The sequence below is a fragment of the Cervus elaphus genome, chromosome 5 (genome assembly GCF_910594005.1).
Source record: "Cervus elaphus chromosome 5, mCerEla1.1, whole genome shotgun sequence".
NCBI classification, from domain to species: Eukaryota; Metazoa; Chordata; class Mammalia; order Artiodactyla; family Cervidae; genus Cervus; species Cervus elaphus.
In genome coordinates this window covers 95,532,496-95,667,139 of record NC_057819.1, presented here as the reverse complement: position 1 = coordinate 95,667,139, position 134,644 = coordinate 95,532,496, and the positions used below count along the sequence as shown (strand labels likewise).

The 134,644-nt window shown below is 43.7% G+C and overlaps 3 protein-coding genes across 6 annotated transcripts; 1 reads left to right on the top strand and 2 right to left on the bottom strand.

Moving 5' to 3' along the window:
- Positions 1-29,155: 29,155 nt before the first annotated feature.
- RPA1 (replication protein A1) lies at positions 29,156-73,485 on the bottom strand. The gene is made up of 17 exons (XM_043903360.1): positions 73,331-73,485; positions 69,006-69,056; positions 67,204-67,282; positions 66,433-66,541; positions 54,731-54,819; positions 47,019-47,111; positions 44,631-44,763; positions 43,101-43,203; positions 41,803-41,871; positions 41,458-41,650; positions 40,826-40,965; positions 40,269-40,417; positions 37,687-37,819; positions 35,243-35,419; positions 34,587-34,694; positions 31,601-31,687; positions 29,156-30,158 (listed from the first exon to the last, which is right to left on the bottom strand). The coding sequence occupies exons 1-17, from the start codon at positions 73,361-73,363 to the stop codon at positions 30,054-30,056; spliced, it is 1,851 nt and encodes a 616-aa protein (XP_043759295.1). The 5' UTR covers positions 73,364-73,485; the 3' UTR covers positions 29,156-30,053.
- A 143-nt stretch (positions 73,486-73,628) lies between these two features.
- On the top strand, positions 73,629-114,890 carry SMYD4 (SET and MYND domain containing 4). 3 transcript variants are annotated; one of them, XM_043903358.1, is made up of 11 exons: positions 73,629-73,802; positions 74,669-74,814; positions 91,416-91,560; positions 96,344-96,433; positions 97,794-98,958; positions 108,249-108,431; positions 108,965-109,128; positions 110,364-110,496; positions 111,334-111,450; positions 111,654-111,777; positions 113,057-114,890. In XM_043903358.1, the coding sequence occupies exons 2-11, from the start codon at positions 74,681-74,683 to the stop codon at positions 113,208-113,210; spliced, it is 2,409 nt and encodes an 802-aa protein (XP_043759293.1). In that variant the 5' UTR covers positions 73,629-73,802; positions 74,669-74,680; the 3' UTR covers positions 113,211-114,890. The 3 variants fall into 3 exon arrangements, with proteins under 3 accessions (XP_043759293.1, XP_043759292.1, XP_043759294.1); XM_043903357.1 differs by having other exon boundaries at positions 73,629-73,897; XM_043903359.1 differs by lacking the exons at positions 110,364-110,496; positions 113,057-114,890 and having other exon boundaries at positions 73,629-73,897; positions 111,654-111,672.
- Positions 114,891-115,609: 719 nt separating this feature from the next.
- SERPINF1 (serpin family F member 1) lies at positions 115,610-127,584 on the bottom strand. Of its 2 annotated transcripts, none has more exons than XM_043903356.1 (8): positions 127,465-127,584; positions 122,909-122,994; positions 121,304-121,502; positions 120,609-120,764; positions 120,066-120,269; positions 118,409-118,551; positions 116,690-116,900; positions 115,610-115,994 (listed from the first exon to the last, which is right to left on the bottom strand). In XM_043903356.1, exons 2-8 carry the CDS (start codon positions 122,984-122,986, stop codon positions 115,735-115,737), a joined length of 1,251 nt encoding a protein of 416 aa, XP_043759291.1. In that variant the 5' UTR covers positions 122,987-122,994; positions 127,465-127,584; the 3' UTR covers positions 115,610-115,734. The 2 variants fall into 2 exon arrangements, with proteins under 2 accessions (XP_043759291.1, XP_043759290.1); XM_043903355.1 differs by lacking the exon at positions 127,465-127,584 and adding an exon at positions 123,880-123,898.
- Positions 127,585-134,644: the final 7,060 nt, after the last annotated feature.

The window sequence follows — 134,644 nt, the reverse complement described above, 5'->3', positions numbered from 1 at the left end:
GTGGCCCTCACCCGTGGCACGCTTGCCAATGTTCCTCAACAGTGGATTTCATCATCGAAACCTTGCCTCTTCTGCTCAGCCAGATCCTCCCCTCATGCCAGCAGGCTGGAGCGCTCCCTGGAAGTGTGCCTGGGCCAGAGTCCCATTCCCAGACACCTGCTGCTTCCAAGCTCGGAAATATCCCAGAGCTGTTTTATCTCCCAGACTCTCTCCTTCCCCATCCACGAAGGGCTCAGCCCTCAGCTCCTCTCCTCGCTTCCACAGGGCTACCCAGACACCCCCGCATGTGCTGGCTCCAGCAGACCATCAGTGATCCCCAGAACTCTCCCCAGACTACACCTCCCTTTTTTCCTCTCCTGCTGGGGCTGTTCATTACCAGGAAGCCAAGAATCCCATTTAGCAAATGTTTACTTGTCACCTAACTAATCACTCAGCACTCTGCCACTATGGCAAATGGGGGGTTCCAGAAGGCCTGTTGACAGGTTTGAGGGGTCTGGGAGGAACCAGCAAGGCTTCTTGGAGGACAAGCTGCAGCGTCCGGGGTCAGAGAGAACAGGTTTGCTCTGGGAGTGGGGCTCCCTGGAGTCAGCTGGGAGCCTCAGGGATTTGGTGGCTCCCAGCAAATCTGCCCTTGAGTATCCACCACTCAGACTGTCCCCACCAGCCCCTGGGTGGACCCAATTCTGGGACCCAGCTCCTCAAGGGCCTTTTCCACCCTGACCTGGAAGAAGTCAGCCTTGCTTTGTGTATCTTCTTTGCTGGATCAGCAGCGAGTGTACCTTTTGATGGGGTTCCTCTCAATATCTAATGTTCAGCCTCTTGACAGCAACCTTGGTCGCATTACAGCTCACCTCCTCCCAGCCTGGCTCTCTGGTCTAAGTAGGAGTTTAGCCCATCAGCTATTACTCCCATCCCATGTTACCAATTCCCCACCATCAGCTTGTAATGGGCCAATTTTCCTTTACCTTCTGTCTACTTGGGAAATATCTCAAGAACCTTTGTGCATTAAAATATCCTTTTCACTCTCTACTTGATATCTCTTTCTGCTCCTCTAATTGTCCCTTTTAACTCACTGTGCTTTCAGTGTAAATCTCCCCGTCTCCCCTCTTTGCAGGCTGTTAATAAATACAAGCTCTAAAGAAGTATACATAAATATCTATTGTTGGCTAAATAACTCACAGTACAACCAAAAAGCCAGGAAGAAAGGGAGGCTCAGCGTGAGACATGCCTACCTGTGCTATCTCTCTCAGTCTGTCTCTTTTAAGAGGGCCCCTAGAATCAGGGTGGGTTATGGTCTTAAAATGTCCACTGGGCGAGGCAGCAGAGGATGCCCCAAGGGAGAGTGAGCCCAGGATAGCTGTGAGTCTGTGTTAGCATGCTCCAAAAGCAATACAGGAGGGGTGAGGACAAAGGGGGACCCTTGTGTGGGTAGCAGTGGCTAATTTAAGTGGTATTTCAGTGAGTTGGCTCACAAGGCCCCTTACCTCCAAAAGAAGTGGGTCAGCCTCCTCCAAGGTACGCCACCCGCCTGCACGGATGTGGCCTGCCCTGCATCTCTCTGCTTTCAGCGCTTATTTCTCATTACAGCTCTTGGTTTCTAAGCACCAGGAGGGTGGGGAAGGCTGTGCCTTTTGTGTCTCGGATTCCTGTGTGGCAGCGTGCACATTAATGGCATGTCTGAAATGCAGAATTTGACACTGCTGCTGCAGAGTGGGCTTGGGTCACAATGCTGTCCAAACTGGTTGAGGCTCCACCCCACCCCACCTCCTCCTTCAGCCAGGCATCTTGGGGAGCCCCTGCCAACCACAGTTTCTGCAGCTCCCTCTCAGAAAATAGAGGAAGCAAGAGATGTATTAAACTCTTCAATCTCTGTAAGTACCATTTCCCAGGAGACAGACTCTAAGGAAGAAGGAAACACAAATGCTCAGGACCTAGACAGGTGGGAGGCCTCCGAGGCAAGAGGCTCTGGATCACTCAACCCCCCAGCTTCAGGGACGGTCATGGGCAAGACAAGGATGCCTTCCGAGTGGCAGCTGACCAGAGATGGAGACATGGCAGCATCCAGGTGTCTGCTCACTGTTCCAGCCAGAGAGAGATGCAAGGGACAGCCACCAAATAAGATGTTCTCAGGGACCAGGGCCGGCAGGACAAACCCACCAAGGGAACTGTGGTGAGGGGATGGGGTCCCAGAGTGGACTGGTGGAGTCCAGGCAAGACCCCAAAAGACTCACACATAGTGTCACTTGAAGAGAGAACAAACAACCCTCTGAGGCATCATGAAGCCAGAGTCAGAGGCAGGAAAGATGCAGACAGACAGACAGGAGGGTGCAGTAGGGAGAAAACTGCATCTCTCAGGCACCGTGTCCCGTCACTGTCCTTGTGCATCCGAGCATGGGACATTCACATGGTCCCCAGATTTGATGCCCACCACATGCATTGATAAGGAACTTACCTTCCAGCCACCAACATCCCCCTTTGTTTGACTGAAAAAAAAAAAAAAAGTGAAAATGTTATTCACTCAGTCATGTCTAACTCTGTGCAATCCCAAGGACTGCAGCCCACCAGGTTCCTCTGTCCATGGGGATTCTCCAGGCAAGAATTCTGGAGTGGGTAGCCATCCTCCCTCCAGGGGATCTTCCCGACCCAGGGATTGAACTGGGTCTCTCCCACTGCGGTCAGATTCTTTGCTGTCTGAGGTGCCAGGGAAGATTACAAGGAGCATAGTCAGGAGCAGGGTGGGGGGGGTTGTCATGTAGACACCACTCCCCGCTGCCCAGGGAGGGTGGAAGGTGGGGCGAGTCCTGCCCCACCCACACACTGGTGACCACTCTTCAGGGACTGGTAGGCATGTGACCAGAGACAGAATCTGGTCTGAGCCCTGGGGGGCAGCATTTCCCACTGAACCTTGACCCTGAAAGGGCTTGTGTGCCTCCCAGCCCCACAGAGGCTGCAGGGGACTGAGTCCCGAATCTCCTGGAGGCCATGCCCATGGGCATATGGCGGGTGCCTCTCCACATTGGCATTCCGCCCCCATGCTCGAGGTCACTGAGGTCTCCAAGGTGTTTTTATTCTTTATGCCGGCGTCTGAGCCTCAGAGGCCCCGAGGTCCCTGACCCCTCATCGTGCCTGCCGCCCAGCGAGTCTCTCACTGTTTTATCTGTAGCATTCAAAGTGCCACCGAGTGTCTGGCACTTTGCAAGTCTAAGGCACAGGCTCTTCTGAATTTCCACACCATCCTCCTTTCCCGATGCCACTCCAGACTCACCTCCTTGTCTGTGTCTCTGCCGGCTGTGAACCGAGTTCATCGGGAAGGCGACTCAGACCACCCTGGGGGCCTTACGTGCACTCAGTTCTGTGCCCACAGAGGCAGGCAGGGTGGAGACTGGATATCTTGGGTGGAAGGTGCTGTAGGAGAGGCTGCTGTGGACTCCACACCCCCAAGCTGTCCCCGATCGCCTGGACCTGTCCTGCGGTGGCCCTTCCCCACTCCCTAGACCAGACGAACGTCCCTCCTGGCCTCACAGGTGATGCTCCCGGGGTGGGAGGGGTTCTCCCTGCAACCATTCTGCTGTCTTTGGAGCTCCTTTCTCCTTCCCTACCAACCCCACACTGGGCCCAGCCTGGCCTTGGTCTCCCAGAGGCCAGTGGACACCCGCCATCATCAGAAGTGGCCTCCTCAGGCCCACTCCCCTCAGCCTCCTCACTCAGGGACAGCTTCTTCTCTCAGAGTCGCTGACCCACTTCAGCCCATGAGACCCAGCAAGGCCATGGCCCTGTTTCCTTGGGAATCTTTCCTCCTCATCTCTTTTTCTCTCCTAAGACCAGTGACGAATGACAATGAAAAAGCAACTTAGAACTGGATGGAATTGCAGAGTTTTTTTTAAGTCCCCTTGTAGACACAGCCTCAGAGTTAGTTGGGAATTGTCACCTCTGAGGGGACTGGATCACAATCCCCATTTTGCAGATGGAGAAAATAAGTCTCCTGATAATAAAAATCCATGCCTTTGAGCCCAAGACTGGGGTCTTCCTCAACACAGCTCTGGGTTTCCTTCCCTGAGTGGAAGATCCCCTCCCACATGACCCAATGCTAAGAGTGGGACCACCCTGGGTGGGGTGGGACTCAACTCTTTCTTCCCACCCTCAGGAATTTTACCCTCAGAAGAACTGATTTTCAGAATCAATCAAAAGGCAGAATCTTTTCCTACAGGTTCTCTCTGCATTCCTGACCCCCTAAACTTTCCCAAACTGGGTCACTGGGATTGCCAGTGACTGGAGGAGCTGGCAGACACCCCCACAAGTACCGGGGTACAGTAACAAAGATCTCCCACGCTGGCAGGGTTATTTCTCCAGTTTCTTTCTTTTTTTATCTTTTTAATAATTTTATTTATTTATTTTTGGCTGTGCTGGGTCTTTGCTGCTGTGCGGGTTTTTTTCTCTAATTGCAGAGAGTGGGAGCTACTCACTAGTTGCGGTGAGCAGGCTTCTCGTTGGGGTGGCTTCTCTTGTTTCGGAGCATGGGCACACGGGATTCAGTAGTCGCAACATATGGGCTCAGTAGTTTTGGATCCCGGCCTCTAGAGCACAGACTCAGTAGTTGTGGCACATGAGCTTAGTTGCTCCACAGCATGTGGGACCTTCCCAGACCAGGGATCAAACTCGTGTCTTTTGCATTGACAGATGGATTCTTCACCATAGAGCCACCAGGAAAGCCCCTCTCCAGTTTCTTGACAGTGGTATCTGGGTCCCCATTTCTGAAAGGACCCCACATATTGACAGTAGAGTAAATCCAATAGTAAAGACAGAGAAAGAACACCCAGCCCCATGTTCCTTTCCCCTGCAGCACACCTCCCGCCTTGCGACAGGAAGACAGTGGGTAAGAGCCACTCAAAGTCGACAATTAGACCTGCGACAACAACGTGGAGGCCCCTGTGTACAAACAGGAAACAGGTGCCCTCCTAGCTGCTCCTCTCAAGTGCCTGCGTTTTTACAATTTTTTGTGCTTTCAGCATTTTTAAATTTTTTGGCCACCCAGCACAGCATGTGGGATCCTAGTTCCCCAATCAAGGATCAAACCTGCACCTCCTACGGTGGGAGCAGAGAGTCTTAACTACTGGACCACCAGGGAAGTCTCTTCAGTATTCATTTTTTAAAATTCATTTACTTATTTGGCCGCACCGGGTCTCAGCTGCGGCATGTGGGAACCAGTTCCCTGACCAGGGATCAAACCTGGGCTCCCTGCACTGGGGGCATGGAGTCAGCCATTGGACCGCCAGGGAAACCCCCCTTCAGCAATTTTGATCATTTATTTTTGGCCTCTCCTCAGAGCTTTGTTGAGACTGTTTTGAACATTTAGATTTTCTTTTCGTTGTTTTTGTTCATTTGGAAAATTAACTTACCATCACAATATTTTCAGTCAAATATAGCTGCTTTTTGCTTGTTTGGAGTATTTTCATGAATTTTGAAAGTTTGGTTCCAATATTAAATCATCTAATAGCAAATTGGCTAAAACATGAACAGGCAATCACTAACTCAAGTAATAATTTATCGTAGATGATAGTATAGTTTTTATAATTTATCTTGGTGAAAATTTTTTCCATCTTTAAAAAACTTTTTTTTTTTTTAGATAATATAGGTTCACAGGAAGTTTCCCATCCCCTATCCCACCACAAAAGGGTACAAGGAGGTCCTGTATAGACTTCATCCAGTTTTCCCCAATGGTAACATCTTGTATAACTTCAGGTTATTTTGCTTTTTCAATTCTAAATTTATTTTCAATTCATGCTATTTACATATTTAGGTAGAGTTTTCTATTTAAACAACTTTGACTAGGAAAAATAAAGTTTTCAACTTTATTGAAACTTTATTCAACTTTAGAGACAATGATATAAATGGTTACACTTTTGCTTGGATGTTTCTGAATGAAACATTGGGATTTTAAGTGTAAATATGTCATTGAAATGAGAAAGATGAGAGAGCTTTGTCAAGATTCAGGATTCTGAAACAGAGTTGGGGAATGAGGGAGTGTGTCCATAAACTGTGTGGCACTGATGCAAGGCCCTCTGGGGATGCGCAAGTTTCTACACAGAGCCTTTCATCAGATCCTCAAAAAAGTTAAAAACTGGGAGTCTAATTAAAGCGTCAAGTAATCCTTGTTGCACTCTCCACCCTGGCCCACAGGTGGCGCTCTGCCTTCCAGATGACACCCCTGGCTCTCAGCAGCAGTGGACAGACCAGGCTAAGGCGGTAGTGGAAATAGTCCTCCTTGACCTGCTTGGCTTTGACCAAATCGTCGTCACACAAAGGAAATGAGGGGAGTGGGCAAGGAAGATTGAGAGACTATCAGAATAAAATGGCAACAGCCTTTCAAACCCAGGTTCTTGGACTTCCCTGTTGGTCCAGTGGTTAAGACTCCATGCTCCCATTGCAGAGGGCACAAGTTCAATCCCTCCCTGGTCAGGGAACTAAGATCTCACATGCCAAACCCAAGTTCTCTGCTTCCTCTTCATTCCAAAAGATGTGGCAATTGCTTCTGGGAAACAGCGGCCTGAAGACAAGGGGAGCCTGTGATTGCGATATTAGTGATTTGCGATGACACATTAATGTAGAGAACTTTTCATTAAACCAAAGTTATTCAGTATAAAGATAATCCTTTCTTCTGAAATTGAGTCCTGGTGTTGGCTGGGAGATGGAGAGGGGTGTCCTGAAAGGACCCCTCCTTTTGTGAACTGATAGAATTAGTGCCGAGGGGCTCTTGTTTCTCCACGTCTCTCCTTGGCCATCCCAGGGAGGCCCTCCAAATTCTTTCTGGAATTTTCCTGCTCTGGGGAATCGCAAGACCCTGAGAATGGTGGTTTTGGAGGAGTCAGACAGTGCAGTCCTTGCCTTATACCCTCCTAGCCTCAGCCTCATCCCACTGAAGCAGTGAGGTCTCCTTACCTGCCCCAGCCCCTCCATGCAGCCTCCTCTCTATTACCTGCCTCTCCATTATTTGCAGACAATTATCTGCAATAATTAGCCAATTACCCTTAAACACAATTATACTCTTCTATCAGCAAACATTGATGTTCTTTTCTTGGGCCTTTTAATGAAACTGATATAAAGGAGACACTTCATCTACATAGAGTCAGATGGTCCCCTTTGAGGAGGGTTTGAGTTCAACATTAAAATTTAAACATCGTACCTGGGGGCTGGAGGCTGGGGGCTGGGGGTAGAAAGGGGTGGGGCAAACTTGATCCCACTTGAAACAAGAGAAGCTGCTTGAAAAGGTAAGGAGCCCGGGGGACCCGGTACAGTGTGCTCTTGCTCTCCCCAAGCTAATGAGATCTAAAAGTACCCATGCGATGAGCTCAGCTCTGCAAGTGAAATCATTCAGGAGCGCTGCCCTCATTGCCTCATTGCTGTGCCTCCTGCTGGTGACTGACCACAGCTTAAATCGCCCCCCGGCCAGCCCTGGGGACCTCCAGAGCTAATCGCTTCAGGAAGCTTGATTGAAATGTGCGCCTCACCCTCGGCTGCTCATAAAAGCTTTATCCTGGGCAAAGGCTGCCCTGGAATGGATGCTGGCATCTCCCAAGTCAGGAGGCCAGAGATGGCGAGGCAGGATCCAGGCTCACAAAAAGAACTCCATTGCGGCTGTTGTATTAGAAAGGGTGGGGGGAGGCTGCAACTTCATCTCCTTGTAAGCGCCCCTCTCTTTATGGGTTGGGCCCTACCCACTGGCTATTTGTACATAAGCCGTCATGGGCAAAACACCAGCAAGATGCGATTTTTTTCAAAGTTAGAAGAAAAAAAACAAAGCCTAAAGTCTGTTCCTGCTGCGTTTCTAAAGAGCTGTTTTCTTCCCCGGCTCTATAGCATGGTGGCTCTAATCTGAAATTTCTTTTTAATCATAGCAGGAGTCCCAATTAGCGTGTTGGGTATCTTTCAAGTAGAACTGGGAGTTCCATGACCACAGAGAGCAGGGGAAATATTACGTGTGACGCCTCTGAGGAACAGGGCAGAAGAGGCCGAGGCGACGGGCCTATGTACACATGTGTGAATAAATATGTGGATTTTCAGGCTGCCTTCCCACTCACAAGACTGGCTGCGCACACCCTGGGGTCCCTGAACCCCAACACTATACCAGGATCAGAGAGTGGCTCTCAGTGCCAGAGACCCAACTTTGCCTTGTCGGTGAGCCAGCGTGCAAACACACGGTATATGTGCCTGGACTTACCCTTCCCAGAGAATACGGGGCAGGGGTGGAAACCCAGCCCCACTTACAAAGCAGCCGGCACAGAGTTTGGGGTGTCTCCCTGCTCTCCATGGGAGGAGTCGTACCCCCTGACTCAGCTGGCACCAGGGCCCAGCTCCGACCTGAAACCGCCAGTGACCTACTTTCCTTTGTTGTTGTTTTTGGAAGTGCTGATGTCAATGCAGAATTCAGCAGAGGCTGAGTGAGAGAAAAAAAGAGATGGAGAAGCAAGGTAGGGAGGGGAATAAGGGAATGAAGGGAAACGATGGAAGAGGGGGAGGGGCGCCAGACTGCGTCAGACGGCTCTAATGGTGGCAGGTCCCTGCAATGGTGCTAAACACAGACTATTGCGTCCCCGCAAGGCCTGCCCAATATAGCACGGATCGGTGTGGGCCCTGACGCTTCAGGATAAGGGAACAGGGCCCAAGCTGCCTAGAGCTTCCTCTCCCCATCGTGGACATGCAAGGGGCGGAGGAGATGCCGGGGCAGGCATACCCAGGTGTGCCTTTCCTTATAGAAGGAGCCATGTGTCTCCCCGGGTGGGGGCCTGAAGATGCGGAGTTTACATCCATCTGCTGAGCCATTCGTGAGGCTCCAGCCGGGGCCACCCTGACGTGTGGGACCCGGCAGAGGCTCTGCACACTTGCTGGTGCTGGAAGAAATTGGTCTTTGGGGACAGAAGGCAGTTTCCTCTGCTCACCTGCTCCTTGGTAACACACAAGACAGAACTCCACCGGCAGCTCGCCTGCTCCCCCCACCCCAGCCCGTTCTCAGGAACCTGGGGAGAGCTGCAGGGTTTGGGGTGAGAAGAGCTCCGGATGGTCTAGTGCATAGCAATAGCACTGCGGAGAACTATTCCAAAGAACTTTCCCTTCTGGCATCTGAGATCTGAATCTCATCCCTTCCTCACTGCCTGGCTTTTCCATCCTCCAGCCAGGGTTGAAATCCAGGCCTGGGAAGACAGAGGCTTATGCACTTTCCACCCATTTGCAAACCCCAGCAGCCAGCTCCACTACGTCAGCACCACTGCTGAGCAAAAACCCACAGCCAAAGCATCTCACTTCTTCTCCTGCACTGAGCCTCCCCCAGGACACTTGGTCAACAGATTCTTAATGAGAAAATCATTTCAGATCCACATTTTCATGAAACCCAAGGCCAGAAGCCCGGTGATTCCACCGATACAGGCGTTTCCCCTTCCACGTTTCACCTGGGTGCCAAAGGTACTCCATTCCGGTGGGGCTGGGGGCTGCAGGGGGTGGGGGTGGGGTGGGGCGGGAAATCCCATCCTCTGCTCTCTCTCACTTGGACCTTTGGTCCCCAGATGAGCTCGGGCACATGATTAAAATTTTTCTTTCCTGCTCCATAAGCTCATACATTTTTCAGGCAAGGAAATATACAGGGGAGACAAAACCCTCATACGCTGAAATTAGCCCCCGAAAAATAGGTTACCTGACAATTACTTGCTTCTAAGTGGAGCATGATCTAGTGGAGGAAGTGCTGGAAGGGCTGCTGGGACCCCGCCTTCGACTCCCAACTTACTGCCTCTTAACCTCGCTCAGTCTCTGTATTTAGAGGAAGGATAATAACTCTCTCCACCTCCCGCCCTCGGTGGGCTGGTGAAGGCGTCATGAATCAACGTCAGGAGGCCAGGTCCAGGACGCCGTGTAAATACACAGCATCGCCAGCCACCTCTCGAATCTACAAGGAGCTGATTTATTTACTTCCCAAGAAAGAGACAACAATCATCCTATTTACACTTTGCGCTGCAGTTTCCGAGTCTCCCTCTAGCCCCCCTCCCTCTGCTCCCGCGAAGGACTCCATTAAAGACAAGTTGCCTTTCCACCCAGGACAGCTCCCCCCTCCCAGCCTCTCTCTCTCTCTCTGGCCTCACGGATCACAACCTTCTCTCCCAAATCACAACCTCTGGCCACCAAACACGCTGCCCCGCTGTGCACGTGAGGCCACCGCATGTCCACGGGAAGATGGGAAATGGATTCCATGGGCATGAGAGGCTTCCTCGGAAGTCAAGTGAGGCTGATAAGCAGAGGGGCCTCCTTAATGGTCCAGTGGTTTAAACTCTGTGCTTCCAATGTGGATTTGATCCCTGCTTGGGGAACAGGGATCCCACATGCTGCATGGCACAGTCAAAAAAAGAAAAGCCAAGCAGAGGTTAGTGGGCGGTAGCTGGACGTGGTTTAACTGTTCCGTCATTTCAAGCGTACCTGGTACTTGAGTTCCTCATGACCACCCAGGGCTGCAGACAGGGGGCAATGTGCCTGGCATGGGCCCTCGGTGGGAGACAGTCATCATACACCTTCAGCTGCAGCTGATGAGAATAACATTTGATTTTCCCTTGCCTTTTTCACTTTTGACAACTCCATTCTCAGCAGCACTCAGAACTTAGTACTTTCACACAGACAGAAAAGAATATTGAAAGGAAAAAATAGGAAGAAGAAAGAGAAAAAGACGGTTTGAAAGGTTCTCATTAGTCCCAGGAAGGAGAAAGGCCGCCTCCGGAGACATCCAAGCCAGGCGTGGAGAATCCAAGTCGGCGTGTTGTTTGACGTTCTGTGGCGACAGGGTCCAATGCAAGGGCTCCTTGGGTACCACCTGCCAGGAGACAGGATAAATGTATCCTCTCTGCTCAGAGCACAGCCGGGGGACTGGTTCCCTAGCACTGATGTGTGAGGAACATGTCAACAGAGGTCCCCTCAAGAATGATGTCTCTATTTCCATGCTAATGCTGGGCTGCCCTGGAAGAAAGGCATCTTTCTGAAAAGCAAGATGGGCCACCACAGCTCAAGGAAGCAGACCCAGGGGTTCCGGTGTTCTCTCCCAGGAGAAAGCAGGAGCTCAGGTGGGTGCTGTGATGAGTGGGATGGAATAGCCCAGCATCCTCACCCCTCTTGTGTGGTCTGCCTGCAGACCCCTCCCAGACTGATCAGCCACTCCTGGAAAACAGTGCTGGCTCCTGCCTGTCTCCAAAGGAATGTCACTGCCAGGCCTCCTAGCTTATCTCCCTAGTGCTTTTGAGATCAAAACCCCAAACTCGTTAACTGCAAACTTTGCTGAGGGAACAATACCCACCGAGGTGAGGAATGTGGTGCCAACTCTCTCATTAAAGTATCTTTCAACATGAAAACTCACTGCCAATGACAATGGGCATTTGGCCGCTGCCAGCTCAGAATAAGATGCTGAAGAAAGGAGAGGGAAACAGCTGTGTCCAGGTCAAAACAGATTAAATTTATGGCTGGCAGACTGTGGCTGAAAGCTGTTTATTACATGCTTGGTGCTACATTTTTTTTTTTTTTAGGTGATTTTCAAAAATGTTATTTCTGCTGGTGGTGTGCCTTTTTTTGCAAGGGGCTTATGCCTTGTGGCGATGGCCCTGTGTTTCTTCATGCCATGGCTCAGAATTCAATAAGTAATAAAACCCCAGCCACTAAGAATACAACACAATTGTACCCGGTGCAGAAGGAATCAGATCCCAGGGAGCATTTGGAGATAGAGAAGAGACAGTTTGAGCTGAGGAGCCTCACAGAACAGCCCCAGGAGCAAGGGAGACAATTGTTAATGAGATATGATGGACTCCTGGGTGGTTGGGTCCAGGGTTCCCCTCACTGCCCCACTGCAGAGAGCATGAGAGAATTCAAGATGGCAGAACAGCAGCTGCATAGGGTTGTAGAGCTGCCGAAACAAAGAACCACAAGCTGGGTGGCTCAAAACCACAGAAATTTATTCTCCCCAGTTCTGGAGGCCAGATGTTTGAAATCTGGGGGTCAGTAGGCTTCTTTCCTCCTGAACACTCTGAGGGACAAGCTGCCGCACACCTCTCTCTAGGTTTCTCATAGCTGCCAGCAATCCTTGACATCATTGACTTGAGGCAGCATTACTCCAATCTCTGCTTCCATCTTCACATTACCTCTTCTGTGTGTCCTCAATCCTTCTCTTCTAAGGACACTGGTCATTGACTTTAGGGTCCACTCTAGTTTAGGATGGTAATGCCCCTGGTGGCTCAGATGGTAAAGAATCTGCCTGCAGTGCAGGGGGCTGGGTTCGATCCCTGGGTGGGGAAGATGCTCTGAAGAAGGGAATGCCCACCCACTCCTGTATTCTTGCCTGGAGAATCCCATGGATATTCCTGGCAGGCTATAGTCCATGGGGTCTCAAAGAGTTGGACACGACTGAGTGACTAACACTTTCACCTTCTAGTTTAGAATGATCTCATCTCAAGAGCCTTCACATAATTTCATCTGCAAAGACCTTCTTTCCAAGTGAGGTCACACTCACAGATTCAGTTGGATATATCTGTTGGGGAAACACCATTCAACTCACAGTGACAGTGGAAGTCATCTGAGGAACTGCTTCCGGGGCAAAACTTTCTCTCTAGTCCACCTCCCACTGTACCCTCTGCCTACCCTTGAGGTGCCTGGGACTTTGGCTCTGTAACAAAGCCACCATGACACCAAGCCTTTCCTCAGAGCCAGGCCACACCTTTCAAAACCATGTCCCTGGACTGTTACTTAGCCATGAGAACTTTAGAAACCTTAGAGGCAGTTTCTAAGACGGCAACCACCACAGAGCATCTCCCCACAGGAATCCCCAGGGAGGAAGAGAATAAAAGGCAAGGGTTAGCTGAACCCTGCAGCCAAAATGTGCCTCCTCACCGTCTGTCCTCTCCCAAGCTCTGAGCCGCAAGGGTCAAGCACAGGGCTTCTCTCCTTCAGGGGTTTTGCAAATGTTTACCAGCCTTTTCTTAATGGAAAATGGATGGAAGCTCATTATATTCTCAAGTGACCTCTTATGTCATTCGTTAGTTCTGATCATTATAAAATGCTTTCTATGGCTGAGTTCAAAGTGACCTCCTTGGAGGACTTCCCTGGTAGCCTAGTGGCTAAGACTCCGTGATCCCAAAGCAGGGCGCCAAGGTTCAATCCCTGGTGAGGGAACGAGATTTCACATGGTACAACAAAGAGTTCATATGCCAAAACTAAGACCCAGCAAAGCCAAATAAATGACTTTTTTTTTAAGTGACCTACCTGGAATGCTGTCCCCCTTCTGTCCCAGATTTACCTTCAAGAACTCTGCAAATGAAGGTCACTCTTGGGCTCAGGAGTTCAGGTTTCATTCTAATCAGTTGAGGGGGTGAAAAATATACCCTCCCTCCAGAGGTCACAGGGCGCTGGCAGCTGGGGCAGACTGACCAAAGGAATTTTGACCCTTCCACAGCGATGGACAGCAATCATTACTGCAGTTTTTTTATTTAGCCCATTATATGCCAGGTAAATAGCAGAGAGGGACCACAGCTCCCCTCCCCCCATCAACAGAAAATTGGATTAAAGATTTACTGAGCATGGCCCTGCCTATCAGAACAAGACCCAGTTTTCCGCTCAGTCAGTCTCTCCCATCAGGAAGCTTCCATAAGGTTCTTATCCTTCTCCATCAGAAGGCAGACAGACTGAAAACCACAATCACAGTAAACTAACCACACTGATCACATGGACCACAGCCTTGTCTAACTCAATGAAACTATGAGCCATGCCATGTAGGGCCACCCAAGACAGACAGGTCATGGTGGAGAGTTCTGATAGAATGTGGTCCACTGGAGAAGGGAATGGCAAACCATTTCAGTATTCTTGCCTTGAGAACCCCATGAACAGTATGAAAAGGCAAAAAGATTGGACACTGAAAGAAGAACTCCCCAGGTCGGTAGGTGCCCAAAATGCTACTGGAGATCAGTGGAGAAATAACTCCAGAAAGAATGAAGAGATAGAGCCAAAGCAAAAACAACACCCGGTTGTAGATGTGATTGGTGATAGAAGCAAAGTCTGATTCTGTAAAGAGCAAAATTGAATAGGAACCTGGAATGTTAGGTCCATGAATCAAGGTAAACTGGAAGTGGTCAAACAGGAGACGGCAAGAGTGAACAGCGACATTTTAGGAATCAGAGAACTAAAATGGACTGGAATGGGTGAATTTAACTCAGATGACCATTATATCTACTACTGTGGGCAAGAATCCCTTAGAAGAAATGGAGTAGCCATCATAGTCAGCAGAAGAGTCTGAAATGCAGTACTTGAATGCAGTCTCAAAAATGACAGGATGATCTCTATTCATTTCCAAGGCAAACCATTCAATATCATGGTAATCCAAGTCTATGCCCTGACCAGTAATGCTGAAGAAGCTGAAGTTGAATGGTTCTATGAAGACCTACAAGACCTTCTAGAGCTAACACCCCCAAAAAGATGTCCTTTTCATTATAGGGGACTGGAATGCAAAAGTAGGAAGTCAAGAAATAACCTGGAGTAACACGCAAATTTGTCTCTGGAGTACAGAATGAAGCAGGGCAAAGGCTAATAGAGTTTTGCCAAGAGAATGCACTAGTCATAGCAAACACCCTCTTCCAAAAACACAAGACCAGACTCTACACATGGACATCACTAGATGGTAAATACCGAAATCAGATTGATTATATTCTTTGCAGCCGAAGATGGAGAAGCTCTATACAGTCAGTAAAAACAAGACTGGGAGCTGACTGTGGCTCAGATCATGAGCTCCTTATTACCAAATTCAGACTTAAATTGAACAAAGTAGGGAAAACCACTAGACCATTCAGGTATGACCTAAATCAAACCCCTTACGATTATACAGTGAAGTAAGAAATAGATTCAAGAGATTAGATCTGATAGAGTGCCTGATGAACTATGGACAGAGATTCATGACATTGTACAGGAGACAGGTATCAAGACCATCTCCAGGAAAAAGAAATGCAAAAAAGCAAAATGGCTATCTGAGGAGGGCTTACAAGTATCTGTGAAAAGAAGAGAAGTGAAAGGCAAAGGAGAAAACTCTGCATTTGAATGCAGAGTTCCAAAGAATAGCAAGGAGAGATAAGAAAGCTTTCCTCCGATCAGCGCAAAAAAATAGAGGAAAACAATAGAATGGGAAAGACTAGAGATCTCTTCAAGAAAATTAGAGATACCAAGGGAACATTTCAGGCAAAGATGGGCACAATAAAGGACAGAAATGGTATGGACCTAACAGAAGCAGAAGATATTAAGAAGAGGTGGCAAGAATACACAGAAGAATTATACAAAAAAGATTGTCATGACCCAGATAACCACAATGGTATGATCACTCACCTAGAGCCAGACATCCTGGAATGTGAAGTCAAGTGGGCCTTAGGAAGCATCACTACAAACAAAGCTAGTGGAGGTGATGGAATTCCAGTTGAGCTCTTTCAAATCCTAAAAGATGATGCTGTGAAAGTGCTGCACTCAAAATGCCAGCAAATTTGGAAAACTCAGCAGTGGCCACAAGACTGGAAAATGTCAGTTTTCATTCCAATCCCTAAGAAAGGCAATGCCAAAGAATGCTCAAACTACCGCACAATTGCACCCATCTCACACTCTAGTAAAGTAATGCTCAAAATTCTCCAAGCCAGGCTTCAGCAATACATGAACCATGAACTTCCAGATGTTCAAGCTGGTTTTAGAAAAGGCAGAGGAACCAGAGATCAAATTGCCAACATCCGCTGGATCGTCAAAAAAGCAAGAGAGTTCCAGAAAAACATCTATTTCTGCTTTATTGACTAGGCCAAAGCCTTTGACTGTGTGGATCACCACAAACTGTGGAAAATTCTGAACAAGATGGGAGTACCAGACCACCTGACCTGCCTCTTGAGAAATCTTTATGCAGGTCAAGAAACAACAGTTAGAACTGGACATGGAACAACAGACTGGTTCCAAATAGGGAAAGGAGTACATCAAGGCTGTATATTGTCACCCTGCTTATTTAATTTATGTGCAGAGTACATCCTGAGAAATGCTGGGCTGGAGGAAGCACAAGCTGGAGTCAAGATTGCCAGGAGAAATACCAATAACCTCAGATATGCAGATGACACCACCCTTATGGCAGAAAGTGAAGAAGAATTAAACAGCCTCTTGATGAAAGTGAAAAAGGAGAGTGAAAAAGTTGGCTTAAAGCTCAACATTCAGAAAATCAAGATCGTGGCATCTGGTCCCATCACTTCATAGCAAATAGATGGGGAAACAGTGGAAATAGTGACAGACTTTATGTTTTTGGGCTCCAAAACCACTGCAGATGGTGACTGCAGCCATGAAATTAAAAGATGCTTGCTCCTTGGAAGAAAAGTTATGACCAACCTAGACAGCGTATTAAAAAGCAGAGACATTACTTTGCCAACAAAGGTGCATCTAGTCAAGGCTATGGTTTTTTCCAGTAGTCATGTGTGGATGTGAGAGTTGGACTATAAAGAAAGCTGAGGGCGGAAGAACTGGTGCTTTTGAACTGTGGTGTTGGAGAAGACTCTTGAGAGTCCCTTGGACTGCAAGGAGATCCAACCAGTCCATCCTAAAGGAAGGATCCAACCAGTCCTGAATATTCATTGGAAGGACTGATGTGGAAGCTGAAACTCCAGTACTTTGGCCACCTGATGGTAAGCGCTGACTCGTTTGAAAAGACCCTGATGCTGGGAAAGATTGAAGGTGGGAGGTGAGGGGGATGACAGAGGATGAGATGGTTGGATGGCATCACCGACTCAATGGACATGAGTTTGGGTAAACTCTGGGAGTTGGTGATGGACATGGAGGCCTGGCGTGCTGCAGTCCATGGGATCGCAAAGACTCGGACAGGACTGAGCGACTGAACTGAAGTGATGCTGCTGCTGCTGCTGCTGCTGCTAAGTCTCTTCAGTCGTGTCCAACTCTGTGCGACCCCATAGACGACAGCCCACCAGGCTTCCCCGTTCCTGGAATTCTCCAAGCAAGAACATTGGAGTGGGTTGCCATTTCCTTCTCCGATGCATGAAATGAAAAGTGAAAGTGAAGTCGCTCAGTCATGTCCGACTTTTAGCGACCCCATGGACTGCAGCCTGCCAGGCTCCTCCGTCCATGGGATTTTCCAGGCGAGAGTACTGGAGTGGGGTACCATTGCCTTCTCCAGAACTGATGCTAGATACTTACAAATATTATTTATAATCTACACAACAGCCTGAAAGGTGTGGGTCATTATCATCCATGCTTTTCACATGAGGGAATGAATTGTGACATCAGATAAGTGGAGGCTATGGGATTTGAATCCATATCTATCTAACCACACAGTCCTCAGATTGTGCCCCACCTGCACACCTCTGTCTTCTTCCTGTGTGAAGTAACAGTCTGCTTTTAGTGCCTGGGGACTGAAACTTGAGGAAAGGATGAAAATCCTTAAAGGAGGATGAGAATGAAGCAGAAACTCCAGCTTCACATTGAAACCAAGCAATCATGTTTTATTTCCACTTCCCTGAACGTATAGTTCAGTTACATTCGGATTGAAAAACAAAAAAAAGCACAACTGGTGCTAGAGAAATGTCAAGTATTACATTTCAGCGAACGTGTACAGAACAATCAAAAGGTTGAACATCCCCAAACAGATGCAGACCTTCACCAAAGTCTCCTTTGGAGACGCACTGCCAAGGTCTGGAAAGAGCCCAAGGTCTCCAGCCCAGCTGATTTTTCTAGAGTATAAGTTCCATACTTCCAAAGTCTGCTTCACTCAGAGGAGAAAATATAATACTTATTATCCCTGGCACATTTATAGAGGGTTTTATGCTTCTCTTTGTCACAAATCATTGCTTTTGATCCTCACTTCTACCCTAAGAGGTGGGGGTGGTGGCAGGGGTTACCCTCGCCGCACAGGTATGGACAGCAGAAAGTCAAACGGGCTGCCCACTGCGGAGTCCCCGGGGACCACAGGGGAGCCATCAAGACCTCTCTTTTCTTTATTCTCCTAGCAGGAGTCCCACTGTTCCTTTGCAAGCCTCCAAGTCACAGGAAAGATGTGACAATTCAAGATCCCGCCAAAGAGCTGGGGTGAGAACAGGAAAAATGTCAAGGGGGAAGAAGGACCATGATGAGAACCCAGAAGAGAACCTGGGGTCACTAAAGTCATTGTGGGGTCAATTCAGAGACTCGATTGCAACTTCTGCCCCAGGGAAGGGATACCGGAAGTGAGCAAGAACAGCAGAGCTCCTCCAAGGAGACAGGACCACGAGCCTTTTGAAATTAAATATTCTTTGCACTTACACCACCTTTTCCCTGGGACCCCAAGCTTGCCCTCAGCAAAGACAGTGTCAGCCCAGGAGAGAGCTGGAAGGCTGGCAGCAACTGGTCCCCTCTGGTGTGCCTGTGGCCAGAAGATCTCAGATGCAAGCGCTTCTCTGAGGTCACATCGTCTAATGAATTAAGGTTAACAGCTAAACAGCTAAAGAAAGGCCACTGAACTCGACTCCGCTACCACTCTGCTTCTAAGTAAATACTTTGGGGACTGCCTCACTCAGTCATCAAATGCCAGTATTTCCTCTGAACAACAAATTGATGGCAGGCGACAGGCCTCCAGAATACATGAGAGGACCTAGACTTCCTTCAGAGGGTCAGAACTGCTTTTGCCTTATGCAAAACCCCCAGGACACAGAAAAGCTGAAGAGTGACACTTCAGAAAATTCTGTGGGCTTAATGATTCCCAACCACAAGGACACAGGCTCCTGCAGCAACAGAGCCCTAGAACTCTGCCCTCTTCCCTGTGGTCTGGGAGACCCCTCCCTGTAAAAGAATCCCCCGTAGCCTACACTTCTATTTGGGTGGGGGGGTTTACTCTGCTCCTGTAGAAGGAAAGAAGAGTGGAGCTATTTACATGGTCATTTTTGTTACAGTATTGAAAGCCTTGAAATGATCACAAAAGGAAAACAGGAAAATATGCCTCCTAAAAAGAGCTGAGGCAAATTATTATAGCAACCGAATCCTAAAAGGAATTTTCAAGCAAAAATATGGCTCATGTGAAGTTGTTATGGCAACTGACATTTAAAAGTAACTGGATTTGGGCAAGTTTCTTCCTCCACCCTCTCTGCAAAGTCTTGCAGGAACTTCATGCTAAAATTATGCTTTAATTTTAATTAGCCAAATAGGTCGTAAATATAGCTTATTCCCAAATCTTTACAATGTCTACCCTGCAAGCAGCTGATCTACTAATGAGGAAATATTTCTACAAAGCCCACTTACCATTAAAAAAGCCGATCCAATATTTTTCTAATATAATTTATCAATTTAAACACATTGCATAATGTGATATTCTGTAGCATTCCATTAAGATGATAAATAGCGGGGGGTGGGGGGCAGGAAAAACCAAGAGATTAAACATATCGCAAGCAGTGTACGTGTATTTAAATAACCCCGGCCGTTGCCAAGGAAAGAACACTGTTCCCATCCTCGGATACAGTCTAAACTCAGCCGCTATCACTGACTGTAAGGGTATTAATAGGACAGACGAAGGGGGGCAATAAGAAATGACAGGCAACTTCAGAAGAAATAAAATTTCTATTAGGCTTTGTTATAAGATTACATCAAAGCAATTCATATGTTTTAATCTGCAGAGAGAAAAAGCAACTACTTGGGGTTTGTGCCTGGGGGCCGCCTCTGTGTATCACCACACAGTTTGCATAATGAACAATTTTCATTCAATCAGGATCTCAGCAAAGATAGCTCCCACTCCAAAGGTCCTCGACAAGGGCTCCTAGTTTTTATTCTCCCAGCTCCCCCTGCTGGAGGAACAGCATCTAACAGGGAGAAAAGGATGCCGGGGCTGCTTTCTAAGCCTCTGCTCTAAATTCAGGTCCTTTATTAGAGACCTGACTTTATAAGTATCCGCTTCTCCGAACAGGAAGGACCTAGGAAGGTCCTGTGAAAGATACCAGCCTGCACCTCCTTTAGCAATGCCTGTAAGGGGAGAGAGACTGCAGGTTTGTGGCATGAAAAACCCTTGCCCTTTCCACTTCGACCGAGTTAGGGATTTCAGAAACTGCTGTTGGCATTCTGGCCCAAACACAGGGGTCGACTGAAGTTGCTGGAAGTTGAATGGTGGACATGGACGAGGGTGTACAACCCCTCATGTTATTCCTACCTGGCTAACCATCTTTCAAGTTTCCCAGCTGTCCACGTCTTCATAAAATAAAATGGGGAGAGAAAAAAAAAAAGCTACCCAAATGGAAATGCATTTTCACGCACAATGGAAAACGTGAAAGCGGAACAAATCGTTTTGGGGAAAAAAAAAAAAAAACTGGCACAGACGACGTGGCTTGGAGGAAGGAGAGTCCTGGGCGAGCTGTCTGCGCCAGGACCCGGGCTGCGGCCTAATCCCCGTTGATCCGCGGGGTTAGCGCGGCTCCCGCTCTGCTCTCTCCACCGAGGCCGCCGCAGAACCGCTCCGCTCCATCCACCTGGCTCCATCTCCAGCCCCGCGCCGGCTGCCTTCCCGCGGGGAGGCCGCGCCGGGAGGGGGAGCGACGTGAAGCCGTGTGAAACTGTTTTTCGAAAACCTGGGATGATCATTTAAATGTTTAAAATATGCACATGGTAATTCAAAACTAATTACCCTGAGCACATTTGAAACGTTTATGCCATCATCTCTGGATCCTGCCTACTGATTGTGCGGTACAGCTCACTCCTCTGTTTCTATAAACTGCTCCAGCGATTTTAACTTCCAGGCTAAATCAGGCAGCGCCCGCCCAGCCTCTCGCCCCGGCGGGTGGAGGGACCCCTTTGCGGCTCCACCAGGAGAGGAGGCTGCGCCCTGCACCCCCCACCCCTACCCCGGAGAGCCATTTGTCATGGTCAGGTAGCCCTGGCTGCCTAGTCATTGCTCGCAGTGCTGTTCATAATTGTCATTTCCATTATTTAATTTAGGTTAAAATGACCTCTCTTTGCACCTATACCTTTTCTCCTGCCCCATCGCGGTCCTCTGCCTGGGAGATGGAATGTGTGGGGGTGCATTTCCTAGTTCACTCAGGCGCAGCAGAAAGTTGCCTTGACATTCATATCCACTTGGCTGCTTTTCCATTTTTTTATTTATATTAAAAAATTTTTTTTACCATGTAGTGTTGGTTTCTGAAATACAACACAAATCAGCCATAATTATACATACAGCCCCTCCCTCCCCTCCTCCCATCCCATCCCTCCAGGTCCCGGCAGAGCACCCAGCTGGGCCCCCTGTGCTGCACAGAACCGGCTCACCAGCTGTCCCTCTGACACCTGAGAGTGTCTATATGTCCGTTGATGCCACCTTCTCCATTCGTCCACTCTTCCTCTCCCCCACCGTGTCCACAAGTCCGTTCTCTACGTTCACGTCTCCATTCCTTTCCCTACAAATAGGTTCACCAATGCTTTTCCATTTGGGGGTGAACCTGGGAAATTCAGGAAGACCAGGGTAAGGCGGGCTTGTGCACCAGCTCTCTTGAGAACAAGAGGACTGAAGTGGGCCCCCCAGAGGGAGCAGCAGCCATTGCTGAGCCCAGGCTCCTGGAGCCAAGGGCACACGTGTGCGCACACACCACCTCACACACGGGGCACTTACAGACCGCGCTTACACACCTGCTTACAGACTGGGCTAATTAGAAGACCTAGGCAGGTCCGGAAGCAAATTCGGTTCCCCATTTTCCAGGATAAAATGAGTTCTCTCGCCTTGGGGACACTAAACCAGCAGGCCAATAGCTGAGAGACTGAGAAGGGTGATGCTGAGGCCAAAATCACTTCAACTTCCCCCGTTTATTCAGAGAGATTGACCTCAGCCAAGAAGTGGGGTTGAAGGAGGCATGATCCTAGAGTCAAGGAATGAGCACCCATTTATAAATGTGCTCTGGATGCCAGTGGTGGGTGTTAGGCGTTAAGGAATACAAAACTGGGTTAGAGTCCCACAGCCGGCTGCAGGTTCATAGAGTGAGATTACTGGGTTTAACTAGAGCCATTAAGAAGCTCTTCATTACCCCCACGGCACCGCCACCAAAGCTGAGCCATAATGCAAGGGAGAATTTTCATTCCATCAACAAGAGAGGGAGCCAGTCTATCTCTGTCCAAAGAAAATGAGCCGCCCAGCATGAAGCTGGTGAGGAATGGAGTGTACAACATTCCAATAACATCCCCTGCAGGATTTCCTTGGCGGTTTAGTTGGCTAAGCAGAGAGGCTGCGCTGGAGCAATCTGCCAGGGTTTCTGGCTGGCCTGAACGCCGGCTCAGGAAGCAGCCGACAATCGGTCAATTAAAGACAAAGGATGCTAGCTGGGACCCACATTCCAAAGGGCTTAATGTTAAGCTCCCTGTAAATCAAGGTCCAGGCCGCTCTCCTGATACTCAGCAATCTCACTTCCTATTTCTCTACAAAGATCAAGCCCTTGAACCGAGTTGATTTCCTTGGTAACATCTGCACCCACTTTCCTTGCTCCTGCTCCTGCACCTACCCTGTGTGCCCTTCCTTCAGCTGGAGATGGATCTCTTTTCTCCCTGCCAATTCATTTTTCCTGCCCTTGCGATGACAACTCACATGTATTGGGACTGTCTCCGCCAGAGTCTGTTCCCACCTCTCCACCGGCTCCTCTCCCACAGCTATTATTTTGCTTTTTTTTTTTTTTTTGCTGCGGGATCCTTGTTCCCTAACCAGGGATCGTACCGGCGACCTATGCAGTGTAAGCTAGGAGTCTTAACCACTCACTGGACCTGCAGAGAAGTCTCCTACTTTGCTTCTTTATAAGAAGTAGTCTACCATGTTGTGGGCCTTCCCCCTCACAGATGAAAATTTAGAGAGAACGGACTGAGTCTTATATTTCCTTTGCATTTCTTGTGGCATCTCAAATAGGGTTTTCACATTAGGAGACAGCCTTGCTAGATATACTGACTGACCTAGCGGTTTTATAGCTGGAGTGAGAAGTCAGGAAAGACGACTCGGCTTATCCCCCGCTTTCGCACCGAGCAAAAATTGCACCCCTCATTCAGATGTTCCTGGCGTCCTATAACTTGCCCAAAGCCAGATTTATTGCTCCTGCTGTAGAGTGTATCTTCTCTAAGCCTCACTTAAAAGCTACCACTTGGCAGAAGATCAAGTCAGAAGTGCAGGATAGCAGGTGATGGTGAGGGTAGGGGCGGGTGGGGAGGGCGGGGTGGAGCAAATAATTGAAGCTCCGAGAACTACCAGCTCAATATTTAACCTAACTGGTAATTTGCTGTGACAATTATGCCACGAACGGAACACCACTACTATGCAAGAATGTTGCTTTCTAATTAAGAAAGCCCTGCTTTTCCTAGCCTCCCCGTACTTGAATAACACACACAAAAGGAGACTCGGCTCCAGGAGCTAAAGGTTCGAATAGGAGGCATGTGCAGCTTGGCCGGGGTGTGCACATCCGCCAACGGGAAAGCCTGCTAACACCTTCAGATGGAGAAGGCCAGAGAGCCTTGGGGGCCTCTCACAACACGAGAGCCGTTTGACTGACAGGCATCTTCCCTGGGAGCCTGTGTGCGTGCTTTCACTGCAAATGGATGAGCTTTCCCACCGCCCGGCTCTCCAACCAGGAAGGCTCGGCAAGGGTTTGATCCATCAAGAGTAACTTTAATAAGGATATTCATAAAAAGTCTACGGCAACGAGTCTTCAAGATGGAGAGGAAGACGTGCATAAACACCCTAACCGCTGGCAGAAAGACAAAAGAATATTATTAAAATCATAGCCATAAAGAAGGATGTTGCCATCTTCTAAATTGACTGCTAGATTCATGGAACATGGCTAAGCAAGACAAACCGTTTTCTGCTTAATTAGTGGCTCCTTTATGGAAGGTTTGCTGCCTGGAGAGAGCCCATTAGAGGTGGGGAGCTCGTTTACAGGAATGCACCTTCGAAAGCTATTCAAATTTTAAATAAATGATGGAGAGAGAAATTGGTGGTGGTGGTGGTGGAGTGGGAGGGTAGAGATTTGCTGTGGAGACAGAAAACTTCCCCAAAAGACCAGCTTTGCATTCCAAGCCTAAGTGCTTTGGAGATCAGCTTTCCGAGGCAAACATAAGCCTCTAAAATTTTAGGCCAATAGAAATGACCTCTGTACCATGGCTGACTGAAGATATAAATAAACTTCAACATGAACAGCAGTGTCAACTGTGAGAGGGGAGATGAGAGCCCAATCCGAGCTTATTTTTAAAAAGTCCTGGTTGTTCTGACTGCGTTTCGGGGGGAGGGCATTCATGGACACAAAGCTGCCGCTCCCTGCAGTGAGCTCCACTGCTTTCCCAGCACCAGCCCCTGGTTACCTAACCAAGGAATGGAAGCTGCCCCACACAAGTTAAATATAGGCCGAGTTATCTGCATTTTACAAGCACCAAGAATGTTAACTGAGGAAGCTGTCGTTTCTAATGACAGCACAAACTTCCAATTACCAACCAGGTAATACCCCAGGGAGCAGGTATGATTTCATAAGAATGGCTCAAAATTATTAAAAGTTTACACGATTACTTTTGAATTGGATATAAATATATCTCACGAGGCAGGTGGGATTGTTTTTCACGTGGCCTGTATTCAAGGATGAAAAAGAAATACGGAAAAGTCTACTTTTTCTGAGATTTATCAAGAGCTACCTGGGGGCGGTCCAAGGAGACAGCTATCAAGAGCCTGGCAAAGCTGGAGGGCTGCAAAAATGGCCAGGTGGTGGGCTGGGTCTCAGCCACAAGTTCACGGGCAAGTCACAAACTCATGTGACTTGCAAGCCCAATGCAAGAAAATATATGCGTGCTCAGTCGCTCAGTAATGTCCAATTCTTTGCAGCACCATGGACTGTAGCCCTCCAGGCTCCTCTGGCAATGGGATTCTCCAGGCAAGAACACTAGAATGGGTTGCTATTTCCTTTTCCAGGGGATCTTCTTGACCCAGGGATCGAACCCACGTTTACCTGTGTCTCCTGCATTGGTAGGTGGATTCTTTTCCACTGCACCACCTGGGAAGAGTTACGGGCCTGGCCAATAGTACAAGCAAGTCCTTCTATACCAGCCATGGTCAAACATTACTTCCACAGGAACCCTGTTTCCTTTGATGCTGCTACTGCTGCTACTGCTAAGTCACTTCAGTCGTGTCCGACTCTGTGCGACCCCATCCCTGGGATTCTCCAGGCAAGAACACTGGAGTGGGTTGCCATTTCCTTCTCCAATGCATAAAAGTGAAAAGTGATCGTGAAGTCGCTCAGCCATGTCCGACTCCTCGAGACCCCATGGACTGCAGCCTGCCAGGCTCCTCCGTCCATGGGATTTCCCAGGCTAGAGAACTGGAGTGGGGTGCTATTGCCTTCTTTTGCCTTCCGTCCTTTGATGCTACTTAACTCTAATGGCATCTACGTAGCTTCATCTGCCAGTGGTGACTATAGAATGAATAGCTGTTAGCAAGGGTTGTACGCATTTTCCATATAGATCAGACAGCCCCTGATCTAAATGAAGGCTACAATTTGTGAGTCTCAAATCACCTAATTCTTTGTGGAATTTTTTCTGATGACTTGAGTCTCCAGTGATCTCGCCATCTACTGAATTTTAATTTGAGTTTTGATACTACTACTTAGCCCCAAGCCTTGCTCCAAATAGACTGCAGTTCTTGGGGACAAGGTATTTTGATGTAAAGTCACCTAGGGGAATTCCCTGGCAGTCCAGTGGTTAGGACTCCATGATTTCACTGCTGAGGGCATGGGTTCAGTCCCAGGTCAGGGAAGTAGGATGCCACAGGCCATGCGGTGTGGCCAAAAAAAAAGTCACCTTGAGGGAGAAAATGGCACAGGTGGTCAATGAAGACAGGTGCTATGTACTTTTCTCAATGACTTGAAACTGCCATCCCAAATATAATGAAAAGATTTTAATAATCATTCCTTATTAGCTTTAGATAAGAAGCGGGTTAATATGGGACTTCTCCGGTGGGCCAGTGGTTGAGTCTGAGCTTTCAAGGCAAAGGGTGCAGGCTCAATCCCTGGCTGGGGAACTAGGATCCCACATGTCGTACAGTGTGGCCAAAAAAATTTTTTTTTTAAATCAGGTTGATTTATAAAGCAAGTCAGATGTGTTTCAAAAGGCCATTTCTAACAGAAAACAAGAGGATTCAGGCCTCTTCTTGGCCACAACCATGTCCATGTGGCAGGGAGGAGGAAGCCACCATGGCTCCAGCCCTCTTCTCCCAAGTCAACACCTGCTTTTGCTCCAGAGGATTCTAGTGCCTGCTCGAACCACCTGCCAGCTCTTGATGGTATACAAGAGGAGTCCAGAGGAGCTCTTACTGAACTAAGGCAAAGAAAGCACAATCAGATAAATGCACAGAAGAGAGGCACACAGTCTCACCGTCGAGCAAAGGAGAATATTCTTGCCCATCAAAAGCTCAAAAGCTGAGTTTTTAAAATACAATGAGAAAGTATATGTATACCTAAAATTAATGGACTTCTCTGGTGGTCTAGTGGTTGACAGTTTGCCTTTCAGTGCAGGAGATGCAGGTTCAACCCCAGGCTGGTGAACTAAGATCCTACATGCCCCAACGCAAGTAGAAAAAGCCGGTGCACTGCCACGAGGACCCAATGCAGTCAAAAAAAGAAAACTAATGCAATGTTATATGCCAATTAGGTCTAAATAAAAATAAAACTTTAAAAGTTAGAAAATATGCACATCCAGTAGGAGAATTGGCTCAATAAACCTAGCCATGCACACACATAGCCAAATGCCAATTAAAATTACACAGATTTACAAAAAAATAATGTAGATCTATTTTTATTGAAACAGGAAAGAGGTCCATTCTTTAGTGCTAGGAGCAAAGTATTACAGAATAATATGCATAATATAATCCCATTTTTAAGCTAAAACTATAATTACACACATACATGCAGGGAGAAAAGTAGTCAGCTATACAAGCAATTATTGCTGACAGGCAGGATTAAGGACAATTTTGTTTTTTCTTGTCTGCAGGTTATTTTTTCTACAATGAACATGGATTACTTGAGTTAAGAAATAATCAATGGTCCAAATGGTACCCATTCTTTTTTTTATTGACATTAACAATACTTATCAGCTTAATAATAAAACATACTCAGTTGGCTTCTTTTTCAAAACAATGAAAATTAAACATCTAAAGTCTTTTTTGAGAGGGGAAAAAAAAAAGATTATTCTCAAAAGTGTTTCTGAAAGCCATAGCTCTACCAGCAGAGTGGATTATAAAACTAAGAGCTAACAAACCACATAAAAGGGGGGTTGGGGGGGCGGATATCCTCTCTGAGATAAGGAAATAATCAATTTACTAGGGAGGAGTAGTGGGTTTCTAACAAGTGACAACAAGAAGAGACTGAACAACCAGTTTCATTTTCTATAAATAAAATCTGAGAAGGCATATTGCTAAAGAAACACAAGTCAATATCTAAACCTTTATATACTGGGCTACCAAACTTCACTTTTAGACAGTATATTAATTATGTAGTCAATAACTATGGGTTTCATTAGGGTATTAAACACCATAATCGATATTATTTATACTTTTCGAAGATGGGCCACTCAGGAAAAAACGTGGGGGAGGGGAAGTTTTTGATCCTGAAGTTCAGAAAGTCAGAATGAGCACACCAGAGATTAGCAAGGCCTTAATGGAAAGCATAAAACACAGAAAATATGGACAGAAATCAGATTATTACCCTTTTTCCCCCCCTGCCTCCATCACAATGAGACTGGAAGGGATCCAAGAGCCATTTAAAATAAAGACGAAATGATTAGATTTTTCCCTAATTGTCTAATGCTGATGTCATGGTGTACGCAAAATAAACATTGATCTCTAAGTGAAAGATGAGAAATAGAATATGAACAGCCTTTCGAGGTTAAACTATCTCCAAGAGAATTCTAAGAACTGTGGGCCAGAATCTATTTAGGCGACCCTCAGGGACCTGAGGCTCTTAAAAGCCTAACAGTGGAGCCAATTTCTGATGCTCCTCTGCCGGGGATCTGCCTTTTAGTGGGGAATCTGCTCGACATGCCCCCTCGAGGGAGCCGCCCCATCTCAGAGCATCCCCCTGTGGGCGCCTAATCACATCCGCGGAGACGTGCTGGTGTCACCGCGTGGCCGTGGAGAACGCGCGGCGGCTGGTCCCGTGTTCCGGGAGGCGCGTCGGGGTCACGCTGCCCGTCGGTGCTGTTCGTGGGGTGGGAGCCGTGATGGGGAGAGGAGGGGATGCTGGGAGCGGTAGATATAAAAGACTGGTTACCAGGCTGAAAGCTAGATTGCCACTTCCAACCCACAATTTGTCAATCCACCATAGTACTGAAGACTGTAATTTTCCAGTCAGCGCTTTACGAGCAAGGTCAGACAAAAAGGAGCTTCCGTAAAAAATCGCTGAGGCCTTGGCCGGAGAGTCAAGTGTGGCCCAGTGGCCATCTTCTGAGACTAGACCATGTCCAGACAATTAAGAGGGCCTGGGAGAAGGCCATCCTAGGTTCTGAGCCGTGGAAGTCATCCTGCCTGACGCCAGCTGGTTCCTCCCGGAAGAGGAAGGCTAAGGATGACAGGTAGGACGGGCTCACTCCCCAGGTCTAGCAAGGGCCTCCATGAGCCGCGCTCGCCAGATTAAAAACCAGAGCCCAGCACGACAGGAAGACTGCAATGCTGCCTGGATGCTTGGAGTGAGGTGTGCTGCAAACGCCAAACGAGGGGCTGCAGCGACCGGATAGATAATTAATATGATTAGGAACACACAGAGCAAGCATGTTCTTGCCGACTGAAAAGCCCAGTAGCATAATTACTGTTTTCTTACCAGCTCACTGTCTGTTCACATTTCAAAGCCTAGTTGGTGTTAAGACCGCTGTGTAAACATCAATAAAATCCCAAAGTGCCGGATCATCAGCATTCCGGGGCACAATGGCTTTTTGTTTTTGGTGTTTTCATTCTTTTAAAGATGTATTTCAAGGTTGCAGACATTACGAAGAATGATCTCTATGCTTTGGATTAATCTTCGAGTTTGTAATGAATTAACATCTCCCCCAAGTGAACATTTATTATGAAGGCTAATTAATTGCTTTCCAGTTACAAGAACCCTTTGCATTCAAAGAAAGTGGGATACATAAGCAGAGAATAAACTGTTTATTAAACAAGGCAATGGCAACAAAGGGCTTCTCCCTTCAGAATCCCTTCTATTTAATACAGCTTTAATCAAGAAAAGAAAACATACCAATGCAAGAAATATGTACAGGTAGAAAAGGCGTACCAACAGAAATGCAACATTAATTGAAGGGGAGACGAAAGCAATGCTTTGTAGTTGCTGGGATGTCTCTAGGGGACAGCAAGTCAATGCTTATCAGCCTTCCTCAGAAGAGACCATTTTGATTAATATCAGACCCATCTGACTCAGTCTATTAAACCCTGAAGGAAGGATATTCTTCAGATATAAAAGATATGACTTTGATTAATAATTCTACCCTATTGCCATTCCAGGCATTAACAACTGTGTGGCCCCTCTAGAAAAGGAGCCTTTGAAATTGAGGAAGACAGGCTTCCTAAAACACTCAAGTTCCTCCACAAAACCACTTCTTGGCGCTCCCCCTTGGGAAGGGATCCAAGCTGAGAAGGTGTCACCACTGGAGAAGCGGGAACCCAACTTACATAATTTATTTCACTGTCTACAGATTGAGGGTCAATTACTCGTGACATAATTCCTGGTTGAAGATAATGAGATCTTAGTAAAACTGACAAAAGCCTAGACAGGGAGTGAATGGTACTACGGTCCGCGCCGCTGACCCCGAGGTCTGACACAGTTTACACCACAGCCCCGTGAGCGTGTTTCCCTTTGCTGCCAGTGGATTCCCAGGTGTGACGAGAGGCAATGGCTTGGTTCGTGGCAGAGGGGCGCTCTGCACTGCTGTGGGTCAGGGCGGGGATGGGGGTGCAGGTGGAGGTCGGGGGTGGTGGGTGGGGGATTCGCTTTAGCCCTCTATCCACAAGCTCCTGCCCCATCGGCAGGCTCCTCTCACATCGCCGCGTTCCTCCTGATGTTCATGACCAGCCTTCTGCCGTATTCTCTGTAGTCCACAGGCTTCACGTCCACCACCGTGGCCTTAATTCGAGACTCATCCTTTGAAAAGAGAAGCACTATTTGTGAACGAAGAAACGCCTGTGGCCATGTTCCTGGTTTCAATGATCCCAACAGGAGAAAGCACAAAGACATGCTGGGTTCAGAGTCCCGTCAAGCCAGTAAAGAAGCTGTGATGACGAGCGCTCAGGGCAGGGCTTCTGGTGGAACAAAGGCCTCCCTTCCACGCAGGCCCTTGTACCCGTTCCTCATGGTTCCAAACACTCAGAAACCTAGACTCCAAGTGTGATGGACCGTAGAGGGCTCTTCAAGTTCAATCTGTTCTCTTTACAGAGAGAGAAACGGGAGCCCAGAGGAGACAGTGACTTGCTGAAGACACACCGCGGGCTCCATGAGCAGGCCAGGGAAGAGGAGATGTGCTCGCGGCAGAGGCTGAAGCCTGCCTTGGCCTGTCTCAGCCCCGCGAGAGGCGACCTCACTGCCCTTCACCTCCCCTGTCCATGTCACACGGGGACCGAGCCACCCTTCCATCCCTCCCTCTCGACCACCCCCCACCCCACCCTGATACCGTACTGCTGACTTTGAGAGGCACATTTAATGCTCATAAAACCAAAACACAGCTGTTAGCAGGCATTAGGGTTAAGGCCTGACAAGAAAACAGAATGAGTAAACCCTGAAACAGCAAAGTTTTCTGAATTCTCCCGTCGCCCGTTCACTAGGTTGGACAGTGCCTTCAGAGGCAGGCTGGGGTGAGGCCAGCTCAGGGCCTGCACAATCCAGCTCTGTACCTACAGAACCCAGTCAGATTTCTAAGCCTGGCTGAGCGCAGAGCTCTGAGGCTGAACTGCCTGTGTGCAATTATCAGCTCTGATACTTGCTAGCATATGAATTTAGGCAAGTTACTCAATTCTCCATATGCCTACAGCTTTTCACTGGCAAAACGGGGGGTAACAATACCTCCTCCACACAAGGTTACTGCCAGCATGAATGGAGACAAGGTATGCATGCAAAGGGTGTGGAACAGTATCTGGCAGATAGTAAGTACTCAATAAAGGCTGTTTTTTCATGATTTTACAATTGTATGATGTTATGAGCAATTAAAGGAATTTTCAAGGTAATTTTAACCACATGTGGTCTTTCTCTCATATACTGATTTTAGAACCCGAACCATGTGGAAGATGTGGGTCCATTTTGTCAGGACACAAACCAAAATCCCCCAGGTTTAACTGAAAAGGCCACACAGCATGTTTTCCTTGGATGTTAATACTGGACAAGAGCCTTGGTCTGTTTGCTCATTAGAAAACAGAGCTGATAACAGTACCCCAATGTTGTTGTGACTCAGTGAGTAGTAAACGCAGGGTGTTAAGTGTTGGGTCTGGAACACAGTAACCAAGGAACTGACAGCTAACGCTGTAATGGGGTTGTGGGTGACCAACAGCTGTTCTATGCTGCTACCCTCACGCACCACAGGTGACGTTACTTACATTGTAGGTCTCCAGTTTGACCCTGATCCTGAACGTAAAAGATCGAAAGTTGGCATTCTGGAAAACTTCCTCAAATGCTTGCTCGTTCTGCAGAAACAAAATGTAAAACTGTAGGAATGGAAACTACCAGATCACCTGAAAATATCTGTATGGTTTCTGAAAAGACTTGGAGGAAAATCTCTGAGAAAATGATCACCTCCCAGTGGCTTGAAATTTCTTAGGAATGACTAATATATAGGTGACATATCATCGCATAAAACTCTTTAGATAGAATTTTATTAAAAATTAAAATATTCTACCTAGAGTACTCAATTTCATACAGACAGAAAATGGAATGATGGCTGCCAGGGGCAACAGAGAGTTAGTGCTTGATGGGTACAGAGTTTCAGCCGAGGAGGATGAAGAAGTCCTACAGCTGGATGGCGGTGGCAGCTGCACAACGTGAAGGTATTTTAATGCCGCTGAACCTGCATACTTGGGCTTCCCTGGTGGCTCAGCTGGTAAAGAAGCCGCCTGCAATGCAGGAGACCTGGGTTCGATCCCCAGGTTGGGAACATTCCCTGGACAAAGGAAAGGCTACCCAGTCCATATTCTGGCCTGGAGAATTCCATGGACTGTACAGGCCACGCGGCTTCCCTGGTGGCTCAGACAGTAAAGTGTCTGCCTGTAATGCGGGAGACCTGGGTTCAATCCCTGGGTCAGGAAGATCCCCTGGAGAAGGAAATGGCAATCCACCCCAGTACTCTTGCCTAGAAAATCCCATGAACGAAGAAGACTGTAGGCTATAGTCCATGGGGTTGCACAGAGTCAGACCTGACTGAGCAACTTCACTGGTTCACTGGTACAGTCCATGGGGTCGCAAAAGAGTTGGACATGACTGAGCGACTTTCACTCACTCACAATGATAAATTTTATGTATATTTTATCACAATAGAAAAAAACTGAAACACTCTTAGGAAACACATTTCTAAACTTTCAAAATCTGTGATGGAATAGAGCTGAGGCTCAGAATCTTCAGAACAAATTAAGAATGGGTGAGGACTCAGGAAAAAAGTTCAAGTTGTCATATATATATTATTTCAGCCTCTGGATTTACAGATGTGGTAAAGTGAAGAAGGCAGGAGAAGCAGGCAAAGGTTAGGGAAGAAGTTTAAAACCCACAGTTCTCTCTCTCTTTTTTACTGGCCTCTCAGATACTATTTGATTAAGCTTCTGAATTAAGAAAATAAAAAAGTCTGGTAAACAGAGGGATTAGAGAAAGCATTTTACACAAATATGCATAAAATAAATGTACAAGAACTTTTAATAAAATTAATAGTTCATATCAGTCAAGTATTATTTGCAAGCCACTTAGAACATGAAAATAGCTTTGCTATATATAGAATTCTTTGTATAAAGGTTACTATACACACACAGTCCTCAGGCTTTTGGGTATGTAAATAAAACAATGTGTTAAACCTTCAGAAAATTGTACCAGCTGCCATCATTCTTTCAAGATTAGTGAAAGCATGGAGCGCATACTCCAAGAATATTATGATTCCTGAGGGGAGAGTTTCTATATGTCCTCATTCACTGGCAGTAAAACCAGTCAAATGTAATAAGCCCATAAAAAATCCTGAAAGGCTGCCTCAAGCCTTAAAAGCTGATATGAAAATAGAGGACCAGGCAAAACAGATAAAAGATACCATCATACTTTAAAGTCAATTCCAGTTATTTCTGTAAAAGGGCTTGTTGGGATTATTTTCAGAGAGCTCATGGACAATTTCAAAGAGACAAAAGGGCAGAGCTAAATGAACAGAATAGAAGACAGGAAAGAAAAAAAAAAACACACACCAAAACAAATGACAAATCCTTTTTTGCTACTGGCTTTTACAAGTATCCTAACTGATTTGAAGGACAATAGGGGAGAAAAATCTATAGACAGATACTAATTTGTGTGGCCCAGAAACTATAGCTTTTATTGGTCTTTATATGTTTTATCTGAGCAAACATCTTTCTTAACTTTAGGATAATTAGTATCTAGTCCTTGAATTAAACAAAACTACTATGTGAACATACTCTTTTAAAGAAATGAAATGGAGCAAGTGACCTTAGAAAGAAAGTTACTTTGTAAGAACGCATCTGACAACATAAAATAAGCCCATACCTTATACGTGAATTTAAACCAGGATTTGACTCAACTTTTCAGAAAAGTGTTTATCACTTTAAAAAGGCACATCGAATAAAGAGGTGGTACGGATACACAATGGAACGCTACACAGCCATAAAAAAGAATGAAGTAATACCATTTGCAGCAACACAGACACAACTAGAGATTATCATACTAAGCAAAGTCAGAAAAAGACAAACACCACAGAACATTACTTACATGTGGAATCTATTACATGTGGAAAATATGGCACAAATGAACCTATCTAGGAAGCAGAAACAGACTCAAGACACAGAGAACAAACTTATGGTTATCAAGGCGGGGTGGGGGAGTGAGTGGAGAGGAATGGACTGGGAACTTGGGGTTGGTAGATATAAACCATCACATACACAATGGGTGGGTAACAGGGTCCTACTGTGAAGCACAGGGAACTATTCACCATCCCATTATGGCGATGGGGAAATAATGGGGAAACCGTAATGGACTTAAAGTTTATTATTACAGACTCAAAAAAAAGAAGTATCTGGACTTCAGCTTACTTCAGAAGATACTTCCAGATCTCAAGTGACTGCAGGCACACCAACTCTTAGAAACAGGAGGAGAAAGTGCTTTCTACTTAGAAAGTGCTGTTTTTAAAGAATTTTATACACATTACTTCATCACCTCATTGTAAACACATCCAAGGTGGACACAATTAGAATCAGATGAGCTCTCACAGTCAGCAGTGAGAGACGCTATACAACACCCACCAGCAATAGACCAAAAATCATCAGAGCAAAAAGAGTTAAGTGTTACAGCATGGGAACTACTACAGTAATAACAGAGGACATGGCCGACCTTCTCCTTTAACTCCCCGAGATAAGCAGTGCTTTGTCCAAGGATGGCCTCTGCAGACTCCTGGAAACACGTGACCCACTGATTCTCTTGAAAATCTGCAATATTGACCTAAAAAACACAACTTCACATCATTACACCAAAGAAATAACAAAAGGAAGACACACTAAGGAGACTGAGAGATTGACTTTTTCCACTCGTTAAAAGAGTTTCTAGGGAAAAAAGCCGATTCCACTAAATAGCTATGTTCTTTCCAAAGAATGTAAAAAGTTATCCAAGAGAGAAGTTCAAAATGTTAAGTGTGGATCACAGCAGGAACGTGATGTGGTGTGGACGTGTGATTTCAGTTCTCAGGGGAGATACAGCCCAACAAAAATCGCCTTCAGATGCAGGATCCGGGCACACTGGACTCAGTGGCCCTCCAGCTGCAATGGCCTTTGGACTAAAGGTTTTGAATGAGCCTCCAATGTGTTCTGCATTTTAAATCGTACACCCTTCAGTCACCAGGAGGCACTCCATACGACGGCTCTTAGTCACTGCTGAGCACCCCAGGCAATCTGAAAGCCTGAATTAAGAGACAAGCTAGTCTCCACAGTGCCGGGAGCTTCGCAGGAACTCAAGAAACACCAGAGCGGTCCTTGTTCACCCATTCTACTCACTGCCAGAATCATGCGGTACTTGAAATTGGGGAATTCACTGTCACACTTCTCGCAGCGGTACAATCCGTTCTGCTGGTCAATCACTTTCTTGTTGCAATCCTGAGTTGGGCAGGCCTGGTACATACAGTTTTCTTTGCGAAGATACACCACGGTTGCCACAGAGCTAAAATAGTCAGGCTTCAGGAGAAAAGAGTGATGTGAGGCAAAGAGCACAGACCAAAGTTCAGGACTGGACTTGCCCTGACATATGAGGGCTAAGTATTTGCGTATTCTCACAATGTGATTACAAGGGATAATTCATTCTATAGTTTCAGAAGTTACTTGTGCTGACTACAAAATCTAGAAGTTCTAAAGCATATTACTCCTTAATAATAAAGAAGTTAATTTTAAACTGTGCTGTGCTTAGTCGCTCAGTCGTGTCTGACTCTGTGACCCCATGGACTAGCCCACCAGGCTCCTTTGTCCATGGGGATTCTCCAGGCAAGAATACTGGAGTGGGTTGTCATGCTCTCTTCCAGATCTTCCCAACTCAGGGATCAAACCCAGGCCTCTTGCATTGCAGGTGGATTCTTTACTGTCTGAGCCACCAGGCAAGTCCTTAATTCTAAATTAGACTAAACTAATTAATTAAAACTGAAACAGACTATATGAAAGGAAAAGACTTCAAGAGATCTTGATCTCGTTGCTCCTGTTCCTCTGCCCCTCTGAAGGTCACAGAACCAGGAAATACAGAGCAACACAGTGAGCTCAGACATAGTTATCTTCAACCGCTCCTCCCGTGTTAAAAACAATACCAGTGATTTCAAGCATCTAGATTCAACTTTGTCTTTGGTCAACAGCATTTTCTGTAAAAAGCCAGACAGTATCTATCTCAGGCTTTACAAGCCATTGGGTCACACTCGCCCTGCTGCTGGGGTGCAAGACCATCCACAGACAGTCTAGAGGTGAGAGCGGGTGGCTGGTTTCAATGCATTTGTATTTACAATAGGCGGCAGGCTAGATACGGCCCGTGGGACCCCTGGTCTAAGTCATCAAGTTCAGTAGAATGCAAAAAGACTGAACAAGCGCCTTCCAAGTGGACGCGTCACTGCTAAGTAAATGTGGCAAGGACTAAGTCACAAGCGCAGGCTTTCTGTTGCTGCTATTTGCTTTGCCTTTTAACTGTCATGGAAAGGATACAGGATGAATAATTTGGGGGGGGGGGGGGCAGTTCCCTCTGGGTGTACTCTGAACTCAGGGCCAGATGAATTCTCACTCTAAAAGGCTCTTAGAGCAGCGGTCCCCAACCTTTTCGGCACCAGGGACCATTTTGGTGGAAGACTATTTTTTCCACAGACAGGATGATTCAGGCAGCAATGTGAGCAACAGGAAGCAACCCATTTCCGGCTGTGTGGTCCGGTTCCTAACAAGCTGTGGATCAGTACTGGTCTGTAGCCCAGGAGCTGGGGACTCCTGTTCTACTGAAGGGGAGTCTTCCAGGAGAATGCCTGAAGGGTTTTTCTGTATTTCCCGGTAAAGGCCCAATTCAAAGTGGGACTTGAAAGTTTGGGTGTGAATAGGTACTCTCTAGGCCTGATTCCTTGTTACCTACTGTCTACCCTTATGTCTAAGAAAGAAACTGGTTGACAAGAAAACCCAGGATGACAGAGATCTGTCCAATGTTTAAGTCTCAGGACATTGTGTAACAGCATTATGAGTTGCAGTCATTGACAATGATGGATAAGAAAGTATTGTGGAATGAGACAGTAAGGAATAAAAACCATATTGTACAATATGAAAATAATAAAGCAGGAATTACTGGTTGTGGGAGCATAAAGGAGAAATAAATGATTTAAATCTTGAACTGCTGACAGAATACAGATGCAGAGCAAAATGGGGGGGAGGGGGTCATTAAACACAAACATTGAAAGGGAAGTTGCAACTCCAGTCAAATACCAGTCAATTCTTGTCAGAGAATTCCAGGGGTGCTCAGCCCCCAAGAGGTTAGTCCTCTATAGCCAGTGAGGGTACACGTGAATCACTCCATGTCTGACACTGTAACTCACTAATGCTCAGTGTGAGCTGTAATCTCAAAAGCTGCCTTTCTGGTCTGCAGGCATTTCAGTTTGCAGGAATAATCACAGAAAAGGAATATGGACCTGAACGCGGTTCATGTTAATACACAACTTGATTACTACTACTTCGTTAAGATCCCTCTAAGAACTATACAACTCTCTAAGTCAGAGCTCTGAGCATCTTTTTGCCTCAACTGACCTGAGGGATATAACATACTCCTATTAGAAAGCATGGCTCCCTCACTCTGGCTGGCATCCTCAACCATCACCCAGGTAAGAATCATAGCTCTGGATTAAGGTCTAACAGCTGGTTATCAGAAACGGGATCTGAAAACTCATCCTCTTGCACATTCTACATGCTTTTGTGGAGAAAGTTAGGAATGCAAATACCTTGTCGCCTTGGCCCAGGTTCTCCGACTTGACCTCATATAAAGTTTTCCAGTTGGTGTTGCTCCCACCTGCTCCTCCACTCTTTAGATCAGAGATGGAAATGCCATCTAAGGCTTGTCCTTCTGAGTCAAACCTGAAAAACAAAGAATAACAGGCACTTTATATGTATATTGAATGTGATACTTGTTTCTATATGTCAGGTACAGACTACTTGCTCCCCACCCAACTTTTCACAGGTCATGGCCAAGTGGGGCTGAGGGTAGCATCTTCCTCATTATATCTCAAGTCTACTGAAGAAATGGAGTGACCTCTTTTAAATCTCAATTGCTCTGACGCCTCCCAGTGGTCATGAAAGACAGTGCCAAACTACCACAGAACCTTTTCTTAAATTAGCCTTGCTATCAACACAGGCCAGATGGCCCAAGTGCCTAAAAAAACAGTAACCTGGAAAGTCAACAACAAAACAAGCAACAATGGAGAGCCCTGGTGTAGTTCTTTGGGCTACTGATGCTCATTCTTGCTCAGCAGCTGCATTTTTCTCATCGTTGAAAAGTACCAGGCTAGAAACGGACAGTTGACATATTTTAATGGGGTAGCAAAAAATGTTCCCAGATCTTTTAAGACTGGTATAATTTCAAAAGATTATATAATTCAAAGTAATTTATTAGAAGGTATTTACCTGTTTCCTTGTAGACTGACCTTCTTAGTGAGATTTTACTTATGCCAAAATGGAAGTTGAAATTAAATTATGTTGAATTATTATAAGGTTGATCACATTATCAGCTAATATGAAGGAAAGGACACGCAAGAGGAGTGTCAGAAACACACTTGTGTCAGGAAAGAGGCAATCTGAGATTAAAAACACACCAATGTCACCCAAAAGGAGGATAACTAAAAGTAACCACATACAGAAAATGCTCCATAAAATGAGAGCATGGGACAGAATGGATGCTGCCCTAAGCTGCAGACAATTGCCTTTTTGTTCAGTCAGGTAAGCGGCTAAATTCGTCACAGAGGCACAGCAAGGTCCGTAAATCTGTTTCACCTCGACTAGCAACACAAGTTTACAGTTTCAAAAACTCCGAAGAGATATTTGCCAACAAAGACAGCTCATCAGGAGTCAACAGAGCAGGGACAGAGGCAGCCCTTCTTAGAGCAGAAACTCCACACTGCTGCAGCCGAGATCCAGACACCTCCAGACCTTGCCGGCGGGGGCGGGCGGACACACCGGGCTTCTTTCTGACCGACGCCAAGCTGCCTTATTCAAGGGACAGACATGTTTTTTCATGTTGACTGGGATCACAGTGATCGACAAGTAAACTATGAAGACCTTAATGTGGGCAATTAACCTGCAGTCGTTCGCCAGAGCCTGATGGGAAATCAAGCAGTAAGGACAAACCAAAGCCGTGGTTCCTTCCGGTCAGCTTGTTAATGAATGGACCCTGCGCTATGCAAAGCCAGCTAGCAGAAAAGCTAAACATGGATCCACATAGATCACATGCACAAGGCTGGCTTAAGCGACATGGTCATGCCAGTAGATGTGACACATGTGTCAGTCACTCAGTCATGTCCACCTCTTTGCGACCCCATGGACTGTAGCCCACCAGGCTCCTCCTCTGCCCATGGGATTCTCCAGGCAAGAATACTGGAGTGGGTAGCCATTTCTTTCTCCAGGGGATCTTCCCGACCCAGGGATCAAACCCAGGTCTCCTGCATTGCAGGCAGATTCTTTACCGACTAAGCCACCAGGGAAGCCTTAGATGTGTCATGAAGCTATTCAAATAGTAGTGCTACTGGTTCACATTAAGCTCAAACAAAAGTGGGGAATATGTAATACGAGCCAATTCTCTAGTCACTCAAACCCTAAGACATGGTTGGAAATCAACACCCACCTACCCCCACCCTGTGACCTGCAGCTACACAAATTATAAGCTTAAGCAAGTTCCAGAGCTTTTTTTTCCCTGACCACATCAATGCTTGCATACCAGGTTTCAGTTTGAAGTGCTCTATTGAGGCAGAGTTTTAACACCCTAAATAGCTAGACACAGTGAGGAGATTTTAGTAGGTTCTCCTCATTCCCTGAGTGCTTTGTGAATAGCAACATACTGCCCACAAAAGCCCATTGTGCCCACCGCACTCGATCAGAGTGTGAATACACACTAGAAGATGCGATCGGCACCGGCGTCTAGACAGAACAAGAACGCCTACCCCCCCACCCCGCAGAGACCTACAGCTTTGAGCCGTGAAATGAAAGACACCTCCACTCACGGAGCTCCAGCACAAAGCTGCTACAGCCCGTCTTTACCTGCTTCGCAGGATCAAGGTTGGCGGGCAGCGCTCCTGTCCTAATTGCTCCCTGTGACTCTCCAGGTTTGTCATGGGATTACAGGTTTGTCAGTTTAAGGGCTTTAGAACCATCCTCTCAGAAGGCATAATGCCTCCAAGAAATACAAGAACTGCTCCATTTAGTAACAGAGCCCTCTGCTTGGCAGACAGATCACATGCTGATTGTAGGAACCAAAAGAACCAGTTCTTCTCCAAAGGTTCAAACAGCCCCTGTGTTGAGCCCCATAAAAACCTACCATCCACGAAGCTTATAGGCCTCTGGGATGTCAGGGTTCACAATGATGGTGCTTGAAGACAGTACAGAGAGGCTCCGTCCACCAAAATCAGAAACTCTGGCTCCTTTGATGGCCATCACGGGTTGTCTAGAACCATCAAATTTATCAGCCTGCATAACAACACAAACAACAAACAAACAAGTGTCAACAGCAGGAAGAACACAAAGTTTTTTTTATAAAAAACAAAGAAAACAGCCAATAGTAGAGTGAATGCAATAAATGCTACATGGGCTCAATACAAGATAACCTCACACACAAGAATCTGCTCAGAGATGCATCAAAACTAACCAAGAGTTAGAGGAAAGAGCAAATTTCACTATGTAAAACCTAAATCAGAGCAAATCTCACAGAAGTAAATCATAAAAGCTTTCAAATATTCCCCAGAGAGCCCAAACCTTCATGAAGAAGGGTCTACCCAGCCGACATGGCCAACGCCCCACAGCTCCCGAGGCAAGACCACCACCCAGGAAGCTCTTTGTGTCCCCCACACACTCCCGCCACTCAACGCGAGCACTTACATCATCTCCCCACAGGGTAGCGTTCACCACTTTCCCTGACATATCCATCAGATAGATATTTCTCTTCGAGACTTCTCTGTTGTTAGACTTCACTATGATTTTTGTGACATCTTCGTAGTTCTTGCAGATCCCGATTATATCTAAGACACAAGCACAGTGTTTTAGTAAGAAATGGTCAAGGGTTTCCCTGGTGGCTCAGGGGTAAAGAATTCGCCTGCCAATGCAGGAGACAGGGGTTTGATCCCTGGTCTGGGAAGATCCTACATGTTGCAGAGCAACTGAGCCCATGCGCCACAACTACAGAGTCTGTGCTCCAGAGCCCGTGAGCCACCGACTACTGAAGCCCGCATGCCCTAGAGCCCGCGCTCTGCAGCAAGAGAAGCCACTGCCAGGCAATGAGAAGCCCACACACGGCAACTAGAGAGTAGTCCTCACGTTCTGCAACGAGAGAAAAGCCTGCACAGCAATTAAGATCCAGCACAGCCAAAAATAAACAAAATTAAAAAGATGGTCGAGGCTCTCGTGACAGCGCAACCAAAAGTGAAACAGCAAGCACTCGTCTCATGCCTCCCCCATGTGTGATGCAAACGAGACTAAAGATGGCCACTCTTGGTTCTCACGCACAGACTTACCTACAAGCGAGTCTTTAGATTTGCTCTCCAGGTCGCCAATCCCTGTGAAATCAAACTGAACTGTGGGTAAGTGATGACCGTCTTCACAGGGCATGACAGAAGTTTCACTGTTGAAGGTCATCTCATAGTCATTTTTGACGGCTGTGAATTGTTTGTTGGCGATCTTCAGGGTGCCTTTAGAGAAGTAATAGACCTGCAAAAGAAGCCAAGCCATGGAACGTGGGATGTGCCATCAAATCAGGTATAAAAAGCCTTCACCATCACACTGCTCTCCAAAGGACAGCAGTCCCCACGTCCCCACCCCATCACTTGGCCGTTTCTGGTCTAGATGCCACGCTGTCATACCTTGTTCACGTCAATAAGGGGGAAAAACTTGTCCGCTTGCTCATTGAAAGCAGTCGCTCTGATTTCACCCTGCAGAAGCGTGTGAGAGAGAGCAGCTTAGAACTATGGAGCTCCAGTTTTGCCAGTGAAAAACGGGACACTTTGGTGTCAAGATGACATCTTTGAAACAGTAGCACAGTCAACAGAGAAGACACATAGTTCACAGTCACACATTCAAGTTATTAACTCCAGCGAAACAATCCAGGTTTAACTAGCTGATCCCCATTATTGGGCTTCATTAAACCTCAAGTTAGAAACCTTTAAAAAATGTATTTTGAACATGAGTGACATTACTGAAGCCCCCAGGGAAATGTGCTGGGCCACCGTGATTCACCAGCTTCCCCCGCGTTTGCACCGATCAAGGAATTACTTCATACTTGAGAGTCACTGCCAAAAATGTTAAAATAAATCATACTTTCAGGTTGCTTGTGATTGGATTTTCACTTGTATTTTCCTGTCAGTCAAAATGCTACAGATGGAGAAGAAACTTAAATTAACAGCTGAATTTTTAGCCACCTGACAGATGAGACCAATAACTTGGTTTAAAAAAGTTGGATTCTGACACAGTCAATACATTGGTGGTGTTATCCCATCTTCAAAAAAAACAGAAACAAATAAAAAAACAAACCAACTATTTTTTTCTGCCTCTTAGAGGTCTGAACAAATAGGAAATATACAGCCATTTGAAAAGAATGCCTGAAGTATACACTAGGGATTATAAGTAAAATGAATGGACAGAGATATAGCATGACAAGATGCTTGTCGAGATGCCACTACTTGGATTGTTCATCTCTCCATCATGGTTTGGTTTCGCTTACATGAGGCACAGGAAGTCTGCGCTGCCAGAATGCAACTCACGCAAAACCAACCGCTTATCACTTGTCAAGGCCGCCACGTGCCCTCTGTTGTGGCCCAGGGCTCCGAGCGGCTCCCAAGGAGACGTCACCTCTTGGGGCTTTGACTAAGCCTCCTGGCAAGTCAGACAACGTCTCTGATTTCCCCTGCCCGTGAGGCTACTCACATTTAGAAAACCAATGTCAACTGCTATAAATGCTTCCATCTGAGACCAAGGATTTTACTTACGACTTAACCCTTTGCCCTCAGACAGCATCAGAAGATTACAAGAGAGGAAAAACAGCAACAAGAAGCATGTTTCTTCTTGGCCTACTGTTATCCTTCACCTCATGGGCCTGCACAGAGGTGAGCCCTCTGTTTCCCAGAGCTGAGGACTCCTCTTTCCCCACCCGACAGATACTCACACTCTCATCAACCAGTTCTATGGAGAAAAGCTTCCCTTCCCCTCGGGAGTTGCTCCAGGTACGGATCTGACTTTTGTTGGTGACACGAGCACAAATAGTCCACCTAAAAACCAAAAATGGATAATCTTAGTGTCGGGAGTCTTACTTGGGAAAGATCTGAAATGTTCCCTCCCTATTATCTTCTTAGAGTCTTTCTTACCTTATGCATATTCTATTTTCCAGGGGAAGCTGTATTTTAATCCAGCTAATTAAAACCCCAGGATGACATCCAGGTTTGACAGTTTATAGAATAAGCAAATAGTAAAACACACAAGGTTATTTAACACTGACTCATTCTCCTGTCAAATAAGTAAATTTATAAACGCTTTCTCTTCTCCAAAAGGCATCACCAAGGCAACACTATCCCCTTAATGAAAGGTTCTAAGCTAGAAAATGCAGTAATACCAGCAATTATATTTTGCCGCTATTTGCAATTATAGGAACTGATATAACTGATGTCAAACTTCTGTCTCACTTCCAGCGCACATGGAATGTAAACACAAGGGTATGGAACATGGTGTTGGTTAAGCCACCATAAGAAAACACTCTCAGGCACTATGATTTTAGACAGAAGCCATCAGAAAGGTGGGGGAGGCGCAAGGTCTGACATCCAGTCCTGATGCCCATCCCATGTGTAGCTACTGGACACATTAGTTACCCTACTCGTCATTTCACAGGGGAACAGACCTTCTTTACATTGCCAAGAACTGAAGAATAAATAAGTAAATAATATCTGAAAGAATTCTGAAAAGAGCACTCACTAATTTTCAACTGCTAAAATTTTTAATGGAAAGAAATCATATAAAAGAAGTATCTGTTCAGTTTATATGAATACAGTTGACACAAACACACAGATTCTTTTAAGCCAACCAAATTGTAGTAATAATTTTTGGACTGAAAGTCATCTATTTATTTGATGAGAAAATGAAATGCCTTCTGAATTAGAACAAGGATTATTTTTACTCATAAGACTATCAACTAGTTTTTAAAACTCTGCTGTTGCTGTTTAGCCACTAAATCGTATCTGACTCTTTGCAACCCCATGGACTGTAGCTCGCCAGGCTCCTCTGTCCATGAGATTTCCCAGGCAAGAATACTGGAGTGGGTTGCCATTTCCTTCTCCAGGGATCTTCCCGACCCAGGGACTGAACCCACGTCCGTATCTCCTGCATTGGTAGTCAGATGCTTTACAGCTGAGCCACCTGGGAAGCCCCTCTTAAAACATTAAATCTTTTAATTTTCAAATTCTTTTAAAATGAATGAAATTCCATAGGCTATGGCTGATTGCTCTTTCTGCCATTATTTTATTACGAAATAGTTAAAGGTTGCCACAATTTGTAATTTCCTCCCCTTCTGGAAAAAAAAAAAGAGAGGAAACCTATTTTATGTGTGGTAACCCTGAAGTTCACATATGAGTAACTCAAGAGTCCATAATAACCTCTTATACTCTTTTCTAAGTCCCTTCTAAATTTATTCTATGAAATAACTCACTTGGACTGGTACGGGGTAAGGCTGGCGATGGGTACCACTTTGGCCTGTGTTCCCCCAGAACTGTTCATTTGGCTGGTACTGCCAACTTTTCCAAATGTCTTTGAGGCACCAAAAGCCTTAGATGCAGTGGAAGCTTCAAAATCAAATACAAAGAAGGACAATCATTATTTTATTTAAATTTTATGGTAAGTTTTCTAAGAATTCTTAATTTACGAGTGACATCATACAAAGTGAGAAGCCAAGTTTTTCCTTTTAAATAATCAAGAGATGTGGAAATCAAACAGAGACTGAAACAGGAGACTACAGTGAGGTCTAAAATGAAGGCTGGGTGTACAGATGTTCAGGACTGTTATCTGCTGACTTACATCCTGAGGTTGAGATAATTAGGGTAATGAATCCAGACTCTGCTATTTCAGACTTGAATCTTTAAACTTTTCCCTTGTATCAGTAGGCAAGATAATGGGTTGGAGAAAGAAAATAACCTTGACTGAGAAGTGAAGACAAGCCATTGGTTGCATAAAAGAAAGAGCAAGAAGGAAAGGCTGGGAATTAAGGGACACAGTGGGTGAACCATCTGAGGTGAAGAGTACCTATTACAAACAAATCTCCTCAAAACACCCCCAGAAAACTCCCAGCTCTCAACTGGTCTTACAGGAACGGATCATCTAGAATGAAGTTTATGGGATTGGGTTTAATTTGGAGCAAAGGGCAAGGAATCAGTCTTCCATTCAAGATGAACAGGGCGGGGGGACTGGCTATTGTGGCCCCTTCTTGCCTCCTTTTCATCCAAGCCTATGCATCTGTCTTGCACTTGGGAAGAATATGTCATTTTGTATAACACTTATAAGCAGACAAATGCCTTTACACGCATGCTGTTTCTATGAAGATTCACCCTCCAAGTTCAGAAACGACAATTTAGTCCAATGATTTCATATCTTCTATACCAAAATATTTCTTCAACATGGCATCTGGGTAGAAATGTGTATCTTCCATTATTCAGCATTTATTTACTGAGTTTCCACAGGAAGTACCACACTATTCTGGATATTTGTAGCACTCGATAAAAAATAGACAAAAACTGTCCCAGATCTTAAAATTTTCTAACTCGGGAGTCAAGAGACGACTTACACACACAGCAGTAACAATTACCTCAAGGTAACTCTAGGAAGCACACACTCTCTGTAGACTATCTTAATGTGTATGTGTAGAATATCGCTTTAGTATACACTATACAATCATAAAAACACATACACATCCAGTTTGCATGCTGGCCGTTCCCCCTCAATACACTTCCAGTCCTTTTCCTTTCAGCATCCAGTTATGTGTTTAGGGAATGTTAACTGATTTTTTTTTTTTAATGGATCTCAATATAAGCCAAAGATAGACACGAGGATAAATCTGTCAGGGGTCAGACAGTGGGGAGAAGTATAACATACTATTTGTACTTCAGCCTAAGAAAGTGAATCCTTTTGGGGTACTTACCATTTTAGATAATCTATTTCCTCATCTCCCTCCAACACTACATAATTTGAGAGCTATATATAAATAGATCCACTTGTAAAGGGAGATGGCTAGAAGATAGCTATTACAAGGCAGATAAAAACATCAAAGATTAGTGGGGAAAAAGACATGCCTCCTGAAAGTTTCAGAGAAATGTTAGTGACGTTTTAACCCTGCTTTTTTTTTTTTGGAACCTTAGCACTGAGGAATAGAAACTAATCGTTGAGGGGAGGGGAGGAAGTGTGTATGAAGCTGTGACAGAAAAAAGAAACTCTAAAAATAAATTCCAACCAAATTCTACAAATCATAATTTTCACTGGTGACATCCCACACGAAGAGGTTCCTAAAGGAGAGGCCAGAGAGTAAACAAAGTGATTCCATTATAGTCTCACAGGACCTGCCGAAGAGAAAGTCAGAAAGAAGAAACTATTTCTCATCCATGAGACAGAAGCAAGACCTATGACCAACATAAATGATACTGTCTTCAAGCTAAGATAAATACTCCCAAGAGCGCCAAACGGGAAACCTGGAGAGAGACAAACCAAATGAATAAGTGGCTCCTAGAGAGCTAAAAGGCGAGAATTTAAAAGTTATGTAATTCACATAGTCAAGAGGACGTTAAGTGAGAAACTACCAGATAAATTATTAACAGAGAATAGTGTATCATTCTGATTTTTTTTAAAAAAGCATATTAAGTATCTTTAAGACTGTCTTTAATCATTTTTTTCAATCACACACTTTACAATGAAAATTGGAATTATTCTTTGCAAGAAGCAACTGTCATGTGTGGCATTTTGGAAACTCCCTGTAGTCCCAGATTAAATTGCAAACCATCACTCAAAAGCCTGCCGCACACAATCAGCACGCGTCCTCGGGTGGCAGCCTTACCCACTCCTGGGCTCCCATTCTGTTGCTGGGGCCTGCTGGTTGGTGGACTGGCTGCTGAGACAGGAGGAGGAACTACTGGCTGCTGTCCGTGTCCTGATGATCAAAAGGGAAAGACCATTTTAGTGCCAATAATTTGGGTTAAGAGATTTAAACTTAAGCAGAAGAAATATTCTGAGAAAGTGTAAATTTGTGATTTTTGTCAAAGACTCTCCTGGGTCGGAATTCATGCTGGGGCACTTGATTGCATGCAGCGAAAGTGCTAGGGGTTCACTTTTGTTTTCATTACCTAAAAGGTTGGCTCCATTTACCTTTCACCTGCTTATAATTGATGGCTTTTGGTTTTAATGAGGTTCTCCCCTAAAGCCTTGCCCATTTCTCCTGCGTGAACCTGAAGTAAAGTCACTGGGCTGAATCTGTGACATTACCACTATTTCCATAGCAACAAATCGATGTTATCAACAGAACTGTGTTCGCGGCAGGATCTATCAGAAGAAAAAGCTGGGTGGTAACAAAAACCTAAAAGCAGTTCAATTGTCTCTGAAGTGCTCCTGCTTCAAAGGGAAAGAAGACATTCAGAAAGGATTCTACCCTTTCCCTCCCAAACAAAGCAACCTTATTCTGCAACTGACAGTTGGTGGAAAATAAGAGTTGAAAGCGCCTTAGGTACCGTGAAGCGAGTGAACTGTCACAGCAGGAGAGATGAGGATGGAGTTCAGAAGCAGGTGTGTCGGGGAGACAGGGAGATTAAAAGGAAAAAGGAGGGGAAACAAACATGTCTCTCAAGCAGAAAATAAGAAAGGCCACAGCATCAGAGTATTTATTTGGTCCTCACCCTTTCTACAAATGTTGATGAAACTGAAGAATGTTAAAATATGCTAATTAAAAAAAAAAAAAGATTTATGGAATTTGATGTGGCCTTTGTGAGTGGCACTAAAAGTAGAAGTCAAACCTAATCTGGGCTGATCACCAAGAGTGCTTGCGGCACAAAAGTGCAGCTCAAAACATTTCCTAGACAGCCCTAAGAAGAGACACACGGTGAGCCCCCCTAGAATAGCTCCCTGCCTGCCACCTTGCCTCTGCTTCTTCCATCCCTGGGTTTGTTCCCTACCGGGTTTTCCAAGGCCTTAATGCAAACAGGTGTACTGGGCACTGATTTTATTTCCTTCTGCGAATGTTCCTCCTAACTGGTACCACTAAAGGAGAGTCAACTGTGCCATGAGAGTGAACCAAACTTAGCATCAAACTAAAAGGGTTAAACAGAACTCCAGCTCTTCCTACGGAGAGAACGGAGAGGCCTTATTTATACAGAAAAAAGAGCCAAGATTATTGACAATGAATTTTTGTGTCTGCTTTTCAGCTTTTCCATTACCTCTTAACTTCCAGTGTCACAAGAGATTGCATGGGAGAACTGTTCTCCTCTGGCAGTGTGTCTTATGAAGGAACATTCTGAAATTCTACAGTGAACCTTCCTTTAAATTAGTAGGGAAAAGATGAATTGCTCCACAAACAATATTGAGTCCAAATAATTGGGAAAAAAATTTAATCTGTATTTTTACCTGCTTCGGGAAATTTTATTCAAATGAACCAAATAATTTAAACAGTCAAACATGGAGCCATGAAGATACACCAACGCCTTCTGTACCCCACCCTAGTTCCTCCCATGCTCCGACAGTCTCAAACACATCAACACTCCCAAGTCCCTTCCTCCCCACCGTGCCTGCTTCTCCAAGCATCTGCTAATAAATAGGACATGGTCACAGGATCTTGCCAATCTCTTATGTTAATTTCTATCAAAATGTAACTAACCTTTATGCCGTATCTGTAGTAGAAGGGTGGTTACCAGGGACTGGTGGGAGTGGGGAGAGATGGTTTAATGGGTACAGGGTTTCCGTTTGGGATGATGGAAGAGTTCTGGAGGTGGATAGAAGTGGCTGCACAAGGGTGACTGGACTGAATGTCATTAATGATACACTTAAAAATGGCTAAGATGTAGATTTTATGTTATGTGTATTTTACTACAATTTTTTAAAAATGTAACTTATCTATTTACCTGTTGTGAGATCAATATTTTAAAACATTTTAACATATGGGTTAAAATTAATGTTAAAATTTCTTTTTAGTAGTACATAATAGCATAGTTTTATAACCATTGGATTCTTAGAGTCAATGAAATTTAGTATGTTTTAACAAGACTCCAATTAGGCCCTGTAATAGACATGTTCGTAATAGCTACAATTTTTTGAATGCTTACTTAATGCACCAGGTACAAGGTTAAGTGCACTATTCCACTTACTCTTAAGCCCTCTACGTAAACAGTATTATTGTACCCAATTAACAGATGAGAAAAGTGGGTTTAAGTGGTCAAGTAACTTGCCCAGTCACACAGCTAGGAAGAGGCAGAACCTTGTCTTGAACCCAGGTCTGTATGGACTAGATCCAATCAACTTCACTATCATCTAGTTAATTTTTAATCCTAAACAACCAATTCTGGCAGGCAGAAATATGATTATATAGAACATAACTAATAACTACAATATCCAGCAGTTACAAAAAACCACTAATAGTAAAATAATAGCTAAGAAAAATTAGACAACAGACAATAGAGTATACAGATTAACAAAAACCTCCGTTTCTACCAGTAATTACTTTCTTTTTTTTTTTTTTTATTTTTTTATTTTTTATTTTTTTAGTAATTACTTTCTTAACAATAACCACAAAGAATATAAGGAAGAGTCAATCCAATAAATACAATTTCTCATTGGTAGAAAATAAAGAGTCAGGCTGGAAAAAAATTCCAACTAGTATCTTTCAGTAATGAGTGACACTAATAACTAAGCAACATATTAAGAAATTTAAATCTTAAGTAAGATATTATGGTTAGAAATAGTGCAGGTACATAAGACTAATATACATACTGATTTTTAAAAAATACATAATGGTAAAGACAGGATATTTACAACCATCCAACCCAATATTGAAGGAAACATGAGCTGTGTTTGAATTCTACTTCTCATGTTTTAAAAATTCTCTAAGTATCTTCACTCTTTACTTAATGTGGTACTAGTACCATGAGACAATTTCAGTGCACCTTTTGGAATTTCTCTGCCTGATTCTGGACTGGGTCTCATGAGTTAATTTTACTGGTCACCTGACATGTTACACGTCTGGGTTAGGTGCTGGGAGGATACAAATCTAACTTTAGTTCTCTTCTCACTAATAACAGTCTCTTTGCTTTCCAATAAACAATTAGAAACCATTTCTGTGAAATACACCCATAAGGTAGTAGTCACTGTAACAAAGCTATTTCATGATGGCCCAAGTAACAATGTGTTATTGATCTAGTTACAACGAAATTCAATAGCAAATACTCTTGAACGGCAAAATCTCTGCCTCATTCCTCTGCACTTTAACAGACCCTAAAGAAAGGAAGAGCCAGTGGAACTGAGCACTGAGACAAAAGGAGTGCTTCTCATAGTTCTATGGTCCTCACCCCAAGTGGTAATTATCCTTCACCCCTTCCAACTCCATCTTTATTACCTCAAATACTCTGCCCCTGAAAGACAACATGTTCAAAGCAGCCAGTCAATTAAACACAACATAAAAAATGTAAGAAATTCAGTCAAAGGTAGTAAGCTGGGCAAATCACCTCTCCCTCAAGCCTCTAGCATCCAGAGATTTCATAGAGATGCTAAGTATTGCTTTGTCTTGGCTTGCCTTCCTAAAAGCTGGGAATAAGAACAACTTACATGCTCGTTTTAACAACATTTTATCATTGCAAAACAACTGTGATGTTCCTATTTAATATCTTAAAACTTTACCTGAATAGGCTGCAGCTTCCCTTTTCCTATGTAAAATGCCAAATTAATATGTTTGGTATAGGTAAAAATTAAAATCTAGAAGGCTCTACTTCTGAAAGAAGCATGGTGACGATCAAGTCCCAAACCTTCCCTTCTCCTAAAAATCATAGAGTGACAAGAGGAATGAATGCTCATACCATAAACGAACATCCCATATAAGGACTGCATCTTTAGTGAAGCTAGGGGAAAGAGACAAATGGCAGATTATGCGAAAGTGAAGCCCAAAACCTCACAAATCAAGACATCACAACCGCAAGAGAGAAGCAGCATGGATGATTCAGACACAAACAATAAAGTCTCGCCAGCACTGGAATAAAACATGGGTGACTGCCTTTGTAACTCTGGCGTGAGGAAGATCTTCCCAACTACAGCTCGAAAATCCAAAGTCTTAAAAAACTGGAAAATACAACTTCATAAAAACAAAAGAAAACTGCTGCATAGCAAAAAAAACACCATAAGCAAAGTCTGAAAGACACTGTAACTTGTATCAGAGATGAAGGACTAATTCTATTTTTTTTTTAAGATCTCTTAAAAATTGAGAAGAAAAAGATAAACAACTCAAAAGAAAAATGGACAACACAACAGTTCACAGAGAATATAAAGCCCTTAAACATTTAAAAGGATGCTCATATTGCTCACAATACAAACTAAACACTACACTGAGATCTGACTTTTCATCTATCAGATTGATCAAAAAAAAAATCAAAAGATTAATAACATACTCTGTTGGCAGAGCTGTGAAGAAACAAGTATTTTCACATATTGTTGGTGGGAATGCAAAATGATACTATCCTATGAAGGGAACGCAAGCACATCTACCTACCACAAAAGCATTTATCCACCGATCCAACAATCTCACCTTTAGCGATCAAAGCCCCTCTGCCTATATACCTGCATATGTATAAAGTTATCTGCTGCAGCACTGTCTTAACAGCCAGAGTATGGAAACACCCAACTGCCCATCAATAAAAGGCTGGTTAAACTATGGAATTGTCACACAACACAATATGCTATACTGTCAATAAATAAATAAGTAAAAATGAGGAAGATCTTTAAGTATATATATGAAAATATCTCTAAGCTGAAATTAAAAAACAAAAACAGGACTGAGAAAAGAGAGGCAACATAGTGTACATACTTGTCTAGCTCTTCAGAGTTGTTTTTTTTAATCCTACCTTTGGTGTAAGCCAAGTGGATTATGAGTGAAAATATGTAATTTATGTACTTGGTTATATTTTCATTAAGAAAACCCTTGAAGGACAAAAAGAAACCACTAAATTGGTTACCTACAGAGGGCAGCAGCGAGTACAAACAAGACAGGAGGAGGCAGGGGCAGGAGTAAGATTTCTCTAAATACTTAATTTTAGAGTTTTGACTGCGGAAAGACATAACTATATTATCTACTCAAAATATAAAACAAAAATTAATGTTTATTTTTAAAAAATATGTCTCTCTTAACATTTCAACTTTGAAAAGTATACAAGTTTTAATGGACAAATATGTGAACACAAAGCAGAGAAACAGCTCTAAGATTTGAAATAAACTGCCCCCGGTATAGGAGCCAGAGGACAAAGAAGAGCTGGGCAGGGAAATGCTTTTTTGGTGTTGCTTCAAAGAACACACTTGCAAAACTATTGGACTTGTAAAACCATGTACAGGACATGACAGAATAACAGAGGCCAAGATGACCCTCCCACCAAAAATAACAAAAAGAAGGCAAAATATTTATGAGACAAACGATTCTCAGGATACTGGACATTAAGCAACAAAGGACAGTAATTCTGAGACAGAGGAAATAAACAAGGTGAGTGACTGTACCAGATTACTGGAAGCCCTGAGGGTTTCCAGGCTGTGACACAGGAAGTGGGCATGGAGGAAGCCCTGAGTTAAGGAGATGGAATCGAGCATCTGGGGAATCAAGACATGGAGGGTTCTCAGGACAGAGTACCAGAGAAGAGAGCTGCATGAAGAAAGACCTCCAGAGATGATGGAAGGTTCCCCTCAAGGAGTCGGCAGAGTACTGGCTGGCTGATCTCTAGGTGGAAACTATCAGAAGCCAGGGAAAGAAAGAACCACCTGAGAAGACCTTGGGGATCAGTGTCCGATGCTCACAACAAGCTAGAAATAGCACCTGTACCTAACAGCCAGAATGGAAAACTTCATATTCACGAGGCATCGAGTGGGATACTCTGACAGGTCTTGCCTCTGTACTATGAATAACCAGAGCCAGAATAAATGCCACTCTCTGATCCCATCTAACAAATTTTAAAAGCAACATCCCAAAAGATAAAACTGTTTCCAAATAATTTAACTGTATCCCTGAAAAAAATTCAACAATACAAGTTTCCAGCACTCAACAGGGTATGAATCACAATGCCTGAATTCATTCCAAGATTACCAGGCACACAAAGCAGAAAAATATTCTTGATAATAAGGAAAAAAAATTAACTGATTAAAATAGACCAAGAACTGATACTGATGCTATTAAAAAGCAGAGATCATTTTGCCAACAAAGGTCTGTATGTATATTCAAAGCTATGGTTTTTCCAGTAGTCATGTACAGATGTGAGTCGGACCATAAAGAAGGCTGAGAGTCAAAGAATTTATGCTTTCAAACTGGTGCTAGAGAGGATTCTTGAGAGTCCCTTGGATAGCAAGGAGATTAAACCAGTCAATCCTAAAGGAAATCAACCCTGAATATTCATTGGAAGGACTGATGCTGACGCTCCAAAACTTTGGCTACCTGATGCAGAGCCAACTCACTGGTAACACCCTGATGCTGGGAAAGATTGAAGGCAGGAGGAGAAGGGGATGACCAAGGATGAGATGGTCGGATGGCATCACCAATTTAATGGACATGAGTTTGAGCAAACTCCCGGAGATAGTGAAGGACACAGAAGCCTGTCAGGGGGTCATAAAGAGTCAGATACAACTGAGCGACTGAACAACAACAACGTAAGTAAACTGTTTCTCTGAGTTCTGGAAGCCACTGTAGCAAATTAACATAACTGAGGGCTTCCCTGGTGGCTCAGTGGTAAAGAATTCACCTGCCAATGCAGGAGACATGGGTTCAATCCCTGGTCAGGGAAGAACCCACATGCTGCGGAGCAATCAAGCCCGTGTGCTGCAGCTACTGAGCTGATGCCGCACAACTACCGAAGCCCACAAGCCCCTTGCTGTGCTCCACAACAAGAGAAGCCACCACAAAGAGAAGCCCCAGCACCACAACTAGAGAGGAGCCTCCGCTCGCTGCAGTCAGAGAAAGCCCATGCACAGCAATGGAGACCCAGCAGAGCCAAAAACAAATTAATTAATTAAAAAAAATTAACCTAACTGAATCAGAAGAGGGAATTGGCGGAATCCACAATTTACAGCCAGCTGGTCAGAAGCACAGATAACAGGCAGGACTTTCAAAAGAAGGCAGCAGTGGTGGGTGGTGGGGTCAGGGGCGGGGATAAGGCAGTCTGGTGGGCCTGAGCCCTTATCCTGGGAGATCGGATGCTAACTCCAGATACCCAGTGACAGAACCAAACTGAACTGTAGGAGACCCGGCTGGTGTCCATAGAGAACTGGAGAACAGCTTATTAGGGAGGAAAAAACCCACACATCTGGTCACAGCCAGAAATATGTATGATTGTTGCGTGCAGAGAAAAACAGAAGAGAGGTTTTTCCTTTACAGAGTCCTACCATCATTTTTTCAGTATTAAAAAAAAAAAATCTGAAAGAGTAACCTGTTACTTTTTCCTAGAGTAAGGCCCCCCATAGATGAACAAATGAAACTATAGCAAAAGGAAGCATTCCAGATCTATTAAGAGGTATTCAGCTGAGTGTTACAACCTATAAAAAACATTTTACCTTCATTATAAGGCATTGGATTGCCAATCTTTGATCCAACTGCTTCAGCTGATTTCAAAACTTCTAACTCCATCAAAATAACCACTCTCCTACAAAGGCAAAGGAAACGAAACATGTTAGAAAAAATAAATTCAGAAGCCCTTAAAATGATAAGCTACTTTAAAAGCCTTCCCCCAATAATCATTGTGATAAAAACTATTTCCCTTTGTCAACTGTTTTTCATTACTGAATAACTTGAGAACTATATGATATCAATTCTTACATAAATATTCCCCTTAATCTTTCACTGCATCATTATCAAGGCCTTTTATGATTGCAGGGTTCTCATTTCCCATCTAGTTTCTTAATTAAAATGCAGTGTCCTTACTACATACCGTATCTTCAAGGAGCAAATGACATGATAAGAATTTAGATTACTAAACCCAACAATATGTGGCACAACAAGAGATAATCTGTTTTTAGAAACATATACTTATCTGAACAATTACCCTTTCCCTGTGAAAACCAACATGACTATAGATTTTTTTTTACGGGGTCTTTTTTTTTTAGTACTTTAAAGTCTTTATTGAATTTATTATAATGTCACATCTGTTTTTTGTTGTGGTTCTTTGGCCACAAGCCATGTGGGATCTTGGTTCCCCAAACAGGGATTGAACCTGTACCCCCTGCACTGGAAGGTGAAGTCTTAACCACTGGACCACCAAGGAAGTCCCCAGAGATGTTTTTCATGTGATTACAATTAATTAAGAACTTACAGTTCTCTGTCCATCTTTCACTCTGATTAAGACCTCTCGGTAACTTCTCAAGGACCTATGACCATGAGTGAGAAACCTTTTCACATGGCCGATGTGCTCAGTGAGCTCTGGCTTCGCGCTAATCTCTCCAGTTGATCTTGCTTTCTTGTGGCACACCGCCCTCCACCATCTGTTTCCTCCCAGCTCCTGGTGTATGTCATGTTCTCTCCTGCCACAGGCCTCTGTACGTGCCTCTTTCTGATTGTGAGGGTCTCTCATTCTGCTTCATCTAATATTCATTTCAAACATCAGGTCTTCAAGAGACGCCTCTTTAATCTTTGCTTTAGATCAGTCTTCGGCTATACTCCTTTCTACAGCCATCATTTCCTTCCTTCAGATCACATCTCTCAGGTTTAATTAACACAGGTTGACATACAATGATTAATATCTCGGTTAACTGCATGTTCCTCATTTGATTATTTACTCACATATATGATATAATTTAGTTGTATATTCATTATTGATTATCTACTCCTCCTCCTAAGCTGCCTGTTCAGTCATGGCAGGTATCCTCCAGGGTACACACACCTCAGCAACTGGTCCACAGTGGTTCTCAATACATGCTTGAACAGGAATGCCATGATCATGTTTGTATTTTTTTTTTAAACTTTTTAAAATTTTTTTATTTATTGGCTGTGCTGAGTTTTGATTGCTGCTCGGGCTTTTCTCTAGTTGTGGTAATGGTGGTGGTTGGTTTAGTTGCTAAGTTGTGTCCGACTCTTGCAACCCCATGGACTGGAGCCTGCCAGGCTCCTCTCTCCGTGGGATTCTCCAGGCAAGAATACTGGAGTGGGTAGCCACTGCCTTCTCCTATGTTCGTATTTTAAAAAGAACTGCAGTATGAAAGACTCTGAGGGGAACACAACTGGAGGCAGGGGGAAAAACAGAAGAACTGATGGGGGCCTGAATTAGCACAGTCTCAATGGACATTAAAAAGAATAGACAAGGAATGTCCCTGACAGGCTAGTGGTTAGGACTCAATGCTTCCACTGCGGGGAGCACAGGTTCAATTCCTGATCATAGAACTAAGATCCCACATGCTGTATAGCACAGCAAAAAAAAAAGGGGGTGGGGGAGCTAGTCTGGAGCAGTAGTTAAACAACAGTAAGCCCAACCTCATTGTGATGTATTCTTTAAATGGTCTGACTGCTGTAATTTGGATTTTCACATATAACTCATCAGTTTGTGCAACCTTTAGCAGGTTTTCATATCAAGGCTATATTACTTCAATAAAATAAGCTTGAAACTATCTGTTCCTGAATATTACATACAGATTCACTATTTCAAAACTGATAGGTATTTAGCAGTGGATATTTAACTACCTTCCAAAATTATCCAAATTACTCCAGAACACAGAAAAAAACGGAAGGCTTGTTAATCATTTAGCATTAGCCCAATAACAAAGCCTAAAAAAAAAACTAATAAAACCACTAACTTTATTCTGTAATATACATACATCCTAAATAAAATATTAGTAAGATAAATCCAGCAGCACATGTAAAGAATACACACAATACCAACTTAGAGAAAACACAGATGACAAGGACACATTACGACTTTATAAAGATCTAATCAGCAGAACTGAGACTGTGGGAAACAGTGAATGAGGATAAAGGACAAATGACCTGGTTTCTTCAACAAATAAACACTCAAGGAAGAAAAAAGGGAGGAGGAACCTATATTCACAGAGACTTAAAAGAACTATCAACCTACTTCAGTGTGAGCTTCCCTTTGGATCCTGGTACAGATAAATTATTCACACACACACACACACACACACACATGAATACTTGGAAACTGAACAGTGACAAAATATTTGGTATTTTAGGCACTAAAATAAAGAGTTTTTTTTTAAAAAGAACTACTACCTTTTAAAAATATATACTAGGGATTTCCCAGCCATAAGAGACCACATATTACAAGATTTCATTTATGTGAAATGTCCAAAATAAGCAAATCCTATAGACAGAAAGTAGATTCATGGTTGTCTAGGGATGGGGAGGATGGGATGTTTGTGGGTGATAGCTAAAGGGTGCAGGGTTTATTTGGTGGGTAACAAAATATTCTAAAATTAATTGTGGTAATGGCTGCACAACTGAGAATAATAAAAACTATTTTACACTTTAAATAGATGAATTGTACAGTGTATGAATTATATCTCAAGAAGATGTCACAAAAAAGAAAGGAAGAAAGAAAGAAAAAGACCAACTCTGGCACAGACACAGGACTAGACAAACAGATCGATGGAAAAGATGGTAAACAGACACAGCCAGATAAGTGGAACACCAGTCTTTATCTACTTTTGTCACCAACCATCAATTCTCCACATAGCTATCAAAATCATCTCTTGGAAAGTTTAAAAAATTTAAATCAGATCATGCCAATACTCTGCCACTCAAAAGCCTATAGTTTCCCATCATACTCAGAATAAACTCCTTACCGTAGACCTCCCATGATATGGACCATCCATTTGGGAAAAACTAAGCTAAATTCTTTGTTTATATCCCATATAAAAGTAAACCTCGTATCAAATCACTATGTTGTACACCTAAAAATAATATTATAAATCAACTATACTTCAATAATAACAAAAACCCAAACCTTAAACAACTTAAAATAATCCAAATGCTTTTAAAACTAAAAAGCAGAAACAAAATAAAATCTCAAATGAACTGAAGTCTACTTAAAAAAATTCACCACAAGTGTCTGAAGCCAAGAAATGTTTTCATAACCCAGTCAGGAAGTTTCCTAAGCAAAATACAAAATTCAGAAGCCATAAAGAAAAAATGCACAAAACTAACTAAATTTAAAAAAAGTTATTAACTCCTTATCATAAGATACCATAAACAGACTATGATAAAGTGAGATAAAAGAATTACTTGATATCCCTCATTTATAAAAAGCTTCCCCCTACCCTACCCTCAGCACACACACAAAAGACAAAGTATATAATCAAATGCTATTCCAAGAAGAACTACAAATATCAATAAATGTATGAAAAGATACTTGACCTCACAAACAGGAGAATTTATTATATTTTAAATTAAAATAATGAATAGCAATTATTTTTTAAAAATCTGTAATACCTAGTACAATATGCCAACAAGGTTAAGGGGAAATAGGTATTTTTTCCCCTAAAAAACAGGTTCGTTGAAATATAACTCATATACCATAAAATTCACCCTTTAAAAGTACAATTCAGGGGTGGGATGTGGGAGGGAGGGTCAAGAGGGAGGGGACATATGTATACCTATGGCTGATTGATGTTGATATATGGCAGAAACCAACACAATTCAGTTCAGTCACTCAGTCACGTCCGACTCTTTGCGACCCCATGAACTGCAGCACGCCAAGCCCTCCTGTCCATCACCAACTCCCAGAGTTTACCCTAACTCATGTCCACTGAGTTGGTGATGCTATCCAAGCATCTCATCCTCTGTTGTCCCCTTCTTCTCCCACCTTCAATATTTCCCAGCATCAGGGTCTTTTCAAACGAGTCAGTGCTTCGCATCAGGTGGCCGAAGTATTGGAGTTTCAGCTTCCACATCAGTCCTTCCAATGAACACTCAGGATTGATCTCTAGGATGGACTGGTTGGATCTCCTTGCAGTCCAAGGGACTCTCAAGAGTCTTCTCCAACACCACAGTTCAAAAGCAGCAATTTGTTGGCACTCAGCTTTCTTTATAGTTCAACTCTCACATCCATACATGACTACTGGAAAAACCAAAGTTTTGACTAGATGGACCTTTGTTGGCAAAGTAATGTCTCTGCTTTTTAATATGCTGTCTAGGTTGGTCATAACTTTTCTTCCAAGGAGTAAGCGTCCTTTATTTCATGGCTTCCAGTCACCACCTGCAGTGGTTTTGGAGCCCAAAAACATAAAGTCTGTCACTGTTCCCCTTGTTTCCCCATCTATTTGCCATGAAGTGATGGAGCCAGATGCCATGATCTTAGTTTTCTGAATGTTGAACTTTAAGCCAACTTTTTCCCTCTCCTCTTTCCCTTTCATCAAGAGGCTGTTTAGTTCTTCTTCGCTTTCTGCCATAAGGTTGGTGTCATCTGCATATCTGAGGTTATTGGTATTTCTCCTGGCAATCTTGATTCCAGCTTGGGCTTCCTCCAGCCCAGCATTTCTCAGGATGTACTCTGCACATAAGTTAAATAAGCAGGGTGACAATATACAGCCTTGACATACTCCTTTCCCTATTTGGAACCAGTCTGTTGTTCCATGTCCAGTTCTAACTGTTGCTTCCTGACCTGCATACAGATTTCTCAAGAGGCAGGTCCGGTGGTCTGGTATTCCCATCTCGTTCAGAATTTTCCACAGTTTATTGTGATCCACACAGTCAAAGGCTTTGGCCTAGTCAATAAAGCAGAAATAGATGTTTTTCTGGAACTCTCTTGCTTTTTCGATGATCCAGCAGATGTTGGCAATTTGATCTCCGGTTCCTCTGCCTTTTCTAAAACCAGCTTGAACATCTGGAAGTTCATGGTTCATGTATTGTTGAAGCCTGGCTTGGAGAATTTTGAGCATTACTTTGCAAGCATGCGAGATGAGTGCAATTGTGAGGTAGTTTGAGCATTCTTTGGCATTGCCTTTCTTAGGGATTGGAATGAAAACTGACATTTTCCAGTCTTGTGGCCACTGCTGAGTTTTCCAAATTTGCTGGCATTTTGAGTGCAGCACTTTCACAGCATCATCTTTTAGGATGTGAAAGAGTTCAACTGGAATTCCATCACCTCCACTAGCTTTGTTTGTAGTGATGCTTCCTAAGGCCCACTTGACTTCACATTTCAGGATGTCTGGCTCTAGGTGAGTGATCATACCGTCGTGATTATCTGGGTCGTGAAGATCTTTTTTGTATAATTCTTCTGTGTATTCTTGCCACCTCTTCTTAATATCTTCTGCTTCTGTTAGGTCCATACCATTTCTGTCCTTTATCGAAGCCATGTTTGTATGAAATATTCTCTTGGTATCTCTAATTTTCTTGAGGAGATCTCTATAGTCTTTCCCATTCTATTCTTTTCCTCTATTTCTTTGCATTGATCACTGAGAAAGACTTTCTTATCTCTCCTTGCTATTCTTTGGAACTCTGCATTCAAATGGGTATATCATTCCTTTTCTCCTTTGCATTTTACTTCTCTTCTTTTCACAGATATTTGTAAGGCCTCCTCAGACAACCATTTTGTTTTTTGCATTCCTTTTTCTTGGGGATGGTCTTGATCCCTGTCTCCCACACAGGGATATGGAGAAGGCCATTCCCTTCTCCAGAAAGCAATTATACTTCAATCAAAAATAAATAAATTAAAAAAAATATATAATCCAGCAGTTTTTCACATATTTACAGAGTTGGGCAAGCAGCACCATGATCTAACTTCAGATCATCCTACCACCTTGAAAAGAAACCCTGTTCTCCAGGGCAGTAACTCTCCTTTCCCCCACCACGGGGAGCCAGGAATCTAACCCATGTCTGTTGCCTATTCAGAAACAGGTTCTGTTATACAAGGATCAAGAGTATGTTAATTGGTTTAATTTCTACAACACATGGCCCTGACCCCCACAATTCTAATTCTTGTAATCAACTCTTATGAAGTAACAGCATAAGCATGTAAAGATAAATGTACAATGATGACTGCTAAAGCACTGGTTGGAATAAATCAGTGACCATCAATAAGGTAAGGAATAAACCTGGTCGCACACACACACTCAGGTTTTCAGCAGAGGTAGGAAGGAACACATGGCATCCACCCGTGACGGGAAAGAATGGAGCTTGAGTTTTTGTACTCAATCACAGCAAAGCGCTCCACCCTCCCCTATCCCATGCTCTAGAGGACAGAAAGTGGATAGAAGGCACCACTCAAGCAAATCAGGGCAGCCTGGGGTGGCAGATAACAGGTCCCAAGTGAGAAGGTTGGCAAGGAGATGGACCTAGCCTAGACTATGTCAGAGCAAATGAAGTCTGGACAGAGCTGTCCACGTTAAGCACGTGTGTGTGTGCGCTAAGCCACTTCAGTCGTGTCTGATTCTTTGCAACCCTGTCGACTGCAGCCCACCAGGCTCCTCTGTCCATGAGGATTCGCCAGGCAAGAACCCTGAAGTAGGTTGCTATGCCCTCCTCCAGGGGATCTTCCTGACAGGGACTGAACCTCAGTCTCTTATGTCTCCTGCATTGGCAGGCATAAGATAAAAAAGAAATAACACACACACACACAAAGAAATAACACAGTAGCAATGTAACACACAACAGTACATAAAAATAACAGGAACAGAGGAGGCAGAGACAATTAAGAATCCAATCCAGAAAAAAGCATAAGCCAAGAAAGGGAATACTTTCCAAGTGTGGCTTGCAAAATAAGACCAAGAATTCAGTAAAAGTCAAAAGATGAGAAGAAACAAGAGACTGAGAAGCAAAGAGGGCTTGAAAAGTTAAGGAAGGACTTCCTTGGTGCCTCAGCGGTAAAGAATCTGCCTGCCAACACAAGAGATGGGTTTGAACCCTGATCAGGAAAGAGTCCACGTTCAGAGCAACTAAGCCCCAGCACCACAACTACTGAGCTTGTGCTCTGAAGCCCAGGAGCAGCAACTACTGAGCCCATGTGCCCCAACATCAGAAGCCCGAGTGCCCCAGAGCCTGTGCTCCATAACAAGAGAAGGCAACACAATGAGAAGCCCGAGCACAACCAGAGAGTAGCCCCTGCTCTCCACAACTAGAGAAAACCTTGCACAGCAATGAAGACCCAGCACAACCGAAAAAAATAAAAATAAGTAAGATTGTGTGTGTGTGTGTGTGTGTATCTTTAAAAAAAGTTAAGGGACAAGAGAGAACAGAAGCAATATCTAACAAAGACCAAACTATGTAATGTGTCAGGAAATCTTAAGCCAAGGCATGCCTTAGAAAAAAAAGACTAGAGCAATCTGAAGACATATATGGAGAACAAAGTTATCCACAACGTAAGTGAAAACCGGAGCTCAAGTGAAACAGAAAAGGTCATTAAGGAATAACAATGGAAAAATTTCATCAAAAAGAACTGACTGCAGACTGAAAGAGCATACACCATGTACCAGAAAAGAAAAAAAGAGGAACAACTGACATTGAGACATGACCTGGTTAAGTTATTGAACTTGAAAACCAAAAAATTCTTCTATCTAATCCACAGAATTCATTCACGCTTCATAAAATGTCTTAATGATGCCCTTAACAGCGAAAGGATCCAGGATCACGTATTATATTTAACTACCGTATCTCTTTAGACTTCTTCAATGTTTGAAATTTGAAAATCAGTTACTTTATAAAATGTCTATCAATTTACCCTAGGCTTCCTTGTGATTGGATACAAATTATACATCTTCGGCAATAATATAACAGGACTGGAAAAGGTCAGTTTTCATTTCAATCCCAAAGAAAGGCAACCCCAAAGAATACTCAAACTACCACACAACTGCACTCATCTCACACGCTAGCAAAGTAATGCTCAAAATTCTCCAAGTCAGGCTTCAACAATACGTGAACCACGAACTTCCAGATGTTTAAGCTGGTTTTAGAAAAGGCAGAGGAACCAGAGATCAAATTGCCAACATCTGCTGGATCATCGAAAAAGCAAGAGAGTTCCAGAAAAACATCTATTTCTGCTTTATTGACTAGGCCAAAGCCTTTGACTGTGTGGATCACAATAAACTGGAAAATTCTGAAAGCGACAGGAATACCAGACCACCTGACCTGCCTCTTGAGAAATCTGTATGCAGGTCAGGAAGCAACAGTTAGAACTGGAACAACAGACTGGTTCCAAATAGGGAAAGGAGTATGTCAAGGCTGTATATTGTCACCCTGCTTATTTAACTTATGTGCAGAGTACATCCTGAGAAACGCTGGGCTGGAGGAAGCACAAGCTGGAATCAAGATTCCCGGGAGAAATATCAATAACCTCAGATATGCAGATGCTGCTGCTGCTGCTAAGTCACATCAGTCGTGTCCAGCTCTGTGCGACCCCATAGACGGCAGCCCACCAGGCTCCCCCATCCCTGGGATTCTCCAGGCAAGAATACTGGAGTGGGTTGCCATTTCCTTCTCCAATGCATGAAAGTGAAAGTGAAGTTGCTCAGTCATGTCCGACTCTTAGCGACCCCATGGACTGTAGCCTACCAGGCTCCTCCGTCCATGGGATTCTCCAGGCAAGAGTACTGGAGTGTGTTGCCATTGCCTTCTCCGATATGCAGATGACACCACCCTTATGGCAGAAAACAAAGAAGAACTAACTAGCCTCTTGATGAAAGGGAAAGAGGAGAGTGAAAAAGTTGGTTTAAAGTTCAACATTCAGAAAACTAAGATCATGGCATCCGGCCCCATCACTTCATGGCAAATAGATGGGGAAACAATGGGAACAGTGACAGACTTTATGTTTTTGGGCTGCAAAGCCATTGCAGGTGCTAACTGCAGCCATGAAATTCAAAGACACTTACTCCTTGGAAGAAAAGTTATGACCAACCTAGATAGCATATTAAAAAGCAGAGACATTACTTTGCCAACAAAGGTCCATCTAGTCAAAACTTTGGTTTTTCCAGTAGTCATGTATGGATGTGAGAGTTGGACTATAAAGAAAGCTGAGTGCTGAAGAATAGCTGCTTTTGAACTGTGGTGTTGGAGAAGACTCTTGAGAGTCCCTTGGACTGCAAGGAGATCCAACCAGTCCATCCTAGAGATCAGTCCTGAATATTCATTGGAAGGACTGATGCTAAAGCTGAAACTCCAATACTTTGGCCACCTGATATGAAGAACTGACTCATTTGAAAAGACCCTGATGCTGGGAAAGATTGAAGGTGGGAGGAGAAGGGGACAACAGAGGAGGAGATGGTTGGATGGCATCACCGACTCAATGGACATGAGTCTGAGTAAACTCCGGGAATTGGTGGTGGAACGGGAGGCCTGGCATGCTGCAGTCCATGGGGTCGCAGAGTCGGACACGACTGAGTGTCTGAACTGAACTGAATTGACACTATGTTCTCACTGCATCCAGTCAGGCAACACACTGACTTCTCTTTGTCCCATTACTTGTAATGTTAATGTCAACAACTAGAATAAGGTGCCATCTGCCAGTTTTCACTGCTGTAAATTGCTTCTTTTCCTTTTACAACTAATAATTATGCTGTGTGGGGCGTGGGGATATACTTTAACCCTAAAAATAACTTGTTCCTCATCAAAATTTCACCACCTGTTTCAGCATCTGTGGTCAGCTGAATGAACACCCTTGACCAAAATACGTCCACATCCTAACGCCTGGAACCTTCCACCACAAAAAGGGACTCTGCAGGTGTGATTTAATTAAGGGCTGAAGTGGCGTTTTTATACCAGATTATCTGATGGGCACTAAAGGCAACTACATATATCCTTCTAAGAAGAGGGAAGATGGAGTTCCCTGGTGGTCCAGAGTTAGGACTCCACACTCCCACTGGAGGGGGGCACAAAATCGATCCGTGACTGGCCAACTAAGATTCTACAAACCATACTGTGCAGCCAAAAGGAAAAAAAAAAGGAGGTAGAGGCAGAATTGGTACAGAAAGAAGGGGTTATGTGACCATGGAAGGAGAGACTGGTGTGATGCAGCCACAAGCCAAGGAATGCTATTTACCACCAGAAGCTGGAAGAGGCAAAGAATGGATTCTCCCATAGAGCTCGGAGGAGTCTAGCCCAGCCAACACTATGCTCTCTGCCCAGTGAAACTGATGTCAACTCCGGACTTCCAGAAATTATTCCAGAAATAATTTGTTTTAAAACATCAAACGTGTGGTATTTTGCTAGAGCAGCCACAGGAAACTTACACAGCACGTATTAAATGTATCTTGCATATATGATGGTCGCCGAATGGTGATTTTCTAATTCTGTCAATCCATCTACATTTTTAGATGGTATTCCATCCTAAGAAAAACTTTCTGTTCCCCCTCATGTATTCATTTATTCAGTATGGACTTACAAATTCCTACTTTATTCAATAAGTTGTAATGCTACTATTTTTATTTACTTTGGCTTTTTTAAAAAAGTTTTTTGGCCACACCGTACAGTATGAAGGATCCTAGTTCCCCAATCAGAGACTGAACCTGGAACCGTGGCAGTGAAAGCATGAAGCAACAACCACTAGATTGCCAGGAAACTCACAGTTTTGATTTTTAAACTGCCCTAGATTTGGCAAGTATGACTCTGCATGCCACCAAAAAAAAGTATTTCAGCAATGGTTACTCAGGTGTGACTAACAGTTCGGTTCACCACTGTGTCTCTAGCATGGAGCATCATGTAGGTACTCTACAGTACTCTCTGTTGGCTGAAGAAAGTGTTGACTATGAAAGATTCAAGACTGCAGAAAAGGGGAAGTGTTACAGAATGAATTACATCTTCTTTTGCCCTAAAAAGTGACCCTTTTTTCATTAAAAGACACTTAAAGAGAGAATCCTAGAATCAGTGCTGCTGAAGAGATTAGAAATATGAGTTCTACATTCGGCTTTCATTTCCTGCTCTGAAGTTTCCAGTTTGGTTCCATATTTCTGTCCTATTGGTGTCCCGTTTTCAGTCGCCTGAGTTCAGAACTCAATAGCTCTGAACTCTTGGCTGGCAGCTCACCACTGCCTCTTTGATTCCTAATTGAATTCTGGCATCCAATAAACTTCTATGTTCAAAAATTAGCCCCCATTTTACAACACAATACAACAGAAAAAAAACAAACCACAGGGATTTCCCTGGTGGTCCAGGACACACAGGTTCGACCCCTACTTGGGGAACTAAGATTCCACCACAGAGCAACTAAGCCTGCTCACAACAACTGAAGAGTCTGAGCACCCCAATGACAGATCCTGCGTGTTGCAACTAAGACCAGATGAAGCCAAATAAATAAATACTAAAAGAAAACCAAGACACCACATACCTTCCATCTTTCAGCGTGTTCACAATAAATCGGTTAATTTGGCAAATACAGTTGCTGGACAATCGCTCCTCCTCCACAAGAGGATTCAACTGTGTTGCCAACATGAAAGCTGAAAAGCAGAGAGATTACTTTAGTCTCTAAGACATTTCAGTCATGACAGTCTAAAAGCTGATCATACTTGTACCAGCAAAAGAAAAAACAACGCCTTAAAAGACATTCCTGAAATTAAAACTACTCAGACTCTGTACGGTAGAAAACAGTAATAATTTGCTGTGCATTTAACACCTGCTGCTTCGATGAAATTAAGTATTTCCTGAAGTGCCCCAAATCATCTTTTCAATCATTCAGGTTTCATGACAAAGACTAAAAAAAAATCTCTTCTAGGTCCTTCACCTTGTGACTAGAGATAGTAAGTATATATTCTGCAAATTCTCTTTCTCCCCGTAAAGCTTCCAATGCAGAAAAAAAACCCCAAAAGACAAGTGTAGGACAGCTAACCCATCATATCCACTAAATGTCAATATCATCCTAAGGGAAATTAATCAAAGAAAGCACAGAGCACCACTTAGAGAAAATTAATTAAGCCAAGTGGCAGCTTTCCACTAGACCTAGTCTATTGTTAGAATGCTCTCTGCCAACTGCAATTCTGTCTGACTGAAGACATAGCCAAGCAAATGTAGACTTCTGGAATGTTCCAATTACTGCAATCAGGGTGTTGGGTGTGCTTTCATTATTAAAATACAAACTCCTAGATTTATACATCATACATACAAGACAGAGTATTCAGTCCATCACTCATAAGCAGTCGATAACGGGGTGGACTATTCCCTGTAGTAATGGGACGGATGTTCTAGGAGAGAAAACACGATTCATTAGCCAGGTTGTCTGCCCAGTCCCCAGGGATAAGTAAACCTAAGCGGCAGGAGAATGGGTTTGCCATTAGTCCCACAGAAATAGAGCTGCTTGCCCACTCTCTCAACACCTAAATCCAAGCAAAAGAAAATTGGACTTGATGATTCTCCCACCAACCTCTCCTTATTAACATTACTAAACACAACATAGATAAAAACAAAATAAATTGCCAATACTCTTGTGTTCTCTCTCTCCTAACTCAAATTTGACTGAAAATTTAATTAAAAAAATAAAAAACGTACAACAAGGCACCTAATATAGGTAAGGTACTAAGTAGGAAACATGATAAAAATACAAAAGGGGTGGGGGGGGGCAGGAATTCCTTCCCCTGAAGAGGCTTACAACTGGGGTGGAGATGGAGGCAGAGAACAGCAGAGGTGTGCACATAATGACATGGGAGCAGAGCCAAGACATTTATTTCAGCCTGAAGAAAATCAGAGGCAGCTTTCTGAAGAAAATGAAATACGAAAACAGCCTTAAGAAGACTGGCAATGAGTTTGGGAGCAACAGGGAGACAAACCATTGGGCCTATTGACTCAGAATCTGTAATCATGGTTCAGAATTCTGCTCCTATTGATTTTTAAAATCCTCAGCAAAATTTGCAAACTCCTTAAATGACTGATAGGGTTAATCAAGAATTTTAAGGAGACAAGTTCTTTTTGGGTAGAGAGCTCCAGAGGCCAGATATGAGGCAGGTCTGAGCAAGACAAACCCCAGGGCAGAACCACCAAGGAAGCAGAAGTAATGATGTGTTTTTGTTGTTGTTGTTGTTTAGTTGCTAAGTCAGGCTTGACTCTTTTGTAACCAGACTAGTCCGCCAGGTTCCTCTGTCCATGGGGTTTCCCAGGCAAGAATACTGGAGCTGGCTGCCATTTCCTTCTCCAAGGGATCTTCCCAACCAAGGGATCGAACCCAAGTCTCCTGCATTGGCAGGCAGGTTCTTTGCTGCTGAGCCACCAGGAAAGCCCACATTCCACATTATGTAGAGATTATTTCACTCTGGGCTCTACTGACTTTGAAGGGTTTATAGGAATCCTATAATCTCCAGATGCTCACAGGTAGCAGGTGTTCTTGTTATAAGATTTTAATAGTTTATCTAGAATGCTAAAAAATGACAGATGCAAAGGCAACATTTATGAATAACGGAATGATGACGCACTGAACTTGGGTTAGAAAACTGTTCCTAAGATGAGATAATCAAGAGTAGGGGTTCAGCGGGTGGGCTATGGAGTCAGACCACCTGGGTACAAATCAGGGTTCTACTGCTTCCTGCTATATAAACTGGAACAAGTCACTTCCACTCTGAGCCTCAGTTTTCTCATCTATGAAGTGGGAATAACAACCATGTTGTAGCAAAAACAGAAATGATACTTTTCTTAAATAAAAATGGGTAGCAATATAGTATCCACCAATTATGGAAAGAACAGAAAGGCAGAGCCTCAAATTGGAACCTCCAGAGGTCAAACTCTGACTAACATAAAAGTAAAAATAAAGCCCGGTTTCTCTCTCAGAGTTACAACATGGACTGGACTAATTTTGTGATGATGAAGAGAATTTACAGCGGACAAATTTCCTAAAGTGGACTGTATATCCTCTATGAAATGTAATTTATAATTATATATAAGTTCAAAAATGTTTGACAAAAATATGCAGGTACTCACAATGACTTGGAGGATGGGTTTTATAGATGTATCTCCCTGTTGCATGATGGCCTGAAAAAAGTAAAAAAGGATTCTTGTGAGACAGGTGTTCAAATCATGATTAAAACTTGACATATTTTTAGTTTGGTATCTGGAATAAACCACAGATAACATTATTAAAAGACCCTTTTCAGAGCTTACCATTTGAGAATCCACTTTAAGTTATCACTCTGGACAAATCATAAAAGTGGGATTCATACCAACAATATACATTTATTTCATGTATGTATTCATAAAATACTGGCATCACATATGTACTCATTATTCATAACAGCACATTTATTTCCCTACACTGCCCATTAATTGGGAATTAGACAAATAAATATAGCAAAACCCTTAAAACAGAATATCATGCAGCCTCCAGAAAATGTTTATATACCACTAGTTGCCTCTTGTGAGAAGAACTGGGTGATGGGGGACACAAGTTGGAGGCTTAACTTGCACTGTGTATAACTTTTTGAATTGTCCAAATTCACCAAACTGCATATGGCTTGATATGCTACTGCATACAGTTTGATGTATTACAAACTGATAGTGTGCAAACCATATGCAATATAATTCCTATTTTATGTAAATCTAATTAAACTTCAGTAAATGTGATCTTTGTTTTGACCATGGCCCACAGCATGTGGGACCTTAGATTTTGACCAGGGATTGAACCTGAGCCCCTTGCATTGCACTGGAAATACAGAACTATAACCACTGGACTGCCAAGGAAGTCTGATTTTTTTTAAGTAGCCATTTCTGGGGAACAGAATTGGGGGAAGGGGGCAGCACCTTTCTGTTCTATCTGAGTCTAAAATCAAATGCATGTATTTCTTTACTACTCTTTTTATTTGTGCCATTAATAAATAGTGAATATTAAAACTAACTCTTCTGGGACACATAACATGACATATACACTTAAGGCAGAACTGACTTAAATTTTCCAAATTACCATTGCTAGTAAAAATACAAAGCAACGATGGTGATCATTTTGTAATGTACAGAAACATCAAATCACTATGGTGTGCACCAGGAACTAACCCTGTATTGTAGGCCAATTACACTTCAAAAACAAACAGGCAAATGAACAAACTCATAGAAAAAAAGAGATCAGATTTGTGGTTACCAGAGGCAGGAAGTGGAGGGAGGAGGAAAATCTATTCAAAAGTTACAAACTTCCAGTTGTGAGATAAGTACCAGGCTAGATGTAATGCACAACAGGATTAATATAATTAACAATGTTACATATGAAAGTTAGTAAGAGAGTAAATCCTAAGAGTTCTTATCACAAGGAAAAAAATACTCTTTTTTCTTTCCTGTGTGTAAAGTGACAGATGTTCACTAAACTGACTGTGGCAATGGTTTCGTAAGTCAGATCATTATGCTGTACACCTTAAACAGTGTGGTATTTCAATTACATCTCAGTAAAACTGGAAGGAAAAAAAATGCAAAGCAACAGAATGTAATGCTCAAAAGTATGTGTTCAAATCCTCAGCTGGTCCACAAACTACTTCTCTGCATTTTAATTTCTTCGTCTTCAAGACGGGGTTAAAGATAAAAATCTACCTTACAGGGTTATTTTAAGTACTCACTATAATGAAGTATCTGGCACATTGGAAACGGTCAAAAATATCAGTTCCCTTCCTCTATTACCTAGTTACTTAAGATAAAAATACTATTAATTCTATTTACCACAATAGTTCCATGAATAAGCTCTTATTAGCTCTTGCTGAAAATGTCCCTACTATTTGTGTGTGTTAGTTGCTTGCCCTTGGGGGTCTATGTCTTTTCAACTAAAATATTACTTGCCTTAGATGAGAAATTTGACAAAGGTTCTCTACCGAAATACACACATAAATTTTCGTTGTCATTTATGAACAAGACCTAAGTAATACTACAGCTAACACTGTAAATGTTTACAAAATTTTGAACGTGACAAAAACTAACTCGGCAAATTATTTAAATGATACCTCAGTCACTGTTTTTAAAAGTAAAGAACAATTCCTAATTTGTCTTAAAGACGCAGGGTTGCAGCTATAAAGGAAACAAGGACTACAATCTGCAATCACTTCTCAAGGTTAATTATTTTTAATTTATTAAAATATTCACTCCAATGAGGAACACATGTAAATCCATGGCTGATTCATGTCAATGTACGGCAAAAACCATTACAATATTATAAAGTAATTGGCTTCCAACTAATAAAAATAAATGAAAAAAAAATATTCACTCCACTTTGCCAACTGTATCTCCTCATCCACCTGTCCCTCTCTTTTCACTGCCTCATATGCAATTGCTGCTGCTGCTGCTAAGTCACTTCAGTCGTGTCCGACTCTGTGCAACCCCACTGACGGCAGCCCACCAGGCTCCTCTGTCTCTGGGATTCTCCAGGCAAGAATACTGGAGTGGGTTGCCATTTCCTTCTCCAATGCATGCATGCATGCTAAGTCGCTTCAGTCATGTCCTACTTTGTGCAACCCCATGGACAACAGCCCACCAGGCTCCGATGTCAACAGGATTCTCCAGGCAAGAATATTGGAGTGGGTTGCCATTTCCCTCTCCACATACACAATTAGTAAACATTTATTGGGCACCTCATACTGGCCAGCACTGCTCCAGGAATCGGGGAGACTGTGTTGGGCAAAAAAAAACAAAAAAACAAAACAGACAAGATTTCAGGCTTCAGAGCATTTACAGTCCAGTGGGGGGAGGCAGAAAGAAACTGACATTAATGAAATGAACAATATTTAATGTAAAATCATATCTGTGACTGTTAATAATGGGTAACAAGTAATGAACATTTATTATGTATCAGACATGAACTAAGCACTTTAAATTAACAGCTCATTTAATCCTTCCACTAACCAGAGGCAACATGTACTAGGTATGACAAGCCTGTGAAAGAAGAGGAAAGGCAGAGTTTAATATTTTGCCTGAAATCACAGATAACAGGTGAACAAACAGGAATTAGGATCTGAAAATAAAAGGACTTAAGCCTAGCAAAGTGAGTCAAGGAAGAGTTCTTTGAGGAAGTAACTGAGTGGAGATTATGTTAGTCAACAAGAGAAGAATGAAGAACAACCCGTTGTTAATTGGCTACACTCCAATAAAAAATAAAAAATTTAATAACAATAATAATAAAAGAACCACCCAGGCAGTGGTTTAAGAATGTTCAAAGCCCCTGTGGAAGGCAGGAGTATGAAATATACCAGGAATTTACAATGTACGTTAAAAAAGTCTGGAAAAAAGGAAAGAACAGGTAGGAATATGCTATGTTGGGAATGGCAGGAGTAAGATTATGCTGGGTAAAAGGAAGAAGGCCAGGCACAAGTAATGGTGCCAGTGTGCCTGGAGAGAAGAAGCTGGATTTAAGAGACATATGTGATGGTATAACAGACAAAACTTAGGTACGGACTGGATAGCCAGGGTGACAGAGTTTATAGGAAGAACGATTCCGCAATTTCTGGCTAGCATAACTTAATTAATAATGGTGCCATGCATCCAGATAGGGGACAGCAGAGGCCCAAATTTAGGAAGATATTAGATTTGGTTTGTGACATGTTGAATTTAAAATGTTTTTGAGATATCAAGTACACAGATGATAGAGGTTTGTCTTTCAGAGTAAAGTTGGCCCTGGACAAAAAGAAACTTGTGAGCAACTGACATAGAGACGGTAATTTGATTGTCTTGGAAGAAGAGGGCCTAGGGTTGAGCCTCGATTCAACAAAAATTTACAGAAGGATCTGCAAGTAAGACGGGGAGAGACAAGCCAAGCTGAGCCATAGAAACCAAAAGAGGATTCTACCGGAAGAAAGCGATGCCCAATAGTCAAACGCTGCTGGAACTGATAAATTTAGATTTCGGAAGTGTCTGTTGGATTTAACAGCCCCAGGAGGCACTGCTGACTTCAGCCAGGGTTACAGTGATCAGGGAGGGGAGTAACTAATTCGAGTCGGTTACAGGGGAATGGGAGGCGAGGAAAAGAACTGAAAACTGACAACTCTTGGAGAAAGTTTCGCTGCGGATGGGGTAAGAGGAGAAGAAAGAGTGGCTGCAGGAGAGAGATGGGCGAAAATCAACCGTTTACTTTGTTTCAACTCCTTACGCAGGAAAAACATGAGCATGTTTAAAAAGATGACGATAAAAATGCGTTAACTGATGATTCTAGGGAGTCATCCGGCGGTCCCTCCCCAGCCCCCACTATCACTCCGGCTCCAGTGTTCTCTCCCCCTTCTCCACCCGCACGGCCCCAGGGCCCACAGCCGCCCCGCACCGCGCCCAGCTCGCAGGCGTCGCCTCACCGCAATGGCCCCTTCGCTCAGGTGGCCCACCATGGTTCCGCCGCAACAACTCCCGCGCTCCGGCTCCCCCCACGCAAGCCTGGCTTTACTCCTGGGGACCGGCGCGCTCCAAGGCGATTGGCCGGGGGAGCTGCGTGAACCGCCCCCGCCTCCCGACGTGCGCACCGCACGGGGCGGTCTGAGGACCGAGCAGCCACCGCATTGGCTGAGGCGCGGCACGCGGCTCACGTGACCCACCGGAGTCCGGGTCCCGGGCCTCTTCGCGGGATGGCGGGGGCCTGGGGGCGGGGCGCCGAGCCGCGGGGCGCGCGAAGCGTGACGCGGGAGCTGCCAAGGGCGCAGGGCGGAGGCGTTCCGGGATCTTTCCCCGCGGGCTCTAGGAAACATACCGCACTCGGCCTTTGGCGGGCAGCCACAGACTGCTAGCCCAGAGGAGTGTTCGAGGGGTTCCCTCATAATTCTGCTACTGAAGGTAGTCAAAACAGTGACTTGCTTCTTTCAGCAATCCCGAGCTGAGCTCCCGCAGGTGCCAGACCCTGAGCTTGGCACAGTGGGGTGTCTCTCAAGGTAAATAAGACCTGGTCCCTAACTCCCAGAGGGGAGCACAGTATGTCGAGGGAGTTTCTGCTGTGAGTAGCCTTAACTCAGTGTAGACGTGGTTTGGGCCCAGGAGAAACGCAAAGTGTGCGCCTGTCGTCACAGGTGGCAAAATCAGGGAAAGCTTCCCGGAGTGGAAACCATTTGAACTGAGTCTTGAAGGATGTGTGGAAATTCGGATAGCAGGGTGCAGAGGAAAAGCGAGACTTGATCAGAAAGTGAGCCAGGGGTCAAATAATAAAGGGTTTCTACTGGGCTTCCCTAAGTTCTAGGAGGAGCATCAGTGAATTTAAGGCAGAGAACTGACATCGGTCTCAGTATGGAGGATGGACTAAATTGGGAAGGGGGAACTGGGAGGGGGAGTCTGAGGGCCTGAAGACTTATTATGACACTGGAGAAAGAATGCCAGACAGGAAATGGTGAGGGCTTGAACTAAAGGAATGACCTCGGGATTGAAAAGAAAAAACTGAACTGTGTAAGAAATCTGATTCATCATTGTATAACCGTTCCCTAGTACGATGCCAGGAACAAAGTCAGTTTTCAGTAAATATTTCTGAATGAAGGGATGTTGAGTGAATTGGTGCGAGAGACGATACATCCTTCCTTGGCATGTAAACAACTGTAGGAAGAGACTACAAGATTTGATTTTGTTGCTTTATGCTTGCTTGAATGAAATCTTGATTTTCTGGAATTATGCATTTGTAGAAAACTGAATTCCTTGTTTTCTTATTCATTTTTTAGATCTAAAGTAGCATGGATCTGCCCGTGGATGAGTGGAAATCATACATACTTCAGAAGTGGTCTTTGCTCCCCAAGTCCATTCAGGTCACCATTTCTACAGCAAAGACTTTGAATGATCTCTTTCTTCACTCATCTCCACTTCTTCAGTAAGTGAATGAAAGCTTCAGTCAGGGAAGTTTTGATCTGGAAAGTGTTCTCTTTTATGATTTCCTCTCAGATTATATCTCTTTCTGATGGAAGAGTTAAGTGCAGATTTTTCTCTTTGGGGGTCATTCAACAGTTCTTGCTATTTCCACAGTTCTTCCTAACCTATTATATCAATAGAACAGGTATATGTGTGCTCAGTCATGTCAGACTCTCTGCGACCCCTTGGACTGTAGCCCACCAGGCTCCTCTGTCCGTTGGATTTTATAGGCGAGAATACTGAAGCAGGTTGCCATTCCCTTCTCCAGGGGATCTTCCTGACCAGGGATTGAATCTGTGTCTCTTGAGTCTCCTGCATTGGCAGGTGGATGGATGCTTGTTAGCTTTGTCAGTGTCAGTATTATGTCTCAGTAGTCATGCCTTGCAGTAGTCATTAGGCTGTACACCTTGCCATATCCCAAAGGATACAGTGCAGATTCAGTGGCTGCACATAGAAATTTAAAAATTCTCCTATTTGGAAAGAACCATGGAGGTGATATAGTCTAAGCTAAGTAGTTTTCAAACACTCTTGACTACACTCTTAGATAAGAAATATATTGTACCTCACGACCTAGTACCCACATGTGTATAAGAAACTGAAACAATTTCCCAGAACCTCGTTCAGTGAATGATTATTCAACATCTGTTCATGCCAGCTACTGTGCTAGGTGCTTAGTAAACCAAAAGCACATCATTTAAAAAAAAATAGACAAAGGGGCTTCCCTGGTGTCTCAGTGGTAGAGAATCTGCCTGCCAATGCAGGAGACACAGGTTCCATCCATCCCTGGGTCAGGAAGAGTCTACATGCTACGGAGCAGCTAAGCCCATGTGCCATGACTGTTGAGCCTGTGCTCGAGAGCCTGGGAGCCACAACTGCTGAGCCTGTGTGCCGAAACTTCTGAAGCTCACTTAACCTGTGCTCTGCACCAAGACAGGCTGTTGCAATGAGAAGTCCACGTACCTCGAGTAGAGAAAAAGCCCACGTAGCAATGAAGACCCAGCTCAGCCAAAAATAGGTAAATGAATTTTTAAAAATAGACAAAGATCCTTACTACCAAGGAGGGACAGAAATAAGTATCATAATGTATATAATATGTTAAAAGTGATAAGCACAGTTGAAAAAAGGAATATTGAATGGCATGGGGGCAATAGCCAGTGCTAGGAATGAGAGTACAGGTGGTATTATTAAATGGTATCATTAGATGTGCCTCTTGAAAGCAAAAGTGGAGCAGAGTCTTGGCCATACAGAAGTTAACAAAGGAGATAGCTGATAGAAGAGAATTCTGGGCAGAGAGGCTAAGGTGGGCGAGTATCTGGCATGGTTTAAAAAACAGCAAGTTGGGTGAACATGTAGTAGTGAATAAACAGAGTAAGCCAGAGGGAGAGTGGTAGGAAATACCGTCAGAGAAGTAAGGGGACATGCATGGGAGTTGGGAGCAGGTGGCACAAATTGGGTGGGCCCGTTATTAGTGCCTTATCTTTTCACTCTGAATAGGAAGTTACTGCAGCATGTGGTAGGCAGAATTCTAAAGATGCCCCTCACCCCCACCATTCTTGTTCTCTGGTTATTTAATCTAACATTAACCTAAACACTGCTGGGAAGGGATTTGGCAGATGTAATGCAAGTCCCAAGCCAGCTCACTTTGAGATATAATTACTGGGTGGGCGTAACCTTAATCAAGCAAGACCTTTAAAAACAGAGAGTTTGTCCCAGCTGGTAGCAGAAAGGGAAATCAGAGAGCTTCAAAGCATAAGATTTGAATGCACTTTGGCTGGCTCTGAAGATGGAGCCACAAGACAAGGAATGCAGGCAGCTTCTAGGAGCCCAGAGTGCTTCCTGGCTAACAGCCAGCAAGGAAATGGGAACTTCAGACCCACAATTGCAAGGCACTGACTTCTGTCAACGGCCAGAATGAGTTTAGGCACAGATTCTTTCCCAGACCTTCTGTAGAAGAGCTCACCTTGATTTCAGCCTCTTAAGACCCTAAGCAGAGAGTCCAGGTAAGCCCGCCTGGACTTGTGATCTACAGAACTGAGAATAATAAATGGGTGTTGTTTTAACCTGCTGAATTTGTGGTAATTGTTACACAACAATAGAAAACTATTCATGGAGTTTTGAGATGAGAGTGATATGATCTGATTATGTTTTAAAACAGATATCAGCAAACAACATCCCACAGGGTAAATCCATCCCACTGCCTGTTTTTGTGTGGCCTTCAGCTAAGAATGGTTTTTACAGATAAACATTTGCAGTCAATCTGATGATGGGGGACATTGACTTTGAGCTCCAGTTTAGCAAAATGGGATCCTTGAAAAATTTTTTGTTTTTTCATTTTCTCATCAGTAGAGCTTGTTTAAAAATGTACTCAGTTATTACTATTATATTTTGAATTTTGTCAATAAAAGCATGTTTTTTCTTTTGTTATATAAGTACGTATGTAACAGCCTCGATTTTTACCTCTTGGCCCATATAGGCTAAATGTTTATTCTTTGGCTTTCTAGAGAAAGTTTGCTGATCCCTGTTTTAAACGATTGCCCTAACCACTGTGTTGAGGGTACACTATAGGAGGAACATTTCCCTGATAGCTCAGTTGGTAAAGAATCCACCTGCAATGCCGGAGACCTGGGTTCGATCCCTGGGTTGGGAAGATCCCCTGGGAAAGGGAAAGGCTACCGACTCCAGTATTCTGGCTTGGAGAATTCCATGGACTGTATAGTCCATGGGGTCATAAAGAGTCGGACTCGACTGAGCGACTTTCACTTTCATAGGAGGAGCAAGAATGGAAATAGATAGACTTGTTGGGAGGCTTATTGCTTTAATCCAAGTGAGAGAGGAGGTGATAGTAATTTGGGCCAGGGTGGTAGTAGTGGGGATGAGAAGTGGTTGAATTCCAATGGTTGACTTAATCGCATTTCCTGACAGATGGGATATGGTGTATTAGAGAATGAGAGAAGTCAAAGGTGGCTCTTGTGATGTAGACCTACAGGGCCAAAGGTAGAAGGATGAAATTTCCATACCTGGGAAAGCTGCAGGTGGAGCTGTCTTGAGAAGGAAGTTGAACGATTCATATTCCAGTTGGCAATGTCCAGTAGACATCCAAGTGGTAGTAGTTTAGTCACTCAGTCATGTCTTACTCTTTGTAGCCCCATGGACTGTAGGCCTCTAGGCTCTTCTGTCCATAGGATTCTCCAGGCAAGAATACTGCAGTGGGTTGCCATGCCCTCCTCCAGGGTATCGTCCCCACCCAGGGATCGAATGTGAGTCTCTAGTGTCTCCTGTATTGGCAGGCAGATTCTTTACCACTAGCACTACCAGGGAAGCCCTCCAGATCACTGGCCATAGGTCTTTCCTGTGTTCTTTTTGTATACAAAAAACAGACATACAGTCTTCCTCTCAAGCCATTTGCTGGATTCTGCACCTCTGTTGTGGTAAGTTGAAAAAGCCTTTGACAAAATTCAACGTCCATTTATGATAAAAAAAAAGCAGGAATAGAAGGAACATACCTCAACATAATAAAAGCTATATATGACAAACCCACAGCAAACATTATCCTCAATGGTGAAAAACTGAAAGCATTTCCCCTAAAATCAGGAACAAGACAAGGGTGCCCACTCTCATCACTACTATTCAACATAGTTTTGGAAGTTTTGGCCACAGCAATCAGAGCAGAAAAAGAAATAAAAGGAATCCAGATAGAAAAAGAAGAAGTGAAATTCTCACTGTTTGCAGATGACATGATCCTCTACATAGAAAACCCTAAAGACTCTACCAGAAAATTACTAGAGCTAATCAATGAATATAGTAAAAGTTGCAGGATGTAAAATTAATACACAGAAATCCCTTGCATTCCTATACACTAATAATGAGAAATCAGGAAGAGAAATTAAGAAAACAATACCATTCACCATTGCAAAAAAATAAAATAATACTTAGGAGTAGATCTACCTAAAGAAACAAAAGACCTATACATAGAAAACTATAAAACACTGATGAAAGAAATCAAAGAGGACACAAATAGATGGAGAAATATGCCATGTTCATGGATTGAAAGAATCAATATTGTGAAAATGAGTATACTACCCAAAGCAATCTATAGATTCAGTGCAATCCCTATCAAGCTACCAACAGTATTCTTCACAGAACTAGAACAAATAATTTCACAATTTGTATGGAAATACAAAAAACCTTGAATAGCCAAAGCAATCTTGAGAAAGAAGAATGGAACTGGAGGAATCAACCTGCCTGAACTTCAGGCTCTACTATAAGGCCACAGTCATCAAGACAGTATGGTACTGGCACAAAGACAGAAATATAGATCAATGGAACAAAATAGAAAGCCCAGAGATAAATCCACGTACCTATGGACACCTTATCTTCGACAAAGGAAGCAAGGATATACAATGGAGAAAAGACAACCTCTTTAACAAGTGGTGCTGGGAAAACTGGTCAACCACTTGTAAAAGAATGAAACTAGAACACTTTCTAACACCATACACAAAAATAAACTCAAAATGGATTAAAGATCTAAATGTAAGACCAGAAACTATAAAACTCCTAGAGGAAAACATAGGCAAAACACTCTCCGACATAAATCACAGCAAGATCCTCTATGACCCACCTCCCAGAATGTTGGAAATAAAAGCAAAAATAAACAAATGGGACCTAATTAAACTTAAAAGCTTTTGCACAACAAAGGAAACTATAAGTAAAGTGAAAAGACAGCCTTCAGAATGGGAGAAAATAATAGCAAATGGAGAAACAGACAAAGGATTAATCTCAGAAATATACAAGCAACTCCTGCAGCTCAATTCCAGAAAAATAAATGACCCAATCAAAAAATGGGCCAAAGATCTAAACAGACATTTCTCCAAAGAAGACATACAGATGGCTAACAAACACATGAAAAGATGCTCAACATCACTCATTATCAGAGAAATGCAAATCAAAACCACAGTAAGGTACCATTACACGCCAGTCAGAATGGCTGCTATCCAAAAGTCTACAAGCAATAAATGCTGGAGAGGGTGTGGAGAAAAGGGAACCCTCTTACACTGTTGGTGGGAATGCAAACTAGTACAGCCACTATGGAGAACAGTGTGGAGATTCCTTAAAAAACTGGAAATAGAACTGCCATATGACCCAGCAATCCCACTCCTGGGCATACACACCGAGGAAACCAGAACTGAAAGAGACACGTGTACCCCAATGTTCATCGCAGCACTGTTTATAATAGCCAGGACATGGAAGCAACCTAGATGCCCATCAGCAAATGAATGGATAAGAAAGCTGTGGTACATATACACAATGGAATATTACTCAGCCATTAAAAACAAGACATTTGAACCAGTTCTAATGAGATGGATGAAACTGGAGCCCATTATACAGAGTGAAGTAAGCCAGTAAGATAAACACCAATACAGTATACTCACACATATATGGAATTTAGAGAGATGGTAACGATAACGCTATATGCAAGACAGAAAAAGAGACACAGGCATATAGAACAGACTCTTGGACTCTATGGGAGAAGGCAAGGGTGGGATGGTCTGAGAGAATAGCATTGAAACATGTATATTATCAAGTGTGAAACAGATCACCAGTCCAGGTTGGATGCATGAGACAAGTGCTCGGGGCTGGTGCACTGGGATGACCCAGAGGGATGGGATGGGGAGGGAGGTGAAGGGGGGTTCAGGATGGGGAACACATGTAAATCCATGGCTGATTCATGTCAACATATGGCAGAAACCACTACAATATTGTAAAGTAATTAGCCTCCAACTAATAAAAATAAATGGGGAAAAAAATCGTAGGGATTTCCCTACAAGTCCAGTGGTCGTCTTCTTCCACTGCAGGGGATATGTTTTCAATCCCTGGTTGGGGAACTAAGATCCCACATGCTGCATGGCACAGCCAAATAAAAAAAGTTATTAAAAAGAAAATCTTAGCTCAAAACATGCAAAGACCAAAACTTTCATGCATGAGGAGACAAGAGACCTTCTAGTCTCTCAACCAAAAGCTCAGGAGGTCCACACCCAAGATAGAGGAGGAAACCACAGATGGCCTGAGTTTTAGTAAGCCTGTAGCCCAGCACTGATCCAGTTCAACTCTTGTTTGGATAAATGTAGGCCAGCCCTCATATTGTCTGTCTGGTATAGGAAAGGAGACACTTTCACAGTGGAACATGTTGTCTTGCTTCCTTATGTCTTTTGTACACTGTGTCAGGAACACAAATTTACTAAACATGCAGAGGGGCAGAAAAATAACCAATAATGAAGAGGAAAAAAATTAACATTAGATTGATTGACATCTACATACAGGAGTTTGTAGACAGATTTTTAAATAACTCTGATTAACATGTTGAAGAAACCAGAGGAGATGGACTAAGTGGATGAAAAAATAGATTGCAACAGATAATTAGAATCTATAAAAAAATCAAATTTAGGTACTCCAGAGTAGTCAAAATCAGAGGCAGAAAATAAAATGGTGATTGCCAGGAGCTGAGGGTGGGGGGAAATAGAGGGTTATTGTTTCATGAGTTTAGAGTTTCAGTTTTACAAGTTATGGAAATGGATGTTGATGATGGTTATGTAACATTATGAATGTATATAATACCACTGAATATATACTTTAAAATGGTTGAGATGGTAAATTTTATACTATGTTTATTTTGCCACAATAAAAATAATTTTTAAATAATAAAGGCCAAAAAATGGACTTTTCAGAATTCAAAACATACTGTAATTGAAATCAACTTAATTCTTAAGCTTGACAGAAGATTGGACGCAGTGGAAAATTAGATTAGGAAAGTGGTTTACAGGTTAATGAAAAACAAAATAAAGCACAAGAAGAAAAGAAGAATGGGGGAAAATGGTATGGCATACAGAGATATATAGGATACAATCAGTTGTCTAACTTACCTGAAATTGGAGTATCAGTAAAGAAGAGAGTCGGATGGAAGTTATATTCTAAAAGGATGACCAAAAATTTTCTAAAACTGATAAAAGACATCAACCCACAGATTCCAGAAGCCCAGCAAGTCCCAGACAGTGTAAACATAAATAGAATCACACCTAGAGACATCAGACTCAAACTGCTAAAAACTAAAGGAAAAAAAAAAAAAGAGGAAATCTGAAAAATAACCAAAGAAAAAAACGCACATTGTCCTTTTGGGTGTAAGAATATGACTGATGGCTGGTTTTTTTCAGTGAAACTATAGAAGCTAGAAGACACCTGAATGGCACATTTAAAGTGGTGAAAGAAAAACAAAGTAAAACAAAACTTTCCCACCTAGAATCCTATACCTAATGAAAGTGCCTTTCAAAAATAAATGCAAAAGAAAAATCTGAGAGACTGTTTCTTCGGCAAATCAGAGCTTTAAGAAATATTGAAGTAAGTTCTTCAGATTAGGAAGCATTGTAATTGCAGGAAGGAATGAAAAGGTACATATGTGGGTAAATAGTTTTGAATTAATTATTTTAAATGATGACAAAAATAACGATGATGTTAATAACATCTTATGGGATTTAAAACATTTCAAAGACATGACATCAGTAGTTCAAAGGGCAGGATGAGTAAATGGTGTTAAATTGTTGTAAGATTCTTGTGTTTGGGAAATGGTAAAATAGTATTGTGGGTTTTTTTTTTAACTGTTATAAACAGTGCTGCAGTGAACAGCTTATATGTATGTTTTTGTGCATATATTTAGAACTTAAGATGGATTGTTTGAAGAGGATTTGTTGTATCAATGGTTATGAGCATTGAAAATTTAATAAATACTGCTAAATTGTGTTCCAAGAAGGCTTTACCCATTTACCATAAACATATTCTCACCAGTGTTAGAAAGCAACAGTCTTTAATTTTGCTACCCTTAAGGACAAAATAACGTTATTTCAATTCACATTTTTCTGATTACTAGTTAAAGTAACACCATTTGTGATGTTACCCATTTGCTTCTTCTGTTAATTTTTTGTTCCTGTCCTTTGCCCATTTCTCTAGTGGATCATTTATCTTTCTCTTATTCATAATACGTCTTCATGACTCTGGCTCTGTATCTCTTTATGGTACATGCTACTAATTTTTCTCCTAGTCTGTTATTTATCTTTTTAAAATTTTTACTCATGGTGTCTCTTGTGTATAAATTGTGTGTATGTGTTTTAACTTCTATACAGCCATATCTGTCATTTTCTTTTATGGCTTCTGGGTTATGTGTCTTAGGGTAGTCTACTCTTGCCCAGGATTATAAAAAATGTTTTATTTTCCTCTAACTTTTTTGGTAGCTCTGTGTTTTAGTTTTAGCTCTCTAATCCATCTGGAATTTTTTTTTTGTATATGATGTGAGGGAATGTTTTAAGTTTTATTCCCCAGATGATTTCCTGACATCTTTAATTGAATAGTCCATCCTTTCCCCAGTGCTTCAAAATGCCACATTTATTAAAAATTAAATTCCCACTTATCAGTAAATGTGTTCCTAGGCCCTATTTCTGTGCCAAAACCAAAGAGTATTAATTATTGTGATTTTATAGTATCATATTAGAATTCTTTCAGTCAAATGACAGAACCCAGCCCAAATTAGGAAATCTACAGCCTATGAAACTAGGATGTGCAGAAAGGCAGACCTATTTTTATGCAGAGTTGTGTTCAGGAGCTCAGAAGATGTCATCAGACTCCCATCTCTTCATCTGTCAGGCACTGTCTCCCCCTGGTACTCAGGATAGCCATTGGTAGCCTTGAGCACACCCTGAAAATAGCTTAATAACTACAAGAAAAGAGGTCATCTTTCCCAAGAGTTTTGGCAAAAAAAAAAAAAAAAAATGTCTGGGTTGTACTCTGATCAACCTATCTTTGATGGCATGCATACCCCTTCAACTAAAGGTGTGGGCTCCTCTGAGTGTCCAGGCCTGTACCACATGCCCAACCCTCTTGTGGAACTGGGGTCAGTCCTCCTCCAACCACAAGGAATGGTTTCCCCCTGAGATTTTATTACCAGACGTAGTGAGAAGGAGCACTTGAAGGCAGGAAAGTCTGGTACAAATGTGGCTTTGCTCTCTCTTAAGCCAAGTTCCCACACACACATACAGGGGTTATTTTTCTTTTCAAGACTATCTTAGCTATTTTTATATACATTTCCCCCATGTGAACTTCAGAATTGACTGTCAAGTTCAGTAAAAAGTGTCATTGGGTTTTTGGAATTGTGTTGGGTTTATGGATTCATCTAGGGAGATTTGACATCTTTACAATATTAAATTTCCTCATTCAAGTAAAGGGTATGTCTTGCCACATGTTTAGGGTTTCTTTTATGTCCATAAGTAAAATTTTTTCTCATTTTCTTTATATAGATCTTGTACATTTCCTCTCAGATTTATTCTTACCTCTTACAAGGTTTTTGTTGTTCTTGTGAATAAGACTTATCCCCCCAATTAAATTATCTAACTGATGATTGATGGTATAAATGTAAGCTAGGAATCATAACAGGCCACCTAACTGTACTTTCACATTATTTCATCATTTTTATGCCAGTCCAGTTAGAATTGTTAGTAAGTATATCTGCAAGCAGTAATCTTCATTTCCAATATTTGTACCTCTTCTACCTTTTAATTATAGCATTAGTTAGACCTCTAGTGGAGTGTTGAATAGTAATAGCCATTTAGGACATTGCTACAAGTATATAGTATTATATAATACCCTTTTCAGTTTATGGAAGTTGCCTTACATTCCGTCATAAATAAGTGCTGAATTTTATCAGTTCTTTTTTTATATATTAGTATCTTCTAAGAGGAATGATCATTTTCTTTTTCTCCTTTAATCTGTTAATGCAGAATTGATACCAGTAGATGTACTAATGTTGAACTATTTTGGAGGTAAACTCTGGTTATTATCTATCATTTTTTTTTAACACATGGCTAGATTCAATTTGCTGATGTTATTTTTAGGATTTTTGTATATGTGTTTTGAAATGGTATTAGATGGCATGTTCTTTTTTGTGCTCTATTTGTCAGCTCTTGGTATCAGGGTTATGGTAGCCTCATAGCCTGAATTGGAGAGTTTCCCATCTTTCTATGTGCTCTGAAATAATTCATGTATTGTAGGGATTATTTGATTCTTTAAAACTGGTAGAAAATCTTGTAAAACTGTGTAGACATGGTACCTTATTAAGTGGAAATATTTTCCTTTTTTAGTTCACTTTTTATCAGAGTAATATGCATATCAGGCTTCCCTGGTGGCTCAGACAGTAAAGAATCTGCCTGCAATGTGGAAGACCTGGATTTGATCCCTGGATTGGGAAGATCCCCTGGAGGAGGGCATGGCAACCCACTCCAGTATTCTTGCCTAGAGAATCCCATGAACAGAAACTTGGTGAGCTACAGTCCATGGGGTTGCAAAGAGTTGGACACAACTGAGCAACTAAGCATAACACAGCAGAATATGCATAAAATGTAAGAAGTCAAGTAATACTTCAAAGCTTATAAAGAAAAACAGCAATTCTGTCTCACTTTTCCCCACTTCTGTTCCCCAGACACTGGTATTTAAAATATTTTGTATGGCAAAAACCACTACAATATTGTAAAGTAATTAGCTTTCAACTAATAAAAATAAATGAAAAAAAATGCAAAAGTGAAAAAAAATAAAATATTTTCACTGTTTCTTCCAGTATTTAATTTCATATTGCTAAACAGTATGCTAATAATGTTAGTTTTGAGTTTTTAGTTTTAGATGCCAAATCTAGCTCTCTTACTCCCAATTCAAGTGTATATTTTTGTTTTTTCCCTCATTCTGTCATCATAACTATATTATAGTTTACAATGTATCAGTTCAGTTCAGTTCAGTCATTCAGTCATGTCTGACCCGATGGACTGCAGCACTGCAGCACGCCAGGCCTCCCTGTCTATCACCAACTCCCGGAGCTTACTCAATCTCATGTCCATTGAGTTGGTGATGCCATCCAACCATCTCATCCTCTGTCATACCCCTCTCCTCCCACCTTCAGTCTTTCCCAGCATCAGGGTCTTTTCCAAGGAGTCAGTTCTTAACATCAGGTGGCCAAAGTACTGGAGTTTCAGCTTCAGCATCAGTCCTTCCAGTGAATATTCAGGACTGATTTCCTTTAGGATGGACTGGTTGGATCTCCTTGCAGTCCAGTGGACTCTCAAGAATCTTCTCCAACACCACAGTTCAAAAGTATCAATTCTTCGGCTCTCAGCTTTCTTTATAGTTCAACTCTCACATCCATACATGACCACTGGAAAAACCAAAGTTTTGATTAGACGGACCTTTGTTGGCAGAGTAATGTCTCTGATTTTTAATATGTTGTTTAGGTTGGTCGTAGCTTTTCTTCCAAGGAGCAAGCATCTTTTAATTTCACGGCTGCAGTCACCATCTGCAGTGATTTTGAGCCCAAAAAAAGTAGTCTGTCACTGTTTCCATTGTTTCTACACCTATTTGCCGTGAAGTGATGGGACCGGATGCCATGATCTTAGTTTTCTGAATGTTGAGTTTTAAGCCAGCTTTTCACTCTCCTCATTCACTTTCATCAAGAGGCTCTTTAGTTCTTCTTCACTTTCTGCCATAAAGGTGGTGTCATCTGTGTATCTGAGGTTATTGATATTTCTCCGAACAATCTTGATTCCAGCTTGGGCTTCACCCAGCCCAGTGTTTCTCATGATGTACTCTGCATGTAAGTTTAATAAGCAGGGTGACAATATACAGCCTTGACGTACTCCTATTTGGAACCAGTTTGTTGTTCCATGTCCAGTTCTAACTGTTGCTTCTTGACCTGCATACAGATTTCTCAGGAGGCAGGTCAGGTGGTCTGGTATTCCCATCTCTTTAAGAATTTTCCACAGTTTGTTGTGATCCACAGATGTATAGCTAATAGAATATAATACTGGTTAAACCAGTTTTCACTATGTATATCATCATGTCTGTGTAGATATCATGTGAACCACAAAGTATATTTTGAATTACATTTCCTTTCTGATATAACTTGTTTTCCCTGAAGTTAATTATTCCCTCTGTTTCTTTATTTGTTCTGTGTATCTCTTACTACTTCATCCCCAAACTTCTTTACTTAACAGGTTAGTTCTGAAGAGCTGTTTGTAAAATTAGCCAATCATAATCTAAAATGACCAAAAAATATTTAAATTTCTAATCTCCACATGCGTGCCCATTAAAGGAAAATGTGAATTGGGTCTTTAAAGCTTAAAGCCAGGCATGCACTTTTCTTTCTTGCCATTTACAGTCTTTGAGGAATATTTTCCCCAGTTAGATGCCTTTTGTCAATATCAAGACCTCCTGAGACAAGTGAACCTCTCCCACTGATAATCTGCAGTCTCCTAGGGAATCCTTAACAGAGTTATTATCTGTACTCACTGCCTTTCCATTTGTTTTGATTTTATACTGGTACAACTGGAATACTTTGTTTTGCCAGAAATCAAGGAAATACTCAAAGACTAATGGATTTATGTAAATAAAAATAACATAGGAGCCAATCTGAAGAGTTTCCGCTGTCCAAATTTAGGACAGTATGAGCATCAAAAAGTATGATGATGGTAATGGTTTAAAACAATGCATTTTTTTAAGTCCATGGTGATATTCAAATAAATACATAAATATGTAAAAGAAGAAAAGGGAGCAACATTTGTCTTTACAGAAGAATGCTAATTAATAAGTTTAAAAATAATGATAAAATTAGAAAATCACCATTTTGTAACCCCCAGTGTAATATCTGAATTCTGGCAATAATCATCAATGGATGCTAAAACCATTAGAAGAAAGATCACTGGAAACAGATTATTCCCATGGCCTCAAAGTGTAGCCCCACAGGTTACTTATTAATGTTAGTTACTACAAGAGGGAAGTTATCTTTATATTGGGGAAATCTATCAGTCACCAATCAAATGACCAAACAGCAGCCCCAGTGGTGGTGGAACGGACTGCTTGACATTATGTGTCTCCTGGTTTGAAACAACAAAAAGTATAGTGATATAATAATGTACTCTTGGCAAAAATTGTTTGATCTGAATCTAATCATGAGGAAACAATGAGACAAAACCAGAATGTAGAACATTTTCCTGGCTCAAATCTTCAGAAAATTTAGTCATGAAAAATAAAGCAAAAATCATGGAACTATCTCAAAAGAGGCTAAAGAGAAATAATGACTAAGTGCAGTACATTAGAACCTTGATCCTGTATCAGGTTGGGGTAAGGGGGAAAAAAAGACATATTAGGAATAATGGAGAAATTTTAAATGATATTTGAATTAATTTTTTAGGCATGATAATGATATTGCAATATCAAGATATAGGAGAATGTCCTTATTCTTAGCAGAGGCATGGTGAAATACTTAGAGGTGAACTTCCGTGATAACTGTACTTATTTTCAGGAAAAAAATGTGCATATGTGAATGGATGCTAGTTATTAAGCTATAGCTTCTCAGCTCTTATCTTCTGTACTCTCTTCTGGGGCTGGACCTTTCTGCTTGGCCTATCAAGCTTATAAGAGGCTCTACCTCTCTAGGGTTCTAGAAAGAGAAGGCATGGCTAGAGGAAAGAGCTTGGTTCTTTCTGTCTGCTTTCAAGTTAGACTCTACATGCCAAAGAATGAAGTTGGACCTTTACCTTAAACCATGTACAAAAGCTAACTCAAAAAAAGCTCAAGTTATTTAATTGATTTAAGAGCTAAAACTGTAAAACTCTTAGAAGAAAACATAAGCCCAAAGCTAATGACATTGGATTTGGCATCTTTTCTTGGCTCTGAAACCAAAGGCGTGGGCAACAAAAGAAAAAATAAGCATATCAGACTTCATGAAAAATGAAATATTTAGTGCCTTAAGTGACAATACCAACAGAATATTTATTCTGTTGGCAGTCATCTGCAGGCAACCGACAGAATGGGAGAAAATATTGCAAATCATATAGCTGCTAAGGGATTAATATCCAGAGTATATAAAGAAATCCTAAGAGTCAAGAACAGCAACTACAAACCTAATTAAAAATGGACAAAGGACTTGCATAGGTATTTCTCCAAAGAAGATAAGCACGTGAAATAAGCATATGGAAAGATGCTCTTAGCATCACTAATCATTAGAGAAATGCAAGTCAAATGACAGCAAGATACCTTATTGTCCTAATACTCGTTAAGATGGCTACTATCCAAAAATAAAGTAACAAGTGTCGGTGAGGATGCGGAGAAATTGGAGCCCTTGTGCACCATTGGTGGGAATGTAAAATGGTATAGCCATTATGAGAAACAATATGGCAGTTTTTCAAAAATTTTAGACTAGAATTACTATGTAATCCAGCAATACCACTTCTGGGTTTATACCCAAAAGAATTGAAAATGAGACTTGAACAGATTCACTTGTACACCAATGTTCAGAGCAGTATTATTCACAATAGCCCAAGAGTGAAAATAGCCCACATGTCCACTAACAGATGAATGGTAAAGAAACTGTGGTATATACATACAATGGAATATTATTCAGCTGTGAAAAAAAAGAACCTTGGGAATGTTATGCTTAGTGAAACAAGCCAGACATGGAAGGACAAACACTACAATTCCACTTATATGAAGTACCTAGAGTAGACTACTTCATAGAAAGTATAATAGAGGTTACCAAGGCTGGACGGGGGGAAGAATAGAGAGTTATTGCTTAATGAGTACAGAGTTCTAGTTTGGGCTGATGAAGAAGTTCTGGAAATGGATAGTGGTGACGATTGCACAATATTATGAATGTACTTAAACTGTCCACTTTGAAATAGTTAAAATGATAATTTTTGAAATACTTACCACAATTTAAAAAATTACCCAGCAAATTGTTCCATCTCGGACTTCCCTAGTGATCCCTCTGTTAAGACTCTGAGCTTCCTCAGCAGAGGGCACTGGTTCAATCCCTGGGTGGGGAACGAAAACCTACCTTGCCACAGAGTGCACCCCCACCAAAAAAAAAACACGTTTTTCATCTCACTTCCACACATTTTTTATCCTAACATTCCAAAAGAAAATTTGAAATATTAGAAAAAAAAGACCATCCATTTGCTTTTCAAAACTTTTAATTACTGAGTTAAACTTGGTGCTGCAAGAAAGAATGAATTATTGCAGCTTAGTTCTTAATTACACTGAAGAACAATTACAAAAACATTGAGTTTGTCATCATTTTGGATTAAGATTAAAGAATAGTCATTGTTAGGCAAGGAGAGTTTTCCCGTTATTACTGTTCATCACAACTTTTTTGTTTGAATAGGATTTGCAGATTTAACCTAATTTAAAACAACACAAAAACAAATAGAATAAAGAATAGGATCTGTGGTGTATCAGATATGCGTGGGTTATTGTCCTCATATTTTCTGGACTGGAATAAATTTTGAACAGGCAAGCACACCTTCTGAATTAAAATCTTTCCTTATTTTTCTTTCTCTGTTATTTATTTTGAGATTTTTTTCTATATTGTGTTTAAATATTAATAAAACCATATTTGACATTAAATGAAAGATAATGTTTTGTGAAATTTCCATATATGCACAGATGCATCACACTGAATCACAACGTGAAAGGTATTTCTTCTGGTAGATCTTTGTAAACAAAAATTTGAAAAATAGTTTTCTGAACATTCTGCAGTTTTGACTTTGATTTCCCCTTTAACCCAAGAGTTGCTTAAGAGGCTTTTTAGTTCCTATTTTGTTCATATTTTGTTTCATTGCACTGTATAGTCAGAGTATAGGCTAGGTTATTCTATACTATTTTTCTTTATTGGAAGAAAGGTGTATGTTTGTATATTTCTATATTAAGAGAATTTATATACTTACTTTTAAACACTTTGCAGACTGAAACAATTTCAGATTTACTTGCAAAAATAAGGTAAAGAACTGCTGTGCAACACCCTTCTTTCAGATTCTCCAGATGCTAACAGTTCACTACACTGACTTTATGATTCATCTCCTCTCTTCCTCTTCTTGTCTTCTCTCCCCCTCCCTCTTCTCACTCTCTCCCTTCCTCCCTGTCTCCCCTCTGTCAGCTGTTGACTTAGGTATTTTCAATAAAGTTTAGGTGGAGGCTACGTCTTAGTACAGACTCTTGTCTATTATGTCATTCTCCACACCGAAACTTCTGTATAACGCATTAATCCAAGGAATGGTTTATTGGCCAGTAATTATGAGATAGAGAATAAAAAGTGTACGGGACTTCCCTGGAAGTCCAGTGGTTAAGAATCTGTCTTCCAGTGTAGGGGACTCAGGTTCAATCCCTGCTGGGGGAACTAAAAGATCCCACATGGTGTGGGCTTACTGAGCCCACGTGCTATAGAGCCCATGCGCCGCAGTGAAGACCCAGCACGGCCCCAAAATAAATAAATTGTATTCTGGCCTCTAAATAGAAATTCTAGTCCCTTTGTCTCTGAGACCAAAGATGTTTTTCCCCAGTCACATTACAAAACACATCCAACCTCTTGCGTCCCAGTATTTTATAGGCACTCGCTCCTGTTTCAGGTACAATGGTTCATTTTCCTTGAAATAACAAATCTGTGCTTTTTTTTTTTTTTTTGTCATTGTTGATTTTTCTTTCTTCGTGAAGACCTGAGGATGAGATGTTTTTAAAAAGGCTTTCTGGAGGTTACCTTGTTGGAAAGGACCCCGACGCTTCCCTTTTCTACAGAGAAAAAGGAAACAAAAAATTTCAGGAGAAGGATTATATGGGAGCCACTGTGCTGTACTCTAAGGTAAGACCCACCCCGCAGCTGAGCAGGAGGAGCCGTCTCAACAATTCAACAGTGCATATTTCTTCAAAAAATAGAGTCATTCTTGCTAAGTGGTATAGCCACTAGTAACTTTGTCTATTAATTCTGGATTGGATTTGAAAAACTGGTACAACTCTGCTTCTGTTCATATTCTGAAACAAAGGAGAGTTTGTATTATATGTCTTAAATTCCATCAAGAAAATTCTCTTCACATATTCCCTCAGGCACAAGTGTAGCAAGCCTTACTGGATGCCTTGGCCTCCCTCACTGGTGTCTGTCAGCTCTCACTGAATTGTGTGCCTTTTTTGTCCGAATTACTGATGAGGCTGTTAGTGTGTGATAGTCCCAGTTTAGAGAGAAATTGGATTTGGGGGCTAGCCACCAGGTTAGCTTATAGCCAATGTGACTTAGATTAAGGTTCAGTTCAGTCGCTCAGTCATGTCCGACTGTTTGCGACCCCATGGACTGCAGCACGCCAGGCTTCACTGTCCATCACCAACTCCCAGAGCTTGCTCAAACTCATGTCCATCAAGTCAGCGATGCCATCCAACCATCTCATCCTCTATTGTCCCCTTCTCCTCCTGCCTTCAATCTTAGCCAGCATCAAGGTTTTTTCCAAGGAGTCAGTTCTTTGCATCAGGTGGCCAATGTATTGGAGTTTCGGCTTCAACATCAGTCCTTCCAATGAATATTCAGGACTGATTTCCTTTAGGATTGACTGGTTTGATCTCCTCACAGTCCAGTGGACTCTCAAGAGTCTTCTCCAACACCACAGTTCAAAAGCATCAATTCTTCAGCGCTCAGCTTTCTTTATGGTCCAACTCTCCCATCCATACATGACTACTGGAAAAACCATAGCTTTAACTAGACAGACCTTTGTTGGCAAAGTCTCTGATTTTTAATATGCTGTCTAGGTTGGTCATAGCTTTTCTTCCAAGGAGCAATCGTCTTTTAATTTCACAGCTGCAGTCACCATCTGCAGTAATTTTGAAGCCAAAAAAATAAAGTCTCTCACTATTTTCATTGTTTCCCCATCTATTTGCTGTGAAGTGATGGGACCAGATGCCATGATCTTAGTTTTCTGAATATTGAGTTTTAAGCCAGCTTTTCACTCTCCTCATTCACTTTCATCAAGAGGCTCTTTAGTTCTTTGCTTTCAGCCATAAGGGTGGTGTCGTCTGTGTATCTGAGGTTACTGATATTTCTCCCCGCAATCTTGATTCCAGCTTGTGCTTCATCCAGCCTGGCATTTCGAATGATGTAGTCTGCATATAAGTTAATAAGCAGGGTGACGTACTCCCTTCCCAGTTTGGAGTCAGTCTGTTGTTCCATGTCCGGTTCTAACTGTTGCTTCTTGACCTGCATACAGATTTCTCAGGAGGCAGGTCAGGTGGTCTGGTATTCCCATCTCTTGAAGAATTTTCCAGTTTGTTTTGATCTACTGTTCATGAGAACCTCATGAACAGTATGAGAAGGCTTCCAGAGTAGGAACTGGAAAAAGATTCCTGAGAGACTTCCTTCCATAATTTTTTAGAGATAAACATGGGTTTAAAGCAAGAATGTATCAATCCCTTGAACCAGGTCTGTGAACCTTGTCTATTGAAAGAGTGAGTGTGCAGTTGAAGTGAAAGTGAAAGTCACTCTGTCGTGTCCAACTCTTCACGACCCCGTGGACTATACAGTCCATGGAATTCTCCAGCCAGAATACTGGAGTGGGTAGCCTATCCCTTTTCCAGCGGATCTTTCCGACCCTGGAATGGAACCGGAGTCTCTTGCATTGCAGGCAGATTCTTTACCAACTGAGCTATCAGGGAAGCCAGTGCATTTGAAGTGGGTACCCCCTACTCTGCATCTTAAACAGACCTATGCTTAAAGTTTCGAATTAGTTTTCCAACTATCAGACTAACAACAGTATCTTCTAAAATTGATAAAAGCTCTGCTTTGTGATGCTACAAGAAAGTATTTATCTGAGTAACATGTTAGTGATTGCCAAGAACTAAAACCCACTAGATGTAATGATCACTGATAAATGCCTTAATAGTTCTTTTTCAGAGCTAATCTTTCTTCAGCTGCATGCATGCGTGTCATAAATGTGGTCACAGGGAAGTTGTTCAAGGAAAATAAACTAAAAAAAGTAAAATCAGACAAAAAATTAAGATTTGCTCTGAATGCAGAGGGAGATGAGCATTCCTATTTCATGAAGCTAGTATTTTGGTGATTTGGTACTTTGCCGTTTTCTCATAGAGTTGCTATTTTCTTCCTTTTTTGAAATAATATTTGTTGTTTTTGTCTGATTGTAAATGTAATATATGTTTACTTGGAAAATATAGAGAAGCATAAACAGTAAGAAAAAAATCCCATAACCAGTGAAAAGCACTGCTAACATTTTTGCTTACATCCAGCCAGCCTCTTTTTCCTCTGAAAATATGTTTTTCTTGTACAAAATTGCGATAATGCTGTACTTACTGTTTTGTAACCTGCTTTTTTTCCCCTCAACAATTTATTGTGACCGTTTTCTCATGTTATTAAATTTTCCGCTAGAACATGATTTTTTACGGCTGGCTTAGTGTTCCATTACAGAGAACTATACTTGATTTAACATTTCCTAATGTTGGCAGATTGTTTGGTATCATAAAGCTGCAAGGAACATCTTTCTATGTAAATATTTGTACACACCTGATTATTTCCTCAGGATAAATTCCTTGAAGGGCAATTGCTGGGTCAATTGAATATGATTTTTTTTTTTTTAGGCCTTTGGCACTTGATGCTAAATCTTTCTCCAGGAAAAAGCTAGTTACTCCCCTTCCACCAGAGCATGGGATGTTCATTTCTCTATATCCTAAGCAATACTGATTATTATGGTATTATTATCGTTATTTTGTCTATTTATTCTGGCATAGGAAATGTGCTTACATAGTTAGAATTTTAAAGGTGCAAGAATATACAGTGCCGTCTGCTTCCTCTGTTCCCCAGCCACCTCGTTTCCATCCCCAGAAGCTAATAACACTGATGCTGTTAAAAGGTATTTTTCCAGAGGTACCTCACCAAATATAAATAAATACAAATAATCTGCCACCCCTGCACACATACACTCTTTTTATGTAAATAACATTCTACTGTTAAGCACTGCACTTTTTCCACTTCTCTTCCATTGTATGGATGTAATGTTAATTTGTTAGTGTCTTCTAGATCGATATTTGTTTCCTATGTTTTGTTACTTCAAACAATTCTGTGATGAGAAGCCTTTCATGTATGTTATTTTGCATATATGTGTAGAATAAGAGATTATATCTTTAGGATAAATCCCTAGGAGAGGAATTGCTGGGTCAGTGGAGATACAGATATATATATATATAAATATAGTGTATATGCTCAGTCGTGTCTGAGCCTTTGTGGCCCCTTGGACTGTAGCCCACTAGTCTCCTCTGCCCATGGAATTTTCCAGGCAAGAATACTGGAGTGGGTTGCCATCTCCTGCTCCAGGGGATCTCCAACCCACGGGTCAAACCTGTGTCTCTTGTGTCCCCTGCGTCAGCAGGTGGATTCTTTACCACTAACCAACTGGAAAGCCTCAGCACGTATGTATTAAGAGATATATATATTGCTGAATTGCCTCAGTAATCGTGCAACTAGTTTACATTCCCACTAGCAATGCAGAAAAAGTGTATCTCATTTCTATGCCAGCAGAGTATCCTATCAATTTTACTTTTCTTTGCCGATCTGATAAGTAAAAAATAGCATCTCAGCAGAGTTTTAATTTGCATTTTGCTGATTATGAATGAGGTTGAGCATTTTTCATTTGTTTAAGGGCCGTTTATATTTCCCTTGAGAATTGTTCCTATTATTTGCTTATTTTCCTACTAAATTATTGCTTGTCATCTTATTGATCTGTAGGCCTGTTCATAAAGAAATGAGCCCTTTGCCTATAATAGGAGTTGCAAATATTTTTTTCCAGTTCAGTGTTTGTCTTTTAATATTGTTATTGGTTTTTGCTCCAAAGAAATTTTTTATGTTTATGTGGCCACATTTATTAACCTTTTATGACTTCGGGTTTTTGCGTCATAATTAGAAAGGTATTTCTCACTCTAACATCACTTTGGACCATTCATGTAGTTTCTTCTAGTGCTCTTAACAGTTTCAGTTTTTACATTAAGGTTTTGATCCATTGGGAATTTATCCTAATGAAAGTTTTATCATCTGTTGAGAACCAACTTTATTTTTCCTCAGTGGCTGCTTGTCCCAGTACTTTCATTGAATAATCCCAGTCTTTTCTCTAGTTATTGGAGATGCCACCTTTATGATTATTCCTTGTCAATTTGGTAGTAGAAGAAAGTAGCCTTTATCTGCTTTCATGTTCATGTATTTGACTATCTATGAATTGTTTCCCACATATCATTAGTGTTTCTTCTTGTGTGAATTTCTATTTGCTCCCCTCACACTTCATCATGTGCCAGGTTATACTCCTCAGTTTTCATTTACCTTGAGTGTTGTCTTGTGGCCGACACTGTGTCTGAAGCTGCTGTCTTCAAAATGCTTCACATGTTTATTTCCTTACCTAATCTTCTCAGCTCTGCTCTAAGGTACTTAAAAATGAAGCAGATGAAAAAAAAAAAAAAATGAAGCAGATGAAGCACAAAGAGATCCAGTAACTTTCCCAATTGCATACAGTCTTTTGTAGCAGAGCCCCTATTATCTGAAAAAAAAAAAAAACTCTGAAGATGCTAGTTTCCATGTATATACCTGTAACCGGTTCATTGTTCTTCAGGGAGTATCGCATTCGGGGCCCAACTCTACGGACATATCACTGTGTTATGCCAATCGCTCTGCAGCCCTCTTCCACCTGGGTCAGTATGAAGTGAGTATCAGAATGCCTGGTGTGATTGGAGAGGATCTGCAGGGGGTTTCCGGGGGGACTAGACCTTCATCCTTGCTTCTACCTCAGAACACTAAAATTGGGCCCTGTGCAACTGGTTGAATCGGAACCAAATGGATATCCTCCCGAACTTGTTCTTTCTCGTCGTTCACTTCACTTGTCACAGGTTATTATGTAGGGTGGTGTTGGTTGGCAGGAAGGAGACATGCACGTTCCCCAGGGCCGTGGACTCTATCCAGTGGGTCAGCAGTGCTCAGCTGTTAAGATCAGTTGTGACATACACAGCCATTGCTAATAATGCTTTAGGCTCTAAGTGTTTGCAAACTATTTATTTGTTTGGGTTATTTTTTTAAATAAATAGATGAGTGGGTTTAAGAATATCCCTGTAGGTCTTCCGGGTGGCTCAGTGGTAAAGAATCTGTCTGCCAACTCAGGAGTTGCAGGTTTGATCCCTGGTCAGGGAAGATCCCACATGCTGCAGAGCAACAACTAAGTCCGTGCTCCACGACTATTGAGCCTGAGCCCTAGAGCTCGTGCCCCACAACAAGAGAAGCCACCTCAATGAGGAGGCCGCACACTGCAACTAGAGAGTAGCCCCTATTCTCCACAACTAGAGAAAAACCCGAGCAGCCACGAAGACCCAGCACAACCGAAAATAAAAAAGTGGCGGGGGTGGGGAAAGAACTGTGTGAGTAATCACAAGTTCACACTTAAGCCCTTTGGTCCAAAAGAGAAGAGCAAGAATCTAGCTCCAGTCCCCCGGCAAGAAAAGCCTGGGCTACTGAAGACAGCGATGGGAAGACCTTGTGAAGCGTTCAGCCCTTTATATCTTCCCTGTATTATTACTTCTTACAATAATGATTCCCATATATTAAGCACATACTGTCTTCCAGGCACCTTTTTAACACTTCAGGTATATTACCTTGTTTTCGTCTTTACTTCTATCCTGTGAGGTATTATTCCCATTTTTTCCGATGTGAAAACTTAAACACTGAGAAACTAATTCACTGCACAAGGTCATACAACTAGTAAGAGGCAGAGTCTGTACTGAGATGCCCTCTTAATCACCATAATATGCCCCTTCTATCTGTTAAACTTTTTTCCTTAGAATCAAAAATAGTTAATGACAGTTAAACATAATACCTTCACCATGTATTTCTAATCACTAAACTAAAAGATCACAGTACAATATGATCTAAAGAAATAAGCACATGGTTGTAGTTGCTCTATTTTTAATAATCCTTCACTCACTTGTAGAGTGAAGGATTTTTGTTAAGACTTCCAAGTGAATATTTTAGAGTAGGGACGGACGGTCATTTGGGAATCTCCTTTCTGTTTTTAGACATGCCTTAAAGACATCGTCAGAGCGCAGACGCACGGGTATCCAGAAAGATTGCAACCCAAGCTGCTGTTGCGTAAGGCAGAGTGTCTGGTGACCCTGGGGAGACCACAGGAGGCAAGCCAGACCATCAGTGATCTTGAAAGTAACTTTGCTGCCAAGCCAACCCTCTCAGCTTCCCAATTTCAGATTCTGCAGAGAACCCTCTGTCGTGTGAAAGTGAAAGTACACGAAAAGGAGAATCTCCCAGAAGTCTTCCCAGAGGCTCTAACCAAAACCTTTGAGGCCGTGGCCCTCAGGGAAGAGAATGAACAAATTCCCAGTGCCTCGTCCTCTGTCAGCTTACATAGAGACCCTTTAAAAGGCCGCTGTCTGGTTGCCACAAAAGATATCCTCCCAGGAGAGCTTCTGGTGAAAGAGGATGCTTTTGTGAGTGTCCTTAACCCAGGAGAAATGCCACCGCGACGTCATGGCCTGGAGAGCAAGTGGGACATCCAAGTGACCAATGGGGACCTTCACTGCCACCGATGTCTGAGGCGCACTCTGGCCCCGGTTCCCTGTGATGGCTGCAGCTATGCCAAGTATTGCAGCCAGGAGTGTATGCAGCAGGCCTGGGATCGCTACCATGGTGTGGAGTGTTCTCTGGGGGCTCTGCTTCTCACACTGGGCGTGTTTTGTCATGTTGCCCTGAGGTCGGCTCTCTTAGCTAGGTTTGAGGATGTTGGCAAAGTCATAAAGACACTCTGTGGTGAGATGAGTAACCAGGGCATCTGCTTACCTGAAAGCGAGGATCCAGCACAAATACTCAAATATGACCTGAGAGGAGAGGGGGAAAAAAAGGATAAAGCAGTTGAGACCCCAATTCCTGGATGTGATATTAATGGGAAATATGAAAGGAATTATAATGCCGTCTTCCACCTTTTACCCCATACTGAAAACCATAGCCCTGAGCACAAATTCCTCTGTGCTCTAAGTGTTTCTGCACTGTGCAGGCAGCTCGAAGCAGCCGGTTTGCAGGCCTTCACAACAGATCTGAAACCAACTAAACTGAAAGCTGCAGAGACTCCTGTGTTGTGTGCAGAGCTGAATGTTTGGGGAGTGGCCATGCTGAGACACATGTTACAGCTGCAGTGTAATGCTCAGGCAATAACGACCATCCAGCACACAGGTAAGAGGAAACCTCTCTATTCTGCCTTACAATATTGTTCTTGATAGAGCTAACATTTACAGGGGAGAAAGAACTGTAAAGGAGAACAGTAGTCAAATCAGTGATTTAAGGGAAGACACAGCTGTCTTATGCTTATGCCATTGAGAAGCTCTGTGACTTTAAATTACTTTGATCCTACTCTGCCTCAGCTTTCTCATCTGTAAAATGGGTAGTTTAATCTCACCTAACTTTACAGAGTTGTGAAGCTGATGTGCTTATTTGTAAAAATAAAGTTAAAAATCTTATCCCCCCCAACAGTTACACTGTTAATTTTTGTTTTAACTTTGTTTTTGTTAAAATTTTGTTTTAAATTTATTTCAAATTTTATTTATTTATGGTTGTGCTGGGTCTTGGAGAAGGCAATGGCAACCCACTCCAGTCCTCTTGCTTGGAAAATCCCGTGGACGGAGGAGCCTGGTAGGCTGCAGTCCATGGGGTCACTAAGAGTCAGACACGACTGAGCGACTTCACTTTCACTTTCATGCACTGGAGAAGGAAATGGCAACCCACTCCAGTGTTTTTGCCTGGAGAATCCCAGGGACGGGGGAGCCTGGTGGGCTGTCGTCTATGGGGTCGCACAGAGTCGGACACGACTGAGGCAACTTAGCAGCAGCAGCAGCAGTGCTGGGTCTTCATTGCTGTGCACGGGCTTTCTCTAGTTGTGGTGAGCAGGGGCTCCTCTAGGTGTGGTGCAGAGGCCTTTCAGTACAGTGGTTCTTGCAGAGCATGGGCTCTGGGGTGCCTAGGCTTCAGTAGTTTTGGCACGAGGGCTCAGTAGGGGTGGTACGCAGGCTTAATTGCCCTGCAGCATGTGGAATCTTCTTGGATCAGAGATCAAACCCATGTCTTCTGCATCTGCAGGCAGATCCTTAACCACTGGACCACCAGGGAAATCCTACACTGTTAATCTTTTATTGCGAAGGAAAGCTCAAACAATCTGGACAAAACAATCACGACAAACAAGACTGCAGACAGAGCAGGGTCTGTAATTAAAGTATCAGAATCTTAACTTATTCCTGTGACACAGCTATTCTTGTCTCTTCTCTTTTCACCTGACAGATTTTCCCCTCCATTCTTCTGTTTTAAATTTCCAAGAGAGGAATCTGGCCCAGCACAGCTTTTCATGTAATACTGTTATAGTGGGCTGTATGACTATTTCTAATCAAACATGGATTACCATATCTATGTTTGAGCTGCCTTTGGTCTCAGGGCCATTGCTAGACACAGACCAGGCTAGCCCTGTTTTCCTGAATTAGACCCTGGAGATAAGGCTGTTAAGGCAGATGGGGAGGGTACCTGTGCCCAGCATCCTGAGTGCCACCTCTAATACGATTGTACTGACAACAGATACTATTATTAGCAAAGAAATGGTGTTTCCAACATTTCTGTTTGATCTCCATTTTAACAGTGTGTTTCAATTCAATCAGCTCACGATACTTTTCTCAATTTCCTAATTAGCTCTCTGGAGGGGAGGAATGAGGTCATATCTACACCTAGGATTTATAGGCAGATATTAAATGTGGCTTCACTGAACTATATATGCTTAGCTCTTTTGTCTCACATGAGGTAATGCAGAATTCTGTCAACCTTTTGTTTATATTTTTTATCTCTAATTTTAATTCAGCTGCCAAGTTACACAGTGTATAGGTATTTCATTGGACATATTTTGGGGCAGGACTCAATTTCCCATCCTGAAGCACAGGAAACATCCCAAAATAGCACTGGCCTCATCCCATGATACAACAGAATCACACTGCATGCCAGTCTCCATTTTCTTCTCTGCCTTTTGCTGCTTTGAGCCATTGCTGCCTTCTAAAATATATCTGTTGAGTGTTTCTCCAGAATCGTGTTTTCCCTTGGGTGCTTTCACTGGCATTTTAAAAAATACTGTTTTCATTTTGTTTTGTTTTTCTGAATATAAAAAATAGTATATGGAGCTTCCAGATTATACAGCAGAAAGCTACCACCTTTTGATTCTATTGTGTCTTGCCTCTAAAATACTAAGTAGAACATATGAGAAAAGATACAAATGTCAGTAGCTTGCAAAACTATGGAAACTGTTGTCTGGGAAAAACAATAGAGGTGACCACTAACTCAGGCTGAATCCTTGAGGCAGGATGGCAAAGCCAGAGAGACGAACGTGTTTTCCATCCACCCTCCCTCATTGGCCTCCCCTTTATGGTCAGAGAATCGTAGCCTAAATGTTTTTGTTCCCTGTGCGTGATATTGCATTGCAGTCAATTTTTTATTTACACAGCAAGTTTTGGGTAAAATTTTTCATAAGTTGTTAAGAATGAATTTTGGTAAGAAGAATATGTATAGTCAGGAACACTTGTATCTTCTGTGGCTGAAAAGGACTAGGAAAATAGATATGTACCATAATACTGGTCACCTGCAGTGATCGGAAAAGGATTGGTGACTCTGTCTTCATCTGTGAGGTTCTAGTGTTTTATGCATGATTTATTCTTACTTATGCTTGAAATGTATATACATAGAAAAAACAACACTAGAAGTAAAAATACCAAAATCTTAATTAGCAGTGATGAATTCTGAAAGTGGAAATATGGGTGATTACAGCTTTCTTTGAACAGTTCTGTATTTTTAAAATTAAAAACACGTTTTCACACTGTGGTAACATTATTCTAGTAAATTTAAAATTGGTTGTTTACCTTTCCCTTCATTCTAGGGAAACGAAAAACATTCAAAAAAATAGTTCACAAAGCAAAAGATAGGAAAATTATAAAAATGAGTCTATAACAGTAAATATAAATGGACTAAACTCTATTAAATGAATCTTTTAGGTTGGGTCAAAAAGATTAAAATCCAACTATATTCTGTTTACAAAAAGTATTAGTTGCTCAGTTGTGTCCGACTCTTTGTGACCCCATGGACTATAGCCTGCCAGACTTCTCTGTCCATGGGATTCTCCAGGCAAGAATACTGGAGTGGGTTGCCATTCCCTTCTCCAGGTGACACTTGAAACAACGTGAAGTGTTTGGGCAGGACATGTCAGAAATCACAAGCAAATCAGGGTATTAATGTAAAACAGTAGAACCCAAGGTAAGATATCTAGTAAAACAAAGAGGCATTTTATTTTGGTAAAGGATACTTTTCTGAAATATATCATCAAGCTTAGCTCTCAGGAACATTGAGATTGTGTCTGTAAAACAAAAGTGACTATACAAGGAGAAACTGGCAAAAACTTCATGGTTAAAAGAAACTTTAATATGCCACTCGGATCAAATATATTCAAAATAAGGATATGGAAACGAAGATAACATAAGAAAATAGGGAATTCAGAAATATAGTCATCAAAGCTTGTGTCCTATAGACCAAGGTTTAGCCAGCTTTTTCTGCAAAGGGCCAGATAGTAAATATCTGGGGCTTTGCAGACCATATGGTCTCTTTTGCAGCCATTCAACCGCACTTGTAGCGTGAAAGCAATGATAAATAGTATACAAATAAGTGTGCCTGGCTGGGCTCCAATAAAAATTTATTATGGACCCTGAAATTTGAATTCCTTACGATTTTTCATTTCATGCGAATTTTCTTTTGAACCGCTTACAAATGTAAACACCAAACTCCCCTGGTGGTCCAGTGGTTAAGAATCCACCTGCCAGTGAAGGGGACATGGGTTCAATCTCAGGTCCTGGAAGATTCCACAGGCCGAGGAGCAGCTAAGCCCGTGGGCCACAACTACTGAAGCCCTCACCCTGGAGCCCACATACCGCAGCAAGAGAAGTGCCCGCAATGAGAAACCCTCTCACCGCAGCTAGAGAGTGGGCCCTGCTCTCCCTGCAATTGGAGAAAGCCCCATGCACAGCAACGAAGATCCAGGGCAGCCAAAAATAAAAATAAATAAGTGATTTTTAAAAATGTAAAAGCCAATCTTAGGCCACATATGTACAAAGAAGAGGCAGCAGGCAGGATTTGGCACAAGACTATACAGTTTATAGGTTCCTGATAGAGACAGAAGTTTGACAAATCCAATTAAGAAATCCAGGGGAAGACGCCCCAAAATTAGAAACAATGAAGGGGTGTAGCCAAGAATATAAATTTATTTTTGAATTTCAAAATACTAAGTAGACAACTTTGTAGAAAAATAGAAATTGCCTAAATTTTTCCAGAGGGAGGAGAATGCTTCAAAAGTCCGATGATTATGGAAGAAATTGAAAAAGTTATCAAAATATTTCCATAAAAACAAGCTAGACCCACTCTTCTCTATGTGAGTTCTTTAAAACTTTTAAGGAACATATTTAACTTTAAAGTACTTTTAAAAGTAAAGATACTTTTAAAAAGATCTTTCAAGAACAGAAAGATATTTTTATATCTTTTTTATATAATTTAAACATTATAAAAATATCTGAAAATATAATGATATTTTTATATCATTTTTATACCTTATAAACTCTTCCAGGACATGGGTACAACCTAGTACCTTTTCCCACTCATTTTACAAAGCCCAGAATAAAAACTATAGACCAGTCTCACTTGTAAATAAAGATGCAGAAACCCTGAAAAAAAAAAATCACTGCTGTGTCACATCCAGCAGTTTATTAAAGGAACATTCATATATAACCAAGTAGAATCTCTTTCAGAATTGCAAGGATATTTTAATTTGGAAAGATATAAAAGAAGGCTTGGATAAATGCAGACACATGCCATGTCCTGAGAAGGAAAGACTGAAAACTGTAAAAACGCCGATTTCCCTGCATTGACCTAATCAGTTTAATGCCATTTCCAACAAAATCACGATTGGGTTTTTCTTAAACTTTGACACTGTCCTAAATTTCTTCTTGAATAACTGGGTAGGAATAGCCTTTTTGTTGTAAAAAGTACTGATGGGACTTAGTACTGCTAGGTTTCCTATCAGCATTGAGCTACAATAATTAAAAGCAGTATGGTACTGATATGATAGCCCCCCAAAAGTATTAGATTCTTTCTTTCTTCAAGTCATTAAAAAATTAAATATTGAAAAATTAAACCATAAAATATCTAGAGAAAGATAAGTGAATTTTTACATAATTTTAGGGTGGTCAGAGAAGCTTTTCTAAAGTATATAATACCAAATTTCGGTAATTAGAAGATAGCTAGATTTAACTTAAATACCAAATTTCAAAAACATTATCATCAGAAAAGAAGATAGAGAAGGTAGGTGAAAGAGGTCCTTGAAGGAATGAAGACACTGGATGGGGGACAGAGAGTTCCTGTTCTGTCACTCTTAACCACTAACTCTCAGTGTGAACTTGGGCAGGTTACTCAACCTCTGTGTGGGTCCGTACTCTAATATGGATAATGAGAGGACTAGGTGAATCTCCAGGCCTCTGGGGAGGCTATTTGCAAAAATGACCACAACTTCTGTGGTCCCATCCCTATATGTTTAACTCCGTTTGAACTTGACATTGCTTTTTCTCCCATCAAGAGGTGGAGCCTATTTCCCCCTGCTGAACCTCAGTTTCACCAGTGGAATGCAGTAGAAGTGATGTTATCTGACTTAATGAGTCTCAGCCTTAAGAGACCTTGCAGCTGCAATTGTTACTTCTTAAAATGATGGTGTGGCCTCTGAACAAGCCTGGGCTAGCCTCTCAAAGGACCACATGCACATGGTTGTAATCCTAAAGGTAATCTCAGGCAAGACTAGCAGAAAAAATATTCAGCTGAGCTCAAGCAAAGTTTTTGGCACACAGCATTGTAAGAAATGAAATAGTTGTTGGTTTAACACTCCCCACCCCCCAAAACCCATAAAGAAAAATGAAAATGTGAGTGACAAAATGAGAGAACAGCAACTGTGCAACTCTTAAAATCAACTTTTAAAAATATACTTAGTGATGAAAATGTTCTAAAACTGGATTGTGGTAATGGTTGCACAATTTAATTTCCTTAAAATTGTTGAATTACACTTAAAATAGGTAAATTTTATGGTATATTAGTTAAATCTTATATATACATAAGCAAGCACTTTATCAAAGTAGTAATAAAGATGATCATTTCTAACCTCTCTCTAGTAATTTAAGCAAGATACCCTTTTTTTCCCTATCAGATTGCCAGAGTTGCTTTGTTGTTGTTGTTGTTTTAAATATAGTATACATCTCAGGTTAGAATATAATGAGATGGCCATGACATACTAAGTGAAGAGAAGTAACTTACAAATCACTATGTGTACCATGTTGCTAGTTATGTTAAAAATTCCATATTTAGGACTAGAAAGAAAACTTACATAATGCACCAAAACCTTATAGCTGACTTGAAAGGATTATAAATGACTGTTACTTTCTCTGTGATTTTCAGATTGTAAATTTTTTCTGACTCCCATGTATTTCTTTTGTAATTTAGCTTCTTTAAAAAATAGTTCACGTGATGAGAGCACTTTTTAAGGCACTTGATACATGCTGCAAAATTGCCCTCCAGGAAAGCTGTACCAGTTAACACGCCCACCAGCAATGTTCACTTTCATTTTTGAAGTCAGTCTAATTTTGTCTCCGTCTGCTAATATTTCTAATCTTATTTCATCCCTTTTTATTATTTCTTTGGGGTTCCAACACCTCCCAGTTTAGTGTTCTCATTGAATTTCATTAGCAGCTGTTTCATTAGTAGCTCAGAAGAAGGATTAAAGTGTTAACTTGGATAGATTTTGACAAAAACCTATAAAAACGTATGTTATTATCTTTGCATAAATCCTATTTAATCATAGTTCCTCAGGAACCTCTCTTTGGCACTTATTTGAAGGAATAGAACTGGCCACCAATGAAACTCCAGACCTTGGTATGTGCGGATCTGTCTGGGTGAAACTGGCATATTCGTGGTGTGTCTGGGTTCAGGTCGTAAAGGGGATTAATGAAGTTCTGCAGGGGTTCAGGTCAGTTCACTACCCTTTTACTCTTCAACCACTGGGAATCTACCTTGCATGGGGATCCTTGATGACTTGCTTTACACAGAAATTTCTTGTTTCATAAAATATCTGCCAAGAGAGGTGTATCCCGAAAGTATTATAAATGAATGTTTTTTTTTGACTTGAATCTCATTTTAAATGTACTAAGGATATTAGTGAGGTGCCCTTTCCATAAAATAAAGAATTAGTCCCTCTTTTTATGTTTTTTTGTTTGTTCTGTGCACAAAAGGTCACAGATTTGCTTAAGGTACCTACACATTCTCACTTTCTCTGATCTCTGCTAATAGATGACTAATGCAAAATATTGAATAACTTTTAAAATCAATACTTAATTTTGTCGAGATAATTAGAGAGAGATTCAACTCTGACATAAAATACTCACCCCACCCAGTTCCTGGGCCTACTTCTGTTAGAGGATAATCCATAAATAATTCACGAAGCTGGCATTACTCACAGCATTGTGATAATTTTTTTCTGGGAAAATTTTAGCAGCTGTTCTAATATAGATTGCCAGTTATCAGTAGTTGGCAATGCAAGTCAACTTTTAATTATGCAGAGGCTGATTATTCAGACTACAAACTGTTTGTGCCCTGTGCTGCTCCTTCCTGCGGCCTCCTTACCTTTTAGCATTTCCACTGCTCGTTAGCACATTTACCAGAAGGTAGGCCTTGGACAAGGGTAGGGGAAAGGATACTAAAATCAGTTATGCATTTAGGAGACGCACTAATGAAAGATTTCAATACAGTGTAGAACTGTTGACTAAAATTGAGTCATTTGGATTCCCTGTGAATTTTATTTACTTGTTCTAATCCTAGCTCTCCACGGCAGCAGGTAATAGAATTGTCTGCAGAGAGACAGTATTATTCCTATAGCTAATGGTTTCCTTTCTAGAACATTTTCACTTGATGGTTTATATTTTCTTTATTTATTTCATATGTGCCTACACCTCATTATTTGGTGACTGGTAGATTGAGACTCTTGGCTTGTACGGTGATATCACAATTAAAATGATGGTTTATCAGTTTTCCAGAAAAGTGAAATTTCCCTTTCAAGTACCAGTATCTTTCATATTTCAACCAGCTTTGTTGGAAATACGTTCTGCTCGTGCTTACACCAAGGTTGCGGAACACAGCTTAAACCTTTCTGTACACTCAAGGTTGTGTGTGCCGTGCATTCTCCTAAGATGTGTATGGCCGTCACAAAAGTCCGTGCAAGTATGGTGTGAGTCTGAGAACCTCTGCTTAGGTCAGATGTACAGTTGTAGTAAAACTCAGTGGTGCTAGTACTTCTGTTTGCCCCAAGGCTGTTATTCTCGTATAAGTTCTGCCTCCTCCCAGTCTGTCACCGGCTCCTTTGCCATTGTCAGAAATCCTGCATCTTATTAGTTGTCTGTTTCTGGACTGTTGTGGGCTGAGAAGTTGAATAGCTATGCCAGTTAGAGTTACGGCTAAAATAAGAGCAAGTGGGCCCGCAGGAGAATAGAAGAATTCACATATGAATATAAGTGCTTGAGCCTTGGTGCAGAAATAGCCCCCCCACCCCGCCCCGCTTCCTTCCTAATTTTCAGTCACGTGGTTAAATTGCTGATTGTGTTTCAAAGAAGAGATTGTTTGGGATATGGAACTGGAATAGACATAGCCCAGGACTTCCCTGGTGGTCCAGTGGTTAAGACTCCACACTTCCAGTGCAGGGGGCACAGGCTTGATCCCTGCACAGGGAAGTTCCACATGCTGCAAGGTGTATCGAAAAAAAAAAAAGTAATCCAGAGATTTTTTTCCGTGAGTACTACTACTGACTGATATCCCATCAGATTGGGACAAAGAGCAGAATAAAGGGGTGAGCATAAGAAATACTGATTTTTTAAAAAATAGATTAAAAAAAAAGATGATAGGCCTGCTTAGGATAGCGATTAGGTTACCTGTTCTATTAACCCCCCAAAGACCAGTTAAACCAAAGCACTTGGACTATAAAAGTCTTTAGGAAGTAACTTCAGCAGGTGCTCTGATTTCCATGTCGTCATGAACATTATGCAACTGTCTTGTCTAGAAGGCTCCCTACTGATAATCCCTTTTTTATTATTTTCTACAAATTCTAATCTTTGGATTATTTTTGGGGAATTGAGACACAGTGGTTAGGTTCCAGGATTCTGGTGGACTTTTCATGTGCTCATTTGCTTTGCTTCCTGGGGACCAGAGTTAGCTCTGAGTCATGCTCCGTCTGATATATATCAGATCCGGCTTGTGGAGCTCTGACTCAGCCAGGCTTCAGGCCTGATCACCCAGCTCATCATCTGAGGAATGGAGGGCGAGGCCAGGATGAATGTCCTGACACATTTTTCCCCTTTCTCCTCTTGCTCTTTCAGGATCTAAAGAGAACCTCATTACCGACACCCAGCAGGTGCGCCTTGCCACAGCCCTTTTCCCTGTCGTCAGCCTCCTGAACCATTCCTGCAGCCCCAACACCAGCGTGTCCTTCATTGGCACCATCGCCACCATTCGGGCATCACAGCTGATTAGAAGAGGGCAGGAGATCTTCCACTGCTACGGTGAGCCATCCATCCTCCCCTCTGCCCACCCTTCTGCAGCAGAAAAGGATGGGGTGAACTCGCATGGGCAAGCCACAAAGCAGGTGCCTTTCACCTGCCCAGGGAGAGTCTGTTTGCTGGTGGAGGCGGTACAGAGCTCCTCACTAGGCCCTGTTGTGTCTCCACTGCTGTGTATCTCACTGCTTGATCCCTGTAAGCATCCTATTCTGAAAATGGACTGGGAACAATTTCTTGGCTTCTTTCTCTTCCTGTCCCCATGACTTTGAAGCCTGTTTCTATAGTTACACCCATGTTTGAGTAAAAGGTATTTGTTACATGATGTGACAGACCCTCCACTAAGCTGAAGTCTTTTTTTTTTTTTGACTGTGATGTGCAGGATCTTAGTTCCCTGACCAGGGAGGCAACCCGCTGTCCCTTGCAGTGGCAGTTCAGAGTCTTATCCACTGGATCGCCAGGGAAGTCCCCTGCAATCTTTTAAGCAGTGTCTGGTGCTCCCTCGGTTTCAGTATTGGCCAAGCGTGGTCTTTCTGCAGGACCGCACGAGAGCAGGATGGGCGTTGCTGAGAGGCGCCAGAAGCTGAGGTCTCAGTATTTCTTTGACTGCGACTGTCCACCTTGTGAACGTGAGAGGCAGAGACCCTCGGCGGGGCCTGGTCGGGAAGCCTTTCGTTGTCACCGTTGCAGAGCGCTCCTGCAGGTGAATCTCTTTCTCCCTTTTCTTCTCTTCTCGTGGCTTTTCTGGGACATCAGTTATCCAGCTGAAAGGCCTGAAATCTTTAGCAGGATGCTGTTGGGACTTGGAGATGCTGAAAGCCATACTGTCTCTTCCCCACACCTTGATCACCCCCTACAGGAACCACAGGGAAGGGTTGGGATTCATGCTCTCTCCTGCAAAGAGCAGAAAATCCCACCTAAACTGAGTCAGGGTTGCTCCAGTAAATCACGAGGAAGCCCCAGGTTAAGCGTGCTTCAAATACACTGTAGTCCAGGAGCTCAGAAGTGTCACCAAGACCCAGTGTTTCTTTCTGCCCGCTCAGCTCCATTTTCTCTGTTATTTAGCCCAATCTCAGAGAGACTTCCTCCTTGCGGTGGCCAGATGGCTGCCTTTAGCCCCAGCCTCAGACCCTCCCAGTCCAGAAGGATAAAAACATACAGACCCTTAACAGAGATCTGGGCAAAAATCGTACTGTGTTTCATCAACCCAATACCTGTGGCTGGAGGGAAATCAGAGGCACAGAGTTTCCCTCCAGCCATTTGGGCCAGAGGGATGGGCCATATCAGAGCTGCCTGCTCCCCGCTCAGCTCCCAGGCACTGACTGAGGAAGGGGGAGGAAGGACCCTCAGGAGAAGTTAGGGTGCTCTTACCAAATGGAGCCACGGATTCTGGCATCTGAAAAATACCAAATGTCTTAGGGGACCTGTAGGTAGAACATGGAGCTGGTTGTGTTGGAAAGCTGAAGTCACAAGAAGCCCAGCATCAAATGTGGGGAGGCCTCACCCAGAACCTTTTCATGTTGGTTTCCTTGTGGCTTTTTCATAACCCCTGGAAATATGTCTGTCATCTAAGTCCTAGCCCCAGAGAGAAGTAAGAGGAACTATAGAAGCCGGGTGGACTACAGTTCATGGTGTTGCAGAGTCAGACACGATTGAGCGACTAACACAGAACACAATGCCAGTGTGGAAAGAGACTGTGGTCTGTACCAGTTTTAATTTGGTTGCAGTCGCTAAATCTCAAGTAAGACTCAGCTGCTGCTTCCAGTACAGTCGCTGCCATCAAACCAAATCCAGATCCAGTCCCCCTTGGTCGTTGTATGTTACGGCAGGAGTCTCCTTCCCCCACAGGGTCAGAAGTTCTGGAGTGAGGCTGTGGGGTAAGCACGTGCAGTGTCGCTAGCTGAGTCTGGTCAATAAAGAGAACACTGACTTCCGCAGGGAGATGATGTTCTGAGCTGTGGCGGCCCAGCTTGTATGGAATCAGTTAGCAGAGACCTCCTGGTCTCCCGGCTACAGGACCTTCAGCGGCAGGTGGGGGCGGCCCAGAAGCGTCTCAGAGACGGCAGACTAGGTGAGACTGGCTCCCTGTTTTGGTCCTCCAGCCCCTTCCCTTTTATTCAGTCTGAGTTCACCTTGATCTCAAGGATACTCAGTGAAGATTGAAGCGTTGAATTTAATTATCCCCCAGCCAGCCACAAGATGGCTATGTAGGCCAGTGAGACCAAACCCTTACCAGCTCAGCTTGCATGATGTCCTTGAAAAAGAGCCAACTGATATAAGCTGTTGTTCTCTTAGGCATCAGAGAGTTAGTTAAAGACTAATGGGTTATCTCTGACATCTGTAATCTTTTGTGCATATCCAGAAGCTCAATGTCACTTATGTAAGTTCCGGAGCCTTGTGACCTAATTTCCTAGAGAAACTGTTCTACACTCATCAGAGCCTATCTCTCTTCTACAGAGCAGTGGGGCGTGTGCCCAGTGGATTTAAGTGTCCTGCTTTTTCCAGAAAGGGAGTTACAAAACCCCTCATTACCCTGGAAAGCTCTGCCTTGGGGCTTGACGTCATGTGAATTTACTTACGTTACTTTTTATGAAAGTTGACCTTTTTGCTTAGACTTCTGAGTCAAGAGAAGTAACGGCCATGCATGGAATGTAGCCATCCCACTTCAAATTGAAGTTGGAAACCTAGAGCACGTGTGGGGAGGCCTCACCCAGCACCATGTGCTGTTGAAAGAGAAAGCATAAGGGAACAGCTTTATTGGACCCAGCATTGCGGGTTGATCACAACCCAGGGAGACAAAGTGGGATTTCCACTTTCAGGCCTAGCCGTAGAGGATTTAAGGGCTGGAATCTCATTTCTAAGACTGGATTTGTGTCTGTAATGAGTCCACTTTCCTTTGAATTGATAGAGCTCGCCATTCAGCTGTTGCTGGGGTGTCAGAGTGATGCCGAGAGCTTCCTGTCTGCGGACCACAGCGTGGTGGGAGAAATCGAGGACACCTTGGCCCAGGCCTATGCTGCCTTAGGTAATGGCCTGTGTCTGCATCTTCCGCTCCGAGGAATCAGCCTGCCTTGTGTGTGCAGTCGTGACCTTGGCCTTGTCTGGTTGGGTCTCTCAGTCTTTCATCTGAGGCTACTCTCCCTTCCATTCAGCTTTCCTTTCCCAGAACAAGTTCATCCACAGCTGACTGTGGTTCTCGGCTGGATCCAGATCTTCCTGTCTTTGCAGGGGACTGGGAGAAGTCAGCGACCCACCTTCAGGAGAGTCTCCGAGTAGTGGAGGTCCACCACGGGCCATCCAGTGTGGAGATGGGCCATGAGCTCTTCAAACTGGCCCAAGTCTTCTTCAATGGGTAAGTCTTGTTTGCTAGCACTTTGCTGGGCCACATACTGATTTTATACGAGGCTCTTCTGTGTGTTCCTTTTTGCTCCCACAGCGCCCTACTGCTCTGTAGAAGAGAGATGAGGCTCTGATGAGGGCTGAACAGTTTCTCTAGGAAATTAGGTCACGAGGCCCCGGAATGAAAATAAAGTGAAATGTCTTTATTTCCCCTTTAGGAGTGATCCCTTCCTTCTGTCCTGCTGACACATTTGTCGCTTTAGAATTCCCTCCTGGGAGATAACGGGGAAGCTCTTAGCTCTGAAGGGAGTTTCCCTGGGAGAAGTTGCCTCAGTGCTCCCCCCTCCCCATGCCCACCGTCATAGCAGTTCTTAGCCATTCTTCTCAGTCCCCTCCTCCCTCCCTCCCTCGGCACTCATTCTCAGCACCCTCAGCCCCAGGCCCTCTTCCTTCTTCCTGGTCCTATTCTTTTTAAAGCAGTTGTAATCAAGCATGAGTCTTCTTGCTCCCCAGGGGACGTCTGGCAATGTCTGAAGACGTTTTTAATTGTTAGGACTCGGGGTGGAGGCCAGAGATACTGTTAAACATCCAACAGTGCATGAGACGGCATCACCACGACCCCCAGCTAAGAATTACCCGGCCCCCAAATGTCAATATCGTCTAGGTTGAGAAACCCAACTTTAAAAGTTGTAAGAACAGTGGGGTTGATGAGCTGATGGCCTCATCCACTTTTGTAACTGGGATCAATAGGAGGCCCCACTGTCTGTATTTCTAGATGGAATATGTCCAGCCTTGATAAAGCTGCCATTGGTGTGGTGAAATGTTTGAAACTCGGTCCTGGGACTGTGTGGTGGGTGGGCCTGATACCCGAGACATAGAGGCAGCCCATTCGGTCAGAGAGAGGGCAAAGAGCTGCAGAATCAGGTCACAGACGGACCTGGTGACTCTTGAGACAAAGACTCCTGAGTAAACCTTGAGTAAATACAGGACCATGTGGTCACAAAGACTCAGACTTGACTTAGCAACTGAACAACAACAAAAATGCCGGATGAGCACTTTGAGACCTGCCTGTCTCTCAGTATCTTGGAATCTTTGTACTTTTTTTGGTAACTTTCATTTCAGACTCTACCTTTCAGTGTGATTGTGAGTCTCATCTGCCCTTCTAGACTATAGGGTTCTTGAAAACAAAAGTTATCTACTCTGCACTCTTCACAGGATGTGAGTAGGCCCTCCACTAATGTTTGCCTGATTGAATACATGGGTTCACTCCTCTTTACCTTCTTTTGATTCAGGTGTGCAATACCCGAAGCTCTGAACACAATACAGAAGGCAGAGAAGGTCCTGTTGGTACATTATGGCCCTTGGAATGACGAGATCCAGGAGCTACAAAAGATGAAATCCTGTTTATTGGACTTGCTGCCCATCCCTGAGGGACCTCAGGAATAGGGTGGGGTGAGTTAAAGAGCGTCTGTTGCTACTGAGCTGTCACCTAAAAACACAGGACCTGCCTGACAGTCACAAGCCTGGTGTATGGGATGGGGGCGGACTTGGACAGCATCGCGGTTAGAGACAGGCTCACCTATTTTGATGGATGTTTTTTGAAGTAGTTAACTACTCTCCAGCACAAATTCCCATTTCCCAGAAAAGACTTCAAACTGGTATCTGGAGAACCTAAGCCCTTTAAAAGGATTTTAGCTGATCTGCAGGCATCTGGATGTTAGCCTAGGGTTTTGGCTAGACGCCACCTCTCTAAATGATGATGTCTGCTTCACTGGAACATTCCTATGGTTTCTAGCAGTAATGAAATGTTGTGTACCACTCCAGTGGGAACTTAAACTCTTAATAGTTGTGTTGTAATTGAAAAATAGTTATAAAGCCAGAAGTCAGTGAGGCTCCTTACCTCTAGAGAGACAGTTTCATTTATGTTATCTAGCTTCCTCAGATCCTTTGTTTAAACCAGTAGTGTATAAATTATGAATAGAGAAATAAATATGGGGCCATTTTATTGTTGGGCTAGGATGGCAACTCTCAATTTGTTTTCTACTAGTTTTCCAGTCCTTGTTCTCTGGATTTCACTCTATACTCTTGGCTGACTCACTGACCAAACACTAATAAAATCAAACTTGTAGCGAAGGCTTTATAACACATCCTTTCTGAGTTATGTTTATTAGCAAACCTGAAAAGAGATTGCTTTTTTTCTATCTCCCCAAGCAGGCAAATGAAATACAGACTATGTAAGTACTGAAAAGGGGGAAAAACAGCTTCAGAAGATGCTGAGGGTGTGGGCCTGGCTGCTTGTGGTTTCAGACCTAAGAGACAAGCTAGGAAGGAAAACTATTGTCTACCTGGTTGTATAGCACTGGTCTAGACGTTTTTGGCATCGGGGACTGGTTTCATGGAAGACAGTTTTTCCACGGACCAGGAGTGGGGTGGGGATGGTTTGGGGATGATTCGAGCACATTATGCCTGTTGTGCACTTTATGTCTATTGTTATTACATCAGCTCCACCTCAGATCATCAGGTGTTAGATCCTGGAGGTTGGGGACGCCGGTCTAAACCCCATGAGAAGGCCAGAGTCTCTGGATCTGAACCCTGGGTTCTCTGTCACCACTGGGGACCAAGTGGTTCAGATGAGTTAGTGGAAAAGAATTCACACTGCTTTGAGAGCTTGCCCACCCCATCCATGCCCAAGAAGTGCCTGGTGGTTGCCCTGGCATTTATAATCAGGAACTGAATGGCCTTGAAGCTGTCTGGCAGTAGCTTTTCAAGAAGCCGAGTGTTCAGAACACGGTTTGCACTCAAACCTTTGGATGAAGGGCAGGCAGAATCTCGTTTATCTTCCTTTCTACTAACTCACTGTGGCAGAGGCCATGGCCAATGAGATGTTTGGGTAGAGCTGACTTTCAAGAAGAAAAATTTAGTCCTGTGGCCAATTCTGTAGTTGTTCTGTTCTTGAAACACTTGGCACGTTTCAAGTTCCTGAAAAAAAGGTTCTGCTGTACTTTGTAAAATAGGCCCACTTCCTTAAAAAGAATGTGGGTAGAATTTTACATCACAGACCTCATTTTTATGTGAACTTAAGAGCTTTCTTTAAATGCTCTATAAAATAAAGAATTATTTCCTGAAGTTACAAGCTTCCTCCCTGTTCTGTCTGCATGTTAACCTGTGTTGTCAGGTGACATTAGCTTGACAAGGGGATTATCTGTGCATGATTTAAGACCTAAAGTCCAAGACTTGCCTGGGGGTCCAGTGACTAAGACTCCACACTTCCAAAGCAGGAGGCCCAGGGAAACTAAGATCCCACATGCTATGTAGTGTGGCCAAAAAATAAAAAACCTGAAGTCTTGTGCTTCCCAGGTGGTGCTAGTGGTTAAGAACCCACCTGCCAAAGCAGGAGACATAGAGACACAGGTTCAATCCCTGGGTCGGGAAGATCCCCTGGAGGAAGGCATGGCAACCCACTCCAGTATTCTTGCCTGGAGAATCCCATGGACAGAGGAGCCTTTCGGGCAACAGTCTACAGGGTCGCAAAGAGTCGGACATGACTGAAGCAACTTAGCATGCAAAATCCTGTGTGTTTAAGAGCTGGCTCCACTGATTATAGAAACAGGAAATCTCTTCCCAGGGGGATTGGTGTCCTAAAGTGTGAACCCCCACAGAGCAGAGAATCAGTCCCAGCATTATATAGTGCAGATAACTAAAGTTCATATCTCATATGGTGACTTTCTGCAGTATAGATAGACCCAGCCTATAAAGACGGGACCAACAAATTCCTAAAGGGCTATTTGTCTTCATATTAAATTTAACATAGCTCAAAATAGGAGGAGGAGCAGGGTAACGAAAGGTAAGGATAAAGCACTTTTATTGCAAAGTATACATTGAAACATAGGGGCAGCCTTCATATAATATATAATCTGCCATCCCGCTAGTGTTTTTTTCTTCTGGGGTATTTGAACATTAAGTTGGAGTATTAAGTGCCCCTGGGGTCCAGAATTTTGCCTATGAAGAGAAGGGCCCCTGTGTCTGTGTCCCTCAGTACAAAGATGAAAGGTTGGTTAAGGTGATAGTCCAGAGGGAAGGTGAGGCGGGCAGGCTGGACCCCTGGGCTGGGGTTAGTACCTGCCCCATCCTCATTCCACTCGAATCCGATGCGATGTTCCACTTGAGTGAGTTTGATAGGTTTGCCCGTGATCTTGCTAAAGTCTGGTGCATCAAACAGGGATTGCAGCTCTGCAGAAATTGAGAAAGATTTCCATTAAAACCTTGCCTTGTCAAGAAAAAAAAAAAAATAAAACCTTGCCTTGTGAACGCTACAAGAAAGAATACAAACCTGATTCTCAAGAAGGCAAGCAAAGTGGGGGTGGAACACTGCTTTTGGCTGTCTGTGACATACATAGAGCTCTGGGCTGGTTAAGGGTTAAGTGACTTGCCTAAGAGCACTCAGCCAATGAGGTTAAGATTAGAAACCAGGTCAAGGGACCTATCTTGAGAGGCAGTGTTCAGAGTTCCTGTTATAGGATGTATGCTCTGGGGGCTTAGGAATGAGTCTGATAAGGAAGGCAGTTCAGCCTTCCCCTCCAGCACTATTAGAATGAAGGAATCATCCCGGGCCCCAGTATTAGTCCGTGGAGGCTTTGCATTCTGTTTAGCAAGGTGGAGGACTTCCCTTGTGGCTCAGCTGGTAAAGAATCTGCCTGCAATGCAGGAGACCTGGGTTTGATCCCTGGGTTGGGAAGATCTCCTGGAGAAGGGAAAGGCTACCCACTCCAGTATTCTGACCTGGAGAATTCCATGGGAATTCCAATCCATGGGGTCGCAGAGTCGGCACAACTGAGCGACTTTCACTTTCACTGTAGCAAGGTGGAAGGAAGACTCAAAGATTCAACCCCACCCTCCCCAAGAGCAAAGAGGTGTTGTAGCCGTACTCAGCTCCTGCACAGACTTCGTGAGTTCGCCTTCATAACTCAGCTTCAGCTTGGGAATGGCCAGGACCGCCTGAACAGTCTTCAGTTCTCGGTCTATGTCATGAATGAACTCAGAGGTGAGGCTCTCTTCTATCAAGGTCAAGTTCTGGGTCACTCTCTGAGGCAGGAAGAAGATGATACTTGTGCTCCCAGTCAAGGGCAGCTGGGCAATCTGAAACAACAGAGGAAGCACATGGGTTAGACATTTGGAGCCCAGGAGCCTAGCGATGGACAAACACCCCTAGCCGCCTTCTCTCCTGGGACCAGGCCTTGCCTCGCTTCCCCCACCCCTCGTCTGTATAACAGTTGTCCCTCTAAGCTGTTGCATTCCGGCAGCAAGATGTCTACTGCTGGGACTTCCCTGGTGGTAGAGTGGTTAAAGAATTCTGGCATTGCAGGGGGCACCGACAATCCCTGGGGTGAGAAATAAGATCCCAAATGCTGCAGAGCAGCTAAGCCCATGGGCCACAACTAGAGAGTCCTTGCACTGCAATGAAAGACCCTGCATGAGGCAACTAAGACCTGATGCAGCTAAATAAATCAAAGCTATCTACTGATGTTTCTTCAAGCATAAGCCATTGTCTTTTCTTAGCTGAATACCAACTGAAGTTATCTGCTGAAAGAATTTTCTTCTGTGGTTTTCTAAAGAGCCAGAATTGAATTCCCAGGTCTGTGTTTTCTTCCAAGGTTTGTCGGCCAATAGTTACTGATCATCTGTTATATACAGAGCCCCGGACTAGAAATGAGGGCACTGGGAACAGCAATGCAGAAGCGGCAATACAATGGCCCTCTGAGCTGAGGTCTTTCACCTAAGGGGCAGATGGCATCGGGGGTCCCAAGAGCCCCTGAAATCACCTGCAGAGATGCATATGTGGCATTTCTCTCCAGTGCTTCAGGCATTTTGTCAGATTCCCAAAGAAAAAAACTACTGACTTAGAATTTTCTTAAGTCAGCTAGGAGAGACTTAGAATGCCAGCAACTTGGAGTTTGCGACAGATTTTGAAAGTTTGGATTTTTATAAATACAAGTTCTCCCCAAAAAAAGAGAAGGAAAGACAAATAAATAATAAATAACCAGTATTTGAGTGCCCAGTCTTGAGGACTCAGTTTCACTTTACCAACCCTTGCGACAAACCCTGAGTTGGAGGATAAGTTTCAATAGCTATGGCCCTTCATTTTTAGAAACAAAGGGCTTAGCTAGTGGGGCTTCCCTGATAGCTCAGTTGGTAAAGAATCTGCCTGCAATGCCAGAGACCCCGATTTGATTCCTGGGTCGGGAAGGTCTGCAAGAGAAGGGATAGGCTACCCACTCCGGTATTCTTGGGCTTCCCTTGTGGTTCAGCTGGTAAAGAATCCACCTGCAATGCAGGAGACCTGGGTTCAATCCCTGGGTTGGGAAGATCCCCTGGAGGAGGGCATGGCAACCCACTCAGAAAAGCTCTTAACTTACTGAAGGGCACATAGCAGGTAAAATTCAGACAGCTCCATAACAAGAGAAGCCACCACAATGAGAAGCCCACCCCACAAGTACAGAAAGCCCGTGCTGCACAGCAAGGAAGACCCAACTCAGCCGTAAATAAGTCAATGAATAATTCAGACTGCTGTCAGATCTCAAAGGCCATTCTATTCCCACTGCGCCATCCTGCCTGAACCCACACCGCCACTCACTGCCCATACAGACCTTGCAGTTGAGATCAGAATCCAAGCCGTACCGTAAAACGGCCTTAGGGTCTGACATCATGGGGACTTTCACGGTCCTCTCCTCATCCAAGTGGAAATCCTCCAGGGAAGTCTTTCTGGAGTCAAACTTTGTTACCCACTGCCCTGGAATGAAACAGATGGAGTGCCCTGAGCCCCAGGAGACCAGAAAGGCATACTGCTGAAAATTGCCCAGCTACAGGAATCTTGGGATTCCCTGATGGCTCAGTGGTAAAGAACTGAGAATTGAGTGCAACCCTTGGGTTGGGAAGATCACCTGGAGGATGACATGGCAACCCACTCCAGTATGCTTGCCTGGGAAATCCCATGGACAGAGGAGCTACAGTCCATGGGATTGCAAAAGAGTCCACTTAGCAATTAAACAACAGCAGGAATCTGAGTCATCAGAGGCCCTTACACATCAGGGAATAGATCTGTCTTGGGATGGGCAGTCTGGACCATGATATTTTGAGGGTCCTGACTACCTTCCACATGTAAACTCAGAAAGAAATATTGTCAGGTTTATTCAAGTTCTGTGATAGCTAGGAGAAAGGTGTAGAGTGTACACACTCTACAGTGATGTGTCCGGGAGACACTGCAGGGAGGCCAGAGTTGGAAGGGACTGTGATGTCATGTCATTGACCATCTCATAGATGAAAAACCATGAACACCCAGAGAAAAGTGACTTGCCAGTGCTCACACAGTGAGCCGATCGTTTAACGTGGTCTTTAACATACTGGTCTGTGACAGCTTCTTTCACTTCCTGGATCTCAGTGCTTCATGAAGGACTTTTCTCTGGGGGGTTAGGGGTCCTCTTTCAACACTGCCTGATAGACAGTGTGAAGCTTTTTAAGGGGAGGTTGCCCAAATCCCACCCAAGTCTCATGAATAGGGCTGGCCTCACACTGGGCCTGTGGAATAGTTGGGTACCTCACCATGGCCTAGAAAAACATTATTAGAGAACTAACATGGTTTATCAAGGGCTTCCCAAGTGGTGGTAGTGGTAAAGAATCTGCCTGCCAATGCATGAGATGTAAGAGATGTGGGTTCAATCCCTGGGTTGGGAAAATCCCCTGGAGGAGGACATGGCAACCCACTCCAGTATTCTTGCCCGGGGAGTTCCATGGACAAAAGAGCCTGGTGGGCTGTAGTCCATAGAGTTGCAAAGAGACACAACTGAACCAACTTAGCACACACACACACTCTTGGTTTATCGAGTACCTGCTGTGTGTCCCAGGCATGATGCTAGGTCCATGAGAAGATAGGAGACAACACACACAGAGTGCCTCTGAAATCAGTTTGCCATCTCCCAGTGACAGATGAGAAAACAGGCTCAAAAAAGCTATGAAGTTCATGCAGGTCTCTCCAGCCAGAGCCGGGCATGGGCCCTCTACCAATGCCCGCTCCAAAAAAGGCACAGGAGTGGGAGTGCCCCCTTATCTCTGCTGGTCTTTATCCACCACCCCTTACACTTTGTAGGTACTTATCCAATGTTTGCCTTGGGTTTGGTGACAAGCAGGCAGCCTTCAGGCAAGGACCTTTCCAGGGTCCTCCTCTGCCTTTGACGTCCCCTCCTTCCTGGCCCCTTCTTGACACCCACTGTCCACCCTCGTCCGAAAGCCAAGTGGAGAAGCCCTCACCCTTGAAGTAAGCCACGCCCAGGAGGAAAATGCTGATCTCACTGGGCATCTCCCTCGTGGACCTAGAGACTTTGCCTTTCATCTGGGCCTGCACCCAGTTGTTAATCTCCTGAAGGTCTATTCGAGAGTTGCCGGTTAGGATTCTGGGCCTGGTCCCATATGACTTCTCCAGGGGTGGGATGAAGCTGGCTTTTATCCGAAGCTCTGCGAAGAGATGGGGCAGAGGTTAGTGCACTCTGAGACCTCACCCAGCATCCTCCCTGACAGTCTGTGGCTCTGCCTGATCCTCGGCAGGCCCTGACTCCCTGCCTGGCATCCTTCCGGGGCTCTCCGGACTCCGTGCCAGCTTCCCCGAGCACTGGATGGGGAACAACAGATTTCACTCATTGCTGTTTCTCTTCACGTGACTGTCCTCCCCCAACCCTCCCTCTGCCTCCTTCAGCCCATATCCTCTTTCTGATCCTCTTTGTACTCATGCGGCCCCTTCCTGCCCACCCCCCAGTGCCCGGCCTGGCCCCAGGCAGACATGCTCTGGTGACTCACTCTTCTCAAAGATAATCCGGGAAGCGCTCTTAAGGTTCTTCTGGGGGGCGGTGACAGAGGCAAGGAGGTCCTTGTAGGTGCCGTGGATGTCTGGGTTACTGATCAGGTCGTAGTACAGAGCCCTGTGAATGATGGATTCTGTCCGCTGTTCCGCACCTGCCAAGGGGAACAGGCGTGTGAGGCTCTGTAACTGCTTGCCTGGCCCATGTCAGCCAAGCTCTTGGGGACACTGAACCCTGAGCCTATCTATCTCCTGGTACCTGGAGATTTTCTAGGTGGGGAGGAATTTGAAGGCAGTGGAGGAAAAATAGGTTTTCCTGAAGGTAGGCCAAAGGCATCAGGCCTGGAAAGATAAAAGGATGGGAGTGAGGGTTCAAAGTCCCCATACTTCTCCCATCACAGCACTTACCAGACTGTTCCACAGCTTCCTATTTCCTACTTTTCCCCATGAACTCAGCTGTGTGGCCCGAGTGAGAGCAGAGACCGTTGGTCCCAAGGCCACACGCCTGTGTCGGCAGCGCTCCGCGCCCCCCTCCCCAACCTGAGCCCCCACTCGTACATGCCAGGACCCTGGGCCAGCCTCTCTGGCCTCATCACCCTCCCTAAGTGAAGTGTGTCCAGGGCCTAGAGTCAGCTATGTACAGAGGTCAGAGGGCGGCTCTGGGATCCCGGGCTTTCTGCAGTGGGGGACTCACCCAGCGACAGGGCAGAGAGCGCCGTGGCCACGCTGAGCGGAGACAGCAGCACGTTGGCGGTGGGGCTTTCGCCAGATCTCACGCGGTACAGGTCATAGCCAAAGTTGGAGATGGCCGCCGCCAGCTTGTTCACAGGGACCTTGAAGAAGGGATCCTCTTCCTCCACTGGTGCCCCCGTGCTCTCGGGGGCCAGGGAGCCCTGCATTTGAGTACAAGGACCAGTGCAGATGAGCAGGGGGTGACTGGTCTCCTGGCTTGGCGTGGGACTGTCCTTCTAGTCCCTGAAGGCTGTCCTGCCTGAAGAGGTATAGCCATCTGTTGGACTGAGTCTGTGTCCCCTACTCCTATGGGGGTGCTCCACTGGGGAGAGGCAACCCTCAAGAGAGGTTAGCTGGCCAGCTTTAAACACCAGTGACCTGTGAGCTTCAGGCCTGTGACTCATGGTAAAAAAAAAGAAAAAAAATGGAGGGAAGTCCCCCTTCCCAAGAAATTCTGTTCTCAGGCCAGAGTCTCCCTGTCTGCTCAGACTTGCCCACTGCTCCCAGGTTTCCACCTGGACCCTCCTATCAAACCCTCCTTGTTCTTTCTTGGCCCGGATCAGACATCACCTCCTCCATCACAGACTTTCTCTGGTGGCCCCAATATGAAGGCATCTTTAGTTCTCTGGCCATTTTTGAGAGTCAACTACCACTCACATATTAACCACTTACCATGTGTATACCATGCGCCAGGCTCTGTGGTGGTTCTTTTCATTTGAGTTACTTCATTTCATACTAGTTGATGTAAGTGATATCCTCAAAGATTAATGTCTTAAAACAGTTCCTTGAAGGCCAGAACTGAGTCTTATATTTCCACCCATCCCCAGCACCTACAGATTGGATGTTCAGTAGATAAATAAGTCACTGTCCACGTTGGCCCTGTAAGGATGAGTATTTTTCATCCCGTCTTATAGATAAGAAAATAGATTCAAGTTACAGTGACTTATCTAAAATAAAAAAACTGGTGACAGGTGGAACCAGAATTCAAACTTGGAACTCACAATAAAGTCCAGAGCTCCTGCCAATATGCCCCACCTGGCCTGGCCACCCTTGTGACAGTCACCACCACCTCCCTACCCCCGACTGTCACATAGCCTAGACTTCTTGGCATCCGCCTTTGCAACCCGACTGTACTCTCTCTGGACAGGAAAGAGGCATTTCCATGCTCTTACATCTCTGCTGCCCCCTAGTTAGGATTGGAGCAAACATCCAAGACCACCAGCTCCTCAGTGAGACCCATAAGTAATGCAGGGTAATGAGAAAATCTTCACTGAAGCGCTTATTAGAGGGCTTTCGCCTTTCACCTACTTGGATCTTCCCCGCCCCCCCCCCCCCCCCCCCCGCCGGCTACCCTCCCCGACCCCCGTCCTCTGAAAGGCAGGGCGAGACGCTTTCTGTTTTGCTCTTGGAAAAACCAAGGCCCTGTCTGGATGGAAAGACCAGAGCCTGGTCTGCAGCCTGGGTGCTGTCCAGTCTCCCCGTGCTGCCTGGCGAGGCGGGGCTGGGATGGCTAACGTCGTCCCCCCCACCCCGCCCCAGGCCCCCACCGCACCCAACTCCTACTGACCGCCTCCGGGCCGGCGTTCTGGCAGCGGCCAAGCCCAAGGAGGGCTCCAGTCCAGAGGAGTAGCGCGAGGGCCTGCATCTCGGGGCCTGCAAGAGAGCAAAAGAGGAGGCAGGCTGCTTCCCTCACCACCACCCTGCACCACCAGCCGCCCTGGGCAGGGAGCAGGGCCAGGCACCTTCTGTCCAGCCTCCCCCCTGGCTGGAAGTGGACCCTCAGCTTGCTAACCCCTCCCTCTCAGCACCTCCCCAGCCCTCCCCCTGCTCACAGCCCACAGTCCTATGGCGAGCTTGTGCTTTCATTCATGGTCTGTGCCAGGAGACCCTCCTTCAGGCCTAAACCTCCAGGATGGTGAAGGCCCAGCAGTGGGCTTCTGTGTGGGGGCGTGATCCAGCCTAAATGCACACCAAGGCTGTTCCCTGCAGGCACCTGACCAGCTCGTTATATAGGATTTGGATCTATGTCTAGTAATAGCATGGGGGCAGAATCTCAGATGTAGAATCATAGAACACAGAGAATGGGGGCATCTGGTCCAGCCCCAGGTCCCCCACAAGAAGCTCTCAAACTCTCTCCTTGAATTGCTCTGCCCTGGAAACTGTGGTTTCATCAGGGAATCATGGGATCTTAGTTCCCTGACCAGGGATCAAACCCAGATTCAGGCAGTGAAAATGCTGAGTTCTAGCCACTGGACTGCCAGGGAATTCCCATCAATCCTGTGTCTTTTTTGTTTGTCTGTTTATGGCTGTGCCAGGTCTCAATTGCAGCACATGGGAATCTTTTTTTTTCTTTAGATGCGTGTGAACTCTTAGTTTTGGCATGTGGGATCCAGTTCCCCAATCAGGGGTTGAAACTGGACCCCCTGCATTGGGAACGCAGTCTTAGTCACTGAACTACCAGGGAAGTCCCCAGTTCTGTGTCTTAATACCTCTCTAAAGCCCAGTGTCTTCTCTTGTAAAATGGAAATCAATTCTTACCTGTTGCGAAGAGAATTAAATTCAGTGATGCCTTCATAGCACTCAGCAGGGCCAAAGACAGGTGAATTCTCCAATGATCCCTGAGTCAAATTGTGTCTCCCTACTCCTGGAGCCTCAGGGACCCCTCTTTCCCCTTGGGGAACCAAGTCCTCTTCCTCCTACCAGCTTGGAACCCGCTCTGACACCCCTCAGAGTTCTTTCCTTCAAGTTAAATAATACCATGTCTTAGTAAGGCCACCCACATTCCTACACCTCCCCAGCAGTAGCCTCTTTGGACACGACTCTGATCCAGCCTCTGAACCACAAGGGCAAAGGGAACTCTGAGTGCAGACTCCCCCATCTCATTGCCTCTGTGAGCTCAACCTTGGGGTCAGGATGTGGAGGTGGGAGGGGATGAAGGCAGTGGGGAGTTCATAAATAAGGTCTTCTGAGGGCCTTCTGGTTAGAGAGAGGGATAAGGTCCCAGCTGTCAGGACCTCTGGCTGGTCCCTGTTCTCCCTCCATTCACATTGCTGAGTCAAGAATTTATAATCTGTCTTCCCTACCTCTCACCTCCCCTACAACACAGACACAGGCCAAGGGTCTCAAACTCTCTCTTCCTTTTGTATACCCATAAACACATACTCGGGGCTTCCCAGTAGGCATTACTGGTAAAGAAGCCCCTTGCCAGTGAAGGACACTAAAGAGATGCAGGTTTGATCCCTGCTTTGGGAAGGTCCCCTGGAGGAGGGCATGGCAACCCACTCCAGGATTCTTGCCTGGAGAATCCCATGGACAGAAGAGCCTAGCGGGCTACAGTCCAGGGGGTCGCAGAGAATGGGACACGACTCAAGCGACTTAGTACACATGCATGCAAACACACACACTTTTCTGACTTCTCAGAACAAATAGGAAAATTAAGAGTGCAGTGTGTGGGGAATTCCCTGGTATCTAATGGTTAAGACTCCGAACTTGCAATGCAGGGGGCTGGGCTTGATCCCTGGTTGGAGAACTAAGATCCCACATGCTACGTGGCCAAAAAAAAAAAAAAGAATGCAGTGTGCGATTTGGGTGCAAAGTCCTTAAAATTAAGTCTGCCTTGGTGGCTCAGACGGTAAAGAATCTGCCTGCAATGTAAGAGACCCAGATTTGATCCCTGAGTCAGGAAGATACCCTGGAGAAGTGAATGGCTACCCACTCCGGTATTCTTGCCTGGAGAATCCTATGGACAGAAGAGTCTGGCAAGCTACAGTCCATGGGGTCACAAAGAGTCAGACACAACTGAGCGACTGACATAATCTTCTGGACAATGTGAAAGGCACCAAAAGAAAAGATGGCCTCTGAATTTGTTCTGCTTATGGCTGGATGGCCAGTGGGTACCAGCCTGGCTTTTTCTCTAAATCCTGATCCCGAGCATGTATCTCCCAGTGAGTTCCACTGACCGCTCTGTTCTCAGCCAGCTGCTCTTCTGCATGGCAACCCCTGCCACTCAAGGAGAAATTGTCCACTGAGGCAACAGGAAGAACTTTCTGCAGGCAAGACAGAGCCTGTAACAGCGTCTAGGCTCACAGCTGCTCTTTCCACCCGGCCAGCCCCACCCAGAGCTGGCAGGGCCCTTCCCTGCCTGAGCCCCAGCAAACTGGTTTAGCAGAGACTGGAAATTCAGTGAGACGCAGGGGCGGCAGGGCTCGAGGAAAAGCCATTAGCTCTAGTCCCTGGCCCAGGGTAGGGAACCGAGGGAGGAGGGAGGAGGTGAGAGATGCCACCCTGGCCTGGTGTTTAAGGAAACCAAGTCCAGATGCTGTTGAAGGTAGATCTTCTCTATAGGAGCTCCTACAGAGTTTGAGCTCAAACCTTGGGTCATGTGATCACTGTTACCACGTGGGTGGGCTGAGAACTGAAGATGCGGTGGTGAGGGACCCTGGCAGGGAAAGGCACCCGGGTCCACAGCTGCCAGAGCCAGTCGCCAGGACACACAGTATTAACGGTACCTCTTTGAACCCTCCACCTCAAGCCCTGGGGATGAGGGAAGTGGAGAGATTCTTGGAAGCCCCCTGCAAGGGCAGGGACAGGGTTGAGAGTAAGGGTCTTCTGCACAGGGGGGCCCCTCTGAGCACACTCGGTGCCTTGTCCAAGGGGACGGCTCTGTGGGCTGGGCCAGGCAGCCATCACCTGGCCAGGGGCACAGGCACAGTGGTGCCATCCAGTCCAAAGGGCAGTGTCCAAGCCGGGGGGGCGGGGAGGAGGTGACTCTCCTCCCAGCTCGGCCAAGCTCAGGTCTGCCTCTCAGCCACATTGCCCCAATCAAGAGACACAAGGAACTGCAATTTTGAGATCCTGCCTACCGGCTGGAAGGATACATTTGAGCCAGTACATGTGTTTCAGATTAAACCCAGTGGTGAGACAAACACCATCACTCCTCCTCCTCCTCCTCCTCCTCCTCCCAGAACCATATGGCCTTTAAGCCACATGGCGGTGGACCTCACAGGCAGTGCAGGGAAGGCCACCACCCTCCTCCCTGTCTCTGGGAGGGAGATCCCGAGGGGTCCCCTCCGGATCCACCCCACCGTGGTGACCCCACCAAGTCCCCAGGCAACTTTTTTTTCTGAAGTCTTGGAACCTGAATGCGTGGAGGCAGAGCACCCAGGGGTTTCGGCTCCCCACACCCCGGAAGGATCAGTCTTGGGAACAGAATTCCCTGGCCTGCTTCCCCTCCCACCCCCAGCCTGGGGGCTGAACTTCTGGTGGACTGGCATGGGCCAGACAATGATGGGGTTTCCGGGAAGCCTGAAGTTCTTCTCTGGCCCAGACCCGCCCCTTGATGTGGCTGGCCCCAGGGAGCACCGAGAGTGCAGGCGGCCAACCTCTCCAGCTCTGGCAGCTAAGCCCCCAAATCCCATACCCCGGCTGGACTCAATAGCGGTCATTGTTTGCGAGAGGCCGAGATCCCATTGATCTCCCAGCTTGTACTGGCAGCTGACTTGGCCAAAGAAAACGGGTGGGCCCTGGAGAGAAGGACCTCGCTGCCCTCCATCCCAGCACACAACCCCTGCCCCCGGAGGGCTCCCCGCAAGCCAGCTGCTTGGCAGTGTTGAGAAGTTACCTTTGAAATCGGCGCCAGTTGATGTTGAAAAGGCAACAGGGAGCTGAGTCTAAGCCATGGCCAGGCTGCCCGATGGGCTCCCCAGTGGAGGCACAGCACCCAACAGCCTCTTTCCCCCAGGGTTGCAGAGCACCCCACCCCAAACTGCTGCTCAGATCTGACCCAGCAGCTAGCCACATTCTCAGCTTCTTCCCCTCCACTGCCTCCTTCCTCCACTGTTTCCAACCCATTCCATTCAAGAGTTTTCCCGGCTTCTTCTAGTGGTGCAGTTGGTTTAGGGATAATTGGGTTCTGACCTTCTGACATTCAACTCCCTCTGTCCTCCCTCACCTATTCACCCTGGTCCCCAAGCTGCAGGAACTGTGGTCTCCCCACCTCTTCTCCCTGGCACCCCTCTTTTCTGCTCCCTGGAGTTATACCTGCCTCACCCTGGTCACCCCAGCCCAGGGGAGCCTCCCATCGTCCCCTGATACGCACGCGGACCAGACAGGGAGCTGCTTTACCTGTGGGTGCACCGCCGCTGCACGCCCAGCCTGGGTCTGCACACTGAGGGCCTCCTGTGAGCACCAGAGCCTTTTCTGCTGCCTCCCAAGCCAGCGTCCAGCAGGCTTCAGATTACAGCTACTCCTTTCTTAAAGCGACCTGCACTCAATTTGGACTCTGTGATTGCATCATTGTCTGGTGTTAACTTTAACCCACTGCTGGCCTTCTGCCACACACCCCCAGTTCACACATCAGACTGCAACACCAAACCTTTCTTTGGAGCCCTGGCCGTGCCCCCCATCCCTGGAGGGCAGCCTGTTCAGCCTGGGTGGGAGCGGGGCTGAGGAAGATTCTGGCAGGAGGAGGCCCAGGAGGAAGCCAAAATAGAGGAAACACTGGTCCAGAACTGGGACTCGGGTTTTTGCTGGTCCTTGGTTCTGGTACTGAGATTTGGGGCAAGACATCATTCATGGCTTCTCCCTACCCTTGACTGAAAAGTGAGTGAATGAGACTGGGATGTCTGTGTGCTTTTTCAGCCCTGAAATGCTCTGATTTCTGAAGATGAGACAAGGCAGTGGGGAAAATATCTGAGCAGAAGAAATGAGATGTACTGTAAACATTAGTCCTGAGAGAAGGCCGAGTGTGAGTACCTGGCACCCACCTGGGCACCGTAGATTTCACCTGGGAGAAGTGCTCCAAGGCTCTGTTCACCTTGGGGCATTAAGAAACTTGCAGTGTGATTGTGAGCCTAAAATACTGACATGAGAAATGATTATAGAGAATGTACCATAACCTTCTCCAGGCACTTGTGAGTCCTGACACAAGCCCAGTGGTTGTTCAGAGAAGGAGGGACCAGAGAAGGAAGGGAAAGCACTCTGGGATATTTAGAAGAGAAAATTTAGGGGACCCTCACTGGTGGTTCAGTCAGTAAAAGATCTGCCTGCCCATGCAGGAGACCCAGGTTCAATCCCTGGGTCGGGAAGATCCCCTGGAGAAGGGAATGACTACCCACTCCAGTGTTCTTGCCTGGAGAATCCCATGGACAGAGGAGCCTGTTGGGTGACAGTCCATGGGTTGCAAAGAGCTGGACACGACTGAAAGACTAACACACACACACACACACACACACACACACACACTTCATGTGAGGTTCCAGGGAGCAGAGCTAGGGCCCCTGGGTAGAACTCCCCAGTGAACCAGGTTGAGATTTATGTAAAGAACAGTGTGTCAACAGTCAGAGTTCTCCATTGACAGATGAATGGATAAAGAAGATGTGGTACATGTATGCAGTGGAATATTAGCCATAAAAAAGAACAAAACTGGGTTATTTCTAGAGATATAGATAAACCAGGTGTTTGTCATACAGAGTGAAGTAAGTCAGAAAGAGAAAAGCATAGTACATTAACACATATATCGAATCTAGAAAAATGGTACAGATGAACCTATTTGCAGGGCAGAAATAGAGACCCAGACATAGAAAATGGCCATGTGGACACGGGGTGGGGGTACTGGGATGAACTGGGACATTGGGGTTGACATAAACTCACTGTGCTCTCAGTCGCGTCCGACTCTTTGTGACCCCGTGGACTGTAGCCCAGCAGGCTCCTTTGTCCATGGAGTTCTCCAGGCAAGAATACTAGAGTGGGTTGCCATGCTCTCCTCTAGGGGATCTTCCCAATCCAGTGATCAAACCTAGGTCCTCCGTATTGTGGGAGGATTCTTTACTGACTGAGCCACAGGGGAAGCCCCATCTACACACCACCATGTGTAAAATAGACAGCTAGTGGGAACCTGCTTTGTAACATAGAGAGCTCAGCTTGGTGCTCCGTAATGATCTAGACGGGTGGGATGTGGGGTCAGGGGGAGGGAAGGCCAAGAGAGAGGGGATAAATGTAGACATATAGCTAATTCACTTTATTGTACAACATTGTAAAGCAAGTATACCCCAGTTTTTAAAAAAGCAGTCAGCGTTCAATCCTTTCAACCAAAAACTGAGGACCTCTACTCAAATCGCTCGCTAGGTACACGGAGAAGGCGTACATAGATGATTAAGACTTGGTGCCCATCCTTCAGAAGCTCACTGGCTAAAAACAGAGGCTGATACAAGCCCAGATCCTTCCAGTATAATGTGGCACATTCTGTGATACCTGTCTACAGCCATGCCATCCAATATGATAACCACTCACCATGGGTAGCCACAGAACTCCTATGATCACCTGTAAATGTAAAATACACACTAGATTTTTAATATTTAGTATGAAAATTAATGTGAACAATAGCAGTAATTTTGACCCTGATTAATATATTGGATTAAATAAATATACTGTTAAAATTAATTTCCCCTATTTCTTTATTTAACGTAACCACTAGAAATCTTAAACTACATGTGTGATTTTCATTGTGTTTCTGATGAATGGCACTGCTCTATAGGTTATCATGGCAGCAAAGTTGGAATATATATGAATCTAAGTTGAGTTTTGAAGGATGAATACAAATAAGCTAATCATAGGAACATGGGAAGGGGACTTTCCTGGTAGTCAAATTTCCACGATCCCAAGGCAGGGGTCTGGGTTTGATCCCTGGTCAGGGAACTAGACCCCACATGCTGCAAGTAAGAGTTTATATGCCACAACTTAGAAAAAAGATCCCGCATGCCACAATGAAGATGGAAGAGCCTGTGTGCCGCAACTAAGACCTGGAGAAGTCAAGTAAAAGAATGTGCTTACTGTTTACAATTGCCAGGACATGGAAGCAACCTAGATGCCCATCAGCAGACGAATGGATAAGAAAGCTGTGGTACATATACACTATGGAATATTACTCAGCCATTAAAAAGAATTCATTTGAATCAGTTCTAATAATATGGATGAAACTGGAGCCCATTATACAGAATGAAGTAAGCCAGAAAGATAAAGACCAATACAGTATACTAACGCATATATATGGAATTTAAAAAGTGGTAATGATAACCCTATATGCAAAACAGAAAAAGAGACACAGATGTACAGAACAGACTTTGGGACTCTGTGGGAGAAGGCGAGGGTGGGATGCTCTGAGAGAACAGCATTGAAACAAGTATACTATCAAGGGTGAAAGAGATCACCAGCCCAGGTTGGATGCATGAGACAAGTGCTCAGGGCTGGTGCACTGGGAAGACCTAGAGGGATGGGATGGAGAGGGAAGTGGGAGGGGGGATCGGGATGGGGAACACATGTAAATCCATGGCTGATTCATGTCAATGTATGGCAAAAACCACTACAATATTGTAAAGTAATAAGCCTCCAACTAATAAAAATAAATGAAAAAAATTAAAAAAATTTAAAAAAAGAATGTGCTTAGTCATGTCTGACTCTTTGTGACCCCCATGGACTGTAACCTGCCAGGCTCTTCTGTCCTTGGGATTCTCCAGGCAAGAATACTGGAGTGGGTTGCCCTGCCCTCCTCCCGGGGATCTTTCCCACCCGGGGATGGAATCCAGGTCTCCCACGTTGCAGGCAGATTCTTTACCATCTGAACACCAGGGAAGCCCCAAATAAAAGAATAATAAGGAAGAAATATGGGAAGGCATGACTATCTTTGTGGACAAGCTAAAGTTGGATCCCTGTTTTACACCATACGCAAAAATTAACTGTAGGTACATTAGAGATTTAAGTGTTTCTGAAAAACAATTTCTGTTTTTGTAGCACCTTTTTAATGAATTTTTATTTAAATTATTCACTAATTTTTGAATAGATATTTTGTTCATATGTTCAAAACTCAAAACTATCTAAAGACAATGTCTTCTTTTCACTCTGATCTCTAGTCACCTGAGTCCACACTCCCTGGAGACAGATAATAATAATAATAATCCTTTCAAAGATAATTTTAATGGCTTAAAAAAAAAATTCAGGGGCCACAGTTCTTGAGGCACTAGCCTACTGTGTTTCCCCTTTGCCTGGCAAAGAAATAAAGCCACTCGTTCCTTCTCTTCCATTAAAAAAAAAAAAAAAAACAAGTACAAACAGAAATACACAACAGGAAAAAAATGTAAATGTTTTAGAAAAATGTATAGATGGATTTCTTTGTGATCTCTGAATAGGAATGCTTTTTTAGACAAGAGACCAAAAGAAGCACAAATTGTGAAAGACTGATAAATTTGGCACTAAAATTAAAAACTTGTTCTCGTGAACAGGTACCATAAAACAAAATGAAAAGACAAGCCTCACACGAAGAGAAAATGTTTGTAACACAGATAACTGACAAAAAAGATTACTAACTGTAACAGAGCAATAATTACAAATCAATAAAAACATAAATAAAAACAATTCAACAGAAAAACAGGCCCAGGTAATTCACAGATGAAGACTCCTGAGTGTCCAATAAACTTATGAGTAGATGTTTTTTTCACCAGCTAATCAAGGGAATGCAAATTAAAACCATACTTTGATGAGTGTACTTCACACTCTTCAGATGGGCTAAACTGAAATGTCTGAGAATACAAGTACTGGTAAGCATGCGGACAGCTAGGATCTCTTGGGCCTTCCTTATGAGAATGTAAATTGATACAACCCCTCTGAAGAACAATCTGGCAACAAACGGCAAAGTTGTGCATAACCGTATTTAGCATGGGACGTCCCTGGCAGTCCAGGGGCTAAGACTCCACACTTAGTGACCCGGTTTCAATCCCTGGTCAGGGAACCAGAGCCCACATGTCACAACTAAGAGTTTGTGTGCCACAACTAAAAGACCCTGCGTGCCCCAATTAAGACCTGGCGCAGCCAAATAAGTTTTTTTTTTTTCTGGTTTTCAATTTTGTTTTATCTTTTTACAATAATACATTAGTGTATGTGGGAATGTTCAGTTGTTTCAGTCATATCTGACTCTTCACAGCCGACTTTTTGTAGCCTTCCAGTCTCCTCTATCCATGGGATTTCCCAGGCAAGAATACTGGAGTGGGTTGCCATTTCCTTCTCCAAGGTAAATATTTTTTTTAAAAAAAGGATTCAATGCAGGGGACACGGGTTCAGTACCTGGTCGGGGAATTAGGAGCCCACATGCTGCAGGGCAACTGAGCCCACTGCCACAACAAAGACCAGGAGCAGCCAAAATTTCAAAATAATAGTAATAGTGACTGTATGTGGCAGCCCCGGCAGTGAAAGATAGAAAACACAAACCCACAACTCATTTATTCTACTTCTAAGTGATTGAGCCAAAAAGACTGCATATGTGAGCAAGGACGTAGCAAGAATGTCACAGCAGCACTGTATAGGTCGCCCCGCTCTTGCATAATCAATGTACCCCTCTCTGAAGGACCATTCCACAGCCTTAAAACAACCTCTGTTACTCCCCTGTTTAAAGGCACTGCCTTTATTGCCGCATCCCTTAAAGCTACTGTCCAATTCTCCATCCTCCCTCCCACCCACATGGGACAGAGCTATTTACCGTTGCATCTGCACAGCCTTAGCGCTTTCCCTCCTCAACCTCCAACTTGCTTCTGTGCCCAGCTCTCCTTTGAAACTGCTGTCAAAGGAGCAGACATCTCTGCTTGGCTGCAGGCAGCCAACTCTTCCTCCTTCTTGAAACCCTGACTCCCTACATCCTCCTATTTTTCTCCATCTCACAAGCCCCATCTTTTCCATCTTCCTTGCTGGCTTGATTCTGGGACCCCCTTTCTTCTCTTTCCATCTCCATCTCCTCTTAGGTGACATCAGCCAGTTCTGTGACTTTCAAAGCATCGGTATGTTCCCAAATACACACTTCCAGCCTTGACTTTGACATAACCACATGGATGTCAAGCAAGTGAGAGGAGCATATAATTCATCATCCAAACACTTCCAAGTTCAAAAATAGGTGCTGTGAATTAAATTGGAACCACAGACATAACTCGAACTGCCCGGGCACACTGGGACATATGGTCGCTCTGTATTAATATAGCATTTCAGTCATGTTCAAAATGGACATCTCCAATCAACCCTAAAGTCTGTCCCTCACTCAGATTCCCATCTCAGTAAATCTCATCTTCTCAAGGAAAAAATCGGGGATTTGAATCATGAACCCCACATCAGCGAGCCTCTCCTTTCCCTCATCTCCAGTACAATCTATGCACAAATTCTGTAACATCTACCTGCACAATATACCTGAAGCCTGATCACTTCCCTGCATTTCCACAGCCAGCACCCTGGGCCAAGCCACCTACGACTCGACTCTTGCCTGCTAACCAGCCTCCCTCCTCCTGCGTTTGTCCCTCGATGTCTGTTCACACAACAGCCAAATGAGCCTTCCAGAGCTTACTTCAGACCATGGCGCCCCTCAATTAAAGTCTTCCACAGGGAGTGAATAATTGCCATCCACATGGCACTGATGAATCTCACAAACAGGAGGTTGAATGAAAAAGAGTCAGGCACAAGGGAGCACGGATTGCATGCTTCTTTTATTTCAAGTTCAAAACCAGGAGAAACTAGTCTATTATCAGGAGTTAGGAGAGTGAGTACTGTTTCTTGATCTGGGTACTGGTTGCACAGGGGTGCTCAGTTCATGAAACAAATTCATTACACTTTTGTTGTTGTTCCATTCCTATGTCGTGTCCAACTCATTACACTTCAGCTACTATGCATGCATGCATGCTCAGTTGCTAAGTCATGTCTGATTCTTTGTGACTCTATGAACTGTAGCCTGCCTGGCTCCTCTGTCCATGGGATTCTCCAGGCAAGAGTACTGGAGCAGGTTGCCGTGCCCTCCTCCAGGGGATCTTCCTGACCCAGGGATCAAACCAGCTTCTCCTGTATCTCCAGCATTGCAGATGGAGTCTTCACCCACTGAGCCACCTGGGAAGCCCTATACTTCAATCCAAAATTTTAACTTGTTTGTCTAGACCAGCATCTCTAACCTTTTTGGTACCTGGTAGTGGTTTTGTGAAAGATAGTTTTTCCACGGACCCAGGGGGGTGGGGGTGATTTTGGGATGATTCAGGCACATTACATTTCTTGTGCACTTTATTATTATTACATCAACTCCACTTCAGATCATCAGGCATTAGATCCCAGAGGTGGGGGACTGCTGGACTAGACCAGTCCACCACCAGATTTAGGTTCTGCGGGGGAGAATCTTGTCGGCTTTTTCATCGCTGCAGCCCCAGAGCATGGGGTGCTGCTGGACCCAGCAGAGGCACCTGACAAGTATTTACAGGGCAGAAGACGCAGTCAAGGCAGCCAGAGCATCAGC

What these genes read in the sequence shown, in the direction of transcription:
- RPA1 (XM_043903360.1), bottom strand. Translation starts at nt 73,363, where the DNA reads ATGGTGGGCCACCTGAGCGAAGGGGCCATTGCG. An exon ending in CTTACCCCGTACCAGTCCAA is followed by an intron (nt 43,204 to 44,630) that starts GTGAGTTATTTC and finishes TTTGGTTTTTAG; the next exon opens with GTGGACTATTTGTGCTCGTG. An exon ending in CTACCCTGTGGGGAGATGAT is followed by an intron (nt 40,418 to 40,825) that starts GTAAGTGCTCGC and finishes GTTGTTATGCAG; the next exon opens with GCTGATAAATTTGATGGTTC.
- SERPINF1 (XM_043903356.1), bottom strand. Translation starts at nt 122,986, where the DNA reads ATGCAGGCCCTCGCGCTACTCCTCTGGACTGGAGCCCTCCTTGGGCTT. An exon ending in AGAACGCCGGCCCGGAGGCG is followed by an intron (nt 121,503 to 122,908) that starts GTCAGTAGGAGT and finishes ACTCAAATGCAG; the next exon opens with GGCTCCCTGGCCCCCGAGAG. An exon ending in ATTCTGATCTCAACTGCAAG is followed by an intron (nt 116,901 to 118,408) that starts GTCTGTATGGGC and finishes CTGTTGTTTCAG; the next exon opens with ATTGCCCAGCTGCCCTTGAC.
- SMYD4 (XM_043903358.1), top strand. Translation starts at nt 74,681, where the DNA reads ATGGATCTGCCCGTGGATGAGTGGAAATCATACATACTTCAGAAGTGG. An exon ending in CACTCATCTCCACTTCTTCA is followed by an intron (nt 74,815 to 91,415) that starts GTAAGTGAATGA and finishes TTCTTCGTGAAG; the next exon opens with ACCTGAGGATGAGATGTTTT. An exon ending in AACGACCATCCAGCACACAG is followed by an intron (nt 98,959 to 108,248) that starts GTAAGAGGAAAC and finishes TTGCTCTTTCAG; the next exon opens with GATCTAAAGAGAACCTCATT.